At 38.3% G+C, this 131,455-nt stretch overlaps 2 protein-coding genes across 7 annotated transcripts; one reads left to right on the top strand and one right to left on the bottom strand.

Annotated features, from left to right (window-relative positions):
* Positions 1-23,933: 23,933 nt before the first annotated feature.
* SOSTDC1 (sclerostin domain containing 1) lies at positions 23,934-86,090 on the bottom strand. 6 transcript variants are annotated; one of them, XM_077757619.1, is made up of 4 exons: positions 85,890-86,090; positions 85,275-85,425; positions 27,607-27,955; positions 23,934-25,046 (listed from the first exon to the last, which is right to left on the bottom strand). In XM_077757619.1, exons 3-4 carry the CDS (start codon positions 27,809-27,811, stop codon positions 24,631-24,633), a joined length of 621 nt encoding a protein of 206 aa, XP_077613745.1. In that variant the 5' UTR covers positions 27,812-27,955; positions 85,275-85,425; positions 85,890-86,090; the 3' UTR covers positions 23,934-24,630. The 6 variants fall into 6 exon arrangements, 3 of the variants coding, with proteins under 3 accessions (XP_077613745.1, XP_077613746.1, XP_077613747.1); XM_077757620.1 differs by having other exon boundaries at positions 86,026-86,090; XM_077757621.1 differs by having other exon boundaries at positions 86,056-86,089.
* A 121-nt stretch (positions 86,091-86,211) lies between these two features.
* LRRC72 (leucine rich repeat containing 72) lies at positions 86,212-130,054 on the top strand. Its single transcript, XM_077757618.1, has 9 exons — positions 86,212-86,354; positions 91,942-92,096; positions 98,018-98,087; positions 109,628-109,709; positions 111,395-111,505; positions 120,529-120,618; positions 121,525-121,677; positions 128,276-128,303; positions 129,824-130,054. The coding sequence occupies exons 1-9, from the start codon at positions 86,262-86,264 to the stop codon at positions 129,987-129,989; spliced, it is 948 nt and encodes a 315-aa protein (XP_077613744.1). The 5' UTR covers positions 86,212-86,261; the 3' UTR covers positions 129,990-130,054.
* The last annotated feature ends 1,401 nt before the right edge of the window (positions 130,055-131,455 follow it).

Raw genomic sequence — 131,455 nt, 5'->3', positions numbered from 1 at the left:
GCAAAGCACGTACTGAAGAGAAGGCTTGATTTATACCTGCCGTGGCAACCAACCTACCACCCACAGAAGTGTTGGTAGTTTGGCAGTCAAGCAGCAAGGCAATTTTTGTGCTCTATTCTCTGTTGATGATCCTTTGAGTTTGTTCCCTAATAGTACTTCTTTGTCGTTTTGTCCCATAATGAAATCTCTGTGGAAAGAGAATTTGTCTGTATCTCCACAGCACCTCCAGAACAATGCCGGATATATCCAGGTGCTCAATAAATACTTGTTGGATGATGACTTAAACACCTTATGTAAATGAAGAATACATGTACTCAAATTAAAAATGTGAAGTATTTACCCAACCGTCAATTTGATTTAATTAAGAGTTTCCCCCAATTTTTTTCTTTACAGAAAAGATTATGAGGGGGAAAAAAACAGCAACAACTAGACTTTGCGCTGAATTCTTTTTCCAGTGTTTTAAACTCCCTCCCCATATTCAAATTACATTGCAATTACTCTCCTGTGTTCATGTGTATGCATATTTGTTTTCAATGTACATAAATCATGGGCATCCCTTCAATTAAAACCCAGTTCTATCTAAGCCTCTATTTTTTAAGGGCCGTAATTTCATGTTTGAAGAAGAGAAAAAAAAATCACTTTGTTTAAAATCCATTATCAAGGATATACATTTCTTTGGACCAATTACACTTTTTCCCAAATATATAACCCAAGAAATTATTTTACACACAAACCAGAGAGGTTATAGAATGAATTTTAAGGTTCAGTCATCGAAGATATTGTTAATTTTACTTTCAGGAATTGAATCATGAACTTGAAGATAAGAAAATATCACATTTTCAGTACTGTTTAAATGTGCTTTCTTTAAGACTCAAAATTCAGATAAAATTTCTCTCACTTTGCTAAATATCACTTCTCTACAAGTTTTATGGAATAAGATTACTGAGAGGCTCAGAGTTGTATACAGTTACTCAATTGACCAATTAAATTCCTTTTCTTTTCCCACCCTGCCCACCTCTTGGTGAGTCAACTAATGAGGAGGGGATTGGGTAAAAGGCAAGGAGTGAGAAGAGAGGCAAAGTCCTGGATAAAGAGAACTAGACAATTAGATTCTGTATGGTCAACAGTTGACTTGAAATAGCTCCTTCTAAAGAGCACTTCAGATTGCTGTCTCCTTACCAGTCTGGAGAATTCAGTTTGTCAAGATCAGCTGATTCACATGCAGATAATATAAACTGACAGCAAGCAACAAGTAGGGGTCTGGTGACCAAGCCAAGAAATTTGGTAGCACAGGGTAAGTGGAAATGAATCTTTTTGTAATCAGGATTATATTTCTTAGAGATTGCTTAGCCTGTTACATATTAACAGCATGTTTTAAACAGATTTTGTGCTTTTTAAAACTGTTATAGTTATAAAAAAATAGACTTTTTTTCTGCTCACACATTGACTATGAGAAAGAAATGATGATGAAGGCTTACTTATTGACCCGTGTTAATATCCGAGGATGTCAGGTATTTTCACAGGCCGATTGGCATAATTGAACTTCTTTTGGGTGGATGATTAATTAAATTGGGCTCAAATAGAACTTAATTTAGAGTTTAATTTATAAATATTCATTTACTACAGTACTGTGGAGCTATTTTTTAAGTGACAGATGCTACTCTAATTATTAAATATATGCAATAGATTTTTGCAGATGCTGAAAAACATAGCCAAGAAAAAAAATGCTTTGGAAGATTGAAAAAAAAGTAAAATTCATGCAATATCTAGATCTCAGCTAACAGAAATTAATTAATTAATTAATTAATTAACAGGTCTAAATTATGTTTGTCCACAATGAAGGCAAAGTACCAATTTCCCAAATGTTCTTAATGTCACCCATCCCATTATAAGTCCTCAAATGCTGACTGTACTTCCTTTGGGACAAGGGAGACATAAAAGAGAACAGATGCTAGCGGAATGCGGAAGTCCAGCCAGAGGCATGTTGGAGAGAATAACTGGAGTTCTTAAAGCAAGAATGTGCAAGGAGCAGTGTATAACTGCCCGTTACTGAAAAATCACAACAGTCAATGGCCCAGTCTCCCACATCCTCCCCTAGAGACCGGTGCCTCCCTTTTAGTGAGTATTCTCAGTCCTGGAAGGCAAATGGCAGTTCTGAACAGCCAAGTGTCCTGCTTTATGTTGACTTCGATTGTCAAACACAGGGTCATCAACAAAACAAGGGATCAGTTGCTTTGTTTTGTTTTATTTGGTTTTGTGTGCTTTCCCCATGGTGGATACTTGATTAATATTTGCTGCACTCTCTTCACTTCCTTCACTGAACTTACTGAAAAAAGATAAGTATCTATTTTCTTATTTCTTATTTGCCACTCTAAACTACCCGTGATCAATTTTTGTAGGAAGGGAAAAGACTTGTTTATCGAATTACAATATCCATGCAGAAGAGAATACGCGTCCTTAGTGTAGAGGTAGACACATGTTCACAAATGGGGCACAACTGTATAATGAGTATCCAAATTAAAAAACAGAAGATTAGCAACATGCCAGAAGATTCTGGGTACTATGTTCTAAGTTGTTACACTCCAAAGGTAAACATTTACTGACTTTTAAAAGCTAAGATTTCTTCTGCATCTTCTTGGACTTAATATAAATAAAATCATACGGCATATGCTATTTTGCATCTGACTTCTTTTGTTCAACATAACTCTTTTGAGATTCATATTGTTTTGTGTAGTTGTAAATCATCCTTATTGCTCTATGTTATTGCTGGTGTGAAGACACCAACAATTTATCCATTCTACTGTTGGTTTACACTCAGGTAATTTCTATTCCAAATAATACTGTTATAAGTATATGTTCATGACAAATATGTCTTTTGGTGAACATATGCACATCTCTATGTAGTATATATACAGAGCACTTCAATTGCTGGGCCTTAGGTTAAGTTCAATTTCAGTAGATACACCAGACAGTTTTCCAAAGTGGTTAAAACCAATTTCCACTTCTACCAGCAGTATGTGAATGAGGAATCATAACTGGTTTGTTCATCAATATCTCTCCTACACCTGTCATAGTGCTGGTCAGTTTTGGCCGAATAAATTCAATTGACAGGTATTAGAAGTATCTCAATGACAATTAACTTTTCATTCTTTTTTCAGGTTTGTAAGAAGCCAAAACAGGTTTTCAGGCCACCTCACAATTTTGCCAAAAGCCACCCCAAGGTAATCTGTCCCCGAAAAAAAAGATCTCTTCATTGAATGCTCTTCTCCAGCACAAACGGCTGATGAAATGAAATGAACAATATCACTCCGACAATGTAAGAGAATATGAATAAATTAGCACAAGAAGGCATTTCAGTCTCAACTTTTCCAACTTGTCTTTATATAGTTGAAGACACAGAGGCCTAAATAAATGAAATTAGGTGCCTTAAGGTTAAGAAAGTATTCTTGGGATTTATACGTGGACATATGTTTTGTTTCTTTAAAACTTTGGGTTAAATGATTATTTGGTGTGTATAACATGTGTTTGGCCAAGAAGAGATTAGAGATTTTATTTCATTAGTATAAGAGTCATATTTTTACTGTGACTGCCCTCCAAGACACTTTTCTTCTTTTCATTACTTAAATACAAGAAATTATTTTTGTCAGAGTGTAAAATTGCTTAGATTTTCTCTTTGGGTTGAAGCTTGCTTTCTTTTTCACATGGTCTGATCAAAATCAGTTGTAAGGGGGCGCCTGGGTGGCTTAGTCGGTTAAGCGTCCGACTTTCGCTTAGGTCATGATCTCGCAGTTTGTGGGTTTGAGCCCTGCGTCGAGCTCTGTGCTGACTGCCAGCTCAGAGCCTGGAGCCTGTTTCAGTCTGTGACTCCCTCTCTCTCTGACCCTCCCCTGCTCACGCTGTCTCTCTCTCTCCTAGAAGTAAATAAATTTTTTAAAAAATCAGTTGTAAGGATCAGTGGGGGTTTTTTTGGATGAACTTTTTATTTGCTCATTTCTTTTTACCAAATGCATCTAACAAATCAAATCATGTTGAAAAATAATAAAGTTTTCAGTCTTTCATCTAAAGAATAGGTACTTCATAGTACACGCAATGAAAATTGAGAGAAACTCGGTTCCACATTTACTATTCTCTTCCTCAACAACTATAAATACACTGAGGAGGATGGAGGCTGAAGAGTTCCAAGTTCTGGAACTAAGACTGGATTAGGATAAAGATATGTGTAGTATATTCTACTAATTTCATCAGATCTTTACCCCTTCTGGAGTATCAACACCTTTGGGCATGCTACCTGAAGTTTCTTCCAGTATAGAAACAGAGTATACTTCCCCACTCTTTGACTTTAAATTCAGTTATGTGATTTTCTTTAGAAAATGAAATGTTAAGGGACATGAGGGGCCAAATTCTTAAAAAGCATCCCTGCTACTAGGTTCTCTTGAGCCTCTCCCAGAAACCTCTCCAGATCCTGTAGGAAGCCGAGAGACAGAGCTTAACTGCCCCAGCTGAGCCGAACGTATGTCACCTGAACTCCAGTTGTCCTACAGATAGATAAATGAGCCCTGCTGATATCAACCAGGCTAATCCAAAACCCATCTAGATCAAGTGACCCCCAGGAAACCTTTAGACACATGATCTAAATAAGTGCTTATTATTTTATGCCATTGGAGTTTTGCTTGCGATTGTTGTAAAGGAGTGGCATTGAAGACAATTAACTGACGCACTATCATTAGGTGAGCACAGCTTGCGTATGACCACATTTACCAGAAGATGGTAAAAGGAACAGGTGCCACAGCGAAGGCAATTCGTCAGGGAGAGACTTATCCAAGTAGACAAAGTCTTAAAAACAGGACCACAGTTCAGCAGAAAAAGTGTAGAGGTCACCTTCTGTTCTAACAACAAGTAAAAAAAAAACAAACTTAACAAACTGAAAAATCAACAACTCTTCTTAGATCTGTCACAGAAATGAGGTCATGGGGCATACCACCAGCCCCAAAGGGACTTATTTATAATATCTTAGAGCTCAGAATCCTTTCCACTCATATAATCTTATTACTAACACATTTTATGTGCCCTGTTTGTTTTTCCAGAAACATACTGGATGCTGTGTAAGACTAAACTACTTACTCACCTTAGGCCGTTACTAAGACCTACTAAATCTCAGGCCTCAACCATAGTAGAAAAAGACAACATTTTCAAGAAATAACAAATTGCAAAAACTAAGGGCTAAAGCGAAGGGTTATCTAAGCCATCCCAAGTTTCATCAAGTTAAAAGAATATGTCAGGGGCGCCTGGGTGGCTTAGTCGGTTAAGCGTCCGACTTTCGCTTAGGTCATGATCTCGCGGTTTGTGGGTTCGAGCCCCACGTCGGGCTCTGTGCTGACTGCCAGCTCAAAGCCTGGAGCCTATTTCAGAGTCTGTAGCTCCCTCTCTCTCTGACCCTCCCCTGCTCACGCTGTCTCTCTCTCTCTCTCCTAGAAATAAAATTAAAATATTAAAAAAAATAAAAAATAAAAGAATATGTCAATACTGACACTTCGTTTGATATGGTCTGAAAACAGATTTTTGTATGAACATCCTTAAAAGAAGCTTAGGACTAAGAAAGAAGGAACAAAACGATTAAAATACAACTGACTGATTCAACTAACCCTATTTTGATATAGAAAACCTTATCAAAGAGAACATGCATCAGTTAGACTTGCACAAAAACCTACTTTGTTTCATCTGCATTGCTAAGATGTTTCTGTTTTATTAGACAATGATTCTTTGTGTTAAGGGCGGTGTGTATACACTGTAATTAGTCATCTGCCTGGGCTTCAAAAATCTGCTTGAGATGCTGATTTCACCTCCCAAAAGGACAGAATTATAGAATCAAGAAATATAGAAGGGAACTGGGAGTGTGAAATAATAAGTTGAAATAATAAGCATGGTAAAAGTTGGAAGAAAATAATAAACACTGGGGAAAACACCATCCACATGAACTAGCCTTTCCATCAATCCTTGACAAATGCTGGATCCAATCTTAGTGTTGAGCTGTCTCTTCCAGCAAGCCTCACCAGCACTTTTTTTTTTCTATTAGTTAATTTACAGCTGTCTGTCTAGCATTCATCTGCTCAGTGAGATCCCAACCAGCCAGGAAGCAGAGATTGTGCAAGGCCTACCATTAACAAGAGGGTGGAGTTGCAGCTTTCATGTCCCATGGTGGGAAGAATACGAGGGGACAGTTCTGGCCATCTTGCTGTCTGAGCAGGGTCTCAACAGTCTCTGCCTGTCTCATAGCAACAGTCAGTTCCAACTCCCTCATCCACTAAGGGATTCTCTGGTTTGGAAAAACTAAAGAAATTATTCCTCACCAGGAGGCTACCAACTTATGACATAAGATGACATAAAACATGGTTTACCTCTCTAGGAAATTTCAGTCTAACTGAAGGGTAAAAAAATGTACACAAAATCTATGCCACGTAGTTCCCATAGATGAGATAGGGATCCAATAATATGATTTCTATTTTCAATTCAAAAGAATTTGATTGTTAATCCAAGATTTAGGTGCTATGTGGTAATGGAAATAGCTAACTAATCATAGCTGGTTTAACTTGTATGTAATTTCTAGTTTCACTTATGGAAAGCAAATACCAAACAGAAGATAACAAAAAGTGATTAATAGTCAACTACTATTTCAAAATTACCACGTCATACCCTACTTCTAGTATAGAATAATTTTTTAAAATGAAGCTTTTTCATCTATAGAAATGAAATTCTAATGTTTGTAGTGTTCTTTCCTCTTCTAATGTAAAAAAGACATCAGTGGAGAGTTAACATCCATATTAAATGCAGGGATTAATTAGGAATGTAATGTTTCTAAAAGGTATAAAACAAATTGGCCAAGTATAGTAAGGCTATACTAGTATAAAAAAGTTCCCTTGCTTTTTTTATGCCAGTAAACTATGTTGAAAGAATCTTTAGTAACAAAGCCTCTATTGATACCTTCTAAATATCTTCTTGTGAGGCCAAGGATAAGATATGCTTCCAGATATAGCAGCACATTAACCTGGAATTTTGCCATTACTTTTTTAGAATGTTTTTAAATGTTTTACTTCTATTTATGTCATTGTCTTCTGGATTTCTCCTCATAAAATCATCTTGGCATATAGAAGAAAATATGTATGACACAGAAATTAGTAAATAAGGGAAAGGCTCATCAGATTGTCAAAGAAGACTACAATTTATTTGTAAGGCATAATTATGGATAGGATAGAGCATTTTAAGGGGGTTATAATAGAAGACTGAGAAATACCCAAGAAATACTTAGAAGTATAGCTTAAATAAACTATAAAACCTTGCACAAGTTTTCCAAAATTATGACATTTACTTTTTTCATAGAATATACTCAAGTGTATGTATTGTTATTCTTATTTTGCATTATTAATTATTGTTATTGTTATTAAGCTTTAATGATCCATTAAAATATAGGAAAAATAATTTGTATTCATTTTAATTCATTTTATTCTATTCCTATTTTTTAAATTTATTTCATAATTTATATAAAACATTTATATGGTTATGTAATTTGTAAGTAAATGTGTATCGGGAAAAGGCACTCATAGTTTTCTTGTGGAAAACATGCCAAAAAATTCAGAGAATGACTTTATAGAGTTATTAGCTGTCAGTTACATTATAAAAAGAAACAGAATAAAGCAATAATCTGAACACTTAAAATTGGATTGACACATTGCATTGGAATTTTGAAAAAGCAGAAATGAAGTGAGAAACTACTCTTTATGTTGTTGAAGAAATGAATGAGAAAGTGTGAGCCCTTGGTGACCTATTGGTAAAGTAAACAAATAACAATAGTTTTCAGGATTAAGTATAGGGGCAAAAGGAACATAAATGCATGAAAATGTTTCCTACATCGAATTTTGTGTCACAAAATACATGAAATAAATGGGAAATGACAACATAGCCAAGAAAAGCAAACTTAGGATNCGAACCCACGAACCGCGAGATCATGACCTAAGCGAAAGTCAGACGCTCAACCGACTAAGCCACCCAGGCGCCCCTTTCAATTTTATTTTAAATTAAACAGGATCAGTCCAGGGCCGCCTGGGTGGCTAAGCGACTGACCTTGGCTTAGGTCATGATCTCACAATTTGTAGGTATGAGCCCTGCATCAGGCTCTGTGCTGTTAGCTTCAGATCCTCTGTCTCCCTCTCTCTCTGCCACTCCCCTGCTCGCATGCTCTCTCTCTCTTTCTCTCTCTCTCTCACTCAAAAAGTAAAAGCATTAAAAATAAGATAAATAAGATCATTCCAGAATATCTTCCAAAATTATTCCTGTCCTAATATAAGGAAATTAACACTTCCTCATTTCCTGTGTTTCTCCTTGTCTTAATCCTAGTCTACTTTCTGGATCACAAGATTGGAGAAGACACCCTTACCCAAGTCTCCATTCTCCCCCACTCAGCCAGCTGGTCTTAACAAAGAAACATAACAATAACAATAATAATAGCAGTAACCACTAACACTGTCAACCCTTACATTCAGGAACTCATTTAAGGCACATATAATTACCGCATTTTATGGATGAGGAAATTGAGGTAGATGTTGCTCAAACAGTCAACTATTAAGCACAAGGCCAGGATTCATACCCAGGTATTACAGCTCCAGTACTTGTAGTCTTGACTACTATTCAATACTATCTAACTGGATGCCACATAAAATACAAGTGGTTTGAATGGATTCTACATTTAATATTTTCCTTGTCTTCCCATTCCTAGGATCCTAACATTTTAGATCCTTTGTCTGATCAAGTAATATTATCATTAGTGGATTAAGCCCAACATATGGCCTTTCAAGTGTAAGGGAATGAGAGAAGAGGAACAGGGAACGATTCCACTTACAGATGTTATTGCTCTGCATTCAGATGTAGGTGAAGAAGAAATTGCAAAGCTGGCAGTCTTTCTTATCCTTTGTACATCTAAAAGCTGTGCTCGACAGTGTAACCACTAAGCAAAGCCTGGCACAGCTGTTCATTCTTTCTCCCCGTCTTTTATCTATGTAGTGCTTCCTCTTAAAGTGAGTCTTTGAAATTCTGAAAGCCAAGTGCTTCATTTCCCATCATTCCGCACCTAAGCCAAGTTTCAAAATTGGCTTTGATGTGTATTTAAAGTGTCTTGGCATTCTGCTGCCATCATTCCCTGGATCTGTCCCACTCTGTGAAACTGTGATATGATCGTCCCAGTCCCAAAAACGAAGAAGCCAGCTGCATATGGAACCATGATGATAATCTTCTATAACTGCTGTGTAGTTCGTGGGTTGCACTGATGAGTGCTGGAGAGTATAGAGTGAATGGGTAAGGGTTACATGTTTTGAAATCATGCAGGAATAATGTGGCCAGCCTTCTTTTAATCCGGAGACCTTCAACCTTAGGGTTTTAGTTCTTAAGTTTCCTTCTCACCATAGATCATGATGGCTACCAAGCTTAAATGCTGCCTGATTCAAATGCTTTATTTTCTAAGGTTGCGGAAAAATCCTAACAAAGTATTTAGTTGTATGCTAGATAATGTCTTTTAGTGAGCATTATCATATTTGGTGAATTGTTCACATTTAATTTCTAAGGGGTTTATGGAATAGATGATTCCTTCTTTTTCCAATGAATAGGCTAGTTCAGAGCTTGAATGGCCTCACAAATAGAAATTGATTTGTACTTAGTCATTCACTTATGCCTGCATGTTCTAATGACATGGTTGTTATTAAAATATGTAACAATAGTAATAGAAAAAATAAACACCCAACTCCTACCCCCCCCAGTCAATTCGTAGAATGTAAGTATACGAAAATTTCTGAGAAGCTATAGGAGTCTACAGTATACATGGCCCAGTTTTTCATGTGCTACATGAGATATTGCTCAAAAAACTATCTCAGATTTTGTCTTTTTGGCTTTAAAAGGTTGACTGGTTTTTTTTTTTAATTATTTTTAAATTTATTTTTGAGAGAGAGCTAGAGACAGCATGAGCAAGAGAGAGGGAGACACAGAATCCGAAGACAGGCTCCAGGCTCTGAGCTACCTGTCAGCACAGAGCCCGATGCGGGGCTCGAACCCACGAACTGTGAGATCAAGACCTGAGTTGACGTTGGACGCTTAACTGACTGAGTCACCCAGGCACCCCAAATGCTCACTGGTTTCTTGAATCACATGATAATTAACCTTAAAGCAGGGCATCTAAAACTCAAAATTTCTCCCAAAAGTCTCTTTCAGATCTTTGCCTCGAGCATAAAATAATGAAGTGGGGAAGACTAATGGTGGAAGGGACCTTGGAGAACATCTTAGTACATTAAAACCTTGGCTTGAGAGCATAATTCATTCTGGAAACATGTTTGTAATCCAAAGCACTTGTATATCAAAGCAAATTTCCCCATAAGAAATCATGGAAAGTCAGATGATTCATTCCACAACCCCAAAATATTTATATAAAAATGATTATAATACTGTAATATGATACAAAATAATAAAGAAAACACAAAATATAAAGAAAAGTACAAATTAACCTGCACTTACCTCTGAAAACCTTCGTGGCTGATTTGAGGGAGACAAGGTAGAGGAGAGTTATTGTATAGGAAGGCTTTCACTGTCACTAACTGAATCACTGCTATCTATGGGTTCAATGGAATCTTTTTCTTTTTGTGCAACTTTAACAAGGAACCTATCCAATAACACTTGCTTTTGCCTCCTCCTTTTGAGGATTTCACGGAAATGTGACATTGCATTGTCTTTAAACAGATTCATTCCTTACACTGCTACTGCCGTATTCGGGTGGTGCTTTTCTACAAAATTTTGCACCATTTCCCACATTTTACACATCTCCCTAACCTCATTTGAGCTGAGCAATTCCTCCGCCTTTTTCTCTTCCTCCTCTGCAGAGGAGATCTCCTCCATAACCGCCTCCTGTTGCTCGAGAGGCACGTCCATCTGTTTGTCAGTGGTCACCTGGGCCTGAGGCGGAGCATCTGAGCATGGGAGATGATCACTCAGATCCCGTAGAGAGCGCAAGAGAGAACCATTGGCTCAGCTGTGATCATGTGACATTGAGCGTCTCCTACTATTGTATTGCGAAACATTGCTTGTTTATCAAGTTACATTTTTAAAATATGTTTGCTCATCTTGCAGAACACTGACAGAACAAGTTATTCACAATCTAAGGTTTTACTGCATATAAATTCTAGGAATTAAAAACAAAGAAAGAGGAAACCAACTTGACAATAAGCTATGAAAGAAAAATAAATAAATACTAAAAATAAAAACAAAGAAAGATTCTCTAACAACACAGTGCCTACTTAATGTAATACACTGTTCCAGATGTTGTAAAGAAAAGTCTGCTAGAGGAGACAGTACCAGACAACTTAGGTTTTGTTCTCTGTATCCATCCTCTGCTCTTCACCCTACCCCAAGATTAACCTATACGGGCTTCATCCACCACTCCCAATCCTACGGCATCTGATGGGGACTACCAACAGACAGCCCTGGAATGGGACCAATCAGAACGAAGAAGGAGAAAGGAAAGTGACAAGGGTATTATTTTCTTGGTTCCCTGGATTTGAAGGTTCCTCTAAATGACTCCACAGATTAACCACAGCCCTCTGTTCCTCTCCATGGGTGCCCTTGGCTGCCAGAGTCCCATACCTCACCCCTCTCTCTTTCCTTAGGATTTCAGGCTGTGACAGCTTTGCTGTGCTCCTGTGCCCCTCCTCCACTATGCCTTGTGCTTTTCTTACATGCCCACCCACCCCCAGACTTTTATAATTAGTCTCCTTGTAAATAAATCCTCCTTAAGTTATTCTGAGTGTGTTGTCTGTTTTCTTTGGGGAATGCTAACTAATACAGAGATGTCAACTCAGATCTCAAGAAGTTTATAATTTAGCGGAATTTTCTAAAGCCATTCAGAAATGGTAGACTTGAGATTTGAGTTAAGGTCTCTTAACTCCTAAGGGAGAGATCTTCTAAGTAGCCACACATGGCCCACAGACCAGTTTAAACTAATTTTAAACAGCTTTAAAAACTTAAACCCAACAAGTAGACTGGTATGCATAGTTCAGTAGGTACAGGGTTGTTGGGTTTTATTTTTTAAGTCTACTGCTAATATTTAAAAATTAGGACAATTCATACAAGCTATTTGGACTTGGGGTGGAATTTTTGTTACTGTATGGCAGAGGACTCCGTAGTGCAGGGCTTTTTTCTTTCATCCTCATCATTTTCCCTTGTCTTACCCCCAAGCTCCTGGTTCTAGTAGGCACTGACTTTGTAAACCTTCCCTTGATGTACTTTGAGAGCGATCAAAAATGTTAAAAAATGGAAATGATCTAATATAGGATGCTGGGTATCAGTTACAACAGGGCTAGAGAGAGGATTTTTATCTTTTTATATTTGTTTTGTTTGTTTGTTGTTTTCACCAGGGAAGAAGAGCAGTAGGGCTTCTGATGCCCTTGAAATTGAACAGTGTCTGAAAGTTCCTCTTTTGGGCAGCAGCAGTCCTGAGAGACTGTGGGTTTTCAGAACTCATTCCAAAGCTATGTTATGGTGTTGAATGTGTGCCCTTACAAGCCTTTTCACCCTGTCATCAGCATTTTCCAGCTCCTCATTTCAACCTAACATACAGCTCTTCTGGTATTGTGGTCATCTTTCCATTGAACATACTTATCGTGACTACTGGTAATAAAAGAGACAATAAAACACAAAAGAAAAATTTTAACCCAGAATGTCCAGAAAGCACACCTGTTTCAGTTTAATATTACTGAATCATAACTGTCTTGACTCCAAAAGAACACTATGATCAAAAAAGAGCCTTCTTCCAGTTCCAACATCTGCCAGAGGCATGCTGTCCACTTTTCTTTCCCATTATATAGATTGAGGAATGGAGATAGAATATAAATTTACACAAATGCAGTTCAAGTCTTTAAAAATTATTACCCTCAAACATATGTTAATGACTGAGAACCAACTTAAGTTATGCAATGTCAGTATGGTTTGCATGACATCACTGTGACCTACTGCTGTAATCCATAAAGATCTCCACATTTTGGGAGATTACTTTGCTGTGAATTTACCATACTCAGACAGCCAGATCATCACACAACTCCTCTTCTGAGCAAATTGATTGCTATGACATTATTTCTAAAATGTACAATTATTTTAAAACATCTATGTAAATGTTTAACACAAGCAATATTTAGTGTCTTAGATGAACAAATATATAAATATTTTGTTTGCGGGGGCACCTGGGTGGTTCAGTTGGTTAAGCGTCCAGTTACGGCTCAGGTCATGATCTCATGGCTCTTCAGTTCAAGCCCTGCGTTGGGCTCTGTGATGACAGCTCAGAGCCTGGAGCCCACTTCGGATCTGTGTCTCCCTTTTTCTCTGCTGCTCCTCAACTTGTGTTCTCTCTCTCTCTCTTTCTCTCAGAAATAAATAAGCATTAAAAAAAATTAATAAATAGATATTTTGTTTGCTGAAATTGTCTGTAGCTATTGCCTTTCCTCATGCTATTATCAGCAAAGTAAAATGGTTCCACTTAATATATGAAAGCTATGAAAGCTTTAGGACACAGAAATTTTTATGTTTAATAGTGTTCAGAAAAAGGTGGTCTAGAAAAAGAAATTTATAAGAATATCTACATATTTAAAGAGAAAAATAATATAAAATTTATAACAACTTTATACAAAAAGTTAGGTTCTTTTCAAGAAGTTAGTGCTAAGATTATGTCTGCTTGAAAATAAAGGCTTCAGCTCAATTTGACAGACCTAACAATCATAAGAAAAAGAATCTTTTTTTCCAGCAACTCTTGTTGCTTCCTATAGTCTACCTCAAATTTTTATGACAATGTTAGTGTTCTGTTTTTAAATATATTCTTCCCATTCTAAGTCCAGATAGTGCAATTTAGATAATGGATCATAACAAAGATGCCCTATGAATCTTGCTCAAAAACGAGGTTATATGTAATTACTTTTGCATTTTGCAGGAGGGCATTTTTTATCTTCCTAATTGGATTGCCATTCGTTCACCAATATGTTCTTAGAACCTAATCGACACAGACAAGATTTTCAACAAATACTAAACAAATGAATAGATTAATGAATGAATTCCAAATATCGCAAAATATTTTGACCACTTACATAACAATATGTATTTATATTTAAGGTTTTGAAATGAAAACTGTCAACAAAAACATAACATTTTCATTTTACAATAATTCTCTGTACTAGGTTATAGCTTCTTTCTCTTATTATTTTTCTAGAAATGAGTAGGCAATAGAGTAGCAGTAGTATTTTATAAAAAGAAAATTTCTAGTATCTGTTGTGCTAAGTTGCTTCATCTTCTCCCTGGTCTTTAACATGTTCCCAGTGTTTGCTCAAGTTTGAACAAAATATGAGAAATGTCCAATAACAGAGACTATAGTCTCAGCCCTCCTAGAACTGGGTCTCCAATTTTGTTTTATATTGCCTACCTTAACAAGGTATTGATTATGTTGAGGGATATCAGTTCCATAACAAGTCTGACCAAAATTTTATTCTGAAACTTCACAATGGAGTGAACTGGAAACATCATCAGAACCAGAAAGTACCATTAGTCAGTTCTGCTATTGTGGGTGACAGTGTGGTTGGAAATATGTCCTAATTGTTTGGGATAACAGAATGTGAATATTTCAGGCTAAAAGCCACATTAGACACTATCTGGTCGCCTCCCTTATTCTATAGATAAAGTAATTGAGCCTTAGGAATATTAAGACACAAGTATAATTTCACCCTACTGATTAGTAGCAGCATAGTTTAAATTATATCCCAGATCATCTGTTTACAAGTTCACATACCAGCATTTTTCAGAGTTAGAAAAAACAATCCTGAAAAGTATATGGAACCAAAAAGAACCCAAATAGCCAAAGAAAACCTGAAAAAGAAAAGCAAAGGTGAAGGCATCACAATTCCCAACTTCATTAATCTTTGACAAAGGAAGCAGGGGTATCCAATGGGGGAAAGGACAGACTCTTCCACAAATTGTGTTGAGAAAACTAGATAGCGACATGCAAAAGAATAAAACTGGACCACTTTCTTGATACACAAAAATAAATTCAAAATGGATGAAAGACTTAAATGTGAAACCTGAAACCATAAAAATCCTACAATAGAACACAGGCAGTAATCTCTTTGACATCCACCATAGGAATTTCTTTCTAGATATGTCTCTTGAGGTAAGGTAAGGGAAACAAAAATAAACTCTTGGGACTACATCAAAGTAAAAAGCTTCTTCACAGCAAACAATCAACAAAATTAAAAGGCAACCTATGGAATAGGAGAAAATATTTGCAAATGACATATCTGATAAAAGATTAGTATCCATATATAGAAAGAATGGGTACAGGTGCCTGAGAGGCTCAGTTGGTTGAATATCTGACTCTTGATCTCAGCTCAGGTCTTGATCTCAGGGTCATGAATTGAAGCCCAGCATCTGTCTCTGCATTAGACTCTGCATTGAGCTTCAGGTTGGGCATGAAGCCTACTTAGAAGAAGAAGAAGAAGAAGAAGAAGAAGAAGAAGAAGAAGAAGAAGAAGAAGAAGAAGAAGAAGAAGAAGAAGAAGAAGAAGGAGGAGGAGGAGGAGGAATACCTTGTAAAACTCACACCCAAAAAACAAATAATCTAAGTAAAAATGGGAAGATATCAATAGACATTTTTCCAAAGAAGACTATACATGGCCAAGAGATATGAAAAGATCTTCAACATCACTCATCATCAGGTAAATGCAAATAAAAACTAAAATGAGATATCACCTCACACTTATCAGAATGGCTAAAATCAACAACACAAGAAACAACAGGTGTTGGTGAAGTTGTAAAGAAAGAAAGGGGAACCCGCTTACATTGTTGGTGAGAATCCAAATGGTACAGCCACTCTGGAAAACAGTATGGAGGTTCTTCAAAAAGTTAAGAATAGAACTACTCATGATACAGCAAATCACTACTAGATATTTACCCAAAGAGTATAAAAATATTCATTCAAGGGAATACAGGCACCACAATGTTTATAGCAGCATTATTTACAATAGCCAAATTACGGAAAGAGCCCAAGCATTCATCAACTAATCAATGGATAAAAAAGATATGATATGTGTGTGTGTGTATAAAATGAGTATTACGCAGCCATAAAAAAAGATGAAATCTTGCCATTTGCAATGACATGGATGGAGCTTGACAGTATTATGCTAAGCAAAATAAGTCAGTCAGAGAACTATAATAATACCATATGATTTCACTCATGTGGAATTTAAGAAACAAAACATATGGGCAAAGGGAAAAAAGGAGAGAGAGGCAAACTAAGAAACAGACTCCTAACTAAAGACAACAAACTGATGTTTACCAGAGGGGAGATGGGTGGGGCGGTTGGGTTAAATAGGTGAGGGAATTTAGGTATGCACTCATTGTGATGAGCACCAGGTGTTGTATGGAAGTATTGAATCACTATATTGTACACTTAAAACTAATATTACACTGTATGTCAACTAACTGGAATTTAAATACAAACTGAGAAACAAAGCAAGTTTACGTGTCTTGAATTCACTCGTATAAAAAGACTACATAAAAAAGCTGCAGGAGTGCCTGGGTGGCTCGGTTGGTTAAATGTCTGACTCTTGATTTCTGCTCAGATCATGATCTCACAGTCTCATGAGTTCGAGCCTCACTTCAGACTTCACACTGACAGTGCAGAGCCTGCTTGGGATTCTCTGTGTCTCACTCTCTCCGCCCCTCCCCAACTCATGCTATGTCTGTCTCTCTCAAAATAAATAAATGTAAAAAAAACTTTTTTAAGCTGCAAATAAGTTAAATTGAAAATTTTGTTGTTTATTACTTTTTAAGAATGTCAAACTAAGGGGTGCCTGAGTGGCTCAGTTGGTTAAGCGTCCAACTTCGGCTCAGGTCATGATGTCAATGGTTTGTGGGTTTGAGCCCCTATTGGGCTTTGTGCTGACAGCTAGTAGCCTGGAACCTGCTTCAGAGTCTGTGTTTCCCTCTCTCTCTGCCCCTCCCCCAGTCACTTTCTGTCTCTCTGTCTCTCTCTCTCTCTCTCAAAAATAAAATAAATCTTAAAAATTTTTAAAAAAAGAAAGTCAAACTAAGTCACAGATTAAATGTAAAATGCTTCTTTATTAATATACAAACTTGACAAAATTAATCAATTCTTAGAAAAGATAATATTGAACAAACAAAATGGCAACTTCATTTGATTATTAGATGCATCTGGCAAGTTTTACCTTTGGATTCCACAAGAAGATATGTAGCAAGAAAGAGTTGGTTATTTTTTTACTCTAAAATTAAGGAACTAAAAAGACATAAAGAAAATATTTTATAACACATAAGCAAGCCACGTATGAGAAGAAAGAGAGGAAACAAGGGAAACAAGTAAATGGAAAGCTCCAGTCAGTAAAAATTATCAGTCACAATTAACCCTTGAACAACATGGAGATTAAGGATACCAATCTCTTTTTTTCTTAATTTTTTTTTATCATTTATTTTTGAGAGAGAGAAAGACAGAATGTGAGCAAGGAAGGGGCAGATGGAGAGGGAGACACAGAATCTGAAGCAGGCTTGAGGCTCCAAGCTGTCAGCACAGAGCCTGATGTGGGGCTTGAACCCATGGACTGTGAAATCATGACCTGAGTTGAAGTCAGATGCTTAACCCACTGAGCCACCCAGTAGCCCCTAGGATTACCAACCTCTTGCAGTCAAAAATTCATGTATAACTTGTGACTCTCCCCAAATTTAACTACTGATAGCCTACTGTTGACCAGAAGCCTTATTAATAACAAAAACCAGTTAATTAACACACATGTTTTATGTTATATGTACTATATACTGTATTTTTACAATAAAGTAAGCTAGAGAAAAAAAAGAAAATGTTAAGAAAGTCATAATAGAAAATATATGTACAGTACTGTACCATAAAAAATCCATGTGTTACTGGACCCGCACTTTCTAATCCATGTAACTCAAGGGTCAACTGTGTAAACATAGAGGGCAAATGAAAGATGGCAATGGATTGTTAACAAGTTCTGGTTACTAGATTGCTGGGTTCTGTGTTGTAGTCTGCCTTTCAATGCCAAATTTAAGTTAACAGCTCAATGAATAAGAGGACTCACATAATCATAGTGTGAAAATTCACCAAGATTGCAATGTAAAAGAGTTTTAAATTTGTGTGAATTTAATAATAAATTTCCAGAAAAAGGCACTTATTCCTACTGAAAAAAGTGATATTTATATTTTTAACAGAAAACAAATAAATATCTTTAAGCCTATCAAACCCTTGATCAGTCTTAATAACAATGAATTTTGATTGAGTGTATTTGTATCAGTGACAATGTCTTTCAATTTAGGCACTGTGTCTCAGATCAAGGGCCTAATCCCACTGCTAAGAAAAATGAAACCACTAATACAAGGTAATTCTTAGTGTGTAGTTACTAAAATTCAAAGGAAAAGATTTAGGTTTCTTCACAAATTTCCCAAACTGTTCTATTCTTCATTTGTAACAGAAAGCAAATCCTTGAGCAAGCAGGTCTGCCAGTATAGAGGGTAAACAATCACTCAGTCTAATTTGCACTGGAAACAATTACGCAGTCAGCTTGGCATTCATTTTAGTCAATTCTTGAACCTGGAAGCTAAAACACCTTCCACTGGGATTTCTATAGTACTTGCCATCCTGTAGCTCTTCGAGACAATTTACAAGCTATGCGGGTAACAGCACCAAATGCAATGTTAGGTAAAGAGTCAGGAGTGGATAAACCAATGGAATTGAAAATGATACTGACAAAGAGAACTCCTTTTGCACTATCTATTCTAGAAGGTCTCCTTTTGTGAATGTAACAGTAGTGACCAAATGTCTACTTTGTTCACAAGTCTCAGGATACCTAGGTGGCTCAGTCAGTTAAGCATCTGACTTGACCTCAAGCCATGACCTCACAGTCTGTGGGTTCGAACCCCCACTGGGCTCTGTGCTGACAGCTCAGAGCCTGGAGCCTGCTTCGGATTCTAACTGCCTCTCTGTCTCTGCCCCCATTTGCTCTCTCTCTCAAAAATAAACAAACATTTAAAAAATTAAAAAACAAAGAACAAAAAACAGATCTCTACTCACTTAATTCAACACAGAGTTGTCTTTTAATAGGTTTCAATCAGACCAAGATGGAAGTCACCTGTCTACACTTAAGGGAAAGAAACATCCTAACAAGAGAATGCACTCTAGCACTGAGTATCCTAAATCATTTTCCCTCTGAATTCTTTCTGAGTGTCTACAAGGATTTCATCAAATATTTTCCATGCATTTCACTTTCCATTAGAACTGTATGACTATAGGAAGGATATAAATGCCAAATTTAAGGTATGCAATGAGTTGCCACTTTAGTGCTAAAAAAACATTTTCAAGAGTTACATTGAATCCAAATGATGCTTTAAATCCAACTATAATAAATTTGATTTTTAAAAAAATTTTTAATGTTTATTATTTTTGAGAGAGACAGAGTGTGAACAGGGGAGGGGCAGAGAGAGAGGAAGACACAGAATCCAAAGCAGCCTCCAGGCTCTGGGCTGTCAGTACAGGGCCCGACATTGAACCTGAACCCACAAACCACTGAGATCATGACCTGAGCCAAAGTTGGACACTTAACCAACTGAGCCATCCAGGTGCCCCATGAATTTGATTTTGATACCTAAACTTCATGATGATGGCAAAAATAAGTATATTTCATACACTAAATCTAAATGTTCAAAGACTTTATTCAGCTGTTAGGAAGTTTCCTGGTTTTGCTTTGACTAAATGTTATTCTTTACACCATAACTACCTAGTTCAACCATTGTACTCAGTACATACTAAAGTAAATATCATGCTAAATAGATATATCAGATTACGTAATTAAAAAATAATACTTCTAGTAGCAGATAGAATGAATGATACAGTAAGACCTCCCAGTAAAACCTTACTAATGTGATACTGAGCTGGAATAAACTTTCTTTTTAATAATAATAAAAAAAAGCCAGACACTTGGGTGGCTCAGTCAGTTAAGTGTCCGATTTTGGCTCAGGTCGTGAGCTCACCATTCACGGGTTCTAGCCCTGCGCTGGGCTCTGCACGGACAGTTCAGAGCTTGGAGCCTGCTTGAGATGCTGTGTCTTCCTCTCTCTCTGCCCCTTCTCCGTTCTCTGTCTCATGCATGCACTCTCTCTCTCTCTCCCAAAAATAAATAAAAACATTTTAAAACATTTGTAAAGTGACTTACTTTTCATTGCTTTTAAAAATCTACACAGTAAAATAAACATGGGTGGTAGAGTATTGTCAATTAGCAATTATTTGTAATTAATGTAAATAAATAAATAAAAGTAATTTGTAGTAAAAATATTACTTTTTTTGCACATAGGTATTTCCAAAGACTCTATGTGCATGTTTAACTTGGGTATTACACACTATCTGTATTATTTACTTGTATATGTGCTATTAACTTTTCCTTCATTTTTGTTATTGATATACACATCTATATGTATTTAATGTATGTATAAATATCTATATTAATATCTATCTTCTGTCAAGCCTTTTGAAAAAGTCCTTATGCAAGGTGGTAAAAATAAATTTGATAAACAAATCCTTTATGGATATATATTATGAATGTGAACTAGAGGTCAGAGTCTGCTGAAATTATCACAATTCACCACTTTGAAATGATGGTTACTAAGGTGAGAAGACAACTACGCAGAGTTTAATCAGAAAAAAAGACCTGAAATAAAATCAGCAATTCAGATGCAAGTGCTTTTTAGCATTTTTAAATAATAACCATACAGCTACTCTTTCTGTTGACTTTTAATTTGCACTTCTCTGGGAGCCTGATTATATCCTAGACGTTTCTTATTGATTGCTGACCTTTTCTTCTCATTTGACGTCAAATACCATGCAACAAATGTATCATCAATGTAACATGGCTAGAAACAGATCAATAAATTGAATGTGACCATGAGAAATCTAATTCTTGACTTAGCAGAGATGAGGGAAGTCTTATTTATAATTTTTTTGTTCCATTTTATTTTTCCTAGTACATTCCTTTACTAATTCACGTTAGCAATCAAATCAGTGATGATTTTAGCATTTTATTATCACCCAAACTTTTGTTTCAACATTTTCTTATTAAAAGATAACAAGCTTCAGTGGGTAAAGCATCCAATTCTTGATTTCAGCTCAGGTCATGACCTCACAGTTTGTGAGATTAAGCCCTGTGTTGAACTCTGCGCTTTCAGCATGGAGACTGCTCTAGATTCTCTCTCTCTCTCTAAGGAAATAAATATTTTCTTTTTAAAAAGGCAACAATAGAGTCTTCTTGATTATGAAAAGCCATTGTCAGGTCAAGTCGTTTCTATGCCTCAGATCTTGGAGCATGCTAATTTTTTTGTTTTTTAAATAGTTTATTGTCAAGTTGGTTTCCATATAACACCCAGTGCTCATTTCAACAAGTGCCATCCTCCATGCCCATTACCCCCTTCCCCTCCCCCCATCCCCATCAGCCCTCAGTTTGTTCTCAGCATTCAAGAGTCTCTCATGGTTTGCCTTCCTCCCTCTCCCCCACTATTTTTCCCCTTCTTCTCCCCCACGGTCCTCCGTTAAGTTCCTCCTAATCCTCCTATACGTGCAAACATATGATATTTGTCCTTCTCTGCCTGATTTATTTTGCTCAGCATAACACCCTCAAGGTCCATCCATGTGGCTTCACATGGCCAGATTTCATTCTTTCCATTACCATGTAGTATTCCATTGTATAGATAAACCACCTCTTCTTGATCCATTTGTCCGTTGATGGACACTTAGGCTCCTTACATGATTTGGCTATTGTTTAGAGTGCTGCTATGAACATTGAGGTCCATGTGCCCCTCTACATCAGCACTCCTGTATCCCTTGGGTAAATTCCTAGCAGTGCTATTGCTGGGTCATAGGGGAGTTCTATGGTTAATTTTTTGAGGAACCTCCACACTGTTTCCCAGAAGGGCTGTACCAGTTTGCATTTCCACCAACAGTGTAGGAGGGTGCCCATTTCTCCACATCCTCGCCAGCATCTAGAGTCCTCTGATTTGCTCATTTTAGCCACTCTGACCGGCATGAGGTGGTATCTCAGTGTGGTTTTGATTTGTATTTCCCTGATGAGGAGGGATGCTGAGCATCGTTTCATGTGTCTCTTGTCCATCTGGATGTCCTCTTTGGAGAAGTGTCTGTTCATGTCTTCTGCCCATTTCTTCACCGGATTATTTGTTTTTCGGGTGTGGAGTTTGGTGACTTCCCTACAGATTTTGGATACTAGCCCTTTATCTGATATATTATTTGCAACTATCTTTTCCCATTCCATTGGTTGCCTATTAGTTTTATGGATTGTTTCCTTTGCCGAGCACACTAATTTTTAAGATTAACTCTAAGGCTATTAAAGTTGCCTTCTTGTTGAGACAGAAGAAATGGCTAAAGTGTCTAAAATGTCTGATATGTGAAATATCCCATATTGAGCAATGTTAAACAACTGAAATAGACATATGAAACAATATATTTTTGGTATATTCAACCTATGATATAATTATTATAAATGTCTCAAGTATCAATATGATATGAGATAGTTTAAAATCTAGTTACTAAGCTGGAAGATAAGTCAATTGTTACATTGTCTGATAATAGTTAGCATTATTATAAAACCTAGAGGTATTTTTTGTCTTCATATATATGTTGAGACTCTCCTACCTCTCACAAGAAGGGACAAAATGTCTTTATTTACCTTAGGATGTCATGTGTAAACTGCATGTGACTTTTAAACTTGCAATTACAAGAGAACAACCTGCTACAGAAGAGGACCAAGGACTCCTTCATGCTCAGAATCCAAAAGGGAAAACACAGAAGAACCAATCAGTACACAACCAAGCCCCTTTGGTTTTCATGTGGAGAGATAGGACCAGTCATTTGACTGAACTGGCACATCAGTTATATAACTGTACAATCTGGTTCAAGACTGTGGCTTACGTTGCTTAAGATTACAACATACCAGACTTGAAAACACTGAAAAATTAGTTTTTGTTTTCTTTGTTGTTTTTGTTTGGTTTTATTTGTTGTTTAGGGCTGTAGGGTGGGATGAAGTAGTATTCAAAATTCCTCTAACATATGATAGTGATGTTTTCACAATTCCTTTCTCAAACTTAGCTGCATGTTGGAATCACCCGGAAAGCCTTAAAATCTGCTGATATCTGAGTTCTACTCCCAGAAAGTATGATGTATCTTGGATGACAGCCTGGACATTGGGTCTTATATTATCTCCCCAGGTGACTATAATGGGCAGCAGACTTGGCATCCTGGGCGTATATAAATATGATATTTTCATTACAATTTACTATAGCTGGATTGCCACCTAACTTTTTAAATCATCCTTTTACTGAAAAGTTTTTCTTTCTCTCCTCTATTGCTGAAGAGCTTTTTTTTCAAAACTTGAATGTGTCTTGTCAAAGAAATCAATTACTCTGATACATAAATTCTAATTTTGGTACACATGCAACTTTTTCATACATTTTAAAGGCAAGGACAATAACTTTTAGCAGTGTTTATTTTTGTTAAAAGAAACTGATGGTATTGAAGGTTAAATCACCTTCTGATTGCACAGATTAAACAAAAAGGTATTACATATTTCAGCTTTACAAAGCATCTTATTGATTTAAAAAGATCCATATGATTGATAAAGTTCATGATGAAACATACATGTAAGAAGGGGACTAAAATATTTATTTTACATATCTACAACATGTATTCTCATATTTCTAGATCAATCACAAATCATACAGGAAAATATTTAGGTACATGGAAAAGCTTCAAAACATAAAAAATTAACATTTTGAAAAAAATCACATGTGAAAGCTCATTAAATAATAACATTGACAAATAAATAGTTCATCAGTTTTACTTATTAGCTGCTGCCATGCATTTCTGGCATTCCATTGTAAGCAAGGGTCAGCATGCAGGGTATAATTTCATACAATGAGACTGTAAAAAGCTACAGGGCTTATTTTTGAAGTGAAATGTCACAGTATCTTTCACTCTTTCAAAGGAGATCACTCAAGGCTGATAAACTTTCCATGAAAATTACCAAAAAAAGCACCTTTCTGAAGTGTTACTGTGAAGATTCATGGCAACAATTTTTTTTGTAACTTTTTAATTTTGAAAGGGTTTTGTTGGGGACGGTGTGGGGTGAGGGATGGAGTGGGGAGTGGAAGATAACCGAGAAGCCCTTTTCTGCTTTAAAAAGCCATGATTCAGTGATGTATAAACTATCACCAGTCTTTCGAGAACCACAAGGAATTAAACCTACAGGTCGCATGGAATTTAAATGCGAATTGCACTCAAGGATATGCATACATCTTGAAAAACTTGAAAAGGAAAAGCTATTCCCAGAGAAGGTCCTGATACTTAGGACAGCTTGGTGGGTTTGATCAAAGCAGAAAGCATATATTTTCAAGTAAGAAAATAGCAATGGCAGGCTTGAGTCTTCCAAGCGATCAGATCTGTAAAGCAGATGGTTACTAGCCAGTCTGGTTTTGAGAGTCTGAGTTCTAACTCAGGCTCTGCTTGCTGGATTTGCTGGCTCTTTTCCGTTCTCTGTGATGCTGCGCTGGCTTGGCAGGCGACATGCTCTCAAAGTTATGACTGGACTCATTGTGCTGCCGAGTGTACCTCTTGCACTTGCAGGCGGTGACCACGGTGATTTTGTAGGTGCGCGTGCTGCCATCTTGGCACTGCAGCTGGATTCTCTGGGTGCGCGTTTTGTCATTGACGCACCTCCATTCCTGGGAGCTCCTCCTGCTCCAGTACTTGGTACCGTAGCCTCCTCCTATCCAGTTGGGCAGCACGGGCAGGGGTAAGCACTCACCGGCACACACCAACTCTTTCAGGGGGCTGATGCTGGTGCATTGGCCGTCAGAGATGTATTTGGTGGAACGCAGTTCCCGGCAACCCACTTGAACTCGAGCTGCAGGAAACAGAAAAAAAAAAAAAAAAGCGTGTGCATTAAAGAGAAGAAGCGAATGAACACTGCAAAAACAATGACGACAACGACGACGACGACGACGCAACAGCAGCAATAAAGGAATCTGCAATGGCAAAAACTGTACCCAAATAATGGGAAATTGTTAAATAGAAAGTGAACACCTATTTCATTTTCACAACGTAAAAATCTGCCTGGATGGTTGTGGAGATACTTCCGTGAAAAGTATCAGTTCATATGGCTATACATTTTTGAAATAAAATAAACTAGGCCTGATTTCTGTTTTCATGGATAACATTAGTTAATTACTTACTGAAGTGTTTGAAAATCCCACTGGTTTTTAGTCTTACTGCCCAGTAAGGGTTAAAACGGTTCTTACACTTGTGTAAATACTCATTCTTTGGTGAGCTAAAAAAGAATATAATGTTCCTTTTCTCACAGGTCATATCAGTTAATATCTGCAAGTGCTTTTCATTAAGCTTTTAAAAAAATCTACTGGAAAAACGTGGAAAGTATTTAAATATTGTGTACAGTGTGTGTGCTCTCTCTATATTTTGTTTCAATTATAAAATTCAACTGCAGAGAATCATACATGCATGTGTGTACAAAGTCTGACATTTTGCGTATCCACCTTAATAACTACATTTTAAACATAAATTCCCAAGCTATCTTTTAAAAACAAATACTAAAATGTTTGAAATGCAAAATGTCACTACAACTCAAAATTTGAAGAATATAAAAGCCCCTAAATCAGGAACGTATGGTTGCCATAACAACTTGGCTACATTTCCATGAATTTTATGGCAGAAAAATGCCTAACATGTCTGATTTACAACTGCAGAAGGAACCATGGTGTTTGCTTCCTGAATACTGGTCACAGCAAACTTTTTGTTTAGTTATTTGAATTTGGTAAGTATGTTCTCTAATTGGCTATTCGTTGTGACATGCCTTATGTAATTAAAACAAAAATTAATCTTGAAATGTTTGAGTTTTCCTTTCCATTGCTTTGTTTTCCAAACTTGAGGAAAATTGCGTGTAACAAACTTGAAAAGAAATCAAAGTTTGTTAGCCAGGAAAAAAAATGTTTATAAGGATAGACTGCTGAAATTTAAAAGACAAAAATGATAAGGAACAGTGAAGTCATCTTGCACTGAAGTGGGATCCTGAAAGTTAATTTGAAGTAGATCTTGAAGTAGGAGTTGGACTCTGTATCTCGGCCTCAGTACTTCCGTGGCAAGAGATATAGCCTGAAGGGATGCAGCAGTTGTAAAACAATTTATGTAGATACACATACATCCCACATAGAGCTTGGGATTAAAATGAAAGGGCAAACTAGTTGACTGGTCAGTGTACTTTGCTGTCTCATTCTGATCCCTGCTTACCTTCCTGCATCTGACTTAGGAATGCACCTGGAAAGAGCCGGAGATGAATTTGACCTGCCTAGCTTTTTGTTCCCCGTGTATATACAGAGTTGGCGTTTTTGCAGTGACAGTTCATTGACCATGAATACCCACCTCACTGCTCAGTAATCTAATAATAATCAGATACCTCCTGTGTACATAAAAGCAACTATCTTCCAGAAAGTGAAAACACTACGGTTTTCTTAGAAAGACATTAATAGTCCAATTTGCTTGGACTTTTCAAAGGTCAAAACTACTTTTTGCAGTTGAATGGAATTGAGGTGGAGCAAAAGATTTGTGTAAGATTTCCTGTGCACTGTTTCTCTGTGTCTCTATTAAAACCTGTTTGTTAGCATGTGAACTTTTCTTAAAGGAAAGGACTGAAGCAGAAGTTAGGAGAAGAAATTTGAATCCCCCTAACCAATGTTTGATTAGTGTGTCAATTCAGCAAACAGAAAAGAAAACAAATACTCCCTGTATAAAATATTATTGTACTGCTATTATTTTAAATCTCTAAGGTTATAAATGTTTCCCCAGTCTTTCACAGAAATACACAATTACCCCAATTTTGATCTGGTTAATAAGTAATTATCTCAGAAAAATACAATTCTCCAATATTTTTAGTTACAGCTCTCTTTTAGACTGATCATCATCATTAAAACTTTCAACCATTTCACTAGATATATTTTAGAAATCCATGTGAGCCATTTTTCCCCCAGAAAGCTTATGATTTCCTATATATACTTTGGTTAGTCACATTTATGCACTTTTCCACAATTGTACATGTCCTGAAATGCACAGAAAACAACCTGAGTGTACACTATCTAGAACAACACTTTTTAAAAATTTTGCAATTTGCATAATTTTTTTAAAAAGCAACAGCTTAATTCCTAGAAACATTTTCTCTTTTGGATGTTTGATAGAACTTAAGTCCCTGCCTGCATTATCAAATCACTGTTTTAGTTACATTAACTTTGTAGGGAAGGATGCCAATCTACACATGCAGTAGATTACTCCCAGATTGTTTAGCAAAATATACATGGTTCAGGTTAGTTAGCAATGAAACGATTCTATACGAATGTGAGCTAATGCTACCAAAAAAGAAAAAAACAACAATAAAATCCATGCAAGTGAAACACACTTACTGTTCCGATCCAGTCCAGTGTTACTGAAATGCCTGCCTCCATTTCTGGCTTGATTCATCGTGCTGTTGCTGCTGGCGTGTGCCGGAACAGGTTTAACCACATGTGAATAAAGGATTTCTGTGGCATCATTTTTAAAAGCCAAACAGCTTTTCATTAGGATGCATGCAAGGGGAATGAGATAGAAATGAATGGCAGGAGGAAGCATGGTGAGGAGAGGATTTGCTTGGCTGGAGAGCTGGTTAATTCCTTTCCCTCTGCTTCTGCACTGTAACTGTGAAATTCCTCTTCAAGGTTCCCTTTATATATCCAGTGAGGTTTGGCGTTCATTCAGGTGTAAAGTTGTATAGAGCTTCAGAGTGAAAACACAGAGAAGGGGTGGGATCCCTACATGACCCTGCAAAAGAATTTTACCAATAGAAGAGAAGACTACAGAAAAGGAGGAGCTTGGTATACAAATGGCCTGAAATTTCAGAGTTGCGCTTCATCAGTTGTCTGGGAGCTAAAGCAGCCAGGCACATTCTATAGCAACTCCAGACTATCTCCCTCTCTGCCATTTCCTTTCCTGAATCTAGTTCACATTCGGGTTTAATTTAAATGAAAATACCCTGCTGTTCATTTGAAGAGATTTACATTCCCACAATTGTTCTGTACTCCCCTCAGATTTTAGCGTATTTAGGGTAGGGAGCGGGTTCTTCCCAGATAATAGGAAGGAGTTCGGGTGAGTTTTGCTGGACGTGCAAGAAGCACCTATTAAACATACTTTGTTTCTCAAGAAGCAAACCGATATATATTTTTTTTCCTTTAAAGTATAAGGCATATGGAGCTAAAATCTGCCCCCCGGACACACTTAAATAATGCAGCTTTGATCTGCATGAACTGCTGCTCTGCTAGGTAAATTATTGCCAGGGGTTCTATGTGGAGAGTAATGAGCATAGCTCTTTCTGCATTAAATAACTACTATCAATTTTCATCTTAAAAATATGTCACAATCGTGAAAATTCATAGCAGCATTTTGCATGAAAAAAAAAAAGCCTTTCCTGACAGATTATTGTTTAGCAAATCCAAAATAATTTTTCTTGGGTTTTCCATTAGCTGCCTAATACATGTTCTACCTGTATTTCCTATGCATTTTGTTCATTGCTTCCTTTGACTCTGCTGCACACATAAGAAACATAACACTTTCCTGAACTTCTTTATCCACACCTGCAACATATGTTCCATTAATATTACTATTCTCAATTCTTAAAAAAAAAAAAACAAAAAAAACATGAAATGTCCTCTGGTTCATGGGATACTTTGACTGGAATAATTACACACTCTGAATCATCATTTCAACTTTAGATCTATTTTTGCCTTTTGTGTGGTTACTGAAATGACCTGATAGCATGGATATTTTGCATCTCTCCCCTTTATCCACTGTTGTCTGTTGTAATTGCTATTCACATCTGTCTACCTACCTATCTATTCATCTCCCCATCTATGTTCTCCAAATGGCACTATTGAGACTTTGAAATAGAGAATTGTTTGTCATGGAGGGCTGTTCCGTGTAGTTAGCACCACACCTGGCTGGCTTCTACGCCCCAGATGCCAGTACTATAGGCCTACCCCTTCTATTATAAGCAAAAATGTCTCCAGACATTTCCAAATATCCCCTGCAGGCCAAAATCATTCTAGTGGAGAAGTACTCATTCTCTATCCATCTATCTATCTATCTCACTATAAAAAGACAGTAAAATTAACAATAAAGACTAATTATTTAATAATACTAAGAAATTACTGAGTTTTTCTAAGAAGAAAAGTATTATTATGGTTTTATTTAGAATCAGCATCTACTTCTCTTTTAAAGGTATATGCTGAAATATTCTTAGACAAAAGGATATGATGTCTGGAATAAACTTCAAAAATAATTTGGGAGGAGGTTAGTTAGTGGTGTAAGTGGGACAAGACTGGTTGTGGGTTTAGGGTTCAAATGTTCAAAATTCTACCTAATCAAAATTATAAAAATTTAAAAATTCAATTTAATGTGTATGTACTGCTTCATAGCAACCAGATCCCTATCCTAAGTTGTATGTAGTCATTTGTTCTAACATCCTTCCTGAAAAACAATACATCGGTTTATTGTTTGCACAGGGAGATTATATAATAGTCATCCTCCTAAGACACTAACTGAAGAAGTTTTTATGCTGCTTATCAGGGTACTTGATATTACTTACATGAAGTATGTTAATATTAATCATTGGCCAGTAGACCTGATACCTAAAATGAAGTAAGAGGGTCAAAATAATCTAATCTCTTCTCCATTACTATTTTGTGTGTTTGTGTCATAGTAAAAGAAGATATTTTAATTTGCAGTTTAATTCTTTTTCTCTAATTTTTAAAGTTTATTTATTTATTTTGAGAGAGAGAGAGAGAAAGAAAGAATCCCAAGCAGGCTCTACACCACCAGTGCAGAGCCTGCTCACGAACATGAGATCATGACCTGAGCTGAAGTCGGATGCTTAACTGACTGAGCCACCCAGGTGCCCCTTGCAGTTTAGTTATTATAGTGGGTTAATCAGATTGGCCACATACATTTATTTTTTTGACCAAATTCATTTATAATTGTTAAATCTGTTTTGCACCTAGTATTCTGCAGGCTCAGCCTTAGGATATTACTTCAGTCAGAAGCAAAATTAGGGATGAGGGCAATATGGTTGGTGCATGTGGACAGGAAAAATTTAGACTTCTTCAGTCCAATACATTGTATAGGATCAAATTAGAAAACTACTTTGATAAAATAGAATAATCATAAATTTGATATTTAACAGTTATTCTGACCAGTTTAATAGTACTTCATTAAAAACATTCTGAATAACCACAAACTCTAAGATTATGGGTATAAATGTTTGATATAATTGATTAAGAAAGTATTGCCCTAAACAAGGTATGTTCTTTCCCAAAACTTTGTATGCACATCATTTTCCTTCTGCTTGGAAAATTTTCCTCTATCATTTCCCTCATTCCCTTCCTCATTGGCTAATACATATCTTTCCTTCAAGACTCACTTTAGATAAAACTAGGAGTAAGGAAAGTCCCTTACCCTCAATCTTCTCAAGTCTGGAGTCAGTACCCCATCCATGGTGTACTGTGGCTAATTGTGGCTAATTGTCTGATGGCTTTGAAAGCCTTGTGAGGGGCGCCTGGGTGGCTTAGTCGGTTAAGCGTCCGACTTTCGCTTAGGTCATGATCTCGCGGTTCGTGGGTTCGAGCCCCGCATCGGGCTCTTTGCTGACTGCCAGCTCAGAGCCTGGAGCCTGTTTCAGAGTCTGTGTCTCCCTCTCTCTCTGACCCTCCCCTGCTCACGCTGTCTCTCTCTCTCTCTCCTAGAAATAAATAAAAAATATTAAAAAAAAAAAAAGCCTTGTGAGACAAGAATGATTTTTATCTTATGAATACTGTTGAACAAGTGGAGAACTTAACTGGGGCGCCTGGGTGGCTTAGTCGGTTAAGCGTCCGACTTTCGCTTGGGTCATGATCTCACGGTTCATGGGTTCGAGCCCCGCATCGGGCTCTGTGCTGACTGCCAGCTCGGAGCCTGGAGCCAATTTCAGAGTCTGTATCTCCCTCTCTCTCTGACCCTCCCCTGCTCACGCTGTCTCTCTCTCTCTCTCCCCTAGAAATAAATTAAAAAAATATAAAAAAAAAAGTGGAGAACTTAATTAAGAAATATAGAAAAACTGTCCTTTCACATATTCAAAATATGTGAAATATTTATGGTATGTAATCATAAAGATGGCCCTTAATAATCTTCAACTCATGGTATTCACACCCCTGAACCAATCTGCTTCTCTTGAGTGTACATTGGACCTAGTGACTAACTTCTAATGAATATAATATAGTGATGAGATGTGAATTTTATAGTTAGATTATACCAAGAGACTGTGACTTCTTTCTTCCTTACCTGCTGTAGTTCCCTCACTTGTGTTGCTAGAAACCAGCTACCATGATATAAGCTTTCCTATGGAGAGTTAGACCAAGTGGCAAGGAAGGACGTCTCTTACCAACAAGGTAATGAAACCTTCAGCCAAACAAACCATGAGGACCGGAATTCTATCAATAACCACACGGATGAGTGTGAAAATAAATCTCACCGCTCATCTTTCAAGTTAGGCTGCAGCCCCAAATTATACCTTGTGACCTTATGGAAGACTGTAAGCCAGAGGCATCCTCAGGAACTATGAGATAATAAATGTTGTCCTAACTAAGGTTTGGGGTAATTTGTTACACACCCATAGATAATTAAGACAATATTATCTGTTTGAAAATAAAGGTACAGTAATTAAGCTCTTAATTTTATGAATAACGTTAGAACCTTGGAAGCATTAGATGTGGCACCATTCAATATGATGATTGGGCAACTTCTGCTTTTAGGCTTTGAAATCTAATTTCCAGTCCTCAGCTGAGTCATTGATGTTGTTCTATTATTAACAATCAAATAATGACATAGAATTACTACTATTACTCTGATGTGCAAAAAGCAGGAAAGTAATTTTAATGTTCTAATAGTATTATTGATCATATGACTCCTAGCACTGGAATCAGAAAATCTGACTTTGAATCTTTCTTCTCGCATTTGTAATCTGTATGAACTGGTTATATTTCCTGAAACTAAATTAGGTGCTTTATGTGTAAAACATCACCAAACTTACCTACCTCAATGAGAAAAAAAAAAAAAAAGAAAGTGTCTAGCACAAAACCAGGCCCAGAGAAATGTAGAAAAAATAGTCATTGAATATGGTTTTAAAAGTCCTGTTTCTCATTAGTCTTTGAATTTAAAAATGATTTTTCAAAGATTAGAGACGTCTCCAACAAACACAATTATTCAATTTAAGATGGAGAACAAAAATTAAAAGGAAGGAGATTGTTTAGTTTGATTAAACACTAAAGAATGTGTAACTGTTCTCTGGTTAAAAATAATTAGACTGACCAATTGTTTTTTTTATCTCTGACAGGGGAAGAATCAGGATAAATATAAATAAAATATGTTTTCTGAATTCAATAATGAGCTATATCTTGTTTTTTATGGATTTAAACTATGTTCAGAGTGTTCCAATTAATAAGATAGAACTTGTTAATAAGATAGAATTTGTTAACTGGCAATGTAATTAACCATTGCCAGTTTAGAAGAGAAAGAAAACTACCATAGAATTGTCATCCGTAAAAATCCTTAAAAAGAGGAGGGGTTAACGTCTTTCATTCATGTCATGTCAATATGTGTCGAGTCCAGTCTTTGTCAAAGACGCTATAGTTCAGGGTCTGCAGAACTGAATGAGACACAGTGCTTGCCCTCTTACTTTTTCCCTAAAGCTCCTGTTTAGAATTCCACTAAAGGAATCCCCCTTAACTTGAACCTTCTGTAGGATTTTCTTCCTCCCTCACCACCATTATTAGTTGTCTCTTGACTTTTATTTTGTTTAAATGCTTTTTGGCTTTTATTTGTAGAATAAAGGTGTTTTTGTTGTTGTTATAAGCTCCCCCAACACATATAATATCAATTTACATAGAGCTGTTTCTAAGGCGTGGTATACCCTGACACAAAACCCAAGTGGAAGTTCAAACTCCAGTGGATATATCTCTAGACAAAGTTCTCAGTCTTGGCACTAGTGACATTCTGGGCCAGATAATTGTTATGGGAGCTGTCCTGTGTATTGTAGGGTGTTTAGCAGCAACCCTGGGCTTTATCCACCAGATGCTACTTGCACCTCCCTCACCCAGCTGTGAACAGCAAAAATATCTTATTCAGGCATTGCCAAATGTCCTTTGATAAGCAAAATGGTCCTGGGTTATAAACCACCAGCCTAGGCAAATTCTCCAGGAAACTTCCTAAACATGCCAGCAAGCTGCTATTAAGGAAAACCTTATATACAAGCTCTAGGGAACATGTCAAGACAGTAGGAATAGGGCTTCCATATGACTGTAAAAATTAGGGAGACAAGTAAGTTGTCCTTTTCACTGGCATTTGCTATCTTGCACGGTAGGAACTGATGTCTTCACTGTACATGCAGCTCACACAAGTCCCTGAACTCCCTGACCACGGTTGGTAGCGTATTTATATATCCTGTCCCCAGTAGTGGGAGCTAGAATTCATTTTGCTCCACACATCCCTGATAGTTGTTCTCAAGCTGTATTTTAGGGGCACCTCGGTGGCTCAGTTGGTTAAGTGGCTGACTTCGGTTCAGGTGGTGATTTCGCAGACTGTTGGGTTTGAGCCCCGCATCGAGCTCTGTGCTGACAGCTCAGAGCCTGGAGCCTGCTTCAGATTCTGTGTCTCCCTCTCTCTCTGCCCCTCCCCTACTAGCACTCTGTCTCAAGAATAAATAAGCATTAAAAAATGTCCTCAGATCTTGAATCAGAATCCCTTGAGGTAGAATCCTGGGATCTGTGTTCTAACTAGCTCTCCCAGTCATTGTTATGCATGCTAAGGTGTGAGATGCACATGTAGAACACACATGTGCTCTGTCCCCACAGTCTCCACTGCAGTTACCTAATCTGTTTAACTAGGACTCTGCTCCAGATTCTTCCAGTTTGTACAGTCAGATGGAAGGCATACCCTAAAGCTCAGCTCAGTTGGCCAAAACCTGAACCCATTTCCTTTTCCTGTATTTATTTCTCCCTAGGGCCTGGATATTCTTGGTGTCTTCCAGTAACTGATTAATGCTTTGTTCCATAGAGATGGACACAACAATTACCACCTACAGTGATACCATTGCTCACTAGGAACTTTGGCAGCCATATCTGATTCTCACAGCTATCAATGTTGACCCAGATTTTGGCAAAATTCTTTGATCACTGTGGTTTTGATTGTCGTCCACCAACCTCAGGAGCATTCCAGAGCCAAGTCAGGCTCCTAACCCTGGCAGCATGCAGTCTCACTTCACTCTCTCCTGAGTGAAGATCCTGAGGAATCTCTTATTCAAGTACCAACGGGTTTCCTGGCCACGCCTAAATCTGTTAAGAGCTTACATCACTAGTAATAGAGACCTAACAGTCTGTAGTTCCCTGGTATGTCAGAAAACAAGAGAACAAAAAGAACAGAGCGGAGAATTTGACCCAAAATCACTACAACCTTTCCTGGGAAATAAAGTTGCTGCAGAAATTTCTTAATTTCAATTCTGGTATTTTTGATTAAATAATTTGCTTCCAAGTTATGTATAGATGGAGGGTATGGTGTAGGGGTCCCACAGCCACAGTGTAGCTGGCATGAAGGATACGTGCATGAAAACATGGAAAACAATTGTGTCTGCATTGATTGGAAAGGCAGATTGGAGCAGATCATTAACTACAGTCCTGCTTTGCAGGTTTGAAAGTTTGGATATAATTTGGTAGAGAGTGGAGAGCCACTGAAGGATGTAAACGTGAGTATGTGTGTTTGTTTTTTATTTTCACAAAGTAAAAACACCATGTAACTTTACACATAGGTAAAGTGATAGAAAATTTCCAATTCCCAAAAGTTCCCCTTCTGTCCCCTTTCTTAGTAACCACTTTCTTCTTCCTCCCTAAAATAAATGACTATCCTGATTTCTGACACCAGTTATTAATTTTGCCTGTTTTAGAATTTGATATAAGGATAAGTTTTTTCATTGTTGTATATACTGAATTGCATTGACACCCACAATTTATTTATCCAGTCTAGACTGGATTGGTTCTAGCTTGTGGCTATTATTAATAAAGCTGCTATAAACATTCTAGTGCTTGTCTTTTGATGCATCTATAGATATACATTTTTGTTAGATATAAGTCTAGTTGAGAAGTAGATGAAATAGAGGATGTGTGTATTCAGCTTTAGTAGATAATAACAAAGAGTTTTCCAAAGCAATCTCATGAAATGAAGTGTCCACTCGCCCCTGACAGATTATAAGCAGGGGAAGGTCAAGAGCACACGGCTTCAGGACACTGACTCTAGATGCAATGTGTGAGATGGCTCAGGTGGAGTTACCCTGGAACATAGTAAGGGGGCACATTATTTTGAGAACTCAGGTGAAAAATAATAAAATCCTGAACTTGAAGGAGAGAGGGAAGGCTAGCACAAAGATCAGACACACTGAGAATAGGTTGGCAGGTGACTGGAAATAAAGGCAAAGTTTTAAAGCTGGTTGACTAGGGAGATGGAGGAGTCAGAGGGACCAGGGCTGGAAGAGTTTAGAGTTTAATAATGAGTTTAGACTGGGTTAGGATGAGGTTATGGTGCTGGTGGGAATCCAAGAGAAATTGTCTAAGAGACAGCTAGAATCAGAGCTCAAGAAATCTATCCAGCGACTGACAGCAAATTTAGTAGGAAGCTGTCAGAGTAGAATGCTAGAACTTGGTTTAGAATCTGTCAAGTAACACTAAGGCTCTCATTTACATATCCACTGCCATCTAATCCTGCTCCTAGATTTCTAAAACCTAATTCCCTACTTTCAGTCATTCTCAAGTAGTATAAATTATTGTGTAGACATATTTGTACAAGTTTATAAAACTTATGCCCTGTGTTTAATGCAAAACCATAAATAATAAACATCTCTCAACATCCCCCTCCCCTTTTTGTTATTACCCAGATTGCCACTGGCTTAGTTCAAGTTTTCATCATTACTTATTTGGGCTACTGTCATTAACTACTTAACTGATCTCTCATCTTCCATTCTCATCTTAAAATGCCCTCTCAAGAATACGATACAGCATGATCTTTTAAAAATGTATATCAGAACATCTCATTTAAAAATGTTAGTCGAGGGGCTCTTGGGTGGCTCCATCAGCCAAGCGTCCGACTTCGCCTCAGGTCATGATTTCCTGGTTTGTGAGTCTAAGCCCCACATTCGGCTTTGTGCTGACAACTCAGAGCCTGTAGCCTGCTTCAGATTCTGTGTCTCCCTTTCTGTCTGCCCCCCACCCCCTTTCTCTTGCTCTCTCTCTCACTCTCAAAAATAAACATTAAAAAAATGTAAAAATGTTAGTTGAGGGACACCTGGGTGGCTCACTGGGTTAAGCGTCTGATTCTTGATTTGGGCTCAGGTCATGATATCCATGCTAACAGCACACAGCACAGAGCCTGCTTGGGATTCTCTCTCTCCCTCTCTCTGTGTCCTTCCCCTACTTGTGTGCTCTCTCTCTCTCTCTTTCTCTCTCTAAAGAAAACAAAGTTAGTCAGTTAGATCATTTTACTTGCCAAACAAAAATCTTCATGAGCCAGCCATCCTCTTTTCTTTCCATTCTTTATATTTATGTCTCCATAATAGTTTCTCAGGCTCACCATTCAATTTAATGCCTTTATGCCTTTCATTCCTGCAAATTTTCTTTTCATTATTCAAAACTCTGCTCTTGGAAGCCTTCCTTGAAAATATAGACCAAATTAACAAATGATGAAATACAAAGGAAAGTGGGGGGAAAGGAAGCTTTTCTGAACAGGAGGTGGATCTCTGAGGATTATGTATTACAATTTAAAATAACATAAAGACATTTATTTTAATCTCAGTAAAATCAGGGGATTTACATTTCTAATCCTAATATACAGTACAATGCATTTAAGATCAGTAAAATTATTTAAAATATGATAAAGTGTTAAAATAAAGAATATATGTAGATTTTCAGCACAATATTTTATTTATGAACCTTGAAAGAGAGTATGGCTTTATATTTTTAAATTTTCTGAACAAGTATCCTTCTTAATGCTCTCATGTCATAAACAAGAAAATTAACCTAATTACTTCATGATATTTAAGCTTATTGTATTATGGAAAACAGTTGCATCATCAGATTTCTACCTTTTTAAGAAATGGGGTTATAAAATTATGAAAAGGATACATGCATGTTGTAATAACTGTCAATAGTTCATTAGGTGGGATAAAATCATCTCTTCTCACTTCTCCTCCAACCCCACTACCCAGAAATAATTTCAAGTTAAGAGTGTCTTGTGATGTTTTTCAACATTTTCTGCATTTATAAGCACATGTAGGTATGGTATGTCTGCATATACATACACACATATATTTTTTTAGCTTTTGTCATAAAGACGGGAACATGCTGTATATAGAATTTCTCAAATTACATTGAGTATTTAGTGACCTATCTTGGACATCTTCCTATATCAGAACATACAGATTTGCTTCATTCTTTTAAACCCTAGGATTGGATGGGCTATATGGATCTGATATAAACTATCCATTGATTCTCTACTGATAAAATATTTAAATTGTTTTTAGATGATCTCCTTTTTATCTGTGGGAGGATCTTTGTTCTGGACAATTACTTAGCATCCATTTTTTCCCCTTCTCCTTCATCCAGGCAATTGAGGAGGGGGTAGAATTGGGAGGGAAGGACTGGGCTTGGGTATGTGTGCTTCATGAAGGACCAGAGGCCAAGCCTTACTCCCTGACAATGTCCCAGAGCGGGGTCTAATATTCAGAAAGGCATGATAACCACCTTCATTAAAGTTCCAGTAGGATATGTAATTCCAGAGCCTCTGAACCTGAAGGGAACATGTAGCCTGGACACAGGTAACTTGCTAGTAACCAGGAGGGAATGACTGCTGATGACCAGTGCCTAGAGGAACCTCCCAGCGCCTTGGCCTTAGGGAGAAAACTCTGCAAAGCCGTTAGTCAGGGGCAAGGGAAGGAGAGACAGGAAAATGAGGGCCAGGTTTCTAAATTAAATTGATTAAAAAATATAAAGAAATGCATACATATATATATGCATTTTATATATATGCATGCTTTTTCATATCTAAGCTTCTACACCAGAATTCATACCATCTTCATAAACATTTGCAATTTCCAAAATACCAAGTTATTTTATCTATCTTGATAGTTTAAAGTTGCATTTCAATTTTGGAGACATTTTATCCATAAGAGGATAGTTATTTTACATTGATTAAAGAAAAAAATCCCCACTTAAAATAGTGTTCCTTTATCGCGACATAGTCACATGTGGAATTTTCTGATATCCATTTGCTTTCTTATAATATAATTACAGCAAAAATAAACCATGCCTTTGCTACTTTAAGGATTTATTATATCAGTTTGATTTCATGGTGACATCAAACATAGGAACACATAATTTGAAGAGAAAAGATTTAATAGTTTATTTTGAAGAGAAAAAAAATAATTTTCTTTATGGAAAAGCCATGCCTGCATTATGACTATTAATTTTTTTGTTTGCCATTGCTTTTACCTTTAATTGGTACTTTTGCAATCTTTATTGAAGGCTTTAGCTTCGTTTAAGGTTGGCAAAAGATTAAGTCAATTAAACATCTCATGGAAACAATTTAACCATTATTCTCTGATTAAGAAGCATTGATTAAAATTGCTTTCAACAAGGAAAGGCAGAGAGGATCCTTAAAATGTCTTATGGCTTAGAATTGTATTATGTCAACTAACAGTTTAGATTGCCTTCAGGCCTAACTCTCCAGCCTGTTTATATGGCAGCTGGGAGCTGTTGGCGGGACAGTGGCCGGGGAGACAGGGCTCCTCTGACAAAGAGCCAAAGAAGAAGTTAAAACAGACTGGGGAAAGTCCGCTCCTGCCAGGACATTGCAAGCTGTTTAGGGACCATCCAAATGCTCTGCTGGTTCTGTTGCCATACTTGGTAGTCCCAGGAATCTGGCTAGCCTCAGAAGTCGAGCAAAACAAAATACAACTGTGCACAGCCACGCCCTAGGGTGACTGTCTCCAAATACCATACCAGTCCAAGGCGGAAACACTTGCAAGGCTTGCGTCCCTCCAGATCAGATCTGCCTAAGATTGAGCCTTTCAAGACAACCCTTAAGCACATAAATGTGGTCATTCCCGGCATGATTTCAGCGCTATTTTACCTTTCCAATTATAAAGGCGGCTAATGCACATGATAATTACAGTTCCTTAAAATTTAGTCACTCTGGAGTAGATCAGCTCAGAAATGTTGGCACCGTTTCAGTGTTCCTTAACAACTGCTTGCCAAACCACTCTTTGATCCAGTGAAATCATCACATGATTCAAAACAAGGCCTACAGCCTTTCAAGAATTCACATCTTAAGTCCTCATCTTCGTTGCCCAACCTCCACATGTTCCACCTAAAAACTGATTTTTCCTTATCAATGCCAAAGGGATACATTTTTTCCCTATGGGATTTATAATACTCTTTCTTTGTTCCCCTTCATTTATCTGCCATTACAGCTAACACAAACTGAGTACGTAGTATGTACGAGAGATTGTGGCTTGCCCTGCAGTGATAGAATAAGCTACCTCCCCTAAAGTCACTGCACAAGATTAAGACAGTCAAACAGATAATTACAGAATAGTGCTAGAAGTCAGGGCAGGAGAAAAAAATCAAAGAATTGAACTAGGGCTCAAAGTCACTGGCGAGGACCAGAAAGATTTCCAGGGGGTGTGAATTCTGAGCAGAGCATTGAGGATAAACAGAAGGAGGCAGATTAAAAAGCAAGTAAGTTGCAGTATTCTAGACAGAAGAAATAGTAGTGCGCAAAGATCTGGCAGCGAGAAGAAGCACAGCAAATTTTAGAAACTAAGCCTGTCTTGCTTGCCTTGAAATGCCTCCCATGGAGTAGTTAAAAGAGGCCAGAGAAATAAGCACTGGAAGAGTGTGAATAACATTTTCTCAGCCTAAGGAGTTTGAATTTGGCTTTTCTTCCTTCCTTCCTTCCTTTCTTTCTTTTCCTACCTTCCTTCCTTCCTTCCTTCCTTCTTTCCTTCCTTCCTTCCTTCTTTCAAGAGAGGGAGAGAGAGAGAGAGGGTGCAAGTGAGTGAGGGGCAAACAGAGAGAGGGAGAGAGAGAGAGAGAATCCCACAAGGGCCAGAGAGAGAGAAGTGGGGCTCAACTGAAGCTGGGCTCGAAATCATGAACTGCGAGATCATGACCTGAGCCGACAGAAATCAGATGCTTAACCAACTGAGCCTCCCAGACGCCTGAATTTTACTCTAAAATCAGTGTGAATTCCTAGAATTCTGAGCAAAGAAGTGGCATGACTAGTTTGGGGTTTTGGATGGATAAGTCTCAGGGGTTGTAGAAGAAATTTAAATTCAGAAATATTAAGCATAGGGTGAGCATAACTCAAATCAAATAGAGGACAGCCCAGGCTTGAAAACAGGGCTGGGCTAAAAGCTGAGGGTTGACCCATCACCTCTGTGGGTCAGGAGTATCATAAAGAAAGAAAAACTAGAGAGGGAAAACTGAAAAGGACAGAGAGGAAAGGGAAAATGAGGGGCCTGAAGAATTGGAGAAAGAAGAAAAGAAAAAGAGGGGTGGAAAGTGGAGGTGATTTGGAAGAAACACAGGCTGCATAGATCACAGCTCTCCTACTGGCGACGGACAAGAGGTAGGGAGGGTAGAGTCAGAAGATTTCGATAGTGGTCTATTTCTTCAAAAAGACACAGAGCACTTTCTTTGAACCCACTTTATTGAGGCATGATTGACATATAAAAAGCTGTACATACATAATGTATACAACCTGACGATTTCAAGATCGATGCATACTGTGATATTATCACCACAGTCAAGGCCATAAACTTATCGCCTCCAAAGGTTTCCTCCCAACTGCTTTAGTTTTTCATAGGTTTTTGTCCATGAATTCTGTTTATTTCTGTCTTTTACTCAAGTTTTGTAGTTTTCTTTGTATCTGTCTATACATTTTTTTAAGTTTAATCATAAGCATATTTTATGTTTTAGGCTGCTGTTGAAATGAGAATCTCTTACATCATGTTTTCTAAATGTTCATTGAAAAGCTACAAAATTGGAGAATTGGTCTTGTAACTCACCATAGTACTAATGCTGTTTAATACATTTTTGGTTGCCTATCTCAGTATTTCTTGGTAACCACATCATCTGACGATAACAACTCTGTTCCTGTCTTTCCAATATTTTGTATTTTTCCCATCATATGTTGTTATTTATTCCTCTGGTTAAAACTTTCCACCGATGTTAATTGAGAGCAGTGATGATAGGCACTCTTACATTGGTCCTGACTTAACATGGAAAGATTCTAGTATTTCACCCTTAGGTTTCATGTGGATAGATATTTCAAAGTGTCTGTATTTCAAACAGACACTTTTTAGTTGTCTCTAATTCCTTGACAATTTAAATACACTGAAGCAAATATCTTTGTGTATAAATATTTGTATCTCTTATCATTTCCTTAAAATGGGTTCCATGTTGGGGCGCCTGGGTGGCTTAGTCGGCTAAGCGTCCGACTTTCGCTTAGGTCATGATCTCGCGGTTCGTGGGTTCGAGCCCCGCGTCGGGCTCTGTGCTGACTGCCAGCTCAGAGCCTGGAGCCTGTTTCAGTCTGTGACTCCCTCTCTCTCTGACCCTCCCCTGCTCACGCTGTCTCTCTCTCTCTCTCTCTCCTAGAAATAAAACATTAAAAAAAAATGAGTTCCATGTTTTGTTCCTGATACCCAATTATTTCCAGAGCTTCATGTACAAACTTACCTACACTGTAGATGTCCCACCTTTATAAACATTTAGTATTGCCAATTTTTAATATCCCAGCAATTTAATTGATAAAGAATACTTTAAAATTTAAAAGAATAATTTAAAATAGGTAACAAATACTATAAGTTTTCTTTTTTTTGCTCATTATTGCATTTGGTTCTTTTTTCATTTAATTGGCAGTTTTAATTACTCTGCAAATTAGTCCATATTTTTATTTAGTTTAAGTTCTGAAAGTGTAATAAAAAGAACGATTCCTTCAATATCGCATGTGCTCACTTTAGCATATTTGTGAATACCAAGGTGCTTTCAAAAATATTCTATTGGATAATCATCAGTCATATGTGAAAGTGCCCATTTCTTTTGATCCACCCTATACCTGAGAAGAAAAATTTTTTATTGAATTGCCAATTTAATAGATGAAAATTGTACATCTCAAATGTTTCATTTCATCTCTAAAATTGTTAGTCAATGGGACATTTTTCATGTTTACCATCAGATTTTTTCTTCCTTTATAACTTCCCTCTTCATCTTTAAATTGTATTTACTTTATTCTTTCCATGCATTTGTAAGAGGTCTTTCCCTATGAAGTTATCATAAATGCTTTATCATGAATAGAAAGTGGTTTTCTTTTTCAGTTTGGTTTTCCATTTGATCATGCCGGCAGTCTTTCTCGTTTGCAGTCTTGAGCTTTCGTGTGCGCCACCTCAGGCTCCAGCTCCTCACCTCTTCCCGCCACTGTTGTGAAGTCCATTTCCCTGGCTGCCTCACCCGGCTTCCTCTGGGCAAAGCCTGAGAGCATTCACCTGAACCCTCTGTCCCGGTACCTCTTGCTTCCTGCTCTGGGCTCCCGTGGCCCTGAGAGTAGCACACCCCTAGGAACTCATTTGTGCTCATTTCTGCAGTGTGAAAATATGGCAGAATCAATACTCTCTGGTTACTGTCCCCTTTGACTAAAGGAGTCTGCAGGCAGTGGAACTTTTTCCTTGAAACTTCAAGTGGATACTTAGAGTCTTCTCAGAACATCTCTAGGGACAGATTAATCTAACACACAGAGGGGAGCGAACGGAGCAATATATCCTTGTATTGACTTTTTCTGCTTCTGTCACTCACTCCTGCCATTTGGGATCACATTTCCAAAAAAAACTACCCAAACGTGGATCTTTGTCTTAGACTCTGCTTAGAGGCTAAATCACGTGTGGTTTTTACATATAAGACTTAATTTATGTCTATGTGTGGGCATGGGTATGTATGATCACATATATAATTCATTTATTTTATGGTTTCTGATCATATCTTCACACTTATAAAAGCTTTCCCTATCACCAGGGTCAGATACACATATATGCACATTTTACTTCTTTGTGATTCACAGACTTTATTACAGAGACAGGGTGCAAGGTAGTGAAATTTTTGTTATGCTTCCCCCTCAATTTTTAAGTAACTTTTTAAATAAAGTCTTACTGAACATCTAAACCTTTCCCACTAATTTCATCCATTAACATTTCAGACTTTCAGGAAAATTACAGATTAACAAGAAATAACTAAGCCTCATGTTTCTACTTTTCTTCATAATACTAGAATTATGATTTAATTAGCCAAATACAGAAATGCAAAGATCCACACAACTGGAGCAGATGCACTATATCTTGATGCTTTTTCTCGGATTCCACACTGGACTCACAGCTGCTGGTGACCCACCAGACAGACCTTTGTCACAGCAGAGTAAACAGCTGACCTCCAGCTTTGCTGTAAGTCTTAAATATTTGGGGTTTATATCCTCAGCTAAGATCATCTTACATCAATAACCTAATTGCTTCCATTCATGGACATTTTTACGAACATGAAATTATTGAGGTTTTCTTTCTTTTTTTTTAAGAAACCTGATTACCAGCAAGGCCACTACGACATGCAGGTTGACTGTAAGAAATGGACAGTGCCCTGATATTCACGAATTACATTATCGCCTTAATCTTCTGAGTATCTCAAAGCAACAACAACAACAAAACAAAAGAAAACAAACAAAAATTGAACTTCTGCCCCACAGTCACTCACTAAATACTCTGTTGAGCAGGTGATTCTTTTTGGCCTTGAGATTGTGCCACTGAGGTTTCAGTCTATTACTATAATAGTACTACCAGGGATTACTGAGACTTTTAAAATATGTTTTAATACCTGTGAGAGCAAATCCTTTCTCATTATTCTCCTTGTTCCAAAACGTGTTGGCTCTTCTTATTTGCTTACTCTTCTAGCTGAGATTCAAAATTACTTTGTCAAGTTCTCCTAAAAATGTCGGCAGACACAGAGGTGCACCCCTCCACCCTGATGCCATTTCAAGAATGGGCTTGTTGCCCATCTGGGGGGATTGCACAGACACCTTCCAGATGTCAGCAACACTATCGTTGGCCACTTCCATTGGGTAACTGGGAGAAGTGCAAGTTGTCAAAAGTTCAGAAATAGTCACAGTGAAGCACTTAAGTAGTAATTAGTGAAACTTTATTGTGCACACACCAAAAAGACACTGCAAGTGAGGAGCATTCAACCAAAATGTGGAATGAGGTTCAGGGGTATTTTGTTAGAAAGCAGTTTATGCAATGAGAAAGAGTGATTTTATTCTTCACAGGGATTGGTTACAATACTAGAATTTTTGTAAACGAGAGGGAACTGGTCAGAGGCTACCTCATATCAACCTTGAGAAGCAGTTTAAGTTTTCCTTTTGATTTTCAGAGGCATAAGCAAGAAATGGCCCAGGTCAAGTCAGTCTTGCAAAATATGTTACATTAAGTTTTGCTTCAAAGACTAAACTGGTTTTGTGTGCTCAGGGAATTTTCAAGGTCAGTCTATGTTTTTGATTTTAACAATTCTCCCCTTTTGGCAGGCTGAGAATATGACCAGCCAGAAGAGCATTAATCATTATTCTAGGCTAGCGCCATTGATGTAGTTAGACAGAAGAATCACATATTCGCTGTTTCCATTAGTTGAGTCATCATGCCAGAGGGCCATGTAGTCAGCATCTTCATCATCTATGTGGGGATTGTTCATTTCATCCAGTTGTTCAATCCTGATGGACACCATTTAGTGTGTGAGCAGCTGCCGAGAGGCATTTAAAACCTCGAGAGTATACAACACACCAGAAAGGTTAATATGCTGACTATAAAAACAACAGCCAAGGATTAAAAATTCCCCAGAGTAGAGATTCTCAGGAGCCAAGATTTAAACAATGAAACAACTCAAATGAATTATAACTTTTATTTTTTTTTTACATTGGCATAACATGATATATTAACAATCATATATCCCCATGATTACAATGAAAGGGAGGAAACTTTATTTCAGGAGGCAGTAGTACGTAGATTAGGCCTCCATGTGATGGGAGAAGTCAAGTAGTTAAATAAGATGCATTTCTATGGAAACAAAAGTAAAACAAAGGTTTGTAGTTTGAGCAAATAAATTCAATTTCTGAGTTTGGACAGCAATCAATTGAGAAAATTTCTAGATGCCAGGTTCAAAGCAGGCTCAGGTGGAGTGAGGGCAGGTAGTAACAGTCAGACAGACTTCCCTAGTTTGCAGTGTAAATGTCTCTGGTGATCTTTCTAAATGGCCACAGAGCAACAGGCATTAAGACTGTCCACTCATAAGCCGTTGTAGTTTCCCTGAAGTTTATATCAGGTTGTCTAGCTTTACCTTACATAGCTTCAGGGAAATGGCAGTTTTAGTTTTATAGTGATTCTAAGTCAAAAGAATAGGAGAAATTTAGAAATGGTATTTTGGAGAATTCTAGGCAAATACTGGAGAAAATCAGAAGAATTAGGATTCAGTCCAGTTTAGATAGAAAACACAACCTCAAAGATAACTAATAGCCCTAGATCTGAAAGGGGTATTACTGAAACATACTTTTTCTCTTTGTAATCATCCCATTTCTATCAATGATAACCATAGTAAAACCAATTTGTTTGCAAATAATGTCTAGTTTCAATAAACTTGGCCTGAGTACATAAATACAGCAAGATTAGTGACTGATTATATAGGCTCTTTTATTTTTTTAAGTTTATTCTTTTTTTTTTTTTTTAGAAAGGGAGCAAAAACAAGGTAGGCAGGCAGAGAGGGAGAGAGAGAATCCTTAGCAGGCTCCACACTGTCACTGAGGAACCCAAAAGGGGGCTGTACTTCACGAACCATGAGATCATGACCTGAGCTGAAATCAACAGTTGGTTGCTTTATCGACTAAGCCACCCAGGTGCCCCAACATTTATTCATTTTTGAGAGAGAGAGTGTGTGGGAACATGGGTGCTTGCACAGGAGCCCAGGAGGAGCACCAAGAGGGGGCAGAGTATGAGAATGAGAAAGGGAGGGGCAGAGAGGGGGGGACAAAGACTCTGGAGCAGGCTCTGTGCTGGCAGCAGAGAGCCCAGTGTAGGGCTTGAACTCACCAGCCCTGAGGATCATGACCTGAGCCGAAGTGAGAAGCTTAACCAACTGAGCCCCCCAGGCGCCCCTCACATAGGTTCTTTTAAATCTTCCTTGCTGGAACTTTTAATAAGGAATCTCCGATGGGATTTTCAAAAGCCTCTTTAGGCTAGGAAGCCAAGCCAAGGACTTGTTCAATTGTGTATTGTTACGAGAAAAACAGATTCTTAATGAACATATGTAAAATACTATGATATTTACAATATTGACAATATTGACAATGTTTATATTGTCATGATAAATAAGAATATTTAATAAGAGTTTCTGAATTCTTGAAGGATCAGGTAGGGAGAAAAAGATAAATACTTTAGGGTTTTTTTAATTTTTGTGGTTTTTAGGTTTTTACTTTTATTTTTCAGAGAGAGATACAGAACTTGAGTTGAGAACGGGCAGAGGGAGAGGGAGACAAAGAATCTGAAGCAGGCTTCAGGCTCTGAGCTGTCATCACAGAGCCTGACATGGGGCTCAACTCACAGACGGTGAGATCATGACCTGAGCCAAAGTCAGATGCTTAACGGACTAAGCCACCCAGGTGTCCCTAGGTTTTTTTTTTTTTTTTTAATGTTTATTTTTGAGAGAGCGCAAGCAGCAGAGGGGCAGATAGAGGGGTAGACACAGAATTCAAAGCAGGCTCCAGGCTTCAGCTGTCAGCACAGGGCCTGACACAGGGCTTGAACTCACAAACCGCGAGATTATGACCTGCGCCAAAGTCGGATGCTTAATCGACTGAGCCACTCAGGTGCCCCTAAATACTTTAGCTTTTATTGCAAGGATATACTTTACCAAATTACAGTAAGTTACAGATAGCTTAAAAGAGAACAGAAAAAGCAGCACTTCAAATCTATAAACCAAAACATTAAAGAAACAGCAGTGTTTTAAATGAAGTCATAAAAATTGTAGTCATTTTTACAGTTCATTCATCTTATGTATATAATTCTTGTTTTGCTTCATTTTGGGTTAACAGCTTTACAAAACAGTAAGTTTTCCATTGGAGCTTTAGAAATTCTTACCAGTTTTGTGTTATAATCTTACAGTTATCAGAATCCTGTATTTTAGAGTATATGTCAGGGTCTTTTCCATGAATCTCTTTGAAGATGAAGCATTTTTTTCAGGAGCACTTTTGCAAAAGCATCAGAGTAAAACAATAACTGTAAATGGCTTACATATAGCCGTAGTTGGGTTTGGCAAGAGGTAACACATACAAAAATGATGCAATTGATAAATATTTTTATGACATATATTTTAAAATTATATCTGATAACATTATACTAGAACACAACAGATTTTTTAGGAATTTTATATAATTTGTAATATTTCAATTATTTTAAATTAATTTTAAAATTATTCGTTACTGATTTAATTTCTTTAATAATGAATTTTAATAATTAATCTTAATGATTGGTTAATTAGTGTAATTGTTAGTTTTATAATTAATTTCAATAATTAATTCTAACCCATATATATGATGTAAGATGATTAAATATTACTTTTTATTTGATCTTCCTTAGATATGGTTGAAACATTCCTTTTTAGAATCTTTCCTGGTTCCCTTGTGTTTGTTGCTAATATTTATTTCTTTATTATGAATAGGACTTTTTCATTTTATCTTCTATGTTATCCCTAATGTTATAAATTAATTTTTTTTATTTTTTTAAACATTTATTCATTTTTGAGAGACGGAGAGAAACAGAGTGCAAGCGGGTAAGGGGCAGAGAGAGAGAGAGGGAGACACAGAATCCAATGGAGGGCTCAAACCCATGAACGGTGAGATCATGACCTGAGCCGAAGTCACATGCTTAACCAACTGACCCACCCAGGTGCCCCTAAATTGATTTATAAGTAACATCATATATGTTATAAAACAATTTTTTAATATTTGTGTATTTTTGAAAGAGAAAGAGTGAGACAGAGTATGAGTGGCAGAGGGACAGAGAGAGAGAGAGAGGGAGACACAGAATCTGAAACAGGTTCCAGGCTCTGAGCTGTCAGCATGGAGTCCAATGCAGGGCTCAAACTCGCCAACCACGACATCATGACCTGAGCTGAAGTTGGATGCTTAACAGACTGACCCACCCACGCGCCCCTGTTATAAGACATTTTTAATTGCAACTTTACTGAATTTATTTACAAAGTATGCTTATTTAAAACATTACCTACATTTTTCCTGTCAAGCTTTGTCTTTCCCTACATCATAATTTTTTCCTGGCCTAATGAAATTATAACTCTGATATATCAAAAAGACTTAATTCCAGTTTTTCACATTTAAGAATAATCTCAATAATAATAGGATCCACTGAGTGCCTCTAATGTACCAGTCAAAGGTGCATAAATGGTCTGGTAATATTACCTATAACACTAACAGACACTCTACCAGGTGACATTATAACCTATGACTTTTTTTTTTAATTTTTTAAATTTATTTCTGAGAGAGTGAGAGAGCATGAACAGGGGTGGGTCAGAGAGAGAGGGAGACACAGAATCTGAATCAGGCTCCAGGCCCTGAGCTAGCTGTCAGCACAGGGCCCAACGCGGGACTCGAACCCACAAACCACGAGATCATGAGCTGAGCCGAAGTCGGACACTTAACCGACTGAGCCAGCCAGGTGCCCCCACGTGACTTTCAAATAATGCATGTAACTCACCCATTAGCTGTTTCCAACAAGTTATTGAACAAGGAGTCAAACCAGGGATGATTTTACTACAAAGTAAAAAAATCAAAAATCTTTTTCCATAGACAACATAGTTAAACTAAACTTTCTTGAGTTTGCTTTTACTTCTATCATATGTATATTAAATATATACATATTTAATAAGTATATATAATAGATATTTAATTTTGATAATACATATTTCAATTTCACTACACACTATATTTATATATATATAAACTCCGTGAGTAATTTCTAAGTGCATATTCATTATAGAATATTCAAATAAAAGAAGCATATGGACTAAATATTAAGTATCACCTTCACCTAACTCCCTTCCAAATGCCTGCCCTTCCTCAAAGGTAACTTCTATTAACAATTTTCCATACTGTTAAAAACAGTTTCTATTTATTTATACTTTCACATGCATATACACACACACACACACATACACACACACTCATATGAGTTGATATATATGCATACTAAGCTATACATAAATTTATTTTTGTACTTGTTATTCTACTGGATTTATACTTTATGCATTATTTTGTAACTTTCTTTACTTACTTAACAATGTCTCTAAGCCTTTCCATGTCCATATAGGAAATCAACTTTATTCTTTTTAAGATCTTCAGGACCACCTTACTGGCACTCAAGCCCCTCAAAAGGCCAGAGATGGTCTAAGCAAGTTTTTGATGAAAATTGGAGCTCCAAAAACAAGAGAACTGAGGCAAATTATTTGGAAGATAAATATTTAATTATTATAACTAACATATATATATGTATGTATATCTAGGTCAACTAGTCACATCTTACATTAATTTGGTTCACTGAAAAATTAATGAGTTCTTACCATATTCTTCTCCTCAAAAACATTCTATCTTGGGCATTGCATTATTTAGAAGACAAACTTGGCTATATGTACTATAAATCCCAAATCACAGGCACTCGTATAAGATTGATTTTTAATATTCTACCCTTAATAATGCAATCTGAATTGTACGTATCACTTCTGCTCATATCTCATTGGTATTAAAATCTAGTCACATGGCCACATCTAGCATCAAGAATGTCTGGGAAATTTAATATGGGTCATCATGAGCTCGGCTAATTTTCTTTTTCCCTGATGATTAAGGGTACACCTGATAGACTATCATGCTTATGCTCAATAACCTCACATTCTGTTTAGAAAAGCACTCATACAACCACTTGTCCAGAAAAGTTTCTTACTTTTTTTCTTTAAATTCTTGATCTAACCCCTTTTAAAAATGTCTTAAAATATAATTGAAAATACTAGCAACACAAAATGAGAAATGTAGTTTTGTGAAGTTTCTTCACCTAAATCTATCATCCATTATAAGGTGAATTAACATCTTCATTAGAATGCTCATAAGTTACTCATAGAGTCATCTGTCCTAACAAACATTTATTGAGCAATAAGTTTGGTATGAAAAACATGCCAAGAATAGAGTAACAAAGTAGGCACCCAGTGTGCCGTGTGTGTGTGCGTGTGTGTACATGTGTGTGTGTATGTGTATCTGTATTATATAATTTCATCCAAATCATCTGAATTGATAAATATTAGCCAAGAAATAGAAGCCAGTTTATCCACAGTATTACTATCATGAAAAAAAGAATTGCGTATTTCTGACTTAATTTAGCATTTTGTTATAGCATTCATAATGTAAGGTCTTTACAATGGTAAAATAAAACAAAAAGGAAGATTAATATTCCCACAATCTTTTAGTGAAGAAATTCTTTACAAAATTTGAGTAATACGTCTGATGGAGTAAAATATGTAACACATCAAAATTAGCATGTCTTAAAAGTTAAAAAACAAATTTTACTTGAAATAATAATAGGAGGTTTAAAAAGAATGAAAAATGAGTTTGAAAATGAATTTCAAGACTTCAGAACACCTTACCATGATGACTTTACAAAGTCTAACCCGGTTATTAGAGAGGAGGCATTTCTTTAATATGAGTCCCTCTCATCAATATTGATGGTACATATTGATGACAGGTCATAGGTGAAGATCCTTGGGAACTGAGTGAGAGTCTATCTCTCTATCAAACTAACTTTATGATATAACACAGGTGGCTTAAGCTCCCATAAATTTTTCCAATAGGGATTTTTTTTTTTAATTCTGGATCATAAATCTGAATCTGTCCTTAGGTTCTTTGCACCTAACAGGACAATGACAAATTTATATACGTGTTTCTTCTGCTTAGTCTCATGTAGCCCGATGTGTGTTTCTTTAAATAGCACTTACTTCCTTGGAAAAGACTATTCAGACAGGAAAGTATATGCCTTCCTGGATTAAAAATAAAATCTTCAGGGGACACCCCAACCAGATTATGCTAAATGTAACAATTTGCACAGTATGTGTGTCTGCCCCAATTCCTTACCGTCCATCTGCATATTGCATTTAATGACCCATAAGTGTAGCATTCCATAGACCCGCGATGTGTAGGAGTCCAGCAAGGTTCAAAGCAAGGACAAAGCTAACGTGTTCATGTCTACCATGGAGTGACAGGTGTGGAGGCGGGGAGTGCCGACAGCCCTGAGAAGCCACACTTTCCCATCTGAACCAGATCTTGGTTCCAAAACAGGAAAAAGACGTCGTTCCAAGAAACATAAACAACCAAGGAACCTTCTCATAGCTCTTCTCACTCATGTTATTCTTCTGCGGTAGCCACTCTGACAGAACTCTGACAGAAGAAAAGGAACACATTGGGCAACTCAAGTCACCTTTTCCTATCAGTCCTTCCTGCTTATCAGGATGCCGCACAGCGAGAGTTTTGGTAGAATGCCCACATATCAAGCGGTAAGGTAAAATATTAATTTGGGTCAATGTTTCTATTCCTCTGGTAAGAATGAAATACATATGCAGGTACAGGTTCTGATAGTTGAATTCTGATTTTAGTAATCCTGCATATAAGCTAAATGCTCCTGTATCTGCGTTTAAGACTGACATGGTACAACACAAAGATGAATAAAATTCATGCTAAATTTTTTTTTACCTTTGTGTTTCTTTGCTCTGAGTAACATGAAATAGCAAATAAAAAACACCATGACAGCTGGTGAGAGAGCCTGCCGAAAAAAGGAGAGAGCTCTCGATTTTAGTGTCTTTAAATGGAAGTTTTCCCACTTTTTGAACAAGTGGCCTCATATTTTCACTTTGCACCGTGCTCCACAATTTATGTGACTCCTGTGTGAGCTCCAGTACACATGTCCCTTGGCAGCCTCTATAGTGTGGGTTAGGTATTGCCCGTTTCATATCACTTCCAAGTCTGATTCCCTGTACCTTCCATTCCCGAAATGTATGAGCCACTTAGTCCCCTTAAATATATTCCTTTTCTGAAAAATAAATCAATCAACACTTGTTTTGTTTCATCTAGCTGGGGTGTGTTCTTCTTTTTTTGCAGCTAAGCACACTAATTAGTAAGAATAAAAATAGCTAAAATGTATAGGTTCTTACATTATGGCCAGCATATACTTGCATAATAACAAGATAAACACTAGTATCCATATCATACAGATGAGAACACTGAGGGTTAAAAGTCAAATAAGCTATCTGAATTCCACCATCTAATACATCCAGGGTCAGGATTTAAACCCAAGTAGTCTGATTCCAACCCTGTGTGGAGCCGCATTCATTTTACCATTTGTCCTTTTAAACACTGTTGATCCCTATGGCAAGAAGTTGACTAAGTTTTAAATAGGCACTGTGCCGCCTCAACAAATAGCCATTGTTAGAAGCCAAGACAGTAAATGTTTGAATCAAGTCTTATTGCTGAACTCATAATTCCTAGGGACGATCCAATAAACTGTCTTTTCTGAGAACCACATTGGTGGTGATTAAGAATGTTCTATGACTTTGATGTCTCTAGGATTCACTGTCTCTAGATTTTATTTCCCTAGATTTTATAAGATTTTATGAGCATAAGATTACTGATTAAGAAAGACAGACAATTTGAGGAATTTGGATGGCTTTAAATAGAACTATTCACCTCTTCTGTTAATCAGAGGTGTTAAAATAGCTTTTTCAGCAAGTTGTTCTCACGCTGCTGGTGGTATTTTTGCTTTTACTGAGGTTCATGCAGACATCCTGGCAGAATACAAAATTATGCAATTACAACTGATTCCTGGAAGGTTCTGCAAAATAAATGAGGGACAGAAAAAGTTGAGATGGATGGAATTTGGAAGTTTACACAACACCTGCCTGTACAAAGTTTACCATTCTGCCAGGAGTCCCTCAGTCCATGAAAATTAAATCACTCTACCTTAGGACACATGTCACTCCAGTTTTTAGATGTCTCTAATTTTTGCTGATACAAGGGAACACAGGCATGGTGTTTTTTTGTTTTTTTTTTTTAAAGGTATGTAACTTACTGTTAAAAAAAAAAAAAGACATGTAATGTGGGCTGACCTGTGCAAGTTAAAACACTACAAACCACAAAGGTAAGGATCATAGGACAAATATTTCTTTACCAGCTATGGGTGGGATGGTGTCTTTATGATTTATTCTAAAATAACAAAACAATCTGAAACAATGAAGTGTTTCTCTGGGCCTCATGAATATATATGAATTCAGTTCATGACAGAACAAGTCATTGGCTGTCTCTGCCAAACAGCCAAAAGGGGATGATTGATTGTTTTATGCACAACCTCGCAATCTAAAGGCACTGGAAAAGTGTGATGAAGTGGAAAACAGTGCCAAAAATGAATGTAACTCTTCAACAGTAACACAATATTTATACTCAGGACCAGAAGTACTTGAGAGCTAACAATTACAAACTTCCCAAACCCTCTACAGATACCCATACGTACTGTTTTTTTATCACTTCTTTAAACAAAACTCATATTGCCTTTAAAGTGCATGTATTAGAAAATGGATCTGCTTAACTTCAGTTGTTCCCTTTTTACATACTTGTGGGTTACTGTTTTCAGGATAATTCTTTTCAGCCATAAATTAATGCGTGGTTTATTTTATTTGCAGCCAAATAAGGACAATAGTCTTCCTGAGATGCAAATTGCCTTCTTTTTTACTTACTAAAATCTAAAATATATCTTTATATAATTAAGTGACCATCAAATTCTGCAAACTCATTTTTCATATTTATGGGGGTTTGCAGTTGTTTTTGGGAAAGGGGATTACATGTACTTGCCTTAATCCATAATTACATTGTCTTACTTTAGCTTCCTCCAAATGCAGATCCTCAGACATGGTATTATATTTATCTGAAGGGCAATCACAAGAAGCCAGAGAGGAGAAGCAAGGGGAGTGAGAAGGCAAGGAGATGCCAGTACAGGCTTGTGTTACTGAGATCGCTGCTGTAGGAAACATAGACTCGATATTGCGGGGACATCAGAAACAGACACAATGCTCACTTGGCCACTGGAAGGACATTGCTGAGTACTGACCCCTTAGCTACGTTCTCCTTAGCTGAGGGTTACCCCTGAGACCTTAAATCCATCTCATGGCCAGGCTGCATCGGTTCAGGTTGAGAAAGCTCCCATGGCTTCAAAAAAGCTCCAAGACAGAAAAGTGGAGACCTTCGTAGCTAGGGGTGCCAGTAAAATACAAAATGCCAAGCACATGAGGACTTCAGATGAATAGTATTTTTTCTTTATATATATATTACATGAGACATATTTACACTAAAACATTATTCACTGTGTATCTGAAATTCAAGTTTAATTGGGTGTCTGGATTATTCGTCTTCCTCTCCTTCTCATTCTTCTTTATTTTCTAAATCTGGTAACTCTTCTCCTGATATGTGCTTGAGGTCGGATGCTGTCGTCACGAGTCTGAGTTTGTCCAGAATCGGCCACCTCTGCCACAGCTAAAATCAGAGATGGGCCAAGGGCAAAATAACGCAGGGCACCAAAGTGTCTGCTACATGTGAGTATTCCTTATTTTAGATGACTAAATCTACCTGACTTTATCAGACAGACCACGTACCCCCATCCTTATGTATCTTCATTTTTTAAATCAAAACTTCTATTGTTAATAGGGTTCCTCCTAACCTCCCCATAAATAATCACTGATTTGTTTCTAAGCACCACACCAGATTTGCTTAACCAAAATTATACAACGTGTTACTTATCTTTTGAATGCTCCCCAAGTCCTTTTAGGCTTGCTCAGGGTATCTTCTCGTCACATTGTCATCATAGACAATTCATATGCTACCAGTACGTGCCAGTCCATGCCTTCTAAGAAGCAGATGCCAAGACAGAGCTAAATATGCAAGAGATATATTTGAGGCAACAACACGTGTGAAAGGAATATGCAGAGGGAAAGGGGAAAGAAAAGGGTGCTTTTTAGGCCATAACGCATGTGCACCCTCAGGTGAATGAGAGAGGTAAGGATGGGTAGGAGACTATTGGACTGCAATGTAGCTGTGAGAGATTTTGGCAGGGCCATCAGGCATCATCCTTTAGAGGAGTCCTGCATCCCGTAGAACGGGGCTATGTTGATGGCCCCGCCACTCGGTCAATGGGCAGAAGGGCTTGTGGGAAATATGGCTTCAGGGCAGACAGGGACGCATGGAGGAGCACAGCAGCCGGTGCCCTTGTTCAGCTGGGCTCCCTGCAATTGTAGACATGTGAGGCTCGCTTTCACGGGCAATGGCAACACACCAGTTTTCACAGGAAAGGGGTACAAAACACATCTGCTAAATATATACCCATGAAGTGACCAACTACCCTGTTCAGAGGTCATTCTGAAAAACATTTAAGGCTTTTATTCGTGAAATTGAAGTATCTGTGATATGTGGTTTGCAGAGATATTTGGGGGCAGAGAAGTCATAGAGCATTTTTTAAAAATCACAACTACTTATGAATATTGCCTTGCTCAATAAAAAATAAATGAATAAATCAGAACTACTTAGACATCAGCTTATTTCATCAATTCCTTAGAGTTGTCTTGCAGTAAACTGGAAAATGAGGACAAAACTAGCTACTTCTTAGGGCTCTTAGGAGGATTATGTGAAGATAACTCAGGCAGAGCTCTTAGAATAGTACTGCCACACAGTAAAATTCAATTAATATTAGATATTAGAGAATGATCATTAAAAACCAGTGTGACATGGGACAAAATATGACAGAGATCCATGTAACAGTGCCATGCTTCCTACATTATCTCTAGCTCCCCATTCCTGAGGAAGAACAAAACATCTCCACTCCCTTTGCCAAAGAACCTGAGAGGGTAGATCAGGTGACAAATGTGTAAACTCTTACTGTGGTAATAGTTTCACAATACATACATATATCAAATCATTATGTTGTACACCTTAATATTACATAATATTATATATCAATTATATCTCAATAAAGCTGGGAGGATTTTCCCTTTTTTAAGTTTATTTTTAATTAAAAATTTTTTTAGCGTTTTTATTTATTTTTGAGACAGAGAGAGACACAGCACAAGCAGGGGAGGGATGGAGAGGGAGACACAAAACCTGAAGCACATTCCAGGATCCTTGCTGACAGCACAGACCCTGATGCAGGGCTCAACCCCATAAAACATGAGATCATGACCTGAGCCAAAGTCAGACGCTTAACTGACTGAGCCACCCAGGCACCCCAAGTTTATTTATTTTCGACAAAGAGAGAGAGAGAGAGAGAGCGTGTGCACACAGTAGGGGAGGGGCAGAGAAAGAGGAGACAGAATCCCAAGCAGGCTCCGGGAAGTCAGCACAGAGCCTGATGTGGAGCTTGAACTCACGAACCATGAGATCATGACCTGAGCCAAAGTCAAGAATCAGGCGCTTAATAGACTGAGCCACCCAGGCGCCCCAGAAAATGTTCTTTAAAAGGGATATTGAGGGGAAAGGGGAAACAGAGGAATGGGTCACCAGAATTGATTGTTCTACTCCTTTTAAGTAATAGACACCTGCCGTTATGGATTCATACATCTAAATCCACCAACTTTACTTGTCAGGTCATCTATTGCTGCCCAGCGAATCTCCTCTCAAACTCAGTGGTTTAAAACAATCCTAAGTATTTACTACACATCAGGTTTCCATTGGTCAAGACCTCGGGTCTTTTGTGGGCAGGGCGCACCCGGAGTCTTTCATTCAGTTGTAGTCAGCTGATGGCTGGTCCCGCAGGCATCTGAAGGCTTGGTTGGAACTGGATACATTTTCAAGATGGCTCACTCATTAGAGTGGCAAGTTAGTTTGGGCGGTTCATTGGGAGTCTCACATCTTCCTCACTGGGCTCTTTGAGGTTCCTCACAGCACAGCTCCAGCTTCTTCCAGAGCAAGTGATTTAAGAGACAAAGGGAAAGCTACTCATGACTTACATGACTTAGCACTGGAAGGTACACAGCCTCATCTCCCTGTATGCTGCTACTCACACAGACCTAACCCATAAGGGTATGAATACCAGGAGACAAGGACATGGAGGGCCGTCTTAGAGCTAACGTGTACATTAAAATCTCCTGCAGAAGATATGTGTCCAGAAGAAATTATATTACAATAAGAGTGCTCATACTACTGAAGAATAGACAAACATCTTTCACCAGAGTTAAACTACGACATGGATATTCCACTTGTATGCACAGGCAGATATGTCCTACCCTTCTAGGAAAGCCTACAGCAAGGATGGAAGTGGACAGCTCATAAGTAGAATTCACCCCAAAGTCACCGTTGGCTTGGGCTCACCACTACATATAATGACAATGCAATTAAATGACTTCGGAGGAGCCCTGACTATCCATTTTGCCACCACTCCCTACGATCTTAAATCCGATAAGTTATATATTATCCACCTAACCCCTAAAGGCATTGTAATATTTGCCTTAAAAGATGGAAATTGTAAGTATAAAAAAAAAGGAGACCAAGGGGAACAAAGGTACAAAGATCTCCTGAAGCAAGCTCACTTGTCTGTCTTCCTTCCCTGTAGAGGAAATTATACGAATAAAACCTTGGCAGTATCATGAAAGATTTAACATAGGCAAGAGAGCAGTGTTCTTGAGAGTGAAACCTGTTAAGTACTAAAGTAAGGAAATGGAACTCCTTCTCAGGAGGTCTTCAGAAATAAGAAAGATTCTAATCTGTCTGGAAGAATTTAGGTGTGGTTTTTCTTAGGGGAAAATGGGTTGGTTTATATAACTCACAAAGTCCTTTCTATGTTTTTTTTTTATCCCCTTCCATGACTTCTTAAAAAGTTATCCCCTCTCCTCCCCCATCCTCCCCCAACACAGAGGCCCCTTTGGTGCAGAGTACATCATGACTATCATGAAGCTCAGTGATTCTCTTTTGTGGGAAATGGGAGACCACCCAGGCAAGCAATGATAGGCTACTGCCTAGAATCTATGTATTTGGCATGCTGTAAATTCTCTGTCATTTTATTCTTCCATTGGTAGAATAATTGTCAGAGTCTGGTCATTAGTATTGTTAACAAAATGCTCCTATTATTTTGTATCCTTTTTTCCCCAAAAGTATTCCCTATGCAAAAATATTCTGAATTTAGTATACCCAATAACATATGCATATTTTTTAAAGCTCAACACTTCTAAGTAAAGAAAAAAAAGTCTGTAATTTATGCCCTATCCAAGCCTCATCATTTTCAATGTGTGTGTTCTTATGTGAAGAAATCCAATGCTTCCAACATATTCTTTGAATGTTATGTTTTCTTTTCTAAACAAACAATGTGATGATCAATTTCAACCTTATGCCCAGGCTTCTATACAAGTATGTTTCCCATTAAACTTCATCATAACTTTTCAAAATGTGTTTCTCAAACAAATCAAGATTCTTTTATCCCTACATAGCTCAATAGTCTTGATTTAATTTGAGAAAAATTTCACATATCAGAGGTCAACTGACATTGTAGATGTCTGAGTGCCACTGTTCGAAATTTCAATGTACTAATGGAAACATATACATTTCCCTTTATACTCAAAATCTAAAAACTCTTTCACTCTTTTTTTCTTGTGTTATGCTATAACTTTCAATGTGTTCACTAACTGAGGCTTTTTTCAGCTTTATTGAGGTATAATTGATAAATACAATAGGATATTTAAAGTGCACATAACAATTTGACATATATATATTTTTTGAAAGGATTCTCCCCATCAACTTAATTAACACAGCCATCACCTCACACATTTACCATTTTTGTGGTGGTGGAAGGGCAGAGAAAATCTAAGCATTCTACTCTTCTAGAAAATTTGAGTTATATAATACAGTGTTACAACTATAGTCACCATGTTATACATTAGATCCTCAGACCTTACTCATCTTATAGCTGAAAGTTTGTACCCTTTTACCAACAACTCCCTATTTCCCTTACCTCCCAGCCCCTAACAACTACTTTTCTACTCTCTGTTTCTATGAGATTCCACATAGAAGCAATACCATGAAGTATTTGTCTTTCTCTGTCTTGCTTATTTCACTTAGCATAATGCCCTCAAGGTCCATCCATGTTATCACAAATAGCCAGATTTCCTTTTTCCTTGTGGCTGGGTAATATTCCCTATCTTCTTTATCCACTTATCTGTTGACAAACCCTTAGGTTGTTTATATATCTTTGCTATTGTGAATAATGCTGCAATGAACATGGGAGTGCAGGTATCCCTTCAAAATCCTGTCTTTATTTCCTTTGGATACATACCCAGAAGTGGGATTGCTGGATCATATCATAGTTCTATTTTTAATTTATTGAGGAACCTCCATACTGTTTTTCCATAGTGGCTGCACCAATTTACATTCCCACCAACAGTGTACAAGAGTTATCATTTTTTCATATCCTTACCCACACTTGCTATTTCTTATCTTTTTGATGACAGCCATTCTAACAGGTGTGAGGTGAAATCTCACTGTGGTTTGGATTTGCATTTCCCTGATGATTAGTGCTATTGAGCACCTTTTGATGTACCTGTTGGCCATCTGTTTGTCTTCTTTGGAAACATGTCTATTCATCTCCTCAGCCTATTTTTAAATTGGATTATTTGGCTTTCTTGCTATTGAGTTGTGTGAGTTCTTTACAATTTTTTTCATATTGACCCTTTATCAGATACATGATTTGCAAATATTTTTACCCATTCTGTAGGCTGCCTTTTCGTTTGTTGATGGTTTGCTTTGCTGTGTAGAAGCTTTTTAGTTTGATGTAGCCCAACTTGTTTATTTCAGAGAGTCTTAACTTAATATCAAGTTCTTTATGTTTTTGACTGTGAAACATTTCAAACTTACAACAAAGCTGAAAGAATTTTATGATGAATACTCATATATCCACAACCTTTATCATAACCTTATCATTGGTCTTTTACCCTATCCAGGCCCATTTTCATAAACATAAAATAACTATCAATTCTTACTCATGATAGTCTGACACACAGGTTACCTTAAGAACTTCTGCTGTGTTGGGGGCACCTGGGTGGCTCAGCTGGTTAAGTGTCCGACTTAGGCTCAGGTCATGATCTCATGGTTCATGAGTTTGAGCCCCACATCGGGCTCTATGCTGACAGCTCAGAGTCTGGAGTCTGCTTCAGATTCTGTCTTCCTCTCTCTCTCTTGCACTCTGTCTCTCTGTCTCTCTTGAAAATAAATAAATATTAAAAAAAATAAGAATTTCTGCTGTGTCATCTGTCTATGCCCACCAGATGAGAAAATTTGGAAAAGCTTAATATTCTGTTATTTGAACTACAACGGCAGTAGGCTAAAAAAATAATTATAATGACTATGGTGGATTGAAACATGTGAAAATCCATGAATTCATATGAAAACTTTAACAAAAATTCATTGGTCATCCTTGGACATTTCTACCACCGATCCACCATTCTGAAAATAAGTCAATAAATTAAAAAAAATAAAGAACTTGTGCTGTTGTGCGTGTATAAACTGTATTTCAGGGTAATAAATTGCTGACAAGAGAAAGTTCTTTATAGAGAATCACAGCTAATCAATACAGAGAGACTGCAAGAAAAGTCTCCATTTTGCAACCCCTAATGAAATAAAGGAATTAAATAATATTAAAGGCTGTTAAACCTTTAGGTAAAAGGTGGATAAGAATGTTACAACGTAATAGCCTGGATGGCATCTCCTGAAGCTGCGGGTCCCTCTTAGTATCGCCAAAATCAGGACAGAAGACACTGTGGGTCCCTTAAGTGATGTAACAAAACATATAAAATGCCAACTATAAGGTATTTCTACCCCCTCCCAAAAAAAGCAAAGAAAAGCACCAAAATTCACTCAATCCTCTGGAAAGCTCTAGCTCCTATTTATAGGAAAAATCAGCTGACAGAAGCCAAGATAAATACTGTCATTTAGTGAGCAAAAAAGTGCAGAAGATGAGTTANTGTCTGGGGGTATTAGTCAGTAAAGCCCCTGGCTCTTGCTTTTGGCTCAGGTCATGATCTCGTGGTTTTGGGAATTCAAACCCCGTGTTGCACTCTTCACTAGGCAGTGTGGAGCTTGCTTGGGATTCTCTGTCTTCCTCTCTCTCTCTGTTAATCCTCCACTCATATTGTCTCTGCCTCTCTCAAAATAAATAAACTTTACAGAAAGAAAAGAAAAGAAAAGAAAAGAAAAGAAAAGAAAAGAAAAGAAAAGAAAAGAAAAGAAAAGAAAAGAAAAGTGGGGAGGGTAGTAAGTGAAAGTAGCTTGAGGAGACCAAAGAAACACTCTAGCCAAATTCTAATTGTGGATTCTGCTTGGATCCTGATCAAAACAAATCAATCTTAAAAGGATATTTTTGAGAGAGCTGAGGAAATTCAAACATGAAATGACTATTAGATTACAGTAAAGAATTTAAATTATTTAGTTGTTTTAATCACATTTGTACCTATGTTTAGATTTTTAAAAGTCTTTACCTCTTATAGCTGCCAAATTTTACCAAAGGTAAAATGATATATTTGGGATTTGTTTTAAAGAGTGTTTTTAAATACATAGGGATAGGGGCGTCTGGGTGGCTCAGTCGGTTGAGCGTCCGGCTTTGGCTCAGGTCATGATCTCATGGTTCATGGGTTTGAGCCCCACATCAGGCTCTATGCTGAGAGCTCAGAGCCTGGAGCCTATCTTCGAATTCTGTGTGTGTCTCTCTCTCTGACCCTCCTCTGCTCATGCTGTCTCTCTCTCTCAAAAATAAATAAAACATTTTAAAAATTTTTAAATAAAAAATAAACGTATATATGGATAGATAAAGCAAGATTCGCAAGATATTCTCTCTATAGATATGTTTGAAATGTTTTGTTAAAAGAAGTTGGGGGGCTACTTGGGTGGCTTAATTGGTTAGCAGCCGACCCCTGATTTCAGCTCAGGTCACAATCTCTCAGTTCACAAGATTGAGCTCCCCATGAGACTCTGCACTGAGTGTTGAGCCTGTTTAAGATTTCCTCTCTCTCTATGGGGCACCTGGGTGGCTCAGTCGGTTAAGCATCTGACTTCAGCTTAAGTCATGATCTCACAGTTTGTGGGTTCGAGCCCCAGCACAGAGCCCGTTTCAGATTCTGTGTCTCCCTCTCTCTCTGCCCCTCCCCATTCATTCCCTGTCTCTCAAAACTGAATAAATGCTAAAAAAAAAATTAAAAAAAAAAAAGATTCTCTCTCCCTCTCTCTGTGCCCCTTCCCCACTCATGGATGTACACATACACACACTCTCTCTCTCTCGAATAAAAACAATTTAAAGAGGCTGAGAAAGAACAGAAAAAATGCCATCAGTAGTGATGATAAAGGACAGCCATGAGGGAAAAAGAATAGAGCCAGGACTCATTCTTTTAAAAATATATGTTATACTTAAAAAAAAATTAAGTCAGTATATAAAAATATGCTGAAAAATTATGGTAAGGGCATATTGTATATGTGAGATGTGGAAGTCCTTTAATAGGACATTAAGAATTTAATGATCTAATTTGTAAGAAATGTGAATCAAGTAAGGAATTTTGTACTCAACAGTAACAAAATTGACCCTGTTATGAGAAAAATAAGATTCCTTTAAAAATTTTTTTAGTTAACCAATATAAAGTCACTGGAGCATAATTTTTTTTAAAAAAGCAAGGCTTTTTTTTCTTTTAAAAATATAGAATAATCCTATAATAGTGTAATTTTTTAAACTATTTCCCACCTCCAGAGACTCTGAGATGTTCTGTACTCTCTCTCTCCTACCCCACCCCCTGCCCTGCCCCTGCTACCATGGAGTTAAGAATCTCCATTTAGGGATGCCTGGGTTGCCCAGTTGGTTAAGAACCCAACTCTTGATTTCAGCTCAGGTCATGATCTCATGGTTCATGGGATCGAGCCCCCTGCTGGCCTTTGCCATTCCCTGGCTTGCGTGCATGCACGTGCACACACACTCTCTCTCTTGCAAAATAAACCAATAAACATTTTTTAAAAAATCTCCATTTAATGGCAGAGGTTGGGGAGATAGTAGACAGAGAGCAGAGATGTAAGAAGTCCCAGGCATCAAAGAATGAGACACAGAGGCAGAATGAATGTGAGAGCTACCACCAACCTCCTCTACGTGAAATCTTGCCATTTTTTTCACTACAAGATACAGAAACAAAGGATCCAGGGAATCGTCCCCAGACAGACTTATGGCAGAGTCTTCCTTTAGGTGGAACAGGCAGAACAAGATGTTCTACCAGATCCTGAACAAGAAGATCAAGAAGAGGAAATAATGACACTCTCAACTGAGGGTTGCAGACTTCAGGTCCAGGGAGCATTCAGCCATTCCATCGTCACCTCCTTAGGCGAGCAGGAGCTTTCCCTAAGCATGGAGGGCTCAAGTGACTCATTTCTTGGGAATGCTAAACAAAGCTTCACTGGGTAAGTCACTGCAAATAGTCCTGGAGAGATTTAGCTGAGCTTCATGCTTCTCAGGGAGATCGTGGGAGCAGCAGAAAAATGAGGTCATACAGTTTAGAGAAAGCCTCCTGACAAAGACAAGAATGTGAGATCAGGGAACAGACATAAGAGGCAAGAAAGGATGGTACTGATGAAAGGAAATGCCAGGACAGAAGTGAGGGCAAGAATCGCCCAGGGTGCTGCGCTGGTGGGTGGGGTCACCGTGGCAGGCAGAGGACGGAATTAATGCAAAAGGCCAGATAGAGATGAGAAAAAGAGAGAGCAAAAGTGTCAGAAAAGGATGTTAGAAGAGAAAGGAAAAGGATGTAAGCAGGGAAGTGGGTGCTAAACCAGCCTTCAGGGTATTTTTATATGCCTTTAAAGGTATATAAACCTATAAAGCACATACCCCTAGCCCACCCTAGGAGAATTATATTGAGGTACAATATATAGGTGAACACAGGTTACTTTCTCTCTAAGATGTGTCACTTTTATGAGACATTCAATGACTTGAGGATTTTTTCTCATAAATGAGCAATCTTCTTTGCCTAAAAAAATGTTAATATAGCCCTATTCTATTATTCAAGAAGAATAAATATAGGAACAATTTTGCTAGAAGTCTGTTTTGGTTACTTGCTAAGGATTGGCTTCTCTTTCAAAATATGCCATGTGCCATCATCTGCTATTTCCTCCCTGCCCAGGCTCACCATGCTCTTTGAAGGTGTCTGCCCCAACAATGGAGCTGGGGCCCCCAGCCTCACTGTACCATTGCGTGTGGAATTCCAGCCTTCCGCCTCACTTTTGCTCAACCTCCCGACCCCATTCCAGCGTCTTCCCAATTTTTTTTTATCCTTTAAGCTTTGCCTCTCTCTCATTGGACTTGGCGATATGATTCTATTCACCTAGATTTTTTTTTTTCTTTCCCAAGGTATCAATTTTATTTTATTTTTTTTTAATAGTTTATTGTCAAATTAGTTTCCACATAACACTCAGTGCTCATCCCCACAAGTGTCCTCCTCCATGCCCATCCCCCCCTCCCCCCACATCCATCAGTCCTCAGTTTTTGTCAGCATTCAAGAGTCTCTCATGGTTTGCCTCTCTCCCTTTCCCCCACCATTTCCGCCCTTCTTCTCCCCCTTGTTCCTCTGTCAAGTTCCTCCTAATCCTCCTATACGTGCAAACATATGATATTTGTCCTTCTCTGCCTGACTTATTTCGCTCAGCATAACACCCTCAAGGTCCATCCATGTTGCTACACATGGCCAGATTTCATTGTTTCTCATTGCCATGTAGTATTCCATGGTATAGATAAACCACATCTTCTTGATCCATTCGTCTGTGGATGGACACTTAGGCTCTTTCCATGTTTTAGCTATTGTGGAGAGTGCTGCTATGAACATTGGGGTACATGTGCTCCTATGCATCAGCATTTCTGTATCCCTTGGGTAAATTCCTAGCAGTGCTATTGCTGGGTCATAGGGGAGTTCTATTGTTAGTTTCCTGAGGAACCTCCACACTGTTTTCCAGAGGGGCTGTACCAGTTTACATTCCCACCAACAGTGTAGGAGGGTGCCCGTTTCTCCACATCCTCGCCAGCATCTAGAGTTCTCTGATTTGCTCATTTTAGCCACTCTGACTGGCGTGAGGTGGTATCTCAGTGTGGTTTTGATTTGTATTTCCCTGATGAGGAGGGATGCTGAGCATCGTTTCATGTGTCTGTTGGCCATCTGGATGTCCTCTTTGGAGAAGTGTCTGTTCATATCTTCTGCCCATTTCTTCACTGGGTTGTTTGTGTCTCAGGATGTAAAGTTCTATCTATTCACCTAGATATTTGCTACCCTAGGAGTAGTTTTTCATGCTCTGGCTGGAGTCAAAGAAGGAGAGGCCAGCACAAATTACAGAATCCTGGCAGACTTCAGGTGTGTCTAAGCCCAACTTTGATGCACGTCAGGAATAAGATTTATAGCGTCAGTCTTCACTGGGAGGCCCTTCAAGACTTTATCTTCTAGTCCTTAGTCTCCTCTCTGTCCTTCTGCTGCTCGTTACCTTGGTTACCTGCCTTCACCTGACCCAGCACAAATGTTTACAAGAGTGACTCTCAANGAATGGGCATTAAGAAATAATGATGCCAAAATCCTGGCACCAGTGATTCCATTGCAACTCCTCTGGGGTCTTTTAGATCTCCTAATTCTATCACGTAGCCAGTGTTGAAAACTACTGCCCTAGAGACATACCCAGATTTCTAGTTGCCTAAGAAATCTTCCATTACCAATCCCCATTCATTTAAATGGGGGTGGGGTGGGGAGGCGGGGAGTGGATTAGACATAAGGCACCAAAATGTCATTTACTAATAAAGTAATAAAGCTGAAAACAAGAAGTCAGTCTATCAACACACATTGGAACAAAGGAGCATTACCTTGGCCCACTCAGACAGATTAACATATCAGCTAGACTGAATGACCTCTTTCGGGTACAAAGAAGATGTTCATGTTTGTACTTGGCACAATATAGAGTATAGAAAGACTGAAACCAGAAATATGTGGTATCCATAGTAAAAGGTCAAAGCCAGCTCCAATTCAGGACTGTTATAGAGCATATGAAGAGAAGGTGCCAGGCACTAAACAGGGAAGGAACCAGAGCTGCGAGCATGGAATGTGGCACCAGTGATCGGAAACAGGAAGATGGAAAAGACAACAAGAGACAGTAGATTCCCATGAATTCTAGTAGCAGGAATATTGCACGAAGCCTGGAATAGCTTTCCACCTGTGCCTTACAAGCATAATTCAGCACCTCACTGCTCACAAGTCCTAACATAACATGTTTCATTTTGTTTTCCTTTAAACATGCTGTATCAGTGAGCAGAGGCTGAGCTATCCCGCAGGAACAATGTGTCCCCCACAAAATCTCAGAGGGTCAGTATCACAAATTGTCTCAGTCATTCAGGAACCCGGACTGATGAAGCAGCCACCATCTCATATATTTCTTACCCTCATGTCAGAGCAAAAGAAATGTCCCAGATGATCTCACACTGGCATTTCAATGCTCCCCACCCAGAAGTGCTCCAGATTATTTTTATTTACAACTCATAAGCAATAATTAGTCACCTGACCTCATTCAATCAAAAGCGATCAAAGAAGTGCAATTTTACCATGTTCTGGGAAGTAGGGAAGGCCAGAAATATGACACATAGCTCAAATGAACTACATCTTCATTGCGAAAGAGTCAGCTTTTTCCTATTTTGTTGGACACATCTATGGACAAAGATACATCATGTTGTATAGCTGAGTTGTACTCACTAAAATGTAATCTTAATGAGGTCAAAAGGTCTTGCTTTTTATTTTTTCTGGTTAAGTTCCTAGGGCTTAAAACACTGCTTATAAAATAGGGGAGTTTAGGGAGACCTGGGTGTCTCAGCTGGTTAAGCACTCAACTTTGTTCAGGTCATGATCTCATAGTTCATTTGTTCGAGCCCCGTGTGAAGCTCTGTGCCGACAGCGCAGAGCATGGAGCCTGATTCAGATTCTGTGTCTCCCTCTCTCTGTCCCTCACCCACTCATGCTCTGTATCTCTCTCTCGGTCAAAAATAAATAAACATTAAAAGAAAATAAAAATAAAATAAAATAGAGTTTAAGCAAATATAGTCGGATAAATAAGTCTTAGAAGTAAGAACAGACAGAAAGACTGGGTAGAGAAGTCATATAGTTCTTTCAAATGAATGTCCATTATAGGATGGACTTCCTCACATTGCTCCTGAAGGCTTACCCTAACTAAGGAAGATCAAGTAGAAATTCTGTCATAGACTATGCCCAATATCACATATTTAACCGAAATAGCCAAGTCAGCCTTAAATAAACACCAAGAGAAAAAAAGGAGCAAAAAAGATGATCTTTCCCTCTGAGATATCAATCTCAAATGAAGTAAGATTTCATGCTCCTGTACCTGGACGGGAAATCCTAACAATTTATAATGATCTGAATTTTCCCTAAATTAACCAACAAATTTAGTGAAATCCCAGTTGAAATTCCATTTGGACTTTTTTCTCCATAAAATTATTCCCACTTTAATTTCATCAAGTTCCTAACTTCCACAGGTCATCAAATGTTACCTAAAATGTCTCTGACATTTGCTAAACAGAGAGCTCCAATACCCATGAAACTGTGCAGCATATTTGTAAGAAATGAAATCATATGAGGATAACCATGATACCATCTTGGGAGAAGCCTTGAAGCCCTGTCCTCTCCCATCCTGGAGCCACCTTCAGAGTATAGTAATCGAGACTGCAAGCATGGGGGACCTTCCCTCTTGATGAGGCCCCATGCCTCTCTCAACTACCCTATAGGCCTTGTGACCAGAGGTGCCAGGCTGAGTCTTCCCTCTCTGATCTCAGTCTCAGGATCTGGGCTGCATGGATAGATCTGCCATTGTGCAGTTCGACATCAGCAGGGAAGCCCAATGTTACTCATAGGTTAACAAGTAACATTATGCAGTGACTGGTATGAAAACAGAAGAAGCCACTGTGACAGAAGGGCTCCAAGGGTCCTGGCCTTACCCATTTGGCCTGACATTCCGGAAGTGGGTCATTACTCACTGTCAAAAAGAAACTCAAATGGAATGACACAAGATTCACAGGCAACGGACTGGCAAATTAACCCTGGCCATTCACCTCCCCAGGCCAAGAACAGAGTCTCATTCCTGTGCTCAGCTCCCCCACCCTTCGCCAGCCACGTGTTCAGAACATGATGGAGGTTCCTGAACTTCTCCTGAAGGGAGTTAAAGAGAACCCAGATCAGGATATTCTGAGTAGACCATTCGTGAATAAGGGCTGCTCAATCCCTGGCACAGGCTCCAAAAGGGACACCTGAGTCTCTTGGACCCATCTGAGCTTTGCTGTCTTGTGAGGGACCCTCCAGAGACCCAAGGTCTGAGTAGCATTTACCTGAGAGGGGCTGGTAGGCACAGGGTACCTGTTAGCCCTGAAAAGATGAGGGACCTAGGTGAGCACTCTGGCCTACATATGGCTGACATCATCCTGGAGCTGGTGTAGGCAGGTGATGTCCCTGCACGAAACTGAGATAGAAGAGGCCTTAGCCTCCAGCCTGTGGGATCTGCGCCCCCATCCCCACCCCACCCCGGACAGTGTAGACCTCCTTACAATTCCTCTTCCTCAGGAGATGTATTTGGCCATTCCTTCCTCTGCCACATCATACCTCCATCCCCTGAGATTCCTCTTTTCACATCCCAGATTCTGCTCTCCTCCCAGGACTGACCCTGAGGACAATTTGCCTGGAATCTTTCCATCATGCTTTGGGCATTTATAGGTTTACACAACTACTCTATCATCTATGGTCTTACTCATTGTTTACAGCAAACATTGGGCAATAAACTAATACCTTTGCTTGTCAATAAATGTGACTTGATTGCATCATTCTCTTTTTTTTTTAATGTTTTTTATTTATTTCTGAGAGAGAGAGAGACAGCGTGAGCAGGGGAGGGTCAGAGAGAGAGGGAGACACAGAATCCCAAGCAGGCTCCAGGCTCTGAGCTGTCAGCACAGAGCCCAACGCGGGGCTTGAACTCACAAACCATGAGATCACGTCCTGAGCGGAAGTCAGATGCTCCACCAACTGAGCCACCCAGGCGCCTCTCAAATAACATTTTAACATTTAAAACTGTGTAATGACCCTTGACAATTAGAAATATAAGAATAAGAACCTGGCCCTGTTTTCCCCATAAGGAAATTTAAAATAAAATAGTTATGTTTTAAGAGTTAATGTCATGGTACTTCTGATCAGTCCCCAGCAGAGCTGCATCACAAGAAGGCAAATTTGAGTGGCAATAAAAGAAAACTTTTATGTTGCTATATTACCTGCAAGATTTCCACAGCAGGTTCATTTTACAGATGAGAAGCCTGAGGCCCAGAGAGTTAAGCACATGGTCCAGGGTCACACAACAGGCAGGCGGAACAGGCAAGACCCACTCCCATGCAGCCTGGCTCCTGTGCCCTTCTCTATCGTGACTGCTGCTCTGTGGGGAAAATACCCAACTGCAGTATTATCTTTAATAGGAGGAAACTGGGAGGTAAGCATAGAAGAGAAAGGGTTAATGAATCATCTGTTCTTTGGAAATTAAACAGCTGTTAAAGAATGATGTGGGGCACCTGGGTGGCTTAGTCAGTAACGTGTCCAACTTCGGCTCAGGTCATTATCTCATGGTTTGTGCGTTTGAGCCCCACGTAGAGCTCTATGCTGACAGTTAGCTCAGAGCCTGGAGCCTGCTTGGGATTCTGTGTCTCCATCTCTCTGCCCCTCCCCTGCTCACGCGCTCTCTCTCTCTCTCTCAAAAATAAATAAATATTAAAATTTTTTTTTAAATAAAGAAAAGTTATTTTCATTTGAAACTGATACTCTGTTTCTGCAACATGAGATACTGCTGATGGGCTGAGGGGAATAGTTATAGATTTTTCTTAATTTATAAAAACCATACTTATTAGCTGTATGTCCTATAGCAACAATATACATGCACTATCACAGCTTTCGATTCTGACAGCTACTTTTTTTTTTCTGTGAGTGGAAAAATCTCATTGCTTTTTTTTTTTACTTTGTAAATAGCTATTTGCCATTCTTTAAATAGATAGCTATTTGTTATTCTTTAAATAGACTTCTGTAAAAATTGCATCTGAGCATAGTTTAACTCTTTCTGGAAAAGAACACAGCTGGGCAAGCAGTCAATCTCATTGGTATGGAGGAGGTCACAGGCGTCATAGCCCAAGTGAGTGAGGAAGGCGTCCAAGCACACAGGGGGTCCATATAGGGGAATCAACTTCAGCACATTGGCAGGGCAGCCTGAAGGGGGGAGGGGGAGGGGGAGCACAGATGGATAGACAAGCAGATATAGTGTCAGAGTTCAAGCCACATGGGGATTATGTCCTTGTGGAAGGAGAGCACCCCAGTGGGTGGTGAAGAACTCTAGCAGGTAGAGGAGGGCATCCATGTGGGAGCCCAGGCAGATGGGTGTGAACTATCATCTTCCAAGTTCAGTGAAGGGTGAGTCCCCTGGCAGACAGCACGTCAGAGAGGATCTTGACAGTCTACCAATCATAGCAATACCACACTCCTTGCCAGTGATTTATTTGATTTGATTTGATTTGATTTGATTTGATTTGATTTTTTCAGAGAAAGAGAGAAAGCCAGGGAAAGGGACAGAGAGAGAGAGAGAGAGAATCTTAGTTGGGCTTCATGCTTTGCACAGAGCCTGATGGGGAGCTCGATACCATGACCTGGGATCATGACCTGAGCTGAAATCAAGAGTCAGACACTCAACCAACTGAGCCACCCAGGCACCCCCCAGTGAATGATTTTAAGTGGGCATGTAACTCCATTCTGGCCAAGGATACATGGAAGGGAAGCATTCAGGGAAATGTTTCCCCTCCTATAAGGTGACAATAGAAAGTGTGTGCTCTTCTCCTTCTCAATAGTCGCATATCAGAAGGTAAAACCTGGAACTGCTAATACTGTTTTGGGAGGAGAAAAGCTAACTGAAAACCTGAAAAGCCAACTTAGAGGACTGTGGGACTTAGAATTAGCAGCAGGGTGCCTGGGTGGCTCAGTCAGTTGAGTGGCCATCTCTTGATTTCAGCACAGGTCGTGATCCTAGGTCATCAAATATGCACGGAACATGGAACCTACTTAAGATACTCTCTCTTCCTCTCTCTCTCTCTCTCCCCTGTCTGTGCTCTCTTTCTCTAAAAAAATAAAATACAAATAAATAAGTCATAAATAAAGAAAAGTTTAAAAATAGAAATAGCAGAGATCTAGGGGCAACCAGGTGGCTCAGTGGGCTAAGCATCTGACTCTTGATTTCAGCTCAGGTCATAATCTCGTGGTTCATGAATTTGAGCTCCATATCAGGCTCTGCGCTGACAGTGCAGAGCCTTCATGGGATTGTCTCTCTGCCCCCACCCCTATGCTCGCTAAAAATAAATAAATAAACTTTTTAAAAATTTAAAAACAAAACTAGCAGAGATCTATAGCTCTGACCCTGATGATATAGAACTTAGAACTGATCACCCTTTGGATTTTTTGTTAATGGACACAAGATATTTCTTTACTGTTTAAACAAGTTTAGTGTCCTAATATTATAATGAAAACTTCATAATTTCGGACAATCCCTTTACTCCAAAGTTAGCACCTGTCACTGACAATGAGTCTGTTAGTGACTCCATACATGATAAATCAGAGGGACTTCTACTCAAGGTTATTGGAAACAACTAAGATCATTTATAGATAAACAGAATATGATCCAGGATATAGAAGCTGCCATAGGAAAAAGCCAAAGCCAGACTATGTGATTTTCCAATGGGTCTCTCCTCAGTGGAGCTCCAGACAAGAGCCTCAGGGTCATTCAGTTAAAGAAAGTGTCTTAAATTATCTTAATGAATACAAAGTGTGAACTAGTTATGTTATCATAGCTACACAGTTTAGGTATGATCCATATCTAGGTAACAAAATGAAGTTAATAAAAAATAGTTTATCCAAACCAGAAGAGTATATGAAAAAAATGATGTGAGAGGAAAAAAATAGCTGTAGGGTAAGAAGTTAAGCTATGGAAGCTAGAATTTTTTAGCAAAGAAACTGTCAAGTTTACCAATCCAGTAACGTTCTTGGAAAATTTTCTTGTCAAGGGATTTCCGACAAGCAACTCCTGACTTCTAGAGAAAACATAACCAAAAAATACCAAGAGATTATGTCAAAGAACAAAATAATTCTGATATTAGAAACCATTTTCAGCATGGGCCACACCAAGATAAACAATTATGGGAGTGCACATGTAATGCTTTGAGTCACTAATTTGCAAATGGCAAAGATCGGAAATAAGGGATTTTCTTCACCCCACGACATCCTAGTTACCAAAGCTATGATACAAAAATATAACAAAAGTCAACAAAAGGAAATTGCAAAAGAATGTATAGAGACAGGATGCAGGACATTTTTCACCACCTAATATTACAATAGGTAGATGGATTAACTAACTATACAATCTGACTTCGAAAATATAGAAAAGATTATTTAAAATAATGTTATATAAAGGGCTTAGTTGACTTCCTTTTGTTGAATGGTATTCATATTTTAGTGACAGAATTTTTAAAGTTTATAGGTCAAAGTAGGAATGCAGTAAAATAGTCTGTAGACCACCTACATTTAGCATAAATTACACAACACATTCCTTTTAGTAAATGCTCTTTCTATAACATTCATTCTAGTTACCGATAGAAACTGCAAACAGGATTATATTTAATTAATTCAAAAATGCAGCTGTACTTCGAGCTCTTGGCAGCTATCCAATTACTGTAATGTAAATTTTTAAAGAGAAAGAAAAAGACACAATTCTACCAGAAATAATTTCACAGCTTCCTATTAGTTCTTAATTTGGGGGAGGAGAGAGGCAGGGACATCGGTAGACAGAAGTTCTGGGCAAGCATTGCGCTAGAAACTAGGGTCAGTTTGGGCCAGATATAGACCCAGGAGATGACACATGTATGTGCAAATGCCATGATATTAAGAAGTTCACCCTCAAGATGATATTACCACATCAACTAACTCGGTCAGACTTTTGATTTACAGTAGAGAAATCTTATGTCAGGTAGCTTAACCAAAAGGAAAGTATATTAACATGCAAAACCAAATTGCAGTGAAGCAAAGCAGGAGTGGAACTAGCTGGAAGGAAAACCTAATACCATTAAACTTGACCTGCTCTTGCTCTCTATATCAGTTTCATTTTCTTCTACTTAAGTCCACCTTCTAGGTAGAAACATGGCTAACAGCAGCTTCTAAGATCACACACTAACAGTTTAATGATAAGACAATGGAAAGATTCTAGGCAATAACTGACTGTACTAGCTTCTATGACTGACCAATAGCTGTGGCTAGGGTTGTAAAATCCAGTTACCATTTAGGTTGCCACAGTTAGACCAGAAACTGTGCCCAGGGAGGTAGGGTCACATTGACCTTCTTCTAACTCATTGGTTCTTTAACACAACTTCTCATTATAAGGATAAAGTATAAGAAAAATACTCAGTACACAAAGTATAAGTTCTAATAGATATTAATTAGAGAAAGGGTAGAAACATTCTACAGAATATCATTGAGTTATAATGACAACCTATAGAACGGAAGAAGGTATTTACAAATTATGTATCTGACAAAGGTCTAGTATGCAGAATACATAAAGAACTCTTACAACTCAACAACCAAAAACAAAAACAAAACAATTTTAAAATGGACAAAGAGGGGCGCCTGGGTGGCTCAGTTTGTTAAGCCTCTGACTTCGGCTCAGGTCATGATTTCACAGTTTGTCAGTTCAAGCCCCACATCAGGCTCTGTGCTGACCGCTCAGAGCCTGGAGGCTGCTTCAGATTCTGTGTTTTCCTCTCCCTCTGCCCCTCCCCTGCTTGCACTCTGTCTCTCTCTCTCTTTCAAAAATAAATAAACATTAAGAAATTTTGGCAAGGAAGAGGGAAACCCAAACCCTCATCCATTGCTGGTTGAAATAAAATTAGAGAATAATCTGATGGCACCTCAAAAAGTTATCCAGAACTACCATATAACCCAGTAAGTCCACTCTTAGGTATATACCTAAAAAAAATTAAAGCAAGTGTTCTAACAAAGAACAAAGTGTTCTAATTTATGCAGCAGCACTATTCACAATAGCTAAAAGATAGAAACAACCCAAATATCCATCAACAGATGAAAGAATAAACAAACTGTGTTGTACGTTAATACAAAGGAATACTAGTTAGCCTTAAAAAGAATGAATTGCTGATGCATGCTAAAACATGGATGAACGTCCAAAACACTGTGCTAAGTGAAAGAAGCTAGACATATATTCCATTTATAGGGAATATCCAGAACAAGTACATCCATAAAGATAGAGAAGTAGATTCGTGGTTGCCAGGGGTAGGGGTGGGGAAGGATTGGGTGGAGGGAGAAATGAGGATAGGTATGATATCTCCTCTGGGCATGATGAAACTGTTTTAGAACCAGATAGAGGTTCTGGTCTCATTATAACTATACTAAATGCCACTGAATTGTTCATTTTAAAATGGTTTTTATGGGGCACCTGGGTAGCCAACTGTCTCACTCTTGGTTTCGGCTTATGTCATAATCTCATGGTTTGTACGTTCAAGCCCTGTGTTGGGCTTCACACAGACAGCCAAGGACCTTTTTGAGATTCTCTCTCCCTCTCTCTCTGCCCTTCCCTGGTTGTACTCTCTCTCTCTCAAAGTAAATAAATAAACTTAAAAAAAATAAAAACAATGGTTTTATGTGAATTTCACCACAATGAAAAAACATTTTTCTAATGATCATCAGCAATAAACTTAAAGACCCCTTCATTTTCTACACAGAAAACTGTGGGCCTTCAAAAAAGAACTTCAGTGCTTTTAAATATAAATACTGATAGGTAATATTCTAATTTCTTAATACTTAACTTTCCACATGGGGTGATACCTTCCTTATCCCACTATAGAGTATACCTTATGTGTCTGGAGATATTTTTCCCTGTTAATGATATTGGACTATAACCAGCCATCCACACCTGTTATATATCTTCTCATTCTACAATGAATACACATGTCATACAGTTAATTTCCATTCAAATGAGGGTAATCAAATATTGATTTTACCGATTCACACTGAGGTGACTATTACTGGTTCTCTATTCCAACTCACCATGTACAACTTTTCTTTCTTTAGTTTTCCTTCCTTCCCCTCTTTTCCATGGCTTCCTGCATCCATCTAAACTCTTGGATGCCATTGAAAGAAACTCTAATCAAGCAATGAGAAGTTAAAAAAAAAAAAAAAAGAGGAAAACTACTGGACAGGCAGAACCCCAGTGGTGACTGGAGCCAGGAACTCTAAATTGGCCGGTGTCTCCCTCCCATTTTCTCCCAATTATGCTACTCTTTGTGTGCTGGCTTTTCATCCTCAACCCAGCTAATATACATGGCTGGAAACATGCCCAGCAACCCCTGGTTTATATCACAGCTTGTTTTATTGTCTTCTCTTCAAATTATTGGTAAGGGCAGGATCTTTACTCCAGGCTCTTGGGGATGACCAAATGCATGACACCTAACTCTGGAGAGATACGACTTGTAGCAGTCTATTAGTGCCCGATACTCACAGCCCATGGGGAGGATGCCACTGCATGTCACACAGGACCACACAGGGGTTGTGCTCTGGAACAGAGGGAATAGCCAGGGGCTGTGGGAGGCAGACTTTGTAGTGACAAGAGGGTGAGATGCCTTGGTTCCCACACAAGGATGTGATTGGATTGTTTGAATCATTGTTTGGGCTGGCAAGGAAGTGAAACCTGCTACTCAGGGACAGGTAGCAATTGTATTTGTTCTGTTGGATAAGGAGGGTTGCTTGGCTAGGACACTCTGTCTGTGGGAAGAGAGTGAGAAGGGGAGCGCGAAGTTAGGTCATTCTAGGCCCTCCTAGGTTTGGATATTAAGGCAGTACGTGTAACATTAACTTTAGGTCTTACACCACATAGCCTCACCACCGGGAATGGACCCCCCTGCCCTTTCCCCTTAGTTACAATTTGAAAAATCTAGGAGGAATAATTCTGCTTAGCCTATCTTGGATTATACGCCCATTCTTGATGCCCGTTTAGAGAGCTGTAATTACCAGCTTCCTTGAGCCATAAGGTCCGGGATGAAGCAGTGCTCCCAAAGAAGTGCATCTATTTTCAAAATATGAGGGTGATCAAAAGGAAATATATGTTTCTGTTTTTTCTTGCCTTCACTCCTGTCTCCTCTCTCCTCCCGACTCCCTTTCCCTTATGTTTCTCTTCCCTTTTGCTCTCTCTTTCCTCCTCCTTTGTTTTATTCTCTCACTCTCCTTCCCATATTTCTCCACCTGTTTTTAATAATCCATGCCTGCAAAAGCCACCTGCAGCCACCATCTATAAAAATGGTAGGGATCTGGTGGCCTTTAGCTTGATTTCTGTTTCTTCCTGCATAATCCAGATCACTAGGCAAAAGCCAAAGAATTGGACAGAGCCGAAATGTCGCTGTCCATCTATCTTTTCTATCCAAATTTAAGGAAAATTGCCAAGCTTCTTGGAAACCATTCCCTCTGTGGAAACACGTTTTCTTTCTTCATTATAACCTAAAGTGAATTCATAAAACAAAAATTATTTTCTAAAACTTTAGAAGCATTAAACTTGAAATGCAAAAGACCTGTCAATGTCTTTGTACTTCTTCTGAAAACGATTTCTTCTGAACTACTTTCCAAAATGTAGTGTCTATAATTAAAATGATTCTTGAACCTTTGTCTCCTACTTGCTTTGTGTGAAAAGTTGGTAATGAAAGCATCATTAATAAGAATCTTACAGCTGAATAAAGCCAATAAAGAGCACACAGTTATTACAGTCAATAAGACGTTTGGAATTATGTACAAGGGTAATTGAAACACTTCAGGCTCTAAGAAAATAATAGTAACATCTTTAATGATCTAGTTGAATACCAGCCAATATCAAGCAGAACCAAACACAATTAAAGTATGTTTAGAGCTATGGGTACTAATACCATTTGCTTGGTAACTCGCTTTCTTTGGAGAGTGCCTTATTCACATTCTCCAGTCCTTGGCAGAGTATGTGATTTATGGTAGGGATTCGGTCAACTTCAATGTCTGAATGAATGAATGAACGAACGAATGCACAAATGAAGGATGTTCAGTCATCTAAACTAGTTTCCTCACACAGAAAGGAGACTTCTTTAAATGGCTTGATGGCCCAAGCTGGCCACACATGGTAACCTAGGCTTCCTGGAGCTGGTTTGGGAGTCTCTCTCTGTCACTTTAGTATGGAAATAAGAGCAACAAATCATCTGTCCCCAAGAATCATGGATGCCACTGCTAACAAGAATCTTATCATGCAAAACTATCCAAGCCATAAAGGAAAATGACTTCCTGAGTCTTCATCCTGAAATTTACTTTAAAAGCTATGAGAGTATAGAGAAAAAAATCTGAGCAGTTTCAGATCCCTGAGTCTCTGAGATGGGACTCCTGAGTGCTTCACACGGTTGAGCGTCGGACTCTTGATTTTGGCTCAGCCATCATCCCTGAGTCAGGGGATTAAACCCTGAATCAGGGTCCATGCTCAGCATGGAGACTGCTTAGGATTCTCTCTCTCCTTCTCTCCCTCTCCTTCTCTCTCTCTCTCTACCCCTCTACCTTTCTGACCCTCTCTCTCTCTCTCAAAACCTAGAAATAGTCTCAGAGAAAACAATACGTTGAGATATAAAACTGAGCCCCAGTATAATACCCCAAATTGACAAAAAAAAATAGTACTTTATTGTGTCCCATTATTTTTGTAAGTGTATATTGCATTTGCAAAATTTTTCATAAAGAGATAAAAAAAATTCATTGATTTGCCAACGGTATTCATTTGGATAATGATTTTTTTTAAAGTCGACACAACTCAGATTAAGTTGTAGTTTAATAAAAACTATTTTTAAAGTTATCCTTCAATTAAACCACTGTCTATTATGATAAAAGAGTTGAATTTATTTTTACATCTAAACATGTGGTTGCATGTAACTAACATTCCAAGAGTAAATCTGTCTTTCCAGATTTAAATATTAATCTGGAAATTGTCAGGATGAGAAATTTTGTCAAATTTTTTACTGCAAATGGTAACAGGGACAAGAATTCTTTTGAGAAGAACTGAGTTGGCTATAGAAATGTGACTTTTTGGCCTTCCTTGTATTTGTAACTTAAACTCATATATACACATTTACTACACATATAAGACAATAACATAAATAAATGCATAATTAGTTATCTATTGCTGAGTAACAAATTACCTCAAAATTTAGCAGCTTCAAACAACAAACATTTAGGGGCGCTAGGGTGGCTCAGTCGGTTAAGTGTCCGACTTCAACTCAGGTCATGATCTCACAGTTCGTGGGTTCAAGGCCCAAGTCAGGCTCTGTGCTGACAGCTCAGAGCCTGGAGCCTGTTTCAGATTCTGTGTCTCCCTCCCCTGCTCATGCTGTCTCTCTCTCTCTCTCTCTCTCTCTCTCTCTCTCTCTCTCTTTCTCTCTCTCAGAAATAAATAAAACATTTAAAAAAATTTTTAAAGACATTTATTACTTCCATTTTGAGTGTCAAGACTCTGGGTGTGGGTCAGCTGGGTGCCTCTGGGTCAGAATCTCTCACAAGGCATCAAGCCAGGCCAAGGCTACAGTTCTCTCAAAGCTTCAGTAGAGAGGGATCTACTCCCAAGCTGACTCACATGGCTATTGGTGGACGTCAGTTCCTCTTTGGCTCTTGGCCAGAGACGGCAATACCTTGTCATGTGGGCCTAGAGGTCAGCTCACAACATGATAGCGAATTTACCTCAGACCAGGCCACAGAACAAGAGACAGGGTGCCCAAGACAGAAACTACAGTCTTTTTATAACATAATCTCAAAAGTGATATCCCATTCTCCTGCCATATTCTACTTATTAGAAGTGAGTCCATAAATCCAGCCCATGTGCAAGGGGAGAAGATTACACAAGGATATGAAAACCAGGAGATAAGGATCACTGGGGGCATTGAGATGTTGTCTACTATTTATGTGTGTGTGCGCACATGTGTATGTAAATGTTTATGTATATAGCCATACATGCATGCGTGTACCCACACACACATGTGTGAGTATATACACATATTCCCACACATTTATAGAAAGAGAGAACTTATGCTTCAAATGCCTGATTGTTAAATCATATATGTGACAAAATGCAGTATTCTGGCTAGCATTTATAAGACTTCTCTGCCAATTTAGGATAAATGTCTGTCAATAACTCATGCAGTCTAACTTGAACAAAGTAAGGGAAGGATTAATAATTTTCATGACATCACACAATGAAATCCTATAATGGAAATTCATTTTAAAGAACTCTATGATTTCTCCACCCAGTTATCATTTCTAATTTCAGGCAAGAGGTCTTCTGTCCTAGGCTCCACAATTTAAAAGCCCCTGCTCTTGGGATGCCTGGGTGGCTCAGTGGTTAAGCAACTGACTTTTGATCTCAGCTCAGGTCTTGATCTCTGGCTCCTGAGTTCAAGTCCCATGTTGAGCTGCATGCTGGGCATGGAGCCTACTATAAAAATTCAATTATAAAATTAAGTTAAATTCAACTAAATTAAAAGATAAAAGCTCCTGCTCAGGACCACCCCCTGATCCTTCCCACCCCATGGGACAAGTGATGAGCCCGCCAGAAGTTCTTGTCCCCTCATCCTTTCCACACTCTGTACCTAGAACCCTGATGGGCATGTGCTCCGCTATCCACAAGGGAGAGTCAAAGGGTGGTTTTGTGATTGAATGGATAGAGAGTAGACATGGGGTCCATTGATCCTGGGAGAAAATGTAAAATCATACTGAAACCAGGACAGACTTAGAATTGAAAATTATATTATTTGGGTTAGCTGGAATTCTGTCTATAGGTTTTTTAACTTTCCCACACAGTCTAGGAATGTTTTCAAACCTCAACCACTTCCTGTTCCTATTCAGATAGGTATTTGGAGAATTGTGTGTGAATTTTGGGAGGAGATGGGGTTATGTAAGTAAGAACTAGAAATGACTATTTTCCTGAGAGAGTTTAATAAAAATGCATATGGGCAATGTTCCTTCAGAATCATGATTACAAAATGTGTCATAGGGTTGGCAAGAGACTGATGCTCCTCTATTAGCTCAGAACCCACCATCACTCTGACAGTTTAAACAATGGCAACACTTAGAACGACAGGTGATAGCACTGTGGGCATAGATCCTGGGGATCAGTGAAGGGGTACTTTGAGGGCAGAGAAATACTTTATCTCAACAGTCTGAAGGGCAGCAGACATTAGCCAGGAAGAGGAGAGCAAGGGAAGACAGTTGTGCAGGATGCTACAAGATGACTTGAGTCACTGGGTGACTTTAAGAAATAGCTAGGAAACTCTATAGATCTAGCTTGTAGGGCTTCAGTCATTTCCATCTGCATGTTCAAAGTTAAACAACTAACATAAAATGAAAATTCACAGAAATAAAAGACCTAAACATAAGAAAAGAAGCCATCAAAATTCTAGAGGAGAAAGCCTGCAGAAACCTCTTTGACCTTGGCCACAGCAACTTCTTACCCAACACATTTCCAGACACAAGGGAAACAAAACCAAAAATTAACTATTGGGACTTCATCAAAATAAAAAGCTTCTGCACAGTGAAGGAAACAATCAGCAAAACTAAAAGGCAACTGATGGAATGGGAAAAGATATTTGCAAATGACATATCAGAAATATCAGATAAACGGTTAATATGCAACATCTATAAAGAACTTATCAAACTCAATACCCAAAAAATAAACAATCCAGTGAAGAAATGGGCAAAAGACATGAATAGATACTCTTCCAAAGAAGATACCCAGATGGCTAACAGACACATGAAATAATGCTTAACATCACTCATCATCAGGGAAATACAAATCAAAACCACAATGAGATACCACATCACAGCAGTCGGAAAGGCTAAAATTAACAACTCCGGTAACAACAGGCATTGGTGAGGATGTGGAGAAAGGCAAACTCTTTTGCACTGCTGGTGGGAATGCAAACTGGTGCAGCTACTCTGGAAAACAGTATGGAGGTTCCTCAAAAAACTAAAAATAGAACTACTCTATGACCCAGCAATTGCACCACTAGGTATTTATCCAGAGGATACAGTTATGCTGTTTTGCAGGGACACATGCACCCCAATGTTTATAGCAGTGACATCGACAATAGCCAAAGTATGAAAAGAGCCCAGATGTCCATCAAAAGTTGAATGGATAAAGGAGATATGGTACACACACACACACACACACACACACACACACACACACTGGAGTATTACTAAGCAGACAAAAAGAATGAAATCTGCCATTTGCAACAATGTGGATGGAACTAAAGGCTGTTATACTAAGTGAAATTAGCCAGTCAGAGTAAGACAAATATCATATGACTTCACTCATACGATGGAATTTAAGCTACAAAACAGATGAACATAGGAGAAGGGAAACAAACATAATATAAAAACAGGAGGGAAACAAAACATAAGAGACTTTTAAATATAGAGATCAAACTGAGGGTTTCTGAAGAGGTTGTGGGTGGAGGGATGTCTAAATGGGCAACGGGCATTGAGGAAGACACTTGTTGGGATGAGCACTGGGTATTATATGTAGGGGATGAATCACCAGATTCTACTCCTGAAATCATTATTGCACTATCTGCTAACTAACTTGGATGTAATTAAAAAAGAAAAAAAGGAAAATTCACAGGAAAAAAATACAGATGACTAACAAGCATTTCAAAGCTACTCAACTTCACTGAACAAATATAAATTAAAGCACCAAGATAAAATTTTTGTCCGATTAGTTCAACAAAATTCAATAAAATGTCATCCTATAGAGATAGGAACACTCCTAGATATGACTCGTTCATACCGTCAAGGAATTTCACCTGATGCTTAATGAAGGGAAGCATTAATGCTTAATCAGAAGCATTTCACCAGAAGCATTTATTACAGCATTGATTATCACAGCAAAAAGAAAACAAATGGCCCAACACAAATGTCCACCAATAGACTAATGAAGAAATAAACCTTAAGAGTCATTACAATGGAACGTAATGCAAGAATTCAGTTCAGTAGTTGAGTTTAAAAGACGGAAGTTCATGAGATGATAATGAGAAATATGAAAGCTGAACAAATTATATGGACACATCCCATTAAAAGAAAATACCTACATAGGCTGAAGCAAGTAAGTGAGCCACAGTTTCATAGAGGCTGGCTGATGATATGAGACTTCTGGGTCAGAGACTAGGGACAATTTATTACTCACATTAATAGCACAGCTAGAGTATGAGTATTTGCACCAATTCCTCCAGCCACAATTTCCAGAGACCTGAGAAGCAGGTCAGGTGACATGGTCACATACAATGTGTTGTGTTGGAGGAGAGGAACCCTGAACTTAGAACACCTAAACCTTTTATCCCTGGCAGTAAAAGCCTGCCTGGTCATATCTTTACCATAAGGAAGGAGACATTACCTTTATTTTGCTGCCTAGTAGAAAACCAAAAATACACCCACTTTTTGCTCAGGAGAGTAAATATCTTCCAAGGCGGTTCATTATAAAAATTTAAGATATAGTCCTAAATAAAGGCAGTCAGTGCTTCTTCCTGTAAGACTTGCAGTAACATGAAAGCCTCACAGAAAATTCCATGAATTCTCAGTATTCTATTTCATTCTCATTTTGTGTAAACAAAAAATTGTAGCTGTCAATTAAAATGACATATTATTTTATCAAAATTTATAACTATTAATATGTTGATACCTTGCTTATCAAATATCATAAAAAGATATATTTCTATACATACAAGGATATGCTTTGATTGTGGATGATTGTGTTGCTCATTCTCTGCACATTCTGTATAGTAGAAAATGGCAACTAATGACAATTTTATGTAATAAATATGTTTTAGTCACTTGGAAAAATAGCATCCAGACTGATTACTGGCATTACTCAGGGCAAAATTAGGAAAGTAATTTTTAAAAAGTTATTTAGCTTTACTGATAACCATCACATGCACATCTTTTTTCACATATTTTCCACTGAAAAATGGCTCTTAAAAAACAGTTACATATCATCTCAACAACAGTCTTTTATTCTGGGAATAATACACATTACCTGTCTAGAAGAGTAATTAAATAATATATTTTTGAGCTAAACTTTCCACTTCTTCATTTTTCTATTGAAGGAACTGAAGCCCAGACACATTAAGTGACTTGACAGTGGCCAACAACTAGTTAATGTCAGAGCCAAGACCAAACCCCACATGCCCTGACTTGGAGCATAGGCTCTTTCTTCTTATCCAAAGCCACATACATGATACGCTAGAGCTTTCAAACCGGGGTATGCATACCCCTGCAGGCAATGGCAGTATGCCAGGGAGGTAAAGCCACAGGATAAACACAGGGTGTCTTGCCTCAATGTAAATATTACTCAAAGATTTGAGGGAAGTTAGGGGGAACCACTTTATTTTTATATTAAAACAAGATTGATTGTAAAGCAGAATGTACATTTTACATGGATTTTTAAAATTTCAAGCTGAATTCCTCAGGCCTAGAATCCCATCTTGTGGAGGTAAAAAAAATCTCTCTGCTCACTCTGCTAAGGATACTTCTTTGTTATAAATGTGATACCACCAATGTGAGGATTTCTATGAAGTTCCTTTATCAAAAAAGTAAAGGTTAGTGCTTCACTAACCTTCATCTTTGACACTCCATAATTAAATCTGCATTATTTTAGTCCTTGTAATCAGTTAAATGGTGAATTTCTCTCAAAGAGAGGACACATTAAGACCTTATAATAAATGAGTTTTTGAAAATGAGTTACTAAAACAGCTGTTTTTTTAAAATTTTTTTTCTTCTTAATCAAAATTACGTAAAAAGATTTTTAAAATAAAGGATAAAAATTTTACACGTCACCTTAGTAGAAATTAACTGGTTAGTAGTTTACTTTTACATAAGAGTCTCCATAAAGGTATTTTGCATATGATTCTAATACTCATTATACAACTCATGTTGTATAATGTACAAAATTGAGTGAATAGTATGTACTTCCATTTTTTCATATAGCATCTACATGAATGATAAACCTGAAATTCTCTAACTCTTATTGATAGCAAAAAGGGGCCAATAAATTATTTTATGCATTCTGTGCATTTTCTCGGTGCATTTTCTCTCAACTGATTTTTACTTCTAAGATAAAAACCACCTCAACAACCGTTCTCAGATAATTACTCCTTCTGTGATAACTCAGCAGACTTTTACCCACCCACCTCCATCAGATCCAAATACTGTTTAGAAATAGTAAAAGAGTGTGTGTTTGATTTCTCTCCCAAGACATTTTTGAATGCTCTATTCCAACACCAGCATTTTTTTAAATGCAAGTAGCCTGACTTATTTCTAAAATCTACATTTAAATTTAGATTTCAAGTTTAAATTTGGACCCATGAAACCAACTCATTCAATTGAACCAATGATTACTGAATGCAGTGTACTCGGCATTGGCAGAAAATAGTGATGGCACAGAAAGAATCCTGCCTCCAAAGTATCCCAAACTAGAGGGGAACAAAACCCACATGCACAACATCACAAGACAGTGTATGCAAGGGGTCCCAATAGAATTAGGGGATCCATCAGTTAAAAAAATAAAAGACTTAGAGATTGGAAGAGACTTGCAAAACAGTGTCTCAACTTACCCGTTGTCTTCCCAGGGTAGGATTTCCCAGCTACTCAAACAGCATGCACTCTCTCTTCACAGTAAGATCAGCCAAGAGTTCTTTTTTCTGTGCACGTGGAATCGTGGGGCTCTTCCATAATGACACCTTCATGTCCATCCTGAGACTAGGTCTAGGATGAAGCAAGTTAGACACTGGCCTTAGTTCAAAAAATGCAAAGTATTCAGGGCGCCTGGGTGGCTCAGCCGGTTAAGAATCAGACTTCAGCGCAGATCATGATCTCAGGACTTGTGGGTCCAAGCCCGGCATCGGGCTCTGTGCTGACAGCTCAGAGCCTGGGGCCTGTTTCGGATTGTGTGCGTGTGTCTCTCTCTCTGCCCCTCCACTACTTGTGCTCTGTCTCTCTCTGTCTCAAAAATGAATAAACTATAAAAAAATTTTTTTTTAAAAGATGTAAGGTATTCAAAGTCAGCAATCAAAACAAATGTCTTATGTGAAATTTTTTCTTAGAAATTCAAAATTAAGACAGCAGCATTTATGACGAGCAGAACCTCAAAATTTTAGATAAAGGCAGGATTAGCAGTACTGATTTTTTTCTTTTTTCTATAAGCCCCACTAGGGTTCTGCAGGGAATACCTTCATCCTCAACCTCCACGTGGTGGTCAGTGAGTGGTAGATCTAATTTTCAGAAAGCTGGGTTTTCTGATATTTAGAGCTCAAGTCAATGACATTATAATTACTGGGTGACTGCCATTGGGGTGCTCTGACGCACTCTGGCATAGCTGATCACCAGTTCTCTCACATCCATAGCTTCTCCGCATCCAGGAATGTGTCCAAGGTATAACGTGGTGGGCGCTGCAGGGCCACACGTGAACACGTCACAGAAGTCAAGGACTGCCTTCAAACCTCCCCAGTTACCGCCGAGTTTGCGGTAACTTGGTAACAGAACAATGAGCTGCGGGCTAGGCTGGGTGGATAGGAGGTGCTGCGGGCCTCCTGGGTGCCCGGATGGCCTGGGGCCCTACACATCGGTCCCGCGCCTTCAGACACTCCACAGGCTTAGTCAGAGTTCCGGAAACTGCCCTGGAGATCAGCCTCAGGGTAAGCGGCACCCTCTTCCCCAAGCCACGAGCCCTTTGGGTCCCTGCGCCAAAGCCCCAGTCAGCTGGAGGCCGCCGGAGGGGTCTGGCCAGAGGGGGTTGGGGCAGTGGCAGAACCCAGACCCTGCGTTGGGGCAACAGGTCCGTAATCTCCGGGGAAGGGTTTGGGGGTGCCTCTGATCCACCCTAGTGGACGAACATGAACCCTTTCTGCTTATATAACATATATAACATACATCTATAACCTATATAGCATTTATAACAATGGCAGTCTAGGAATTAGGTGAAAAATCTATAATTTGGGAGTCTTGACTCTCCAACAAATATATGTAACCCAGAAATGCCATTCCCTCAAATGGCATTTCTTCTCTGATGGACGGTACAAGCAGAGTTGACGGCAGTTAAGATAAAGGCTTAAAGAATGCTTGAGTGGGGAAAAAATATCAGAATTGTTGGACATAGGAGCTAGCCAAGTATTGAAGAGTTCTTGGACTTGTCTGGAAAGGCTTGGGGCTACCATGTAAATCAAGGCTAGGGGGTTCTGCAAGGAACTGAAGCTCCTGACATTAAGTCCTAACTAAGCTATGGTGCCTGTGAGTTGCATGTAGCTATAGGAGTCTGTCTACTATCAGAATATGTATATCATCAAAGAGAATCTTTTCTTCTATAGATTTTGATACAGACTTCATTCTTCTGGGATTTAATAATTCCACAATTATCAAACTTTTTTTTTCTGTTTTATCCAGAAATTAAGTCATCAGGGCAGTGGAGGAAGCTTGATGCTCCCTGTGCCAGAACTGTCCACACCCAATTCCCTGTTGGATTGTTTTATCCCCTGTTTTGTTAACCAGTTAACTGGAAATTTGTCCCCCCTCATCAGACAACTGACACTGTTGTCCAAACTCAACACTTCTTCTGAGTAATATCCTCTACTACCGTACATAATACTGCAGTTTCTAATTCTACTTTCTTGAGTGGGAGCAGGGTGGCTCAGTCTGTTAAGCATCCAACTCTTGGTTTGGGCTCAGGTCATGATCTCACAGTTTGTGAATTCAAGCTCCGCATCAGGCTCTCTGCTGTCAGCATAGAACCTGCTTCATATCCTCTACCCACCCCACTCTCTGCTCCTCCCTTGCTCTCCCTCTCTCTCTCTCAAAAAAATAAACATTTAAAAAAATAACAAATTCTACCTTCTTGAAATTTGTTCTCTCCACTCCCACTGTGCTCGTTTCTCCTCCTAACTTTGTAAGCATCCCCACAAACCCCTTTCCTTCTGCTCTCCCAGCCGCATTCCCTCCTCTCTCTAAATGTAGACACCTGCCAACGATCGAGCCTGGGTTCCCACTCCCTCCTCTGTAGGGACCTGACTCGCCAGGCTGTGCATACCCACCCTGCCATCTCTGGTGAGATCCACACTTCTACCTGCAGCTTTCTGGTGGACGCCTGGACCCCTGTGTCCCACCGGCCAGCATCACAGTTCTAGCATTTCCAGCTGAATTCGCTTTCCCTTCCCAGTCAGCTCCTCCTCCTCACGCCCTCACATGATCATCACCACCTGTGACTTCGCTCGCCCTTATTCCCCAGTTGCTGTCCATTCTCTCCGCGCACCCTCTGTCCTGTCTGCTCGGTGCTCATCCCCGCTTGCCACCCTCCCGGGGCCTCGCCCTGATTTGCCAGAACAGCCTTGCCTCCCGTCCAAATTACGGAAAATTAACGGTACATCTAATTTTACGGTCATCTTCCTGAGGCCTTGCTTTGTCACAAGTTTTCTCCAGTTTAAACATCCTGTAACTCCCATTGCTCCAGAATGGAGTCCAGTGCTGAATTAATTACTCCGGAGTTCTCAAGTCCCCTATTTTAGAGTACCAACCCGGCCAAGGCACCAAAATAGATGGAGGAAAAATGTCTTTCAAATAACTTGATATTGGATAGTGTTTAAAGGCATTGGTGTAGTTACGATGGGAAAAAAACCAGAACTTTGTTGGACTCTCTTGCACTGACTTTACCATGCTGTTAAAATATGTATTTCATATATATCTTATAAAATGGAATTAATGTTAAATTACAGATTACATCAAATATGTGATTTTAAGTTTGAGTTCTTCAGACCTATAAAAATTTTGCTTGCACAATGAATAAGTGCACCCTTCTGAGCACAAATAATATGACCCCAGTCCACCTTTCTTAGTATATTTCTCACAATTGCCTTCCACAGGCCTTTCACTGCATTCAAAGAGGGCAAGCCATTCATGTGGCATACTTTCTTCCCTTGCTTCTTCTCCACGGTGTATTTGCTCCCTTTTGATTAGAAGTACGTTCATCAATTTTCTGTTTTTAATTTCTCCTCACCCTTTCAGGTCCAACCTGTCACTCGTGCACTGAAATGTTCATGGAGTTCCTAGGCTGACAGTAACGTCTTCTCTCTCTGTATTCACCACAGCCTATTCTCATTGGCCCCTCTCCCTAAACCTTTTACAGCACTGTGTGTCCCGTACTCTCCTAGTAAACGGTTTGCTCACAGACAGCAGACGTTACCTGAGTCATCACTACATGTATTAGCTAGTCACAGGCTAAACTAGCCACCACGTTAACTAAGCACTCAGGGGTTTTTGTGGTTTGGCAAATGATCTGTGTAGACAAACTATTTTAAAAATGGTTCATCTTAGAGAATGCTCTTTTCTGCAGCTGCTATGGAAATGGTACAGCACTTACTCAAAAAATTAAACATAGTATAACCATATGATCCAGCAATCCCACTTCTGAGTATATTATACTCAAAGGAAGTGAAAACTGAGACTCAAATTGATGTTTGTACACCCATGTTCATAGCAGCACTATTGGCAAAACCCAAAAGACGGATGCAACCCAAGTGTTGGTAGACTGATAAATGGCAAAAATAAATGTAATCAATACCTGTGAATAAATATTATTCAGCCTTAAGAAGGAAGGAAATTCTGACACACACGACAACATGGATGGACCCTGGAGTCATGCTAAGTGACATAAACCAGTCACAAAAGGACAGACATTTTCCAAATCCAGTTAGATGAGATACTTGGAATGGTCAAATCCATAGAAAGACCTGACGGTGGTTGCCACAGGGCTGGAGGAAGGGGGAAAGTGGGCAGTTAGGGTTTCACGGGTACAGAGTTTCATTTGGGGAAGATGAAAAACTTCTGGAAATGGATGGTGGCCATGGCTGCGCTCCCATGTAGATGCATTTAATGCCACAGCACTGTACCATTAAAATTTCAAGTTCCATGTTATATATATATATATATATATATATATATATATTACCACAATAGAAACATAGTTCGGAGAATGAATGCTTGTTGTGCTTCTTTAGATGAAAGGGATATGCTGCTTGTGAAGTTGTGTGTTGATTGGGACCTGGAACTGCTCCACCACGGATGCACTGAAACTTGAAACTTCTTGGCACATTTTCGTGCTCTTTGGCACTTTGACATTAATACTTGTTACTAGATTCATACGAAATTTTTGGTTGGAAAGAAACATACCATGATAAAAAGCTATGTAAATAAATAATTAATGACACCAGAGATTTACGTATTATGCTGATTGTTTCAATTTCCCCTTTCATCTCTTCATTTTCAAAATTTGACTCAAATCCTTAAATGTTCATTATGTGGCTAAAATGTTCAAAACTTCTGTCAACTTCCAATTGCTGAATTAATATGTACTTATTAAAATATGCAAAAATTATTTTTAAATGTACTGCTTAGAAAATGAAAGTCCCCCATGATCTCAAGTGATAACTTTTGTTAACAACTTGGAGTATGTGCATTTGTGTGTATAAAGGTCATTGGTAACAAAAATGATGTTACACGTATTATACTGCCAATGGCTTTTTACTTTTGGATATCTATATATGTTTAGATATCTGTCTCTGTATATTTGTAAGCTACTACACTGTATTCTACTGTGAAGTTACATGAAAATTTAACCTATATTCCAATAAAGGGGGCATATGTCACAAATATAGAAAATGTACGCTGAGATGAACAATGAACTTCACATTGTGTGTGTGTATGTGTGTGTGTGTGTGTGTGTGTGCACGCACACACGCAGACTAGTTTATTTTTGAGTGCTAGGTGTAGAATGGTGGGATTGAGTTAAAAGCCCATTTAAAACTTTCATGGAGAGCTCCAAATTGTTAATTCTACTTTGGCTCGATTTTATCATCCCAAACACTTTGTCCAGTTGCAATTGGCTGTTTATAGTAGAAGCTGATAGTTTAAATGTTTAAGTTAAAATATCCAGATCCAGATGCCTAAGTCTTATCCAAGGGGTTTTTCCAAGCCCCCAGCTCAGCTTGCTCTTTATAGAGTCACAAAATGCCCTGATGGAAATACCTCCACCTGAGCCAATGAGCTCTCAAAGGCCCAAGATCCAACTTGTGTGACAAGAAAACAGAGGAAGTTTGGAATATAAATAAATAGCAACTCTCAATCCCTGATATATCTATCTTCCACTCTTCTTTTGATATTTGTTCATTACATTAAGTCTAGCTCTTCTTAATGTCCTCTACTAAATAACAAAGCTATTGTCAAAATTTCATATATCACTTACTGACAACACAACTTCACCATCCACGACAAATCCCAGCTGAAATTTGGTGATTGTTTTGATTCTGATAATTACAATGTTTGTAAGATTCCAGTAGTTCAACAGTTATACTCTCCACTTTTGTTGTGTCTTGTTAGCTTTATTCCTTCATGGCAAATTATAGATGGGCTATAATTTTTCCATATCATCTTAGGCCATGTGGCTTGTAAATGTTATTTTGTAATTTAGCAAAGGCTCTTAAGAAGAAAAAGCGAAGCACTTAAATTGCTGTTGTTGGATTTGTATTTTCAAAACAAAGCCTATGGGAATAAAAATTACTTCTTTCCCAACAAAAATTCCCACGGTGCAAGTATGTTAGTAACTCGTGAAAAATGAAAACACTGTTTCTTTGCAAAGAAAGGGAAATGATATCTATTCACTTATTCATTGGTCTGGTGTTTATTACAGTGTGCAACACCTGTACAATAACATATATTGTATCCTACTCCACCTGCAATCGTGATACCAAGGATCTTCTGTGAATATGAAAAACCTACCAAATATGAATTCTTCATGTTTGAAAGAACATTTAAAAACATTTTAAAAATTGTTTTGGGGGGCACCTGGGTGGCTCAGTTGGTTTAGCGTCCATGATCTCACAATTCATGGGTTCGAGCCCTACATCAGGCTCTGTGCTAATAGCTTGGAGCCTAGAGCCTGCTTCAGATTCTCTGTTTCCCTCTCTCTCAGCCTCTCCCCTGATCACACTCTTATCTTTCTCTCTCTCTCTCTCTCTCAAAAAAAAAAATAAAACACTAAAAAAGACTTGCTTTTGGTTCAGATGTACACATACACACTTTTTTCTTTTTGATTAAAAATTATTTACACATCTGTGCCCAGGATTAAGGATAATGAAATTCAACCACAAAAATGATTAAATAATATATAATTGTAGTGTTGGAATTTATTAGTTTAGAGTGGCTGCCTCCATATTCACCTTTCTTTTGATCTTCTTGTAGACATTATTGTTATTGACTGCAAATGTCTTCGTATTTTGGCTCAGTGGAATGTGGCTTGACAGATTAATTATATGTTATCAGGCAGTTGAAGATCAGCTAAAGATATGTGGCCACAAGAGGGATGCTGATGTCTTTGAGCTGTTCCTTTCTCAAAAGTAAGTGTCCTTTATATAAGAACTAGAAGAGCATCATATTCTAATGTTTCACAGATTCAAATGTTCTTTTCCATTGTTTTCCCCCAGGACTGGCTAGGCAAGTACCACCCTCTAATTACTTTGCCATTCACTGGTGTCCACAGTCTCTATTAGAAAGGCAAAATTAAAATGGATAAAAACAAAGATTATGAAGCCAAGCTGAGTATGAATCCCAGTTCTGTCTCTTCCAGCTGGGTAATCTTGGGCACGTCATAAAACTCACTTTTACGGTTGTCAGGTTTAGCGAATAAAAATATAGCAAGTTCAGTTATATGTGAGTTTCAGAGAAACAAATGAATATAATTTTTCTTTAGTATTAAATATGTCTTAAGTCATGCAGAGAAATACAGATACCATATGTTTTCACTTATAGGTGGATCAGAAGAAACTTAACAGAGGACGATGGCAGAGGAGAAGGGGAAAAATAGTTGGGGAGAGGGAGGGAGACAAATCATGAGAGACTCTTGAACACTGAGAACAAACTGAGGGCTGATGGAGGTGGGGGAGAGGGGAAGGGGGGTGATGGACATGGAGGAGGGCACTTGTTGGGATGAGCACTGGGTGTTATATGGAAACCAACTTGACAATAATCTATGAAAGAAAAAAATAAAAAATAAAGGCAAATAGATGCTAAATAAATAAATAACAAATATATAAGTCTTACACTTCCTGGGGTTTCTCTGAAATTCACGTGTAAATGGGACTTGTATTTTATCTAGCGTTTTATCTAGCATGGCTCCTGCCTGAGTATAACAATGCTATCTGCTTCGCAGGGTTGTTGGGTGCAGACTAGGTGTGTTAGTAGAAAGTAGAGTGCCTGGTTCATGGTAAGCACTCAATGAGCATTAATACAGTTAATATTATTACTATTATTAGACAATAATGGCTCACCATATACCTCTTTACTATAATAATAACCCTATTATACTATACCCCTAGCCAACAACCCCTATACTAATTTTAGTGGTAAGTAGGAAAACGTCTTCCTTATGTAACAACCCCCTTTCATGCCTCTCCAACTGCCCAAGATGTGAGACAACAAAGTGGGCTCTTCTACAGAGGAGTCATACTGCCTGAGATAGAACCCCATGTGTAGGAGGAGGAGGAAGTTATGGGTTGTACTGGACTCTGACAGCACAGTTTTTAGTGGCCGACAAGTGACATCCATGAAGTTATATACAGGAATGATCCTATTCCTACTCTTCTTTCCCCTTTGCATGCTTTTCAATCTCTGTGAATTCTATGTACTATTGTAAAATAGGCTTCACATATTTCAACTCATGTAATCTTTGGAACTCAGCTACTTTTTAAAGAAAATAGCCCCCTCTATCAGTGAAGTCAATCACTTTATCTCTGGTGATTTGTGGAAATCATTTATTAATAAACATAATTATTTTGTGATGTATATTTTTTTTAGATTATAAGTGCAGAGAAAAATATTTATCTCGGTAATGGTTCTGAATCTCTTGGTAGTAAGGAAAAAAATAGCTGGCCAAGTTAAGATTTTTAAAGATACATATTTTAGAATGGAACAGAAATGGCAGATAATCCTGACATACTTAAAGTCATGCTTTGAATCTTTCTACAGATGAATTAGCTTTATAATAACAATACATATTTTATGTGATCATAGCATCTCAAAGTCTTTCATGATTTTAACATATGTATAGCATAAGGGTAAGTATATAATAAGAAAAGCTTCAAAACACTAGAAAAAATAGAAATATTGATCCTCTGACAGTGAGTAATTACTGGTATTCTCAACCAAAGGACAATACATTTTATATCCTAAAAATACTAAGCTATCATTTAATCCATCTGGGAACACAAAACACATACATTTCTCAGTCCAGACACCAATAAACTGGGTAAATTATGTTATTTGTTTGAGTCTCTGTTGCCCAACAGGAAAAAAAACAAACAAAAAAAGACCCAAAAACTTATCAATATCTCCTTGAGTACTCATGGAGAATGCATACTGTGACAACAGAGCTAACATGTTATTGTCAGAATAAGTCATTGCCATTATTATTAGTAGGATTCCTTTTTTTTGTCTTCCATTGGCATCACTGTGAAATAAAGGGCAAAAGCACTTTATTGATTTCTAACAGGTTTATGTGCAGAACTAACCTTTCTGACATGAGTTAAAATCCTTTTAAAAGGGAATCAACTTTATTACCTTATGTAAATGCTGGAAATTCAGCCTCAGCATCACTAGTACAAGAAAATTAATGACATTAATTTGACATAATTGATATTTCAAAGTATTAATGTATTAAAATAACTTTTCTGGGAAATCCTTGGGGAAATCCTCTATGTGGGGCTTGGGTTTCTCTGCTACCACATAATGATTGTTTTATTTCTCATGGGAACGGATGAAGCTAATGTATTATCATTATTGCCCAATGCAATAATTTAGGTGTACCAAGATCCAAATACTTCTTCCCAGAAATAGCCTACATATCTACAGTGGAGGAGAAAGCATTATGTGTGTAAGTCTGCTATTAGGAGTTGCTTTTGAGGAGTCTGGAGTATTTTGTTGTGCAGAGAAGTGTTCAAAGACCAAGAGTGCATGTCTAAACGACACGTACTCTGCTTGAAGTCTTTTGTTTGGGATACTTTGAGAATTAAAAAAAAAAACGGAAAAGGATTAACAAAAAACTCTTCAAATACAAGTAGGGTGGGGAAGAGAATGACTGAAAGAAAGAAAGGGGAGGGGTGGATGTTCTTTCCAAGTTTTTACCTAAATTCCACTTAGTTAACATGCAGTGTAATATTAGTTTCAGGTGTAGAATTTAGTGATTCATCACTTACATATAACACCTGGTGCTCCTCACACGTGCCCTCCTTAATACTCCTCACCTATTTAAGAGAATATCGGCTAATATGTGTAAAAAGAACGAGAGCAATAGAAAAATCAGCATTTTATAATCCCAAATCTTCTGATTCAGAAAGGATCATCAACTGAAGCTAAAGCCATTGAATAAGTTATTGGGGGACGAGATGTACGCACAGTCGTTAGAGTTTTGCCCCACACATTACTGCGCAAGGACAACGTTCCTATACTTTTACAAGGGAGATACTTGGGAGACGCAGCCTGAATCCCATGACTGAACTTCCTTCACCCAGAGTGGGACAAAGTGGCATTACTTGCTTCCTAATGTGATGCAGCAATCATTACCTTCGTAACTGACAAATTGCCCTCCTTCAATTTAATCATGTGGAAGCCATCGGACAAATCAGGAATGTGAGACATTCTCTCAGACAGCTGTCCTGAACTCTTCACAAAGTCAGTGTGAAGGTAATAAAAGGAGAGGGAGTGACTATTGTAAATTTAACAAAACTAAGGTATTATACCAGCTGAAAATGTGGTGCATGAATATTGATGGGATTCTGGATTGAAACAAAGACATACAGGTGCAACAGGGACAATGTGAATATGAAAAGAAGGGTAAATGATATTACTGAATTCAATTTAATTTTTAGATGTGATAATGATATTGTGGCTCTGCAGGAAAATGTCCCTATTTGAGGCATATGCATGCTGAACTATATCAGAGTGAAAGCCCTACACAGATGGCCAACAGACACATGAAATGATGCTCAGCATCCCTCCTCATCAGGGAAATACAAATCAAAACCACACTGAGATACCACCTCACGCCAGTCAGAGAGGCTAAAATGAGCAAATCAGAGGACTCTAGATGCTGGCAAGGATGTGGACAAATGGGCACCCTCCTACACTGTTGGTGGGAATGTAAACTGGTGCAGCCCCTCTGGAAAACAGTGTGGAGGTTCCTCAGGAAACTAACAATAGAACTCCCCTAGGACCCAGCAATAGCACTGCTAGGAATTTACCCAAAGGATACAGAAATGCTGATGCATAGGAGCACATGTACCCCAATGTTCATAGCAGCACTCTCAACAATAGCCAAAACATGGAAAGAGCCTAAGTGTCCATCAACGGATGAATGGATCAAGAAGATGTGGTTTATCTATACCATGGAATACTACATGGCAATGAGAAACAATGAAATCTGGCCATGTGTAGCAACATGGATGGACCTTGAGGGTGTTATGCTGAGCGAAATAAGTCAGGCAGAGAAGGACAAATATCATATGTTTGCACGTATAGGAGGATTAGGAGGAACTTAACGGAGGACCGTGGGGGAGAAGAAGGGGGGAAATAGTGGGGGAGAGGGAGAGAGGCAAACCATGAGAGACTCTTGAATGCTGAGAACAAACTTTGGACTGATGGGAGTGGGGGGGGAGGGAGGTGATGGGTATGGAGGAGGGCACTTGTGAGTATGAGCACTGGGTGTTATATGGAAACGAACGTGACAATAAACTATTTGTAAAAAAAAAAAAAAAAAGTAAGAGCCCTACAATGATGTCTGAAATTTTTGTTGAGATGGCTCACCAAGAAAGTTATCAAACAACAAGTACATATATTATTTAGATTGTATATAGGCAACAGAGTCATGGCCAAACATTAAAAATTGTGAGGGCTACCCAAGCTTTCATTGTACTATTCCTTCAGCTTTTCTGAATTTTGAAATCTCAATATCAAAAGTTGCTGAGAAAGTTTCTTTTGCTTAGAAATGTTGTGAGCATGATTTAAAAAATATGTTTTCACAAAACTTAGGAAAATATTAGTCCCTCAATGTTGCAAAGTTAAAAAAAAAAAAAACATGTGAAAGGATATTACCACAAGTGAGTTAATATATGTAACATTAATTGACATTAACATTTTTTTTTGAGTGAAAACCCTGAATTTAATGTGATTTTGGGGGTAGCCCCATCAACATTTTTAAGGGCTTAAAAAAGTACCTGACACAGTGTGTGTGCTCTATAAGGGTCTAATAAACAGAGACATATATGTGTACATACCTGGCCTGGGCACACAGTTTCTGCCAAAAGAAGTAGAAGAGATCTGAATATTCCAGCCCACAGCAGAGGGCCGGCTATCCTCAGGGTTTTGGCTACTTCAATAATTCCCCCTTCCCATCCCAGGCCTATCCCTTTGCTGAGTGAACAGCATCAGCAAAAGGACTCAGGACCACCTGCATAATTCAAAAGATGGTAATATTTTGATCCCGTATTTAATAAACAACAAAGAAAGAATAACACACTTTACCTAGTCTCTGTCTTTTGACATACTGCCATTTCCATGTTTTAACTACAAGGTGGCCAAGATCTGGACAACCCCAAAGTAAGAACCTGGCAGACACTGTGGAAGTAGGAGCCGATGGTGTTTTCCACATTTATGTGCAAGTCCAAGGTCTTCCACCCCTACTTTTTCCCCTTTTTCCGGTCCCCAGTAAAAGCTTTTTTAAAAAATGTTTATTTATTTATTTTTGAAAGAGAGAGAGAGAGAGAGAGCAAAGGATTTGAGTAGGGGCACTAGAGAGAGGGAGACACAGATACTGACGCAGGCTCCAGGCTCTGAGCTGTCAGCACAGCGATCAGTGAGGGCTTGAACTCCTCAAACTGTGAGATCGTGACCTGAACTGAAGTCAGACACTCAACTGACTGAGCCACCCAGGTGCCCCCCAAATCTACTTTTTTTATTGTAGACCAATAAATATAACCATAATAAGGTGTAAATTTGTAGGAATGTGATAAAATGTTTTCCTTAAGTATTACCTTTAAATTGCTGGCAAAATTTTAACTCAAATGAATGAAGTTTAATGATGGTATTTTGGAAATTAGTAGGTCGGTATGCCAACAACTTTAAAAGAACAAAAAGAGAAGCCTTTATAGTTATTCCAAAGTCCTACTATATAACCAGCCATACCCATAGATAAATTAACTGTTGCTAATTAATTGTTAAATTAAATTAAATTAGTCATTACTAATGTTCATTTTTCTTTCCTTTCCAGGGAACTGACAGAAGTCATTGATCTCTCTAGGTTTAAAAAATTAAAATACTTATGGCTACATCACAACAAGGTAGGGTTATATTTTATCTTTAAATAGCTCTAAAATTAAATCATTGTCTTAATTTCATGTTTTTGAAGAAGTCAATCTTTAAAAGTATTAATATTTTATACTCCTAATTTAATCTCAAGTAAGAGACTATACACACACGCATACATACACTAGTGTATTGAATAGCACAATTTGTGAGATGTTATCAGACTGCAAGTTTAGTCTCTTATGTGTTGTCAAGACTGTCGAGTGGAGGCTAATTTTTCATGGACTCCTAGAAGAAAACTTGGGGAGTCTTAATGACTTACTTATCCCTCTTATGTAATTCACAATCTTACATTTGAATCCTAGTCATGGCTCTGGTTTGGAATTTAGAATATCTACTAGGAGAATGTATTAATCCACTTCCTGTCTTTATTTGTAAACGAGACATCGACCTACGTCCCCTGCCTTCTCAAGCTGGGACTGACCGCAGAGAGCCACCTAACCTTTTCATTAGCTAGGAAGGTGTAGCTGGCCGTTTTTCCTTTCCTTTCACTCTCCCCAGCCTTATCCAGGTGGGTATGGAATGCGGAGGCGTGGAAGAAAGGCAAAGGAGAAACAAAGTTCTCATGTGATCTGTACCCTCTGGTAGTAACAGATGTGCAAAGTCAACTTTTTGTTCTTTTAATGGATTATTCCAAAGCAGGTTTCTCCAACTCTAATTCCTCTTCATTGGCCTCTCCTGAGTTCTCCTCTCCTTTTATCCCAGGGGTACCTGAAACTGACAGTTTCCGGCTGGGCTGTGGCAAACCACTCTCTTGGGCAGGATTCCTTGTAAAGTACCCCAGATCAGTATTCCTTCAGTGGTCTGGCATGCACTTCCCAGCACTCACACACCTCTGTCCTGCTGTCAGAAGCCAAGTGGGTGGTCACCTCCCAGTGACCTAAGCTGATCTAGCTTTCTCAGGAAGTGCCACTGTGTCCCCAACTGCAGGGAGCTCTCCTCAAGGTCACTGAGTAGCCCTTAAAGCTTCTCTTGGAGGCTAGGGTTTAGGAGGGAGTTCCCTCCTCCTGCCTCCCCCATAGTGGGTTTCTGGTTGGGGCTCCAGAGTTCTCCCCATGACAAAGAGCAGACCTGAACTAAAATGCAAACCAAGACAATCCTTAGAGTTTGTCAGTTATTCTCAACTTTCAAAAATTTGACTTTCCAACAGCTTATGTTTTGTTGATTATGAATTGATGATCAAATTTTAACATTCTGAATTTAGGCATTCAGACACAAGCTGATTAAAAAGAAATAATTTCATTCGAGCCCCACATCGGGCTCTGTGCTGACAGCCAGCTCAGAGCCTGGAGCCTATTTCAGATTCTGTCTCCCTCTCTCTCTGACCCTCCCCTGCTCACACTCTCTTTCTCTCTCTATCTCTCTCTCTCTCTCTCTCAGAAATAAATAAAAATTAAAAAAAAAAATAACTTCAGTTTTCAGCAGTAGGCCCGACTCAAAGCACCGAATCCCTGAGCAGCCATGTTTATACAAGCATTTCAATATTACATGGCATTTTCGGCCTTCTCTGTTTTTATTAACTAAGTGGGAAATGGAAAATGAAAGTGCTTCTCATATTCAGTGTAAGCGTAAGCCTCATAAGCTTGAAATCATTTCTAGGAGAACAAACACAATTACCTTCAAGGCCCAGGCGACTAGCAACTGAATGGAAAGTGCACGCACCAATTAAGGGCACACAAGTTTAAAACTCTTTTAAACACTCTGCCAAAATTATCCTGGGTCACAGTGTGCGACCTCTGATTAGAGAAAGATGGAAATCATCAAAGCGTGGCAAAAGTGACTAATCTTTGTTTTTCATGTGTGCCTCTTGCGGCGTTCAGCTTTGAAGGAAAGAACTTGTACAAATGTCAGCAATATGTCTACAGGGAGAGATATAATTAGGGATTTTTAAATATTTTTGCTTAGTGTTAGTGAGCACTATCCCATATCCAGTCATTGAATTTTCACACAATTGACTTAAAATATATTATATACATAGGAAAGGATTGTACACGCTCTCAACTATTTTACTTTCTTTTGTTTCTGAAGGGCAGTGCGTGGGGAAGGAATGGAGGAGGCTGAATTCTCTTCACGTGCCTGGTTATTTACATTCAACAAACTCACTAAATTATTTCCAAAATCATCATCATTTAACTTTGTTCTTTAAAAAAAAAAATAGACTTACTTAGTTCATATAGCAATGAAAAGATACCTTATCCAAAAATCCAGTGTTCACTGGATAAGTAAATAAGCTCATGTAAGTTTTCCTATTGGTCAATAATTGACTGGTTGCTAAGCTGCTGAATACTTACAGTCCATGAAAATTTAAATCCTTAATTTAGGGGCCGCCTGGGTGGCTCGGTTTGTTAAACATCCACCTTCAGCTCAGGTCATGATCTCAAGGTTCCTGAGTTGAACCCCACTTGGGGTAGGCTGTAGCCCTGCTCCTGGCTCTGCACTCTCTCTCCCTCTCTCTATCTCCCTCTGCACACCAGGGGATTGCCTCTTTCTCTCTCTCTCTCCCTCTCTCTCTCTCTCCCTCTGCACACCAGGGGATTGCCTCTTTCTCTCTCTCTCTCTATCTCTGTCCCTTGCTCATGCACACTCTTTCAAAAGTTAATTAATTTTAAAAAATAAAGTCTTATTCAGGATCCCAAACTCCAATGAGCATATTAGATATGATAGTACTTCAACAATATCTATGTGTAAAATCTTGATTATTACTTTTCTTTACTTTTTTAAATTTAAATTTAATTTTTTAAATGTTTGTTTCTGAGAGAAAGAGACAGAGCGTGGATGGGGGAGAGGCAGAGAAAGAGGGAGACACAGAATCCAAAGCAGGCTCCAGGCTCTGGGGTGTCAGCATAAAGCCTAATGAGAGGCTCGAATCCATGAACCATGAGATCATGACCTGAGCTGAAGTCGGACCCTTAACTGACTGAGTCACCCAGGTGCCCCATGATTACTTTTCTTTAAAATCCATAAATCACTAGGATGACCGCTGAGAAGTTAGTATACCGGCATTGAAATGGTGTGGAAAAATACAGTGAAAGACATCGACTTTGACAAAGGAATATAAATTTTTAGAATTGCAACATTTTGTTAACAGTGATCTGAATTTGTGACTAGCATTGTTCTTACATGAGTTAATATCTTGAACTCCCCTCTATTTAGGAAAAACTAAGGCACAAACTGGTAAAATGAAATGAACACACCTTTGTTGTTTACTCATTTATATTCAGTCAACAATTTTGTTGAGGAGTATGTATTGGACATTATTGGTTCTCCATTCAATATCCATTCTCTCCTTTTACCTACACAGCAGAATCTGGAGTTAGGTTTTGGTACATCCTTCTCTTTTCCACTCAGGTGGATGACCCCATCCCCAGATGCAGGGAGAGGATCCTATACTGTCTAAGCCAATCAGAATAATCCCATCATCCTTGTAACTGGCCAATCAATGAATGGACACATAAGCCAATTATGGTAAGAGAGGCAGAGGAGGCATCTGCCAGGAAGCTTCGGTGAAAAGTTTCCTCATTCCTGAAAAGGAGTACTAGAAGAGAGGTCCCTTGTTTCCTCCTTGATTTCTTGCCTGGATATGAAACTAGGGACCATCCTATCTGTTTGAGAATGTCAGCAATATTTAGAGAAAAGCACGGCCCACAGAATCATTGTGATACTAAGACTGAGGCTCTCACAGCCTCTGGACTTCTTGGTATGTGAGATAATAAATGATCTCATCTGTATGCCAGATGAGTTTAGCTCAGAATTACGTGGAGCCAAAATATCCTATCTGATGTGGCTTGTTTTGTACTTACTTAGGCTACTGAGAGAATGTTAACAATAAATGTGATAGTACCTACTCTAATGATACAATTAAGAAGAGCAAAGGGAGTGGCTGTACTCATGGTGAGGGCATGGCATTTGTGAACTACCTGGAATGCAATATGAGAAAGTGATAGTTTGGGGAGGCAACGAAGGTAGTTTGGTGTATTTGGAACCTAACATTGCTAGAAGCGGGTGCACTTTTCCTCATTATTCTCTAGTGGGTGATAAAACTGGAGCATCTAGTCTGACCTTGGACTAGCAGATAAGTAGGTACAAGTTGCTTCCAGGTCCCCAGCTATCCTAGGGTTGCCCAGGCAACTCTGGTTCCTTTATTACGCTCTCTGAGGGCTTATTTGTTCCTCATACTGCATAGATATTGACTAGTTCTGCTGCCGCACCTCCATTTCTGGGTCACCTTTTCTCATGTCCTCTCATATAATTAGCGGGAGGCAGCTGCTTTTAGGTGCACATTAACTGAGGCCTTTTAAATACTCCCTTCTTTGTCTCATCTTCTAGAATGCCTGACTGAGGGAGTTACAGGTCCACAGTTAATCCTTTCCAACCTCCCATGAGAAGTTGAATGATTTGCATTTTATACTGCAATTTCAAATGGTCTATACATTTGATCTATGTGTGTTTTGGCTCATCACCTCAAAAAAGTTTTTTACAGATATTCAATAATGAACTCTTAATATTGGTGCCACAATGTTCATATCCTTTTATTTCTGGAAGAACTAGCAGTACTTTGGTAGATTTCATTTGTCTCAGATTAGAAGAAGCATTTGATTAAAAAAAAAAAAAAAAAAACCCATACAATGCTTCACCAAGCAACTGTCCAAAATGGAATCTGAGTTTCTGCCATGTAGCAAAAGCCAAATAGGTGACACATTTTAAAAACTAAATCTAAATAAAAGTACCACTTCTGGCAAAGTCATTGTTTATAAACTTCATTATCTAAAAAATAATTGAAATACATATTTATAACAACATATTCCATACTAACTGACCAGAGAATAAGCAAAATTGCCTTAGGAAAGATCCTGGACTCTGGGGTGCCTGGGTGGCTCAGTTGTTTGGGCATCTGACTTTGGCTCAGGTCATGATCTCACGATTTGTGAGTTCGAGCCCCACGTTGGGCTCCGTGATGACAATGTCGAGCCTGGAGCTGCTTTGAGTTCTGTGTGTGTGTGTGTGTGTCTCTCTCTCTCTCTGCCCCTCCCCGGGAGGGATTTGTGTTCTCTCTCCCTCTAGCTCTCTCTCAAAAGTAAATAGACATTAAAAGAACAAACAAACAAACAGGGGCGCCTGGGTGGCTTAGTCGGTTAAGCGTCCGACTTTCGCTTGGGTCATGATCTCGAGGTTCATGGGTTCAAGCCCTGTGTCGGGCTCTGTGCTGACTGCCAGCTCAGAGCCTGGAGGCTGTTTCAGAGTCTGTGTCTCCCTCTCTCTCTGACCCTCCCCTGCTCACGCTGTCTCTCTCTCTCTCTCTCTCTCTCTCTCCTAGAAATAAATAAAACATAAAACAAACAAACAAAAACCATACTGGGGGCACCTGGGTGGCTTAGTCGGTTAAGCATCGACTTCGGCTCAGGTCATGATCTCATGGTTCATGGGTTTGAGCCCCGCATAGGGCTCTGTGCTGACAGCTAGCTCAGAGCCTGGAGACTGTTTCAGATTCTCCAGCTGTCAGACTCTCTCTGACCCTCCCCTGCTCACGCTGTCTCTCTCTCTCTCTCTTTCAGAAATAAATAAAACATTTAAAAAATTTAAAAAAAAGATCCTGAACTCATTCTTCTATACCATTAAGATATGTTACTGTTTCCTATCTCCCAAGCATTCAGCACATATTGAGAATTTTGTAAATAGCACAAATTTAGGAACATTGTAATGTAAATTTAGGAACATTGTGTAATTTAGGAACATTGATATTCAAAATTAGCAATTCACAATTTGAAAAATGAAATAATTATTTTTAATGTACTATTTAAAATATTTGTAAAGAATTCTCAAATTACTACTTTTTTCCAAGTAGCTTTATATCATGGAAGTTTAGTTGGTTCTTTTAATAAGGTTTGGATATATGTATACATTTATATATTCACTTATATATAACATACCTTGTTCTAAAAAACAAATTTAGAGCATCACAAACCCCATAGTAGAGCATAAGAACTGTTAAAGAATAAAATGAACTAGCATGCATTCCATATAATTTGGGCTCTTACATGTTTCTCTTGGCCTCAGGGCAACATTAATTCTATCCTTTATGTCAACTTTGTTGAAAGAATTATGTTTTGCCAAATATTTAAAACCTCTTCAAAAAAGTAAATCAACATAAATAACCTAAATAAGGCTTCACTGAATGGTTGTGAAATTCATAGATATCTACACTACGTATCTAGTTATGATTTAAAATGATTTAACCAAAAATTGTAACCTATTTTTATACAAGGGCATATACAAAAATTTCAGTAACACAGAATAAAAAGGAAAAAACATGAGAATAAAAGTCTTTGTATTGGATAAATATAGTTATTCCTGAATATTTCTAAGGTGTAGCATTTATTTGCAAGTATTGTACATATTTTGAACTAACATACAAAAGAAAGCATTGTTTTCATTTATTCTGCAATAAAATGAAGTTAGGAATGAGCTATAAAAATAAACTTAGGAAACCTGGAAATATATTGAATTTTTTCTTTTATTCTCTTACATAATTCAGTATTATTATTAACACTCTGCCCAACGAATATTTAGACATTTATGTAAATTTAGGAGATATTGTGATTTCAGTCATCAAACATGCAACAATATATCCTTTTAAATAACACATAATTATAGAATTTTATCATGTTTTTTTTAACATTTTATTTTATTTTTTGAGAGACAGAGAAAGACAGGACGAGCAGGGAAGGGGCAGAGAGAGAGGGAGACACAGAATCTGAAGCAGGTTCCAGGATCTGAGCTCTCAGCACAGAACCCCATGTGGGGCTCTAACCCACAGACATGAGATCATGACCTGAGCCAGAGTTGGACGCTCAACCAACTGAGCCACCCAGACACCCCTCATCATGTTTTTTAATCACTGGCCTATAATGCTTTGCCCCTAGGTTTTTCAAACTTGGTAGATTGTAGGTCAGCCACGTTGAAGCAATATTTGAGAGAAACCCATATCACTTAAGTTATCAGCATTAGATCAAGTGAATGGGGCAAGTCAAGCCAGTGACTCAAGATGAGCCTGGAAATGAACTTCACTGACAGCTCAGCTTCCTACTGTGGTGGTAATGAAGTGCAGTGGTTCCCAGCAAGGACTCTGGAGCCTGAGTCAAGCTCAGTTCTGCCATATGCTAGCTGTGTAATCTTGGACAAGTTACTCAACAGTTCTGTACCTCAGTCTCACTTCTTAAAATAGGGTAATAATATACTCCTACCTCATGAATTCATTGTAAAGATTAAATAACTTGATATATATTATGTATATCATTCAGAAGACATTAATTTGAATATATTTTGAATAGAAAATATTCTTCATTTGAATAATAGAAAATTTTAGATTGAGTGATGGAAAATATTCCATATGCCAATATATATAATTTTAGCTGGTTCTTTCAATAAGGTTTGGGTATATATATATTTATTTATTCATCTATACATAACATACCTTGTTCTAAAAATGGCTTAGAGCATTTGAAAAATGAAATAATAATTTTTAATGTGCTATTTTAATTATTGGCAAGAATTCTTTGGATTACTACCTTTTTTCAAGTAGCTTTCTAACATACATCATGGAGTTTTAGTTGGTTTAGTATATGCTGGCCATATGTACAGAGATTCTCATCTATTTTTTTGTCCAACTCATGCAAAATATTTTTAAGTGTATTTTAAACATGATTTTTGGTGAAAAACATTGCTGAAATAGTGGAAAAAATAATTTATAGAGTATTTTCCATTACTCAAACTGGTAATATTTTCTATTACTTCACAGTACATTCAAATTAATGTCTTCTGGTTACTTTATATAGAGGTTCCTCTTTTTTAATGAATCAAATTATGGTGTACTATCTGCCAATTTTTGATTCAAGAGCCAGACAGACTTGGATTTTAATCCTGGCTCTGTTACCTTGAGAAAGTTGGTTGACTTCACTGAGCCTCACTTTCCTTCTAGATAAATAAGGGATAAAACAAACAGGGCTATTGTAAGCATCATACTAGATAATGTCTGTGAAAAAATCTATCTCAGGGGCCAACTAATAATTAGCATTTAATAAATATGACTACTTTCCTCTTCCCTTGACTCTAAATCAGCAGTTCTCAAACAGGAGCGACTTTGCACACAGCCCCCCACCCCCATTCTTTCCCTTGCAAGGGGACATATGGCATTCTCTGGAGACATTTTTGATTGTTACAGGTGGAGGGTGTGTGTGCTACTGGCATCTAGTGGGTAGAGACTAGATTTGCTGTTACACAGACTATAATGCACAGGACAGCCCTCCCAACCCCAACAAAGAATATTCTGGCCCAAAATGTCAATAGTTGTAGAGTGGAGAAGATCTGTTCTAAAAGAATGCCTCCTTGGGGCTCCTGGGTGACTCAATCAGTTAAACATCTGACTCTTGATTTTGACTCAGGTTGTGATCTCAGTTTGTTGGATTGTGTTCCACATCAGGTTCTGTGCTGACAATGTGGAGGCTGCTTGGGATTCTCTGTCTCTTCTCTTTGCTTCTTCCCAAATTGTGCTTGCTCGCTCTCTCTCTCTTTCTCTCTCTCAAAATAAATGAACATTTAAAACTAAGTAAGTGAAAAAATGCCTCTTTAATTTTAAATTCATGCTGGCCTAATTGTACTTCAGTGGTTCCTTATAAGTGCTTCAAGTACTCTCCGCTCTTTCTCTGTAAAAAAATAATGATGAGATAATAATAGCTATTATTTATTGAGCATTTGTTATGTGCCAAGCCTCGAGCTAAAGTAAATGATTTGTGAAATGTCACATTCAATACAAATCCTATGGCAATCCTTAGAATTAATAGCGTAGACTTTTCTAAATGGATAATTATAATAATGTTTTACTTTAACAGTGTCAGCTTGAGTGTCAGAAAAATCAGCATGTGTCCAATTCCCATGCCTAGATCTTGACTTCAACAACTTGCTACACATTGCAGTGCCTATTCAGTCCTATGAATTCTACCTTGGAGCTGTCTCCCTCTCAGTACCCTCTCCTTCTCTTCTCTCACTGTCACTACTTTACTCTGGGCCACCATATATTCTTCTGAATTAGGGTAACATCCTTCTTTTTCAACTCCTGCTATTGTACTTACTATCCCTTCAAAACCAGGTTCTTCCCCGCCATTTTCTTTCTAGAATAAAATTGAACAGTAACACTCTGCACAAAATCTTGTACTGGCTCTCAGGGTCCTCATGATCTGGCTTTATCGCTTTCCACTCCATTCCCCTATGCATGTCACCCCAACAAACAGTGCAGTCTTAAAATCCTGGTGATCATGGTACGAGGAGATTAATGCTCTTGTAAAAACTATGATGCTGTAATCAAGATGAAATTATTGAGTTTATTAGTATTCTTCCTGTGTCAGTAAGTAGTGCAAGAGAAATTAAAGTCTTGACTAATTAGAAATGTTCTGTTAATGTGTGGTTGGGCAGGCAACTGAAACAGAAGAGAAGACAAAGTCATGGTTTCCACTGGGGTTTGTTTTCTATATTTATGTCGGGTGTGGCTATCATTAGATCAGGGAGTGGTGAGGAGAAGGATGGAAGGCAGTGAGTTGCTGTCCGGAGGCCAGAAGGAAGAGTAGAAAGGGATGGGAAGCCAAGTGGGACCCGCCCCTCATTGTATTGCTTGGTCTCCTACCTGGGAAGAACACAGCCCCTCTTAGGACATAACAGAAGCTGTGGTGAAGTTGCTGGTGGTCCTCCTACATGCGTGCTGACATAACTTGGTGCAGATGAATCTGTGAAATGATGAGATAAACAGCACACGTGCCTTTTATAGATTCATCATTTGCAAACATTGCAGATATAACAACAACAACAAAAATAAAGACAATGCATTCAAGAAATCAGTTTTGAAACTTAGGATACAAATCTAACATAGCTTTTCTGAGCTATGAAAGGGCATGGCTGAAATTTGTAATGAGTCTTCACTAATTCAGATGGGTTGTCATCTATCCGAATCAACCCATCAGAGGCCAAAAACAGTTTTATTTCACTGATAACAATAATTCTTGTGATGAGCTTTAATAAACACATACAACTAATTTATAATCATGAGCATATACTTTTGTATCTATAAAGTACAAAGCATTCGGTTGGTAACTATTCTCCTTGGTAGATCCTGTACTAAGTAGAGAGATAGCCTTAGATTTTACTTACCTGCTTCTCTTAGAAGACATCCGTCCCACCTCTGACTCTTCCATCCACACAACTCAAACAAATAGTTAAATTTAATTGAGGCCATAGAGTCAGTATTTTTTTAATGGAGTTTTTGTAGAGTAACAGAGCCACTTTTGACATTTAGTTTAGAGTGGAATACCCCGTTTCCTGGGCACAGTACTTAATGGTTCATTTGAGGAATTTTCAAGAGTGCTTTTGCCTGTTCACAGTTCATATAACTAAATTTTGATCTTAAAAGTAAGAAGTGACTTCACCGCATTGTCAGGAAAATGGGGGAGGGGTGGAGACGATAAGATACCAAAAAAATATGGTTCCTTTCCTTAGTGAAGTCATAAAACTAGTGAGCAAGTGACTAACTGTACAAGTCAAATGAAGTGTGGGAGTGGTCGAGAAAACAGGTTCATGGGCATGGAGGTTGTCAAGAAAGGCCTTGCTTAAAAAGATGGGTTGTTACGCAACAGGATGATGCTGTGCCTTGGCCTTTCCTTGCCCTAAGAGTTGTGGCTGGTCAGGCTGTTAGCACTGGCCTGCCCTCCTGTGTGCATCCAGATTACAGAGTCCTCTGCCAAACTGAGACCTGCCTACATAGAAGGAGCGTGAGCTGGAGAAGTGGACATGGTTCATAGACTCCAAGAGCCAGAGCAGGCAGAAGTTTTGTGAAACAAAAAGTGGGTCAAAACAGGGTGAGAAGACGGCAGTGAGATGCCAGAAGATCAAAGGATGGTTTCAGCAAATCCCCGGAGGAGGGGTCACCCCTGTGGAGCGTGGTGTGATTCACCCTGCTGGCCAATGGCTGATCCTTAAGAGTTACGGGAAAGGTACCAGGAAGAAAACTCATGCAGGCAAAAGAGAAGGCATGACTCACATGCAGATGCAGAGATGACTTCGGCCTTGAGGACAGAGCCCACTGCACACACTGGTCACTAAATACTGTGTGATGGTGAATTAGCAGGTAGGCAGGACCACATCCAATGTGACTGCAGGAGGCAGAACTGTGAGGCAACAAGGTGAGATAGAGCAAGGGGGCTAGGCCAGATTGCAAGGGCCTGAAAAGCATGCAAGAAGCTTTGGTCAAGACGTTATGAAAGGTTTGCCATCAATTATCTGAAAACATCTTTTTCTTCACAATGTCCTCAGACAGTCTGGATGTAAACTCATAGCCCAGACCAAAACGTCACAAATAATAATAGCAGCAAACATCAAACTTCCAAGAATCTTATTATAATTTTATGTATATGTACATACACACATATATATATATATGTAATTACTATAGAAATATATTATCTCTCATTTTCAGCTCCATGGAATAACATTTCTAACTAGAAACTATTGTCTGACAGAACTATATCTAAACAACAATGCCATATTCGAGATAGAAGGTATGTCTTACATTTTTTCTACTGACTGAATAGATTTTCAATTGAGTAGTAACTGGTAACTATGGTACAGCTAATGGCAGGCAAAAATCTGTTTTAACATTTCTATTGAAAATATGTAGTGAAATCTATTTTTTTTAAATCTCTTATGGGGACGCTTAGGTGGCTCAGTCATTTAAGCATCCTACTATGGGTCAGGTCATGATCTCGCAGTTCGTGGGTTTGAGCTCCACAGTAGGTTCTGTGCTGACAGGCCTGCTTCAGATTCTGTGTCTCCCTCTCTCTCTGTCCCTCCCCCACTTACACAAGCATGAGCGAGCTCTCTCTCTCAAAAAATGAGTAAACAGTAAAAAAATAATTCAAATAAAAATAAAATGCTCTTATGTACATATCATTTTAAGAAATGTGCTTTAGGGGCATCTGAGTGACTCAGTTGGTTAAGCGCCAAGTTTGGCTCAGGTCATGATCTCACAGTTCATGGGTTCAAGCCCCACATCGGGCTCTTTGCTGACAGCTCAGAGCCTAGAACCTGCTTCGGATTTTGTGTCTCCATTTGCCTCTGTCCCTCCCCTGTTCATACTCTGTCTCTCAAAAAATTAGTAAATGTTAAAAAAAAAATGTGTTTTAGATTACTGTTTTAGTCCAATATTGTCATGTGCCTTATTCAAAATGTAAAACAATCTTTTAAATAGAAATTTTGCCATTCAAACTTTATACACTTTATAAAGATTTTATAAATACTCTTAATGTTTTCAGTGACTATAATTTTTGCTAGCCAAATTCCTCTTTCACTCTGAATTAATTTTATATATCCAAGCTGACAGTTTCAAGTCAGGTATAAAAGTACCTGATGTACTATGATCATGAAATAAAAAGAGGTACAGCACAAAACATTTTTTAATATCCTGTATCATAGGATCAATATGGCATAAATTTTAAGATCCACCGTGAGTTCAGGGCACCTGGGTGGCTCAGTCCATTAGGCATCTGACTCCTGATTTCTGTTCAGGTCATGATCTTGCAGTTTGTGCGATGTAGCCCTGCTTCTGGCTCTGCACTGACAGTGCTTGGGATTCTCTCTCTGCCCTTCCCCCGCTTGCACACACACACACTGAGAATAAATAAACACATTTAAAAAAATGATCCAACATGATTTCATGTACTGTGAAGAAAGAAAATCTTGCGAATTCACCTATGATGTGGCTATTGTAAAGACACAACCCACTTTCATTTATGCTAAAAGTGTGGGGAAATGTGGAATTTAGAATCAACAAAAGTAATGTGAATACTGTTCCTGTTGTGTGAAGAAAAAAATTAACAGAAATTTTGGGGAAAGTACTGAATTCAACGAGTAATTATTCCCTCGATTGGCATTATAAATCTAAGTTAACAGTGACAAAACACAACAAAAAGAAGACTAAGAAAATAACCCCTCTGAAATCAAACAAAACAATGATAGCTATAAGAAAAAAATGTAAAACAGTAACAGTGGAAAGAAATTGACACTACATTCCCACATCACACGCAGTCATTCAAATTCTTATGCTTTGTTGTATTCTCAATGATAATTCACATTATTAGTAATGACTCCTTTTACCAGCTGAAATGTATTCTTCGCTTTTGTTTACTTGGCCTGTTTAATTAGCATTAAAAACATTTAAAATTTGGTATAAAATAATATTTTTCAGGCCTGCACTCTCTACCTTCATTGCATATCCTTCTGCTACATCATAATGAGCTAACGGACATCGATGCAACAGTGAAGGAACTGAAGGGAATGCTCAATCTGAAGCGCCTAAGTATTCATTTGTATATTTACATGGCCATAAGTTAAAATAGTAGTGACACAGGACAGGTTACATTTTTTAAGTTTCCATTAGATCAGTGGTATAGCTAAATATTCCTGAAAAGAAGACTAAATCTTAATCTTTTTAAAATATGTTTTTGAAAGAATAACAGGTAGAAAAATGTTTTGGAGAATGGATATGGCATGTCAAAGGGAAATGACTAAAGTGACCAAAGATTTACGTGTTTACACCTGTATGTTTGGTTTCATTTCAAATGTATTTTCACATATTATGTGATTCCATTTATATGATGTGTCCAGAATAGATATATCTATTGTGGTAACAACCTGAGAGGTAGCTATTTTTAAACAGATTTCTGTTTGTCCAGGGCTGGAAGGGAAAAGGGGAACTGGGAAGAGGGGAACCCTAAGAAATTAGGGGTTCTCTGGGGAGTGATGAAAATGTTTTAAAATTGTAGTGATGGTTGCACAACACTTTGAATATACTAAAAAATATGAATTGCATACTTAACAATGAGTGCTATGTGGCCTGTGAATTGTATTAATAAAGCTGACACCAAAAAATTAAAATTTTTTAGAGCTTTCCAGTGGGTAAGCAGAAAATTTTGTTCATGTATATTGAATCACCCCCAGGAAGGAGGTGACCTGTGTAGGGAAAGACAGCATGAAATGGGTCGGAAAAATAAGTAATACATAGTTCTTACTCAATAAGCTTATAATCTTGAAGGGTAGATAACGTGTACACAGTTGCAACAGAGGATAAATGATTTTGGGTGTACCAAGGGAAGAGACACTCAGATAAGGGAGTGGGTTTTCCAACTTTAGTTTGGAGACTTATCTATATAATGTCATGAAATTGATATACTTTTTTTTCCTATTTATTTTCTATTTATTTCTCAGACTTACCTTAAACAGTGTTTTGAATATGTGTAAAATGGTGTTGATGGTGGAGATTCTGATCAGAGCAATACATAGAGTGATTCAGGTTTTCATATATTTGCAGGGGTAGTCAGTTACATGTACTGTAGTGGGGAAAAATGACTTATAGGTAGATTGTTGAAATCCAAATATTAAAATTATATCAAGTTTATGGGAACTTCATGCTTCGTTGTTGTTAATCTAAAATCTCGGTGATTTTTCCCTTGGAAAGAAGTTAGGGACAGATATTTAGGAAACATACAGTAATCTAAGTTGACTCCCATACCCATGCCTCCACTCAGCACACCCACTTGGGCCACAAACTGAGCAGTCGGTCAAGACCACTCACCCTCCCTTATTATCCTCAGCCACTCACTAGTTAGTACATGCCTATCACCAGTCTTCCTTGTCTGCTTCCTCTATTTAGGTTTTCATCATCTCTGGTTCCTTCCTGTCTTGTTCTTCTCAGAGCTGTTGCATGGCACAGGCCCAAGGGACACACTGATACTGACTACACGCTGAATGGTGTCCCTTCAAGCTGGCAATATGGCAGCCTTGCCCCCTTAGACGCCTTTTAACATGCGAATAATTCCAGGCTTATTTCTGACACACGAGAGGGTCTGTGAAAGACTCAGGATTGGCCTGCGTATTGGAATTATCTGGCCCTCCTGTGTTGAACAAATGCTTCTGTGATTAAAAGACTGATCTGGAACTCTTACTTATCTTCATTTTCCCATAAAATGGGCAAATAGCTAGCTCTCAGGATTGTCTCAAACAGTAAGCTAACTTTGTAAGACATGTTTTTAAAAAGCATTTCTTGACATTAATGTTATTTTGAAACAGCAATAAAAACAAAAATGGGTTTACTGTGGTTTATGTAAATTACATAATGAATTAAGAAGCATTCAGTCTGGAAATAGTAAATAGTAGTAAATAGATTTTAAAAACAACCTGGGCCACCTGGGTGGCTCAGTCAGGTAAGCACCTTCTTCTTGATCTCAGCTCAGGTCTTGATCTCAGGGTCTTAAGTTCAAGACCTACTTGAGGCTCCACACTGGATGTGAAGCCTACTTTTAAAAAAAATGACATTTTAAATAATAGCCATTATAAGTACAACATATTTGAATGTCTTTCCTGTTGAGAAGATGCTCTCTTATCATAGTCTCATTTAAATCTTTACAGAAATCCTATGATTAGAATGAAATCCCCTTTAATAGTGGGAACGTAGGTCTCAGAGCTTTAACCAAACTACTAAGAAATGTTGAAACTTAAACTCATGCCCTGTTTCTTTGTTTCGCTTCTATTCATTTGCTTGTTTAATAAATATTTCTTGTTTGTTTATTCATTTATTCATTCATTCAATAAATATTTATCATGCATTCACTATGTGACCCTCTGCTACATGGGAACACAAAACTAAACAAGAGAGACCTGGAGAAAGATCTGGAGCGTATGGTTTTATAAGTTTCAGCCTAAATATTTTTTAGAGAGCTGAAGGAACTTGATACCAAATAAATAGACAATTTGCTAAATGTAAGAACTCCATAATTTCAGCAGATTTATTTTACAAGACAAGATTTGGAAGTTAACAATCAAGGTTGTCCTATCTGAGTCAACAGGATTATGCCTGGAACAAAGCGCTGGGTGCAGGAGTTGAGTGGACTCTGAAATCCAGCCACCGAGTCCCTTGTGAAGCAAGTATGTGAGCACAGTTATGTCAGCCCCGAGGTGGGGTTGCCTCTTCCAGTTCTCTAGTTTGGGCAGCCTGGTAGTATAATGTCCTTATCATTTCCTGTCACAACAGTTGAAGTGACCTCTACTTACAATCAGAGAGATATAATTCAAGTTACGTGACTACAATTGTTCCAACTGAGAATCTTGTAATGGGATCACTTTTTGAAATGGAAAGAATGTTATGTCCAATTACCTAAAAAAAAAAAAAAAATTGTTAGAAAAGCTTTGATAGCAAATACGCTCATTTGGAACGCTTGCCCCATTTTGGTAGAAGATATTATATGGGAAAAAGGCTCATATGTACCAGACTACTAATTGCATATGTGCAGTATTGTGCTCAGATTAAGTTTCTCTGAGCCCCATTTGCAATCACAGATTAAATTCAGCTCATTAATTAAAATGAGAGATCTATGTATTTTCAAGTGTTAAAATTTTTGCCTTTTCAAGTTGTAAAACCATATAAAATGCTAAAGTGTTGTTATTATTCCACTCCAATTACAAGTTCTTCAGAGGGTGAGAAAACAGCCTGGAGGAAAACCTCTAATCCATTTCGGCATTTTCCCCTCCTTTGGCGTTTCTGAGGAGGATTGCCAAGAGATGGCCCAGGAGACACAGGGCTGGGAGCTTCAGGGAGGCCTAGCCCAGCTGCCGGGTGTGAGGTCCTGGAAACTGGAATTCCTGACTTCCAGGCTGAGTCAGGAGGGCCCCACCTCTTCTCTCCAGGCGGTCTACCTTTCCACACCCTCCCTCTCCAGCTCCGAGTCCCTCTTCCCTCCCTTGCTGTGTGAACTCTTTCTAAATCAGGAGCTACATGTTTCAAAGACCCACTTTCTGGCTGATGACGTTCCCTGACCTTCAGTTCCCCTGCGTCTCTCCCAGCACACAGAGGAGAAATACCACCAGCAGCAGCCACAAAATACTTAACACTCCGCTGTTCCTAAACTTTCACTCTCCTCATTTCAAACTTTTTTTAATGTTTTTTATTTATTTCTGAGAGAGAGAGAGACAGTGTCAGCAGGGGAGGCTCACAGAGAGAGGGAGATACAGAATCTGAAGCAGGCTCTAGGCTCTGAGCTGTCAGCACAGAGCCTGACACGGGGCTCAAACCCACGACCCGTGAGATCATGACCTGAGCCGAAGTCCGACGCTTAACCGACTGAGCCACCCAGGCCCCCCTCACTCTCCTCATGTCTCTCAAATTCTTTGTTTCCTTAAGCTCCATTGTTGGAACGTACACTCAGACACCTGCATTGCATCATAAATTTTTAGATATATTTTTTTATTAATGTTTATTTTTTGGGGAGACAGAGACAGAGAGACAAAGTGTGAGCAGAGGAAGGGCAGACAGAGAAGGAGACACAGAATCTGAATCAGGCTCCAGGCTCTGGGCCGTCAGCACAGAGACCAACATGGGGCTCAAATTCACGAACTGTGAGATCACGACCTGAGACAGTCAGATGCTTAACCAACTGAGCCACCCAGAAGTCCCAGCACTGCATAATGTTTAAGATTTGCTTCCCAGAAGCTCTTTAAGGTTTCACCATTAGAGACAGAGTGCCACTTTCAAGAGGGACACTGAGATCAGGGTGGGGCTATGATCTCGATGGCCTCATGACCTCTACATTTGAGCCTCTACCTGAAATGGCTCAGGTAGGACTGATGAGAGAGTAGAAGACAAGCTGACACCCCACAAACCACAACCCCCTACTCTGCCTACAGGCGGGATATGTGTGATATTCCTCAGGCACTCCTGGCTGCCCAAGCACAAAGGACAGAAAACAAACTATTCAACTAATAGTCTCCATCAGTTCACAAGTATCTTAGTAAATTATAAGAAAAAGCAATCTTATCAATAGCCTTCTCTTGAAACTCCCTGCTGCCTTAATGATAAAGCTTTGCTAGAGGGAAATATGACCCTAACTTAACAATAGCTAGGCCTCCAGTAAATGAATCTTCTTTAGCATATGGAAAACCCTTTAAGAAACTTCCTCTTGACTTTATCTCCCCCAACTCCACGGTATATAACCAGTCACTCTTCACCACCCAAGTTCATCTCTTTCTGCCCACCGATCCTGTCCCTGAGCCTTAATAAAAGCACCTTTTTGCACCAAAAATGTCTTCAAGAATTCTTTCTTGGCCATCAGCTGCAAACACCCACCACCACTCCAAAACCCCATGAGGACCACTCCTCCCAAACAACACAGAACAATCCACCCAATAAAAAGAGCCATCTGGGTCTTTGCTGTTGGTCTCGAAGAAGAAAATATTCTGACCCCTCCACTGTCTTCATCCCCTGCTTTAGTCCAAGTTTGCCTTTTCTTATTTATGTTTTTAATGTTTATTTATTTTGAGAGACAGAGCATGAGAGGGGGAGGGGCAGAGAGAGAGAGGGAGACAAAGATTCTGAAGCAGGCTCCAGTCTCCGAGCTATCAGCACAGAGCCTGACGCGGGACTTGAACCCATGAACCGTGAGATCAATGACCTGAGCCAAAGCGACTGAGCCACCCAAGAGCCCCCAAGTTTGCCTTTTAATAATCAGGGATGACTTCTGTATTCAGTACAAGCATGTGCTGTGCAGTGGCCCACAGATCTTGTTTAAAGTAAGACAGTGGTTAACAGTGGAGATGCTGGGGCGCCTGAGTGGCTCAGTTGGTTAAGTCTCCGATTTCGGCTCAGGTCCTGATCTCACGATTCATGATTCGAGCCCCACGTCAGGCTCTGTGCTGACAGCAAAGAGCCTTGGGCTTGCTTTAGATTCTGTGTCTCTCTGTCCCTCTGTCTCTCCCCTGCTTGCATTCTGTCTCTGTCTCTCTCAAAAATAAACATAAATTAAACAAAAAAACAAAACAATGGAGATGCTGACCTTGCTAAGTAACCTTGAGCCAGAACGTCAACGTCAAAATCTTAGTGTCAAAATCATTGACAGCTGAACTCACTTCCACAGGCTGCTCTGTACAGAAACAGAACATAACTGCTTTTAAATTCTCTGTATCATTTTCCCATCTATTAAAGTGAACATGTTGGTACATTATTAATCACTTCAACTTTCTTCAAAGGTGGTCTTAAAACCCTTAATGTTCATTTAAATGATGGCTTTTAATTTAGCTTTAAAAGTTTTAAAAAATTAACTGAAGCCAATTATTTAAGTAACTTTTTTCTCTTCTGTTTCAATAATAAGTAGCTTCATACATGTGACTCATGTAATTCAAGCTAGTGCAGTAAGGTAGCAGAGACATTTTGATATATTATTGGATAGATGTAAATTGCTTAGACTCAGAATCCCAAATTAAGATAAGCAAGACAGTGCTGGCGCCACCAAGGTGTACTCTATAAGTAGCCTAGAGGGAAAGTGGATTAAATAGTATTAACCTATTGAAAGTGAAAGTGTAAGCAATTTTGCTTCATAGTTTCTAAAGGAATGTACCCATACATCATGGAAGGCTTTCAGAACTTTCAGACACAGGAAACCGATTTCATATCTTAGAAACTTAATTTATGGTGATTTCAGAGCATCAATCCAAAACTCATAAATCCAAAATGTTGAGTGTTTAATAGTATGGAAGGGGGAAAAGAATTTGGAAATAATATTGCTTCTTTCTAAAACTTAAGAGCAAGGGGAAAAAAGTGAAAAATCATAAAGCTGAAATGCCTCTCAAATTGTTTAACCCTATTTTTTAAAGTTAATTTAAGCAGAGGCTGGGCTAATAGCCCAGTGTTCTGACTTGCCATCACTTAGATTTTACATGAGGATGAGTAAGTGGTGAGCCACAATGAGCACATTAAGTCTTCAGTATTGAGACACCTTTTTCATAAATAATGTACAAGCAGTAAATCTAAATTTGATGTTCTGTTTAGCTGAAGCTTGAAGATTTTCAATTTACATAAAGAAGTTACTTAGCTAAAGACTGGGAGAAAAAGCCAAGAAAAGAAATGAAATAGGAATGTTCTCAGAGGGAAAAGAGAATAGGAAGGGTGTTCCAAGAATCAACGTCATTGGTACATTTTCAATTAACATCACAGGCAATGGTAGACTCGACCCCCCACTGTTTTAATGTACGATAGGGTTATGAGGTGTTAGATGTGATTCTCCAACACAGTAACCACAGAACAGGCTTCCATACTAAAGCATCTAGGACTTTTTCTTCCTCCTAAACTCTCATTAGCAACAAATTGTGTTTTGCTTTTACGTCCTTGAAGGATGTTCTTTTCTCTTTCTGGCTCCAAGTACAATGCATGATCCCTATGGATCTTGTAAAATCTGTCCTTATTACTGGTTTAATATACATCCATCCTACTCCCGGTCCAGTAATTAAAATTATTTACCACTTTTTTTTTATTTTTTTTTTTAAGTATTTTATTTATTTCTAGGAGAGAGAGAGCGTGAGCAGGGGAGGGTCAGAGAGAGAGGGAGTCACAGACTCTGAAACAGGCTCCAGGCTCTGAGCTGGCAGTCAGCACAGAGCCCGACGCGGGGCTCGAACCCACGAACCGCGAGATCATGACCTGAGCGAAAGTCAGACGCTGAACCGACTAAGCCACCCAGGCGCCCCAATTATTTACCACTTTAAATTCCTTTCCTTTTAAGATTAAAATCTAAATCACTTTTGTCACTCAAGAAATCTTTAAAAAAATTCCATTTCATTTTCCCCTCTAATTTCCCCCAAATGCATAAATATTTCCTTTCTTTAAATTCTTTTTTGCTCCTGCTCTACATTTTCTTTTATGCCTTCTTCATTCTGATGGCTTTTGTTTACTATGTACCAGGTGTCTTCCATTGCCTGCTTTAAGTCCCTCTAAAGCTCAAGTTTTCCACAACGAATAGCTATATGTAATGGTTTCATTAGCTAGAAAAATTTGTGTTTATATGATAAATACCAACATGTTTTATAACCTACAGGGGAAACATCCAGATGATTTTTTAGTTTTTATCAAAATAGTTCACCGTCTTTGAAGCACACCCCTACCTTCTTTACGTTGCCAATTGTTCTTTCCATGGTTTATAATGCTTAATATTTTCATGCTTTTATCAAGCCTCTCTGTATTTTACAGTCCAATGCTACAGCACGGCTCCTAAATTTAACACGTACGGTACACGAGCCCCATTTTGTGATAGTGATGTAGTTGTACGACGGCTGGAACTCTTTCTACTACTGCCACCTAGTGGTTCTCCTCACCAGATGTATTTTCCAGAAGTGTTTTTCTAGAAATCGCATGTTGGCAGAATCCAAAAGCTAAAGATATTCAAGTGGAAACCATAAAAGTTTTATTTCACATTGTATTAAGGTAACCCTGTTTCATATGCCTAGGGAAGAATAGGGAAGATGCTTCACTCTTTCCATGAAAATAAAACTCTCACAACGTCTAGCTGAAAAAATTTTTATATGTACCTACACGTGGATGTCTAAAGTATGTGACGTCAGAAATGCCAGGAGCTCTTCCACCTGCGCCTGCCTCCCACCTCCAGCCAATGTACTAGACAGCATGATTCATTAGGTGTCACGGCACCTGCACAAAGGAAATCAGAAGCACGTGCCTCTGGCCAGAGGTAAACAAGAGGCAAGATCAGCACCTGTTCAGCTCTGCTCCTGCTGCGATCTGAAGGCGCCACTGACATTTACATAATCTGACCTATGTGTAACGGTTAAAAGTGGAGAAAGAAGGGGCGCCTGGATGGGTCAGTCGGCTAAGCGTCCCACTTTGACTCAGGTCATGATCTCGCGGTTCGTGGGTTTGAGCCCCTGTCGGGCTCTGTGCTGACTGCCAGCTCAGAGCCTGGACCCTGCTTCAGATTCTGTATCTCCCTCTCTCTCTGACCCTCCCCTGCTCACGCTTTCTCTCTCTCTCTCCCTCCCTCTCTCTCAGAAATAAATTTTAAAAACATTAAAAAGTTAATAAAGTGAAGAAAAAACTATATTAGATCAGTGGATTGCATCTTTGCCCATCTCCACACAGCCACCAAGTGACCTCTGAGACTAGAAGAGAACCGAGTAAACAAACACCTCAATAAACAGCATCATTAAGACCTCCACAGAGCTGGTATCTTTACTAATTAACTTATGGACATGTTAAAATTATTTTCCTCATTTGGGGTAGGTTTGGGTCAACCCTATGTCCCCAGCACCTAGCACACTTCTTAGTATATAGCAAGCACTCAGAAAATATTTGTTGGATGAATGAATTTACCAAATGGGAAATAAGGGCTGCTCTGAAAAGTGAGTTTAGCAGGGCCATTGGTTTGGTCTATGAAGCAGAGTTTTCCATGTTCTTATGTTTCATATTAATTCTATTTCCCATATTTTATCAAGTGACACATGAAACCTGTTTTGAAATCTGTCATCTTAATTTGGATTCTCTCTTTGCAGGTCTCTTCCAAAACCCTCTGTGCCAATATAACCTGTACCGTTTATATATCATCTACCACCTTCCAGGAGTAGGGGTGCTTGACCGAAATCGTAAGGACACCTCTTGCAGAGAAATATTTGAAAGGCAGTCTTCAGCTCACTGGCTTAAAAATGCTGAAAGTCTTTGAAAATAGTTTTCTTTATAGAGTTTCTCAATTATTTATTTTTGAAATTTTTGCTCTGAAATTTGCCCTAGTTTAGGAATTATTTCTCTTGATCACTGTATTGGAAAGGCCATTTAACTGAGCATGAGGACAGGATTCCTTGGCCCTGACTTTGACATAAATGTGTTGGATGCCAAATCATTTCTCCCCAGCATTTTATTGTTTTATTTCAAAAATGAGAGAATTGGACTAAATCTCTTAAAGCCCAATTTAAGATCTAAAAATTGTTTTCTTTGGGGCGCCTGAGTGGCTCAGTCAGTTAAGCATCTGACTTCGGCTCAGGTCATGATCTCACGGTTCGTGGGTTCGAGCCTCGCATCGGGCTCTGTGCTGACAGCCAGCTCAGAGCCTGGCGCCTCTTTTAGATTCTGTGTCTCCTTCTCTCTCTGACCCTCCCCTGCTCACGCTGTCTCTCCCTCTCTCAGAAATAAATAAATAACATTTAAAAAATTAAAAATAAAATAAAAATTTTCTTTGAAATCTTGTAAATATATATATTAAAACTTACATAATCAATGATAATTTCTTTGTGAATATACCTTTAGGCATTATAGATAAACTAGTAAGTCTGATTTACATGAACCACAAAAATAACCTCACTGCATTACATTTTACACTTTGGGGGGCTGCTTTTACCTCCAAGGAAGTAACTGCATTAGCCCTTTACAGTTCCCACAGAGTGTTCACATATGACATAGTTCAGATAAACACTTTTGAAAGTATTCAGTTATCTTCTGAATCACTCCGCTTCTCTATAATGCTACAAAATAACATTACTATTTGCATTTGTCAGAAGTTACAGAGAAAGAAAGAAGATCAATGATTACCATTTTTAATCACAAAAAGGCTCATATAGTTCAATCAATAGCATTCGGAGGAAAAGTAGACGCCTCATGGAATCCTAGATCACCGTTTAAGCAAACACCGGCTCAGAGAGTACCTCCAGGTATTTTGAAAAACAAAAATGAAATCAAAATTCTTCAGAGTTTTGGTTAATTTGACTATAATAATAATGGCTGCAATTTACAATAAGCTAAACCCTGACATGGTAAAATAAATATCTTCCAATTTTATTAGTCTAATTAAAGTGATATGCAATTTTATCCTCATTTATGTAAATTAAATTAAATGAGGTAATGTGACAATGATGCGATAGTACCTTGAAGTTCTTGCTTTAGTATCTAGTGAATATAAAAGTCTCCATAAATAAGCCATGGTTGTTATTACCATCACTATCATTGGACAATTTCACCAATTAAAGCTATAAGTTGTTGATAATATGGCAAAAATATTAAGAATAAGTAAAGACCATCTATAATTCTTTCACACAAAAATAATAACTTAATATTTTGGTTGGATTACATACACACTCCTTCTATATAAGTATAATTTGAATATTTTCAGTGATGTTTTATTAGTTAGAATTTAATTTCTTATGTGTAACAGCAATTCAGCTTCATTGACTTAAGTTAATAGAGATTTTTCTCACACAGCAGCGAGTACAAAGGTGTGGTGTTCAGGGCTAATGCGAAGTTCAATAATATCATCAGTGTTTAAGAATACATCCATCTCTATTTCTATTTTTAGTGTGCTTTATGGTGACAAGGTGGCTGCTATATAGCCAGGCCTTACAAGGAGATACAAAAAAGAGACAAAGACAAAAGCCTTTTACTCATGACACTTGGCCAAAGGGGCAACATAGATTTGCAAAAACACAAATAAAAAAAGATTTTCTAGAAAGAAAAACTATTAAGATGGAAAATAATTTTGAAGCAATTACCCAGAATGTAGCATAGAGAAGGCAAGAGATAGAACATATTAATTAGCTGATGAGACAAGGAGACATTAGAAACAGAAGGTCCAGTATCAGGTTAGTATTCCTGAGGGGAAAAAAATAGAGAATCTGGGCATAAGTTGATGTTTGGGTGATAACGAGTGAGGATTTTCCAAATTGGATAAATGATATGAATCTTTAGATTAATCACAGAAAATTAATCCAAAGACATAAATAACATACAACAACGTCAAAAATCCCCACCAAAGGCAAAATGATCTAAAAATAGAATGAAAATGAAAATGAAAAGGTAGATTACCTACAACATAAGAAGTTATAGATTCACAATAAACTCCAATTTATGGAAGACAGAAGACAATGATCCAATGCCTTTAAAATACTGAGGAAAAGTAACTGTCAGCCAAAAATTCTACAACTAGGAAGCTAGTCAAAAATGAGCAAGTGGGGCACCTGGGTGGCTCAGTCCACCAAGCGTCCAACTTCGGCTCAGGTCATGATCTCACAGATTCTGGGTTTGAGACCCGCGTCTGGCTCTCTGCTGTCAGTGGGGAGCCTGCCTCAGATCCTCTGTCTCCCTCTCTCTCTCTCTACCTCTCCCCCACTCATACTTGCTCTTTCAAAATTAGACATTTTCAAAAAATGAGCAAGAGGAAAAAAAATGGCAAAATCAAGACTTTCCCCTCAACCTTTTAATGTGAAATTTTCCTAACATAGGAAAAGTTGAAAGAATGCTAAATACATATACACATATATTTTCAATAATTGTTAATATTCTGTCATATTCACCACCCTTCATATATGAGGCTTTGCCTCTTTATTCAAGAAGGACCGCCTCAAAGCTTCTACTTACATCTGATTGGTCATGCCCAACTCCATGTAAACTGGAAAACATCAAAATACCACTGAACCATTTAGATGTTTCAGTAGCAGATATCATGACTCTTCACTTCCAAGTAATTTAGCTGTAAGTTTAAAAATAAGGGCATTCTTCTATATACTAACAATACCATTGTCATATCTAAATAACTATGAGTGTACTCATATTATCTAATATATAATAATACGTTTTCAAATGTTCCCAGTTGTTCCAAGATGGCTGCTATAGCCACTCTTTCAAACCAGAATCCAATCAAGGTTCCTAATAACATTTGGTTGTTATGGACCTTTACTATTTTTTTAATAGGTTTTTTTTTTTTTTTTAGACAGAAAGAGCATGAGTGGGGGAGGGGCAGAGAGGGAGGGAGAGACAGAATCTGAAACAGGCTCCAGGCTCTGAGCTGCCAGCACAGAACCCAATGCAGAGCTTGAAACCATGAACTGCGAGATCATGACCGGAGCCGAAGTCGGACACTTAACCAAATGAGCCACCCAGGTGCCACTACTCTTTTTAAATTTAAACTGGATTTCGAAATTTGTTTCCATGACTTTTATAGGGAGTAGGTCAGTTAAATTGTAGAACGTGTCAATTTGTATGATTGTTTCCACAAGATGCCATTGAACTTGTTCCTTTACCCACTGCATGTCCCAGAGAATGAAAGAAATGTTCTGGCTGCAGAAATGTGTAGAGCAGTGGTTCTCAAAGTGTGGCCCCCAAACCAGTAATAGCAGCATCGCCTAAGAACTTGTGACAAATGCAAATTCGTGCCCCCAAAGAGACAGACTAAATTAGAAACTCAAGGATGGGACCCAGAAAACTGTGTTTGAACAAGCCTTTCAGGTGATTCTAGTACACACCCCAGTTAGGAGCAACTAGCAGCGGGGCAAGAACACAAGCTTTGGGATCAGACCCCCCTAGGCTTGAATACTAGCTATGCTAGTAAATAGAAGTTTTATTAATCTAGAGATTAATTTGTTTCAGCTTTCTTATTTTAAAACTAGGGACAGACAATATCTTCCTCTGGCTATCACGATGCTTAGTACGTAAAACATTGCCACCAATGCCTGATCTGACACATATGAAGTGTGTGATAAACTGATCTGTTCTGTTAGTCTCCTCCTCGTTTTTTTTTTTTTCCACTTCACATAAGATGCCCAAACTGAATGTTATCAGATTAATGCAAGTAAGCCATGCTGTGGTAGGAAATGAATCTCTGGATAGAAAATCACTCTTAAAAACAGCTAACACACGTAATAACAAGCCATGTAAGACCACACCATCTGTTTTTCAGCACTATAGTTACAGGTATGAGGAAGACAGCTGACCACTACCTTCGGCTTTACCTTTCTTTGGTGTAACCAGACTGCTGAAATAACTATTATCCTTTCATTCTCTTTACTACTTTTCACATTATACCTCCAAAAATGAAATCTGAGGAAGAAAGAAAACTGAGACTGTTTCACTGCATCTGAGAGTTGTTCTTCTGAACAACTATGTTGCCTATAGCCTTCCTAAAAATTAGGATGACTGTAATCTACTCATTTCCTACAAAATGCCAATATATCCGAGCAACTAAATAGTATTTTTAGCTCAATACTTTAGCCTCGCTTACTTTAGCTTAATAGCTAAACATGTATAATGAAACTAATAAAACTCACTATGGAGATTTTTCAAATATGTCTTATAGTTTTATAGTTTCTATATTTGTTTTGATATAAATTTCATCATGCTGTGACATACATTTAGGACTCTGAATTCTTTAACTGGGAAGAAATCATACTTCAGATTATTCATAAGGCAATTTTAACACATTTTGATTTCAATACCTTTAACCTTAAATTGGGAAAGAAACCAATTATGTTCAAACAGCTTGAGAAGTAAGATCAGCTTGGAGTTTCTTCAAATCCCATCTGTCCATCCTTATAAAATGGGTAAAAGACATGTACCTATTTCATTAATTGATTTCCATTAATTATCATGCTTATTGTATGATAACCAATAACTTCAGAATCAAAACCCTGTGGGCTTTTGTATGGCTTCAAGGAAGTAAACATTTGCAGATTTCTCACCAACTACCTAAATATAGATAGGCATTAAGGGTGATTAAAATAAATAAAAATATCAATAAAATTGTTAAATGACTAGTAGTGGTCTAAGTGAAACTGCTGGATTTCTATATTTGCTCTTCTCCCCCAAACAAGATGGAACTCCCGTGCTAAGACCAAGGCAAGGCTAAGTCCCAGAGCCTAGGTGCAGCAGCGAAGGCATGTGTTACTCAGGAAGAGAGAAGAAGAAAACAAACAAACAAAAATTCAGGCAGACTGTTTACCAATTGGATAGTTCACCAGAGTGGGTGAATCCAGATATAAGGCAAGGAGGACAGAATCCAGAGAAAAGTCAAAATTAAAACTTTTGAGCTGGGTGATTGCAACCCTGGGAAGCCAGGTCTTAAAAAAATCTCTAGGGGCACCTGGGTGGCTTAGTCGGTTAAGCGTCCAACTTTCTCTTAGGTCATGATCTCGCGGTTCGTGGGTTCGGGCCCCGCGTCGGGCTCTGTGCTGACTGCCAGCTCAGAGCCTGGAGCCTATTTCAGAGTCTGTATCTCCCTCTCTCTCTCTGACCCTCCCCTGCTCACACTGTCTCTCTCTCTCTCCCAGAAATAAATAATATTTAAAAAAAAAAATCTCTGATCCTGAGTAGCAACGACACTAGGCACATCCAGGAAAGCAAATGCCAAGTTCTCTTTGTGCATGAAGCCTCAGAGAGGTACCAGAGATCAATGTGAGAACTGGAGACTGGGTGGCAACTGAGAAAACTGCAGAGTCAGAAGGATTTGTGAAGGCAAAAATCCACAGTCAGCAGAGTGTGTTCTGGAAGTCACGACTGGGGGACCCTGGAGTGGTGCCACGGAGCAGTCCTTGGCCAAAGAAATAAACAAAAACCACTTTCTTAGGGAGGCATTGTAAGGGAAAACAAATTCCAGAGAGATTAAATATCTAAATATAAATGAACTGAAAAGCACTTGGAAAAAAAAAAATAATTCCAAGGAGAAGTACAATCAAAGCTTTACACACAACTCAGGGCCATAAAAATGAAAAGTTGACAGATTTAAACTACATAAAAATGAAAAACATTATATGATATAGGAACAAATAAAAGACCTAATAGAAAGAAATCCTTGCAACATAAACAACAGGCAAAAGTTAATTCTTATTATATTAAAGGATTCCTGTAAATCAGTTTGTTAACTCCAAATTATAAAAAGTGACAAAAGCTATGAACAAGACATTTAGGGAAGGAAATAAATGTGATGTCTAATAATGAGCCTTACAAGTGAGCAAATACATGCAAAATAAAACAATGAGATATCATTTTCATCCTGCCGATATGAAACGTTGAAAAGGTTAGTAAAGATTAAGGGAGAAAAAAAGCACAGCTTAACTGGTGGGAGTGTAAACCAGCTAAACTTTCTTGGCAATGTGGCAGCATCCATCAACATATAAAATGTGCAAACCATTCAAAACAGCAATTAAATTTGAAGTCTCTTTTGCAAAAGTATTTGTGCATATAAACAAAGATTTATGTATAAAACTGCTCAATGAAATATTTTAAGTAAAAGAAAAACTAATGAAAACACTGAATGGTCCTTCATAGAAGAATGTTAAGTTATGGCACATTCCTACAATATGAACTCTTGCACTTTAAAATTATTCCATAGGGTACAGAGTATAAAAAATACATCATTGAGCAATAAAGAGTATGACAAAATTGGAACTGAGGTCACATATGTGTGTGAACACACATGTGTATGCACATAGGCTGTAAATACACATACAAAACTCTTAATAGTATTACCTTAGGTAAGAGGACTGAGAAAGATCAAAGGGAGATTTCACTTTCTACTATTCTCTAGTTTATATTCATTATCAGTAAAATGTGCATTTTGTAATTAAAACATACAGAAGGGGTGCCTGGCTGGCTCAGTAAGAAGAGCGTGGGACTCTTCATCACAAGGTCACGAGTTCGAGCCCTACAATGGGTATAGGCATTACTTATAAATAATAAATACATATATAAACATATAAATAAGTAAAATGCAAATTCTACAAAAAACACAGGAGAATCTGGGGAAATCAGAAAGGGAATGGTCAGTCATTTGTGAAGGGAACAATGCCATGAACTCCTCTAAGGCAGAGGCTATGTGCTCCCTGCTGCTTGTGGTATTGTGGGCTTTGGTGGCCCAACAGGTGCTGGTACATTCCATGTCTGTCCTGGCACCAGGCCTCTGGAGAGGAATGAACAAAGCAATGACAGTCTCTGGAAGATGCCATAAGAAATCCGGGCTTTGAGGACTAGCCTTTGAGCTCCAAAGCTGGGGAAGATGGAGATTCTTGTGATCTCAGATTTGTTTATTCTGTTTCTTTTGAAGTTAATGCCAAGAATCCAAAAGGTTTAAACTGCCCTAAATATTTCTCCTCATTTGGTCTGGTAGTCCATTTACAGATGCCTGTGTCTATCTAAGAAAAAGGATCAGTTTCTGCACATGAGAGTGAATATCTTAATGACAAAAATCCCCACTTGGATTCCATTGGTAACTTAATTGATTAAGCATTCTGTTCTCAGAGTTTTGAGATCTATACTGAATTAAAGAACTTGCGGCCAACCAAAGGCAAACCTAAGGCAATATAACTAAGAGAAAAGTTCAGTTTGGGCTTAAGTATCAAGGCATTTTTGATGGATTGAACTATTTATCCAAATGATCATTCTTAAACCAGAGAGTTGTGCTCTAGCCTCTTCCATTATAGCACTGTTCCACTGTTTAAAAATGCCAAATATGTGAAAAATACTAACTTAAAAATGTATTTTTTTTAGATTTTGCATTTGCGAATAATGTAGACAAGTAAGTGATTTTTTAACTTTACTTTTATTATCAAATTATTTTATAATTGTATTGACTTTAAATCATCTTCATTTCTCAAATAGATTTTAATGAGTTAAAAAATGACTGTTCAATAGATGGGAAAAATTGCTGTCTTTCTGTGACAAATAAGCTCAAGCAATTTTATTCATATTTGACATATTTAGGTTTTTAATATTATTATTCTAACCAGAAATAAATAAATAGCTGATTTGGTGCATAAAAAAGAAAACCTAAGAATTACAAATGTTTAATGTTTCTCTAAATATGTTTAGTGAAAGGTTACATAGATTAGCATATACTCACTGGAATTTACATTTTCAAAAGTAAATACTTCATTAAACTATGAAAAGCATTTCAAATTCAAGATCATCAATGAATTTTAAAGTCATTATTCTTTTTAAATTTTGCACTTGGGTATTTTTTTCATTGGATTCGGGGTTGAAAAATATTATTCCCAAGCACACTTATAAAATATAGCATAATGTAGGGGTGGCTGGGTGGCTCCATAGGTGGAGTCTGGCTTTGGCCTAGGTCATGATCTCATGGTTCATGAGTTCGAGTCGCATGTTGGGCTCTCTGCTGTTACCACAGAGCCCACTTTGCACCTTCTCTTCTCCCCTCTCTCTACCACTTCCCCACTCACTCTCTCAAAAAAAAAATTTAACAAAAAGTTTTAAAAACTAATAAGATAGAGCATAATGTAGAGAAATAGTAACTTTCTAATAAAGTGTACTTAAGATACTAATATGCATATGACATCTACAGATATTTTAATATTCTCATTTAACACTGGTTTCAAATCATGAACACATGAATGTGGAATAGCCAATCCCAAATATGTTTAAAAACTGTATTTTAAAAATAAACAATATATACAATAAAAATAGCATTCCTTATTCTGAAAGTCATTTATCAGTAGAAGCCAAGAGTTATTTGTTAATAGTACGAGGCTACCAATAACACAGAAAAATATGGCATTTATTTGGGGGTTTTTTGTTTGTTTCCTTATTTTATTTATTTTTTTAAATTGAAATCCAAGTTAGTTAACATACAGTATAACAGTGTCCGGAGTAGAATTTACTGATTCATCATTTACATATAACACACAGCGCTCGCTCATTCCAACAAGTGCCCTCCTTACTGCCCATCACCCATCTAGCCCATCACCCCACCCAGCTCCCCTCCAGCAAACCCTCGGTTTGTTCTCTATAGTTTATAGAGTCTTTATAGTTTATAGAGTCTCTAATGGTTTGCCTCCCTGTCCATTTTTATCTTATTTTTCCTTCCCTTCCCCTGTGTTCATCTGTTTTGTTTCTTAGATTCCACATATGAGTGAAACCCTATATATGTCTTTCTCTAACATACATTTCCCTGAGCATAATACATTCTAGTTCCATCCACGTTCTTGCAAATGGCAAGATTTCATTTATTTGTTTAAATTAAAATTTCACTTTGGTTTAATGATTTTTTTTTTTCTGACATGATTGCCATTTTTGCAGAACTGTGTTTGATAACCCAGAAGATGCTGTATTTGTAAGGTCCATGAAGAGATCAGCTATGGCTATTACCTCCCTCAACTGGGACACAGTTCCAACACGAGAGGAAAAATACCTCGACGAGAAAGGCACGGAACCTCCTCAAATGCTCACAGTTACACTGAGATAAACCCTGGTATTTGTAGAAATCCTAGTGGTTTTCAGCTGTTCATTAAACTTCTCTGTGATAAAGTGTATTGTATATTTAGTATATTATTTGAAATATGTAAATGTAAAGAGAAACGCCAATAATAACAATTCCTACACATTTTAAATGTTTGCTGAATACACATATACAGAAATGTATGCAAATCATTAAATGTTCAGCTCAACTAATTTTCAGACAATGAACATGTTCAGGTAACAACAGTCCTAGATCAAGAAATCAACGATTATATGCATACAAAGGGCCTCGTCATTCCTGTTACCACTCCTACTACCTATTCCTTTCTACTCCTTAAGAGTAATCACTGTTAGGATTCTAATCCATAAATTAATTGTGTTTGTCTTTGAAAGGCATATAAATGCAATCACAGAAGTTGAGTTATTTTGTGTCTGGCTTCTCTTATTACTGTAAAAGTCACTCATGCGGCAACAGCTCTATCATTCTCACTGCTGTATGGTAGCCCAATGTATGATTACACTACCGCTTATTTATCCAGTCTGTTATCTTTTTACTTGCCTTTGAAGGCACTTGCCAGTTCTGGGTGTGGGCTAGTAGTCTGAGCTTTGCCTGGCCTGAAGCCTGCTGCGAGAAGAAAGAGAAACCAGAAAAGCTTTTAGCAGTTTCCTGGTACTGAGAGACAAAACGCACTGTTGGTCTTCCCCAGCTAAGCGAAAGAGCTAGATCAAAGCTTACAAAGAGCAGGGTGACATTTCCTCCTATCTGATGGTGCTTAGACACCACCACAGTGTAACCCAGACAGTACAGACGTAGTGTAGAAGTGGAGCTGAAATCAAAACAGGCAAGGGACAAAATCTGAGGGGGAATAGTGGACTGTCCTGGAGAATCTGTAACCTCCTTTCACCTGTGGGCACTTATGATTTTGTACAAAACCAGGGCCTGAAAACTCAGCTCAGATCCCTGGTAGAGGAATGTACTTGGGGGAAGGAAAAAGCAGAGGTTTGGATATCGATGTGGATGAGTGGTGCAAAACAAAAGTTATAGTGCATGGCTTCCAAGATTTGGTCGTGAAAAAAAATCGAAATGTTCTCTTGTCTCTCCTGGATCAGTTCTGCAAGAAGCCAGCTACTACATCATGAGGACACTTACACAGTCCTCTAGAGAGGCTCAATGGTAAGGAACTGACGTCACCTTCCAAAAGCCAGTGAGGAACTGAGGCCTATTGTCAACAACTGTAAGAGTGAACCATCTTGCAAGCAGATCCTCCAGATCTAATTAAACCCTCAGATGACTACACCCCTGGGCTAAAGCTACATGTACCCTCCTGAGGAACCCCAAGCCAGAACCACCCAGTTAAGCTGCTCCTGGGTTTCTGGTTTACAGAAGTTATATGAGATAATGCTTATTAATGCTTCAACCTGATCAATTTCAGGGTAATTTCTTATACACCAATAGACAACTAACAGAATAAC

This window comes from Crocuta crocuta, unplaced genomic scaffold, assembly GCF_008692635.1.
Source record: "Crocuta crocuta isolate KB4526 unplaced genomic scaffold, BGI_CrCroc_1.0 scaffold62, whole genome shotgun sequence".
NCBI lineage: Eukaryota > Metazoa > Chordata > Mammalia > Carnivora > Hyaenidae > Crocuta > Crocuta crocuta.
The sequence above is the reverse complement of the archived record's forward strand: the minus strand, read 5'-3'. Positions and strand labels throughout refer to the sequence as shown.

Coding starts and splice junctions, on each gene's coding strand:
- SOSTDC1 (XM_077757619.1), bottom strand. CDS start 27,811: ATGCTTCCTCCTGCCATTCATTTCTATCTCATTCCCCTTGCATGCATC. Junction 25,047..27,606: donor CACTGGACTGGATCGGAACA/GTAAGTGTGTTT, acceptor TGTTTCCTGCAG/CTCGAGTTCAAGTGGGTTGC.
- LRRC72 (XM_077757618.1), top strand. CDS start 86,262: ATGGCCTGGGGCCCTACACATCGGTCCCGCGCCTTCAGACACTCCACA. Junction 120,619..121,524: donor AGGGGTGCTTGACCGAAATC/GTAAGGACACCT, acceptor TGCATTTGTCAG/AAGTTACAGAGAAAGAAAGA. Junction 121,678..128,275: donor GGCTCAGAGAGTACCTCCAG/GTATTTTGAAAA, acceptor TATTTTTTTTAG/ATTTTGCATTTGCGAATAAT.